This window comes from Staurois parvus, unplaced genomic scaffold (assembly GCF_062004578.1).
Source record: "Staurois parvus isolate SC_StPar_1 unplaced genomic scaffold, SC_StPar_1.0 ptg000332l, whole genome shotgun sequence".
Lineage (NCBI taxonomy): Eukaryota > Metazoa > Chordata > Amphibia > Anura > Ranidae > Staurois > Staurois parvus.
In genome coordinates this window covers 230501-374679 of record NW_028318128.1, presented here as the reverse complement: position 1 = coordinate 374679, position 144179 = coordinate 230501, and the positions used below count along the sequence as shown (strand labels likewise).

The window sequence follows — 144179 nt, the reverse complement described above, 5'->3', positions numbered from 1 at the left end:
GACTGACCTGGGGGATCGTACTGGGGCACAGACTGACCTGGGGGATCATACTGGGGGACAGACTGACCTGAGGGATTGTACTGGGAGACAGACTGACCTGGGGGATCGTACTGGGAGACAGACTGACCTGGGGAATTATACTGGGAGAAAGACTGACCTGGGGGATTGTACTGGGGGACAGACTGACCTGGGGGATTGTACTGGGGGACAGACAATGTTTTTGGCAGAAGAGATTCCTCCATCCACCTAATTTGTGTGCCCACTAGCTGAGCAAGAGAAAACTAACTGTATATGGCTATCTTAACAAAGTCCTGCACTATATACAGTGCTTTCATTAAGGAATTCAGTCCCACCCCCCTTTATGTTGCAGCCTGATACTACAGTTATTTAAATTCATTTTTTTCTCATTAATCTACACACTCAGTACCCCATGAAGACAAAGTGAAACAGAATTTTAGTGTCTGTGAATTTATTAAAAAGAAAAAAATTAAATCTGACATGTACCTAAATATTCAGACCCTTTTACTAAGTATTTTATTGAAGCCCTGAGTCTTTTTGGGTATGACGCCACAAGCTTTGCACACCTGGATAGGGGGATTTTCTGCCATTCTTCTTTGCAAATCTTCCTAAGCTTGGTCAGGTTGGATGGGGACCGTTGGTGGACAGCTATTTTCAGGTCTCTCCAGAGATGTTCAATAGGGTTCAAGTCAGGGCTCTGGTTGGACCACTCTAAGACATTCACAGAGTTGTCCCTAAGCCACTCCTGTTGTCTTGGCTGTATGCTTAGGATGGTTGTCATTTTGGAAAGTTCACCTTTGGCCCAGTCTGAGGTCCTGAGCCCTGTGGAACAGGTTTTCATTGGGGATATCATTCAGCTTTCCCTCAACCCTGACCAGTCTTCCAGAATGATGCTGCCACCACCACAAAATTTTAAGTGTTGGTGCAAAGGGTCTGAATACTTATACCAATGTGATATTTCAGTTTTTACTTCATAATAAATTCACAGACATTTCTAAAATTCTGTTTTCACTTTGTCATTATGGGGTACTGAGTGTAGATTAAAGTGGAAGCGCCGCTTATTTGCCTCCTTCCCCCCTCCACTGCCATATTTGGCATTTTTTTTGGGGGGATGAGCGGATACCTGTTATTGACAGGAAGTTCAGCCCCCTACTCCCTCACACAGTCTCCTGGGAACTTTCACAGGTCCCAGAAGACTGCCAGACCAATCAGGAGGCGCAGCGCGACTCACTCATGCGCAGTGGACACCAGGCTGTGAAGCCGCAAGCTGTCACAGCCTGGTGCCCACAGTTGAGATGCCGACGCCATGGAGTAGAGAAGGGGAGAAGGGACGACGCATGTGAGAACATCTCTGGACTCTGTGAAAGGTAAGTGCGTGTTTATTAAAAGTCAGCAGCTACAGTTTTTGTAGCTGCTGACTTTTAATAAACTTAAAAATATCTGGAACTTCGCTTTAAGGGAAAAAAATTAATTTAAACACCTGTATTATCAGGCTACAACATAACAACATTGGAAGCAGTGAAGGGGGTTTGAATACTTTATGAATGCACTGTACATTACAGTATATTGTAGATTACATACACCTGCACTTTATACAGTATATTGTTGATTACACACTCCTGCACTACATAGTTACATAGTTAGTCTGGCTGAAAAAAGAAAAAGTCTGTCCAGTTCAACCATTAAAAAAAAAAAAAAAAGTTATAATCCTACAGAGGAAGGCATAAAATCAGCAAAGCGTGATCCAATTTGCTCCTGCAGGGGAAAAAATTCCTTCCTGATCCCCCAAGAGGGAATCGGAAATTCCCTGGATCAACTTTACCTATAAATGTTAGTAACCAGTTATAGTGTGTGTATCCAAGAAACAATCCAGGCCTTTTTTAAAGCAATCCACTGAGCTAGCCAGAACCAACTCTTGAGGGAGTCTACTCCACATTTGCACAGCTCTTACCGTGAAGAAACCTTTCCGTATTTGGAGATTACATTTCTTTGCCTCCAGACATAAAGAGTGCCCCCTTGTCCTCTGTGATGACCTCAGGGTGAATAACTCTACACCATGTTCACTGTATGAACCACTGATGTATTTTTATGCATGTTGATCATATCCTTCCTTAATCTCCTCTTCTCAAGAGAGTCTCTCTTGAGACTGCAGGTCTGGCCATTCCTTAAATACACCTCCTGCAATCAGCCTCAGGTGATGGCTGACTGCAGAAGTGAGCTTCTGGTTGCTGAGAGCACCCGCTGGCCAGCCCTGGTACTGCAGCCCACAAGGCAGGTGAGTCCCACCACCATTGGCAAGTCCATTCCTGACACTCCAGTTCCCCAGTGTTCTTTTTGTGAATTGGTGCCCAAAATTGAACTGCATATTTCAGATGAGGTATTACTAATGATTTGTACAGGGGTAGAATGATATCTCTCTCTGGAGTCTATACCTCTTTTAATATAAGAGAGGATTTTGCTTGCTTTAGAAACTGCAGCTTGGCATTGCATGCCATTATTAAGCTTGTGATCTACCAGAACTCCCAGATCCTTCTCCACCATTGACCCCCCCCCCCCACCCACCCAGTTGTACGCCCCATAGTATGTATGATGCATGCATATTCTTAGCCCCCAAGTGCATCACCTTACATTTATCAACATTAAACCTCATTTGCTACATAGTTGCCCAATTAAACAGAGTATTGAGGTCGGCTTGTAAAATGGAGACATCCTGTAAGGACGTTATTCCACTGCACAGCTTGGTGTCATCTGCAAAGATTGAAATGTGATTTTTAATCCCAGACCCTATATGGTTTATAAATATATTAAAAAGTAAGTGTCCCAACAATGAACCTTGGGGTACACCACTGACAACCCTAGACCATTCAGAGTATGAATCATTAACCACTACTCTCTGAATTCGGTCTTTTAGCCAGTTTTCTAACCATTTACATACAGATTTTTCCAAGCCTGTAGACTTCACCTTACACATTAGCCGTGTGTGGGGAACTGTGTCAAATGCTTTTGCAAAATCCAAGTATACCACGTCCACCACCACCCCTCTGTCCAAGGTTTTGCTCATCTCCTCATAAAAAGAAATCAAATTTGTTTGATAACTTATTATATATATTTTTTTCCAGGAAGAACTCATCTATGTGGTCTTCTATTAAACTCTGCAATATCTTCCACACTATAGAAGTAAAACTAACAGGTCTATAACTACTTGGTAAAGATTCTGTCCTCTTTTTAAATATAGGCAATATATACAGTATATTGTATATTACACACTCCTGCACTATAATATATATATATATATATATATATTGCACATTAGGCTTCTCACCAAGATGTGCATTGTCTCATCAGCTGGTAGTTGAGCAGTCCATGACTATTTTAGTGAGGTTCCTGTATAAGGAGGCTCAGATAGAATGTTAGCTCTCATATGTAAAGGAAAAGTTTTATTTTTAACTTTTTTTAATGCTTTTGCTGTAGTTTATACATGTCTATTAGACTCTTACTTGTGGCACAACAATCTAAGTATATTGTATGGTACAAGAATGCATTTGTTTTATTTAATAATGCCCATTTAAGCCTCTCCCACTGTTAACACAATTTGGCCACACCCACATCTCCATCCTGAACACAGAGTCATCTCCATCCTGTACACAGATTCATCTTTGTACACAGAATCAGAAGAGAGGTATATGGATGAATAGGATGGTATATAAGAGAGGTATATGGATGAATAGGTTGGTACATAAGAGGATGATATATAAGAGTGCTATATGGATAAATAGGATGGTATATAAGAGAACTATATAGATGAATAGGATGGTATATAAGAGAACTATATGGATGAATAGGATGGTATATAAGAGAGGTATGTAGCTCGAAGCGGAGCCAAGAAAAAGGTTGCCCACAGTGTAGTAATTAAAAGTACGTATTTATTAAATAAAATGTAGCCATCTACGTGGGTTTAGAAGCAGTATAAAATCGGTAGCAGTAGCATTAACACACACTGATCATCCAAAAAGCAAGATGGCCACCGGACCTTCACGGCGTACGGCTCTTCCTTGCCGTGTTTCGTGCCACGCACTTAATCATAAGGGGTGTGCCCGTACCGCCGGACATCGGTAATGCCCTTATATAGTGTAAATGGCGCAGACGCCATTTTGTTGGAGACCTAAGCGTGCGCACGCATGCACGGACGCCTTCTTTCAACAGATTTAGCAATAGCCACACTGTGCATCATGGAAAAACAACATCGCTGTAAATAACGGGGATGTTTTAAGATACTTAAAACATCACTGGTGCCTTTAATATTTTTGATATCAATTTATGATCCCCGTTATTTACAGCGATGTTGTTTTTCCATTATGCACAGTGTGGCTATTGCTAAATCTGTTGAAAGATGGCGCCCGCGCGCTTAGGTCTCTAACAAAATGGCGCACGCGAGATGCACATGCGCCAATTATGCTATATAAGGGCATTACCGATGTCTGGTTGTACAGGCACATCCCTTATGATTAAGTGCGTGGCACGAAACGTGTCAAGGAGGAGCCGTACGACGTGACGTCACGCCACCGGAGCCTCGTGAAGGTCCGGCGGCTATCTTGCTTTTTGGATAGTCAGTGTGTGTTAATGCTACTGCTACCGATTTTATACTGCTTCTAAACCCACGTGGATGGATACATTTTATTTAATAAATACATACTTTTAATTACTACACTATGGGCAACCTTTTCCTTGGCTCCGCTTCGAGCTACATAATTCACAGATCCCATTGTGGAAGACGGCTGCAGTGCAGTACAGGATCCAGAGGAGGGAGATTCCTGCCCAGGCTACATCATCCATTCCATCTTAAAGGGGACCCCTGGTTGATCATACCTTACACATATATGCGTATTTAAAATACGCATCTGGTGAGTGCGTATTTTTACTATATCCCTGGCACATCACCGAATATTTCTTTGGCACATGGAATATGATTCATGATCACTTGTATGCAGATCTTCACCCAATGTCACAGTTTTATGGACATTAATCAGTTTCACTCACTTTCACAAGGACTATTTATTATTCAATATTTTGAAACACTTTATCTCTAATAATTTGAAGCACTTTATATATTTTACAATTTCTCACTCAATTTGTCTATGTTTGCATTTTACCTCAGCATTCATATATATGTGATCACATTATTTTTGGTTATTCATTATCATTAATTTTATGAGCGCTGCACAGAAATATTTTTAACTGTCCAAATCTTGTATACTTCACCTCCACAACATCTCCAAGATACGCCCGTTCTTAACCTCTGAAACCACTAAGCAACTTATTCACTCCGTTGTTATCTCTCGCCTTGACTATTGTAACTCCCTCCTCATTGGCCTACCTCATCGCAAGCTATCCCCTCTTCAGTCTATCATGAATGCTGCTGCCAGACTCATCCACCTTACTAACCATTCCATATCTGCCATCCCTCTCTGCAAATCCCTCCACTGGCTTCGCATTGCCCAACGAATAAAATTCAAAACATTTACAATAACATATAAAGCCATTTATAACTCTTCAAATGAATGGGCTGTTGTGCCCGAGCAAACGCGGGCCACATGGCCCGCAATAGTGTAAATCGAGGGTTAGCCCAGTGAGGGAAAGTCTTTTCTGGGTACTTCTGTGCATTGCTCCATCTGGTACAATACCCTTTCTGCTTCAGTAATTAGGGGGCTCCCAGTGGGCAATAGGGAACAGTTTTCAGTTCAGTCACATTTTTACAAAGAAAAAACAGATCAGTTGACATCATTTTCTCATCAGTTTCTTATCAGATTCTCATCAGTTTTTACATCCTTTACCAATGCAAAAATGCACCATATGTCCGTTTACATCTGTTTTTCATTGGTTCTGTTTTTTTTACAGAAGAAAAATAGGGCTTTCTTCCGTTAAAAAAAAAAAAATGGATGTTAATGGATGTGGACATTAACAGATGTAAACAGATGATTATCCGCTTACATCCGCTAGTCCATAGAAATACATGGGTGTCCATTTTTTATCCGTAAACAGACAGATGAAAATCAGACATACAGAACGCCCGTGTGGAAGGACCCTTACACATGCACACAGGTGTCCAAATAACATGTTTGCAGCATGTTCCCTGTTGCGCACTGGGGGCCCCCTAATTACTGAAGCAGAAAGGGTATTGTACCAGATGGAGCAATGCACAGAAGTACCTGGAAAAGACTTTCCCTCACTGGGCTAATCCGCGATTTACACTATTGCGGGCCGTGTGGCCCGCGTTTTCTCGGGCACAACAACCCATTCATTTGAAGAGTTATAAATGGCTTTATATGTTATTGTTAATGTTTTGAATTTTATTCGTTGGGCAATGGGAAGCCAGTGGAGGGATTTGCAGAGAGGGGTGGCAGATATGGAATGTTAGTAAGGTGGATGAGTCTGGCAGCAGCATTCATGATAGACTGAAGAGGGGATAGCTTGCGATGAGGTATGCCAATGAGGAGGGAGTTACAATAGTCAAGGCGAGAGATAACAACGGAGTGAATAAGTTGCTTAGTGGTTTCAGAGGTTAAGAACGGGCGTATCTTGGAGATGTTGAGGAGGTGAGCCACAGCGCCACCTGCCTGGAGTTTGCATGTGCCTGCGTGGGTATTCCAGTTTCCTCCCACACTTAAGGACATGCTGGTAGGTTAATTGGATCCTGTCTAAATTGGCTCTAGTATGTGCCTGTGTGAATGTGAGTTAGGGACCTTAGATTGTACGCCCCTTGTGGGTTAGGGACTGTACACGTACAATGTAAATGTACAATATATATGTAAAGTGCTGTGTAAATTGATGGTGCTATATAAGTTCCTGTAATAAATAAATCAGATCAAATAAAATCAGATCCAATCAAACTGCAAGCAAAAACTGTCCAGAGAAAAAACACATCTGTACTGTACAAGGTACAAGCTGCAACTGACCAGCCCCTGCTCAGAGCCCCCTTACCCAGGAAGGGGAGGGGGGGCAGCTGATGACATCACACTGCAGGTGCTGAGCTAAAAAATAACTGATGATTTTTCTTAAAGGGGACATGTCCTGATTTCTTAGCTTTATGAATCAAGGCTGTAGGCTCAGCATAGATCTAATACATCAGGATAGGGATAATTTAAGCCTGTTTTTATTGAAGTGATGGTTATTTTGAATGAGATTTAACCCTTACAGTTGTAACATGTTCCCAAAGGTAATCCTTTAACAATCTATTGCACAGCATTATGCATACAATAACATGCATGCTGTGGCGTGGACAAGCCCTAAACATGGACCGGCATGACTTGATCTTTTCAGATGCTGCAATTTGCCTAATTTCACAGGTTGAAATATTGGCTGTATGTAATTCAGTTTGTTTTATATAGATATGATTATCATATGATCAGACCGTAGTGTATTTTGGCATCCACATGTGCTGTGAATACCTTGTCTAATCACTAACAGCTGAACTACAAGTTCAAATCACAGGTTGCCTATGCCAGAAATGTTAACAGGCTCTATCTGCATTAAACCGATTTGGAAGGAACAGTCTATAGTTATCAGCAGCCTGCACATTTAATCCTCCCACTCATGTACAAGGCTTTCCATTTGACGCAGTAGGTTAATCATTTACAATGTGGTGAACAGCTTAGCACTCACCAGGGTAGGAAAATGCTTTGTGCTGCCTTTGATCAATCAGTGGCTCCTAAATAAAAATAGATTTGTAATGTTTCCATTAAAACGTACCTAATACATATACATAGAGCACTAGCTATTATGTGATATTAGACAAGTTGGCCTTGACACCAAGCTGGTCAAATTGCAATAATGCCTGCCCTAAATAAATGCCAACAGCGATTACGGTGATCGGTATACTTTGTTATTTATGTAAATGGAAATTCCTCTCTAACTCAGGTACTCCGGTTTCCTCCCACACTCCAAAGACATGCTGGTAGGTGAATTGGCTCCTGTCAAAATTGGCCCTTGTATGTGTATGTATGAATGTGAGTTAGGGACCTTAAATTGTACTCCCCTTGAGGGTTAGGGACTGATGTTAATGTACAATATATATATGTAAAGTGCTGCATAAATTGACGGCAATATATAAGTACCTGGAATAAATAATAATAAATGATCTTTCCTGGGGACAGAAATCTGCAGGTCACCTGTAGCACCACCTATTGATGAATGCTGGAACTACTGCTTGGCATGAAATAACAATTCTCAATATCACCACTAAAAGCCAGTGTTAATTTTCACGTCAAATTTTGATTTAGTTTTAGTCATAGTCTTTTGACTAAAATGCCGTTTTAGTCGTATTTTAGTCATCTGAATTGTTTTAGTTGTATTTTAGTCAAATAAAATTTCCAGTACATTTTAGTCAACTAAAATCTAATGGGTTTAGTTAACTTGTAATGCATTGTTTAAGCATTTCTCTAGAATTTCCAAACTCATTGTATATTTCTGGAGTAAAAATCCAATACCATGTGACCATTTATGGTATTAAGGTGTGAACAAACCACACAGACACAGATTTACCTGTTATATAACGTCTTTATAACTTGAACCAAGTTATATTCATGAAAAGTCCCTCCCTCACATTTTCATTCTGTTTTAATTCCTTGAAAATTGGAGTTGATTTTCATCATAAATTTTGTCAATTGGCAAAAATTCAAACTGATTTTAATTTAGTTTTTGTCACTGAAAACATGCTGCTGATGAAAATTATGACTAAAATGTTTTTTTTTTTTATTGTTAGTCTTTTTATTTCTAAAGCATTTCAAACAACCGATGGATGTTGTGGGGGTGTGGGAGATAACGGTGCCTTAACCAATTCGCGTCTGGCCCATGTATATAAATGGCCGGACGGGAGCAGTGCAGGAGCGGGTTGCCGTTCATAAATGGTGCCCGCTATTGTAGCCTGTGCACGCTCCCTGGGAGCGCGCAGCACCGCGATCCAGTGCCCGCTGTGTCCTCCGGACACAGCAGAACACAGATCGCTGTACAGGACCTCTGTGCGAGGTCTCGATCACGTAATCACTGATTGATAAATCAGTGATCACATGAATAGTAGTAAGCAAGATGTCACTTCTGACATCATTGCTTACTACGTGTGAAATCTATGAATGATCACAGAGATCACATGGTACAAGGCTATTCACAACAGCCTTGTACCATGTGACAAGCTGTGACCAGTCACAGCTCTCACAATATTTCTCAATGGCTGCAAGAATGCAGCCAGAGAGAAAGAAATGATTGCTTTTACAGCCTATATGGGTGTAAAAGCAATCAGTGTAAAAAAAAAAAAGAAATCTTCATCACCCCCCACAAGTAATACAGTGTCACTATGGTGACACTGTACTGCAAGGGTGACAGTATGTTAAAAAAAACATAAATAATAATATAAAAAAATATATAAATGTAAAAAACGTAAAATTATAATTTTTAGTTATAAACTAATTTGGGTTATTTTTTTACTAAAAAGATAAGAATAAATTTTGGCAAAAATTTATGAAGAAATATTATTTATTTGCATAATTTTATAAAAACACTTGGACTTGTTCATTTATATAGCAAAAAATATAACAATTTTATAAGAAAAACACTTTTTTCAAACTTTTTGGACTTTTTCATTTGCATAGCAAAAAAAAATAAAAATCCCAGTGGTGAATAAATACCACCAAAATAAAGCTTTATCTGTCTCAAAAAAATGCTAAAAAATTCATATGGGTAAAGTATTGCATGACCGCGCAATTGTCATTCAAAGTGTGATAGCGTTGAAAGCTGAAAATTGGCCTGGACTTGAAGGGGGTGAAAGTGTCCGGACTTGAAGTGGTTACTTCATGTTACTTCATGTAATAACAGCAAACTGGATATTCATATTTTCTTGATATAAACTTTAGTGCTGATTTACATTTATGTATTGCAGGAACACACATGTTAACGCATGCCGTACTGCAATGTTGCAATTTGCAGTAATACACTGCAATACATTGCATTTGTTGGTGCACTGCAGGTCTGTTTATTACAAAAATCAACCCAATGCACTAGAGCAGGTTTCCTCCAGAGGTTTCTAGGGGTTCCTTGAGCAATGAGTAATTTCTGCATCTCAAATAAGATCCCGCTGACACCATTGATCTTTTTAGCGATCTGTAAGGGGGTAATTCTCCCCAGCGATCACAAGTGTAAGGAGCATTCTTCACACCGTCCTCACACTAATGTATCATGAGTTGTAGATATAGTCATTTTTAGCAGGGGTGCCCTGAGACCAGAAAGTTATTTCATGAGTTCATCTCTGTTGAAAAGGTTGAGAAAGGCTGCTCTAAGGCAATGCATCTGCAGTGTAACGCACCATAGTGCATTGCTGCATGTGTCTGCAAAAATGTGTTTATGTGTCTGATTTTTAGGACATTTTGGTGTGTCAGAAGCAAATGAATTTCAATAGGCTGCCTTAACGCAACACGCGATAACACGTGACATAACAGACAGTTAAAGAGCATAAAATCATCACACAATGTACATGTGCCCGTAAAGTAGATGTAAACCCTAACCAAATGATGTGTAGTTTGCTGAAAGCAGTGTGCATCATAAACAATTGCTATGTTTTTCCATTGAATACACCTATTTTTTAATCCTTTTTTCAATCTCTGAACTGTTGATCTTCTCCTGCCACTTTCAGCCACTTTCTACCTATATGTACTCACTCAGGGGCCTGCACAGCATTGTTCTGAACCTATTTACTGATCGTCACAATAGTGGATTATGACAGTGCAATATATCTGCTTATAGTCTCCATCAAGGGCACACATGACATGATAACAATGCTAAAGCACAAGAGACAGTTGTCACTCATACTAGGAAGTGATTGAACAAGGACATTCATGAGAAGATCACCAGGTATTATATTAAATGAAGCTGCAGATTTAAAAAATGGAAAACAGCTTTTGAAATTACATCAATACTTTAAAGCTTAACCCCTACATGCGTTGTCATTCGCGGCCACGGCTGTCAATCACCGGGTCCTGGCCGGTAATTACCCGTCGGCGCCCGATGATTACCAAGCATCTCCGATGGGGAGGTAGACTGTTTTGTTTAATAACAGTCTTCCTCCCTGTCAGCTCGGGCACACTGCTCTGGATGGCTGTGCACATAGGAAACAAGAGTTATAACCAGGACAAGGGTATAAATTACCTTGTTTAGCAACAAAGTCCACAGCATGTATCTTAACAGTATGGATTATCTACTACCATCCACAGATCTATACATTGTAGCATCATCAGCATCCTTGAGGTAGACCACTCATAATGCTTCCAGTGGGGGCCAAGTTAGCTAAAAGACATGTATAATACCCCAAAGTCAAATGGCCTGCTATTCAGCTTCCACAACATCATTAATGCACTTGGAAAATATAAAACTAAGCTGCTACAGTACATACCACATGATAAGGATAGCCGCTATACAAGGGGGAGCCATATAATGCCTCATGGCACCGTATAGAAAAGTCCCAACAATGGACCCGCTGACCCCCACTGCTTAAATGCACCCTTTCCTTTCCTTTCATTCTTTTCTTTCTTCCCTTCCTTTTACCTTTTCTTTCTTTCTTTCTTTCTTTCTTTCTTTCTTTCTCTCTTTCTTTCTTTCTTTCTTTCTTTCTTTTCTCTCCTTTTTTTTCTTGTTTCCTTTCTTTTCATTCTTTTCTTTCTTCTCTTCCTTTTTACCTTTTCTTTTTTTTTCTTCTTTCCTTTCCTTTCCTTCTTTTCTTTCTTCCTTCCTTTTACCCTTTCATTTATTTTCTTTTCTTGTTTTTTCCTTTCCTTTCCTTTCATTCTTTCATTTCTCTTTCTTTTCTTCTTTCTTTCTCCTTTCATTTCCTTTCCTTTCATTCTTTTCTCTCTTCCTTCCTTGTACCCTTTCTTTCTTTTCTTTCTTTCTTTCTTTCCTTTCTTTCTTTCTTTCTTTTCCTTTTCTCTGATATCTCACCCAAGCCCCCCAATTGGGCTCCTAAAAAAATTGTAAAAAATAATTTTTCAAAATACTAATGACACTAGTGGTGGAACTACCAAGGCCACAATAATTGCACTTGCAACCGTTTCCTGGTGTTCTGCCACTGGTCTCAGAAGGAGGGGCCCTAGCTGGGCCCTTCATGGTGTCTTGCACCAGTGCCCTGAAGGTTCTAGTTATGCCACTGTCTGTAGTGAAGATTTATGAAGGGAACAGCAGATAATTGAAGGGAAAAATGACCAGGGCAGAGAAGCAAGGAAAATCCTTGCTGACTTACTGTATGATTCTGCAGGCAATGTACAGAGAGAGAGGTGTAGATAGGGGTGGAGCGGAGATGAGCTAGACCGAGTGACAAGAAAGAAGGTGACGTGTCCCTGGAAGGAGTGCAGGTTGGGGGTGGGAGTGTAGCTTTCTGGAGGAGAGAGTGATTAATAGCTGCAGGAAATAGATAAGGCAGAGTTGGATGAATGGAGGAGTTGGGGAATCAGTATATCATGTGGTGCAGGGGTGGACTGACAACTCATGGGGCCCCCGGGCAATAGGGGATCATGGGGCCCCTGTGTCCTTGCCCAAACTCAAAAAAGCCTATGAAAAAGGTACCAGGGGCATCTCATGGGGCCCCCTACTGACCCCGGGCCCTCAGGCAGTGCCCGAGTTTCCAAATGGTCAGTCCGCCCCTGATGTGGTGGATATAAGGCACAGTCACTCCTATAAGCGAGGCAGGAGCAGCGATTGAAGCTCCCAGTGCACCCCCCTCACCACAGATTAAGACATCGCCCAGAGCAAGTGCCCTTTCCGCCCACCCCTTGTACCGGTCATGGGTGCAGGGGCCAGCATCTTAAGTAAGGGAAACAGCAGTGAAGCCTTGCGGCTTCAATCTGATTCTCTACTGTTCATGCTGTGCTTTCTGAATAGTCCCACTGTCTTCTGGGACCTATGAAGTGTCCCAAAAGGTTGTAGCGGAAGGAGGGCGGCGAAGGTCCAGCTCAGATCATCGCTGCGCAACTGACCGGAAGTGAAAGCGGGGACCTGTCAAAACCAGGTACCTGCACCCCCCAAAAAAGTGCCAAATGTCGACGCGGAGGTGGGGAGGATGCAAACAAGTGGAACTTCCTCATTTGGGTAAAGTTCCACTCTTCTACCAGAGAAATGCTGGAATAGAATTAATAATTCTCCTCATGACCACTAGGTGGTGCAACATGTACAGAATATGTGTCTGTATTTGATAAACAACCCAGAAATATCATATCCATATTTATAGGTCTATTTAACCATGATTTCAGCCATCATTCAAAAACGTTATTCAAGATTTGCATTTTTCACATTCAGTTGAAAAATGTGTTAGCTCTAAGTGAAAATGTTGATAAATGGACTCTAAAATGCGTCTAAGGTCATTTGGGGGGTCTGGATAGAGCTGGTAAGTATGCCTGTGTCCTCGTTAGGGCAATTCACACTGTAGTGACCACTATCAGGCTCCATTCACATCTAGGCGTTTTGTATTGCGGGCAGTATTACGAAGATCCCAAAACGCTCTGCAAAATTGACAAATCGCACCACAGATGTTCAGGCACCATTCATTTTCAATGTCACCTAAATGCGGATGCGATTCTGCCACAATTGTCATGTGATAAATTGCTCTGCAATCGCGGCAAACACCATCACGTGACGCTTATCGCTCAAAAAGGAGAAGGATCTTCTTTTGGGCGATAAGCTTTGCATGATGCGGTTTGCCGCAATTGCAGTGTGATTTATCATGTGACAATTGCAGCAAAATCGCACCCACATTTAGGTGCCATTGAAAATGAATGGCACCTGAACAACTGTGGTGCAATTTGTCAGTTTTGCAAAGCGTTTTGAGATCACAGGCAGAATCGTGGCAATTCTGTGCGTGATAAAAAACCGCTTAGAGGTGACCAGGGCCTCACTGGGACTGAAGGAGAGAAAAAACTAAAATTTTGAGTTGTCCCCCAAACAAGAATAGAGGGGAAGTATTCCAAAGGGGATACTGGTTGTGGGACAGTTTTCTAAAAGAGGATTTCCCCTCATTTATGACCTCTTTCTGCTGTATCTATAGGATGGGAAGTCAATGAAAATCATCCCATCTGAAAACAAACAAAAAAAAATAAAAATGTTTTGCTCTAGGAATAACTTAGCTAAACCTAAAGACCAGCTTTCTGGACTATATAGACCGAGGGTCTCCAAACTTTTCACACAAAGGGCCAGTTTACTGTCCTTCAGACTTTTGGGGGGCCAGATTGTGGCCAGTGGGGGTAGAAAATGTCCTGGGCCCAGCATTGGTGAAAATAAATATGGCCTTGGGGTTGGTGGTCAGAAGGAGGAGGAGTAATGCCTCATCATTGGTATTAGTGGGATGAATAATGCCTCATCATTGGTGTCAGGGCAAGAATTATGCCCCAATGTTGGTGTCAGAGGAATGGTGTTCCAAGGGTCAGATAAAGGCTACATTTGTCCCTCGGGCCGCAGTTGGAGACCACTTATATAGACATATACAAGATAGAGAAGAAAACACGTGTCACATGTAAAAACTCTAAACATCAGGTTTGGAGGAGCTTGGCATGAGATTGGGCCATATATCCTGAGACATACCTAAACCCCCTAAATGTGTGGGGGTAAATCCTAAAAGGTGATGAATATGCTCTCCCAATGTTAATTTTTTTTAATGTAACCTGCCACATGCCTATTTACTTGGCATGCGTTTACTCTGGCTGCCTGATTCTCATCATTACTTCTTGCATCAGATTAGTCTGTAAACGTGTTGCATAAGACCTGATATTTGTCTATAAAAACGTTATAAGAATTGGCAGTACTCTGCATGTGTCAAAATCATGCACGTGCTTTATGATGGGGTTACTGGGCGACAGGTAATTGTGTCAATCAGTCAGGGGTTGTGTCAATAACTGGTACTATGTGGGTGAAAGATCAAGGTGCTGCAAAAAAAGAAAAAAACAGGTTTAGCTTAATGGTTAAGGAGGGAGTGAGGTTACATGTTTATCTTGTTAGGTTAAAACCTAATTCCACATTTAATGTCTCTTTAAATAGTTGGTTTGGGCCAAGCTGGCCAAATGAACTATTGTATACTGTGCACTGACACTTGCTTTTTCTGGGAGCGCTGTATTAATTGTATGCAACCTCAGCTATAGACAGTATACAGCTCTGTATTTCAGCAGAGGGACTTTAACTTCCCATCCTGTTCCCAGAACAAAACTGAGTCAGGCTGAGCACTGCTCAGCCATTTACATGGAGCCTTGTTTTCTACAAATAAATGAAAAGATTCCTCTGAGGCGGAGATTGTGACATCCACTTCAGCCAGTCAGAAGAAGCTTTGTATTCATTCATAGAATTCAAAGCTTCCCATGAATGGCAGAGCACTGTATACTGTATATAGCTGAGGCTACATGCAGTTAATACAGAGTGCCCACGAAGCACACCTGTTAATGCAGTAAATAGTTTGTTTGGGCCAGCTTGGCATTAAACATGGAGTAGGGCTTTAAGAGATTCCTCATCCATGCTAAACAGCATGAATGAAGTAATCATCTTTGCCAGCAATGATATACTGAGAGCCACTACTCCTACAGCTGCCAGAATGCCCAAGCAGTGACTGCATCAGATTGGATGCAGTCACTGTTTGGCCAAGAATTTTCTGCCCTGCTCCTTCGATTTTCAGATTGAAGTTTTTTCATCCAACAGGGACAAATTAAAGGCATGTAAACCAGCATAAGATTAGATGGAATGTGAAGTTAGGTGTTAACCACGTGCCCTCCAGAGGATTTACCCCCCTTCCTGACCATGCCACTTTTTGCAATACGGCGCTGCGTTAATTTACCTGACAATTGCACGGTCATGCAATGCTGCACCTAAATTAAATGTATGTCCTTTTTCGCCACAAATGGAGCTTTCTTTTGCTAGAATTTTATCGCCTCTGTGTTTTTTATTTTTTGCGCTATACACAAAAAAAGACTGGCAATTTTGAAAAAATATACAGTCAGGTCCATAAATATTGGGACATCGACACAATTCTAACATTTTTGGCTCTATACACCACCACAATGGGTTTGAAATGAAACGAACAAGATGTGCTTTAACTGCAGACTGTCAGCTTTAATTTGAGAGTATTTACATCCAAATCAGGTGAACGTTGTAGGAATTACAACAGTTTGCATATGTGCCTCCCACTTGTTAAGGGACCAAAAGTAATGGGACAATTGGCTTCTCAGCTGTTCCATGGCCAGGTGTGTGTTATTCCCCCATTAGCCCAATTACAATGAGCAGATCAAAGGTCCAGAGTTCATTTCAAGTGTTCTATTTGCATTTGGAATCTGTTGCTGTCAACTCTCAAGATGAGATCCAAAGAGCTGTCACTATCAGTGAAGCAAGCCATCATTAGGCTGAAAAAACAAAACAAACCCATCAGAGAGATAGCAAAAACATTAGGCATGGCCAAAACAACTGTTTGGAACATTCTTAAAAAGAAGGAACGCACCGGTGAGCTCAGCAACACCAAAAGACCTGGAAGACCACGGAAAACAACTGTGGTGGATGACCGAAGAATTCTTTCCCTGGTGAAGAAAACACCCTTCACAACAGTTGGCCAGATCAAGAACACTCTCCAGGAGGTAGATGTATGTGTGTCAAAGTCAACAATCAAGAGAAGACTTCACCAGAGTGAATACAGAGGGTTCACCACAAGATATAAACCATTGGTGAGCCTCAAAAACAGGAAGGCCAGATTAGAGTTTCCCAAACAACATCTAAAAAATCCTTCACAGTTCTGGAACAACATCCTATGGACAGATGAGACCGACATCAACTTGTACCAGAGTGATGGGAAGAGAAGAGTATGGAGAAGGAAAGGAACTGCTCATGATCCTAAGCATACCACCGCATCAGTGAAGCATGGTGGTGGTAGTGTCATGGCGTGGGCATGTATGGCTGCCAATGGAACTGGTTCTCTTGTATTTATTGATGATGTGACTGCTGACAAAAGCAGCAGGATGAATTCTGAAGTGTTTCAGGCAATATCTGCTCATATTCAGCCAAATGCTTCAGAACTCATTGGACGCCGCTTCACAGTGCAGATGGACAATGACCCAAAGACTACTGCAAAAGCAACCAAAGAGTTTTTTAAGGGAAAGAAGTGGAATGTTATGCAATGACCAAGTTAATGACCTGACCTGAATCCGATTGAGTGTGCATTTCACTTGCTGAAGACAAAACTGAAGGGAAAATGCCCCAAGAACAAGCAGGAACTGAAGACAGTTGCAGTAGAGGCCTGGCAGAGCATCACCAGGGATGAAACCCAGCGTCTGGTGATGTCTATGCGTTCCAGACTTCAGGCTGTAATTGACTGCAAAGGGTTTGCAACCAAGTATTATAAAGTGAAAGTTTGATTTATGATTATTATTCTGTCCCATTACTTTTGGACCCTTAACAAGTGGGAGGCACATATGCAAACTGTTGTAATTCCTACACCGTTCACCTAATTTGGAAGTAAATACCCTCAAATTAAAGCTGACAGTCTGCAGTTAAAGCACATCTTGTTTGTTTCTTTTCAAATCCATTGTGGTGGTGTATAGAGCCAAAAATGTTAGAATTGTGTCGATGTCCCAATATTTATGGACCTGACTGTATATATATATTTGACTTTTTGCTATAAAACATATCCAATTAAAAAATGTAAAAAATCAAATTTCGTAATGAATTTAGGGTAAAATGTATTCTGCTACGTCTTCCCAATACGTGTAAATTAATTGGTTTACGAGAAAGTTATAGCGTCTACAAATGGCGGTATATATACTGGAAAATTTATTTTATATTAGTAATGGCGGTGATCAGTGACTTATAGCGAAACTGCGGGACTGTGGTGGACATTCCAACACAATGCAGAGCAATACAAAGCAGAATGCTGGTGCTCACAGGGGAGAGATCTGTATTGTTTACATACAGACCTCTCCCGTCAGTGTTCCTCAGTGATCACCGGGTGCTGGCGAGATATCTCCGGCCGGGACCCAGTGATTGACAGCTGTAGCCACCAATAGCGGCGCGGGTAGGGCAGCACGCACGCGTGCCCCCTACCCAGAAATGCAGAATCACACATATATATATATATATATATATATATGTGTGTGTGTGTGTGATTTTTCGGATCCCAGCCTCCCTGTAGCAGTATTTCTGCTATAGGGCGGTCGTGAAGCGATTAAAAAATAATTTGCGAATTTGCCCATTTAACATCAGGTTAGGATCATTTTAAGAGTTAAATTGGCTGGAAACCTTAGACATGAAATCTGAACAAAGCATATCCTTCTATAGTGTGTACATATCTCAATTATAGCTATAGCAAACTGCCAAAATTTTTTTTTAAATGTCCCTGGCAAAATAATGTCATAATGGGCTACTATGCATCGCATACTAGCCCATTATAAAAGATGAAGCCCTTCAGAGGTGTGCTGCCACCGCTGACAGGGCTTCCATCTACACTTGGTTTTCTTTCCGGGTTCGTGGGCTCTGGCCACTTGATTGGCCAAGGCACGATGACATTACGTATGCATGCGGGAGTCTCGGATGTGGAGCAGAGGTCTGAAGGGATGGCATGGGTAAACAGTGCATGTTTACAAGATATTCCTTGTACTTACAGGTAAGCTTTATTATAAAATCACATATAGGTACAAGTGTCCAGTGGGAGTTTATTTCCACTTTAAGAGCACTAAGTGTCATTTCTGTCTGCTGCCTCATTCCTCTGCTATCAGCAAGAGTCACGTCTCACAAATTTTCCTGACACCAAGAGAAAAAGGTGACAGGGGAGGGACATCCAGCAGATTGACAACCTCAGCTCTGTTCCTGTGAGCTGTGCGAAGGGGGTGTGTCTCTTCTCTCCAATCAGCTCTCAGAGCACTCCTCACTGAGCAATGCAGAGTGTAACTTCAGCTCTCAGCCCAGTATTTTCTGAACTCTCAGACAAGCTTTAAAATTCAGCACTTTAAACAGCTTTAGGGAAGAGAAAACTGCAGGTAGACAGGTACAACTTATGTTGGAGGATTTGTTTACTCTCTGTGTATCTGCTGGAGATAGTCACTTCACTGGGTATATGTAAGGGTTTACAACCACTTTAAGTTAAAGCCCAACTCCAGGCTAAATTTTTGGTTTAAAAAAACAGCCCTGGCTGTAATACTCACCTTCAATATGGCACTGTCCAACATCATTCAACCTGTAAGACCAAGGACATACTGTGAATGCAAGGAATCATTAACCCACTGTTGTCTTATCTCATGAAGAGGACGGATGAGTGTAAATTTATAAATATATTTTCCCGCAGCAACTAGTCCAACAGTCAGGGGTGGACTGACAACTCATGGGTCCCCTGGGCAATAGGGGATCATGGGGCCCCTGTGTCCTTGCCCACACTCAAAGCACACCCAAAAAAGCCTATACAAAATGTACCAGGGGCATTTCATGGGGCCCCCTACTGACCCCAAGCCCTCGGGCAGTGCCCGAGTGCTCGAATGGTCAGTCCACCCCTGCCAACAGTTCTTTTCCAGAGAGATGTACTTAATCAGCTCAGTGACAATCCGTAAAACAGAGGTACAGACAAGGCAAATGACAGGGTACTTAGAATATTCATGCAATCATCAGACACCTTCAGAGAACCCACTTTCTCCTGTCACACTTTCTCCTGACCCCACTTTCTCCTGTCACATTTTCTCCTGATCCCACTTTCTCCTGTCACACTTTCTCCTGTCACCACTTTCTCCTGCACAACTTCTTCTGACCCCACTCAACCAAACAACCTTCCCTAATATACATCTTTTCCCACTGACCAAAGTGTCGGGCAATCTGATTGTCTGATGGTTGTTTTTATGAGTATGTTTGGTCTTAAGTGTTACAAACAATGTGTCTAGACCTAGAACAGCTGTATGCATAGATTTTCATTAAAAAGTTAAATAGATACTCCTTGCCTTGTTTATGGCAAAACTGCAATCTTCAACATCCTTGTACAAAGGTGGACACGACACCCATGTTGAAATTCTCTTCACCATAAACAAGTACACTATGAATATTTAAGATTTTTCCAAATCTAATCAGTCAAGCTTGCATTTCACAATGCTGGTAGATTTGCAAATAACCTGCTCTGAAAACTCCCCGACTCTCCGCATATTTATCCAAAAACAGGTTAACCCAACATAACAAAGGTAAGGTAACTACCTCCTGCATAAATTAACATAGTAAGGAGTCCTCAGCTATCCGTTTGGTCAATAACATGAATATACACTATCTATATATTGCTTTAAGGTAATTAATTATCAGCTTATTGGGGACAAGCCATTAAAGGACTCTATCAAGACTTTGTAACTGCACTTTGGGGCACCAAGATATACAGGATCATTACTCGTTTTGCAAAGATCAGATTTAGTACATTTTAATCTCTCATAAGGTCCAAAATATTAGTTATGGAGAGAAGAGAGTTATTCCTTCTGATAGTATGAACTATGAGCAGTACGCACATACCAATTGATATGTCCTGGCCTTATAAAACAACCTGGGCACCAACTACACCGTTATATGGACCCTGCCCCCAGGAGTCATGTTGCCTGGACTTGATGTAACTGGGATGACACGCTGGGGTTTGCAATCCTAACTCTAACCCAGCCAATAGGACTGGCTGGTCAGCATAACCTATGGCCATTTCAGAGACAAGAACTTTCCTTAACTGGTGGGACACCACCCCCCAAAGGTGAATGCCCAAGGAGAAGAGTCCCTCTGACATCTCTACTTCTATAAATTTATATGGCATGAAACTAAACAGTGTAATTCATCTAGAGTTTGTTCTGAGCAAGGCAGGGACAGGCTTTCCCTGGTGTGGTTTTGGGTTTCTGTGATAATCTGCCAGTGTACTGGTCAATTTCTGCGGCCACACAACTGATGGTGATACCTGGCACATTGTCCACCCACATTTGTCCTTGTACCCTCAGTACCTGATCTGTGGCAAAGTATATCTCTTTGGTTAAAACTGTTGAAACTATGGTTAAAAATCCTGTCTTTTTTTTTTTTTTTGCCATCTGGGTGCCGCTGAGGAGCTTTATCCTATACTTCCTGCCCTGTAAACGTAACAGTAAGCAAGAGCAAATCTTTGCAATTGGGGAAATCTCAGGTTCACACTTCTGCAGTGTAGTGAAGAGTGATACTACACTATCCATACATTAGTACGTTAAGGTGCCATTCATTTTGAATAGGACATAGTACATTAAGGCAATGCATATGCTTTGGCATTCTGCAGCACACCATAACACATTACTATGGGGGTTATTTACTAAAGCTTGAGAGTGCAAAATCTGGTGCAGATGTGCATGGTAGCCAATCAGCTTCTAACTACAGCTTGTTCAATTAAGATTTGACAATAAAGGTGTGAATGCACGATTAGAAAATCAACCGATCGGTAATCCGACGACCGAGAGGCGTTTGTTCGTTGGTCGAAATTGTGGCCCACATTAACCAATCTAAAAAAATTGTTCATCAGGCAATACATAGTGTTGACATCTTCCGTACAAGTGGAAGAGATGCAGTGTGCATGTGACCTTGTAGCCACGCCCTTCCGGCCAGAATGAGCGATATACACAATTATCAGCAATGAGTATAATATAGTTTATTACATTATCTATATACATAAATAGTGATACATAAAATATAATCTGCACAATTCTGGTTTCATTGTCTCATTAGGCCAATCTACTTTTAACATTTGGATTTTTCGATCGTGTTTACGAAGATTCCTTGGACATAAACATCCAGGTCATCTTCTGTTTCCGCTCATGCTTAATAGAGCTTGACTGATTTTTTTCGTACGACTGTCATACCACCGCATAGAAATTTGGTCGTTCGTATGCGAAACGACAAAATGTTTCACTGTTGTTCAACCGGATTTTTTCGTTCACAATATCGTTATCGGTTAAAACATCCTGCTCATCAACTAAGAGAAATTTGTTCGGTCAGTGGTTCCGCAAAATTGTTCGTATGATTTTCTTATCGTGTGTACGGGGCATAAAACCTGGAAGCTGATTTGTTTCTATGCAGAGCTTCACCAGATTTTGCACTCTCAAGTTTTAGTAAATAACCCCCAATGTGTTGCTGTGTGGTGCAATCCCAAAAAAAGAGTCAGGTGCAGTTTGGGGTGCACTAAGGTGCACTGGCAGCTTGCTCAAAATGAATGGGCTGGATTAACCTGGCATATGTTAAAGTGACCCTTTCAGCACTGGGCCACTTGTAAAGACTTACAAACCAGTAATAAAAAGTTTTTTCTACTTACTTTTTCAATTGCTGGCTTGCTGAATGCAGCCTCTTCATAACTTGTTGGCTGCTGCAGCTATTTGACTTGCCAGTGGGATCAATACCTCTTCCCCCCCACTGCATGCAATGATAGCTTCCACTGACTCATATGTCCTGTATTGACGAACGAGGCGATAGAAGAAACCAAAGCATACAGTGGGGGAGCTGGAATGCAGCCTCTTCATAACTTGTTGGCTGCTGCAACTATTTGACTTACCAGTAGGATCAATTCCTCTTCCCCCCCACTGCTTGCAATGATAGCTTCCACTGACTTATATGTCCTGTATTGACGTACGAGGAGGTGGAAGAAACCATAGCATACAGTGGGGGAGCAAGTATTCTGCACACCACACCCAGAAGTGTGTAACATAAGCACTGAAGACAAGGTGTTTTAACAAACAAGCTATTGGGATAGTATGTATAGCGCTTATTTTATTAAGTGTTCTTGCATGCAAAGACCACTTACTGTTATCTCACATATATATTTTTTATTATTATAGCCAAATTTACCACCCTAACTCCTCCCATAGTTTTTACACTACATAGACAGTAATATACCGAAACGTGCAGATTGTTCCCAATTGTGCTATTACTTTGTGGAACGTTTCACCGTATGGTTCACGAAATATCAGTGTTTTTGTGGTGAAATTGGTCCCATAGGAATGAATAACGAAATGTTCAAAACTAGAGTGTGAGCTGAAAAATCAGGACATGGTTTCTAAACTGCCATCACTCCCTCATTTTCAAGCCCACCTACACAAATCTTATATCGAAACGTTCAGCTGTCCCTGCTGCCACTAAAAATGTCCACGGCTAAGCCCTGATAGTTTTCCCAATATGACCATTTGTTTGCAACTCACGCCGCCCATTGACATTCATTGAAACTCCACTCTACACACCAGAAATTTGAAGGGCAATTTCTAAACTGCGACTGTGCCTTTATTTGTAATATTTCAGAGACATACTATGCATCAGAATGTAGGTCTGGGTCTTGTGATTCTCACAATATAAAGCTCTTCAGTGTAGGATTTATAATTTTGAAACTACAACCATTTGAAGATGGCAACCGCCAGTGAATTGAGCAAGTTGGAGCAGTTTGTTTTTAACCACTTGTCAGGGAATGGGAAGATCGCCTCGGCGATCGAATCTGCACATGCGTAGAATCCTGACAAGACATACAGGCAGGCAGGCACTAGGACCCAGGCGCGCCTGTCACCGATGACGGCGCCGGGCAGGCACTAGGACCCAGGAGCGCCTGTCAGGAGTTGGGCGGCCTATTTAAACCCAGCTCTTGCAATGCTCAAGTGCCGTATGGTCTTACCTGTTACCTGTGTTCCTGTTTGATCCAGTGTTCCTGAATACCTTGTTGCCGACCCAGCCTGTTCCTGATACTGCTGTCTTCTCCTGCTCTGATCCCTGGCTTGTCTGACCATTCTCCTGCTTAACCCTGCACGTTCTGATCTCCTGTTAACGAACCCGGCTTGTGACCAGTTTATTCCTCTGCCTGCTGACTTTGTACCACGCTGCCACCACTGTTACCGACCCAGCCTGCCTGACGCTGCTCTTGTGACCTCCTCACATCAGACTCTCACCTGCTATACACCTCCAACGGTGCTTCTACCACAGCTGGGTGAACTCAAGGGCCGCGACCTGGTCTCGGCCTGCTCCAAGTCCATCCCCACCATCAGGGGCCCTGGTGAACAAGCAGGTAGGGACTTAGATTCCGCGCCTTGGGGGAATCCGGTCTGTGGAGTGCTAGAGGCTACCGCTGTAGGATCCCTGACAGAACCATACGGCCATGACAGAGTCTGGAGGAGGACCTTCACCCTGGGAAGAGATGTGCCAACATCTGGCAGCACTCACACGAGCGGTGAAGACCCTGGAAGAGGGATACAAGCACCTGGAGGGACAGGTTCAGAGCCTGGCCGCACCAACACCCACAACATTGGGCTCAGTGGGAACACCTCCCGCCACGGGTTCAGCAGGGCCTTCCACTGGAGCAGCATTTACAATTCCTCCGCCAGAACCAAGAGTACCGACCCCTGAGCGGTTCAGTGGGGATCGAGGGAAGTTCAGGGCCTTCCAAAACTCCTGCCAGCTATACTTTGACCTGCAACCCCGGACCTTCTCTTCAGAATCGGTGAAGGTGGGATTTGTTATATCCCTGTTGCAGGGCGAACCTCAGGGATGGGCCCATCGCCTGATGGAAGCCCACCACCCACATTTGAACACTGTGGCCACCTTCTTTAAGGCAATGGCACAGCTGTACGATGACCCGCATCGAGCTGCCTCGGCTGAGGCAGCCCTCTATTCTCTACAACAGGGACGCCGGGCTGCAGAGGATTATGCTGCGGAGTTTAGGCGCTGGAGTGGAGATACACAATGGAACGACGCAGCCTTGCGCCACCAGTTCCGGTTGGGACTGTCGGAACCACTGAAGGACGAGTTGGCAAGAATAGGGGTTCCAGACTCCTTGGAAGGTCTAATAGATCGTGCGATCCAAATCGATCGCAGACTGCGGGAAAGGAGACAGGAGAGGTCCAGCCAGGGGCAAAGAACCTCATGGATGCTGCCAAGAGTACCAGTCATGCCAAGGGTCAGTGTCGGCAATCGGGGCCCAGAGCCGTCAGAGGGAGCCGAACCTATGCAACTCGGCTTGATGCGGCCTTCCCTTTCTACTGAGGAACGACAGAGGCGTCGGGCAAACAACCTGTGTCTGTACTGCGGAGCAGCGGGTCATATGGTGCGCTCCTGTCCGGAGAAATACTGTAAGTCCTCTATTTTCTCTAATATATCTACTGTGTGCACAGGCAACCCCACTCACTTGGCTGTACCTGTGTCTTTTCAGCTCCCAGGAGGAAGCATACAGGTGATGGCTATTATTGACTCCGGGGCATGTAGCTGCTTTGTTGATCTCAGTTTTGCTACCCAGCATCAGATACCGTTACTCACCAAAGAACATGGGTTGAATATTTTCTTGGCAGATGGGTCTCAAATAAAATCGGGGACGGTAGATCGGGAGACTCCTCCCATACACACCACAGTGGCGGGACATCACCAGGAGTTCCTCCGTTTGGACGCCATCGCGTCCCCCCTATTTCCAGTTATTCTGGGGCTCCCCTGGCTACGAGCTCACGACCCCCAGATTGACTGGAAGACCGGGTCAGTCCAGTTTCCCTCACAATACTGTCAGGAACATTGTTTATCTAAGTTATCATTAAATACACAGGCCCTACTGGCTGTAAGCCCTGATGCCGAGTTAGCCCAAATTGTGCCTGCGGCCTACCACCAATTCTTGGATGTATTTAGTCCACGGGGGGCAGAAGTTCTTCCCCCACATCGAGCATATGATTGCCCCATTGATCTGCTCCCAGGTTCAGAAATCCCTTTTGGCCGCATTTTTCCACTATCTGAGCGAGAACTAGGGGCACTAAAAGAATACATTGATGAGAGCCTCCGTAAGGGATTTATCCGCCCTTCCACATCACCGGCCGGGGCAGGGATTTTCTTTGTCGAGAAAAAGGATGGATCCCTGAGACCTTGTGTTGACTACAGGGACCTCAACAAGATTACGGTCAAAAACCGCTACCCCCTTCCTTTGGTTCCAGAGTTGTTTCAGAGGTTAAAATCAGCATCCATTTTTTCTAAACTGGATCTCAGGGGTGCCTATAACTTGGTAAGGATACGTGAGGGGGATGAGTGGAAAACGGCGTTTCGCACTCGGTTCGGGCATTTTGAGTGTCTAGTCATGCCTTTCGGGTTATGTAATGCACCAGCCACCTTCCAGCACTTTGTCAACGACATTTTCAGGGACTTCCTTGACATTTTTGTAGTCGTCTACTTGGACGATATCTTGATATTCTCCTCGTCTTTGGAAGCACATCGGGGACATGTTAGGAGTGTGCTAGAACGTCTCCGTCAGCATGGACTCTACGCTAAAGCTGAGAAATGCTGTTTTGAACAGAAAAGCATCTCATTTCTTGGTCTAATTATCTCCACCACGGGGATCGCTATGGACCCTCAAAAGATCTCGGCCATCCTGGAATGACCTGCCCCCACGGATAAGAAGGGCGTCCAGAGGTTTATTGGGTTTGCCAATTTTTATAGAAAATTTATAAAGAACTTTTCAGGCCTGGTAGCACCCATTACTCAGCTCACCAAAGTGGGAGTACGTTTCCAATGGACCCCAGCAGCACAGTCAGCTTTTGAGGCATTGAAAAAGTTATTCACAACGGCTCCCATTCTGAACCATCCTGATGCATCATTGCCCTACATACTAGAGGTAGATGCATCGGAAGTGGCTGTAGGAGCAGTGTTATCACAGAGGGTAGGGGCCAAGGAGCTGATGCACCCAGTGGCTTTCTTTTCTAGGAAGCTCTCCCCTTCGGAAAGGAATTATGATATTGGGGATCGGGAATTACTGGCCATTAAGACCGCTCTGGAGGAATGGCGATATCTGCTAGAGGGGGCCCCACATCCCATTCTGGTCTATACCGACCACAAAAACCTCGAGTACTTGAAAACCGCTAAACGCCTCCGTCCACGCCAGGCCAGATGGGCATTGTTTTTTGCAAGGTTTAACCTCCACATAACGTATCGTCCTGGGTCAAAAAACACTAAGCCAGATGCTCTTTCCCGGATGTTTGAGGACCCTGGAGAGAACCCCCAGCCAGACACCATCCTGCCAGCAGGTAGCTTCCTACTGCTTCAATCTGAGCTGTTGTCTAAATTGCAGGCTGCTTCCACCCGGGTCTCTGACCTGCCTGGAGTCTCCCTACTGAATAAGGAGGGACTCTTCTGGAAGGGGGAACAAATCATGGTACCCAAGGAGGTCCAGTCCCTGGTGTTAGGTTACTGCCATGACCATCCCCTAGCGGGGCACTTTGGGATACATAAGACTATAGATCTGGCACGACGCACATTTTGGTGGCCAAACATGGCCAAGGATTGTGAAGCGTACGTGAGATCTTGCCCCATCTGCAACCGGAATAAACCTACCAGAGACAAGGCCTGGGGCCTATTGAGACCTTTACCAATACCTGACCGTCCCTGGAGTATGATCTCCTTAGATTTTATTGTAGAATTGCCACCCTCGCAAGATCACACCGTGATCTTTGTGGTAGTGGATCGCCTTTCTAAAATGGCCCATTTCCTTCCACTAGCCAAGACACCATCTGCCTCCGAAACAGCCCAAGTGTTCATTAGAGAGATTGTGAGGCTTCACGGAGTGCCAAGAGAGATTGTCTCAGACCGGGGGGTGCAATTTACGTCCAAATTCTGGAAAGCGCTATGTGAGGGGCTGGAGATTAAGTTATCTTTTTCGTCAGCATATCACCCCCAGACAAACGGGCAGACAGAACGAACCAATCAGACTCTCGAGCAATATCTGAGATGCTACACATCATTCCTGCAGAATGACTGGCTGACACTTCTACCAATGGCAGAATTTGCATATAATAATGTGAATCATTCCGCCACCAACCAATCCCCATTCTTTGCCAATTATGGGTTCCATCCTACCTTCCTGCCAGACCTGGTTCCTGAGAACTCAGTCCCGGCAGCCCAGGACACCTTAGAGTTCTTTACTACCAATAACAAGGTATTACAGGAAACAATGGCTAAGGCCCAAGAAGACAGTAAGAGGTTTTGTGACAGGAGGAGGAAGGGAGAATTGGTCATACACCCTGGGGATCGGGTTTGGTTGTCAACAGCCAACCTAAAACTGACATGCCCATCCAGAAAATTGGCACCCAAATTTGTGGGACCTTTCCCAGTAGAACGCAAGGTTAATGAAGTGGCATTTAAACTGACTCTCCCCGAGTCCCTCAAAATACATCCAGTCTTCCACGTATCATTATTAAAACCTGCAGTTCCAGACCCCTTTTTAGACCGCAGGTCTAGACCTCCAGAAGCTATAGATATCAACGGGGAGGAGGAATTTGAAGTGGAGGCAATTTTGGATTGTAGGAAGAGGGGTGGTCAGGTACAATACCTGATCAAGTGGAAAGGCTTTGGGCCGGAGGAGAATTCGTGGGAACCAGCCCAGAATGTCCATGCCCCCAGATTAGTACGAGAATTCCGTCATAGCCAGCCACAAAGGAGGAATCGGGTGGGCATCCGGAGGCTGCCCGTAAGGGGGGGGCAATGTCAGGGAATGGGAAGATCGCCTCGGCGATCGAATCTGCACATGCGTAGAATCCTGACAAGACATACAGGCAGGCAGGCACTAGGACCCAGGCGCGCCTGTCACCGATGACGGCGCCGGGCAGGCACTAGGACCCAGGAGCGCCTGTCAGGAGTTGGGCGGCCTATTTAAACCCAGCTCTTGCAATGCTCAAGCGCCGTATGGTCTTACCTGTTACCTGTGTTCCTGTTTGATCCAGTGTTCCTGAATACCTTGTTGCCGACCCAGCCTGTTCCTGATACTGCTGTCTTCTCCTGCTCTGATCCCTGGCTTGTCTGACCATTCTCCTGCTTAACCCTGCACGTTCTGATCTCCTGTTAACGAACCCGGCTTGTGACCAGTTTATTCCTCTGCCTGCTGACTTTGTACCACGCTGCCACCACTGTTACCGACCCAGCCTGCCTGACGCTGCTCTTGTGACCTCCTCACATCAGACTCTCACCTGCTATACACCTCCAACGGTGCTTCTACCACAGCTGGGTGAACTCAAGGGCCGCGACCTGGTCTCGGCCTGCTCCAAGTCCATCCCCACCATCAGGGGCCCTGGTGAACAAGCAGGTAGGGACTTAGATTCCGCGCCTTGGGGGAATCCGGTCTGTGGAGTGCTAGAGGCTACCGCTGTAGGATCCCTGACACCACTCTTCTCTGCCCTTGCTGTAGAGCAGTGTTTCTCAACTCCAGTCCTCATGGACCCCCAACAGGTCATGTTTTCAGGATTTCCATTATTTTGCACAGGTGATTTGATCAGTTTCACTGCCTTAGTAATTACCACAGTTGTTTCATCTGAGGGAAATCCTGAAAACATGACCTGTTGGGGGTCCATGAGGACTGGAGTTGAGAAACACTGCTGTAGAGTGAGTTGCCATAGGAACCCAGGTGTGTGAGCAGGCAAGAACACTTCACACAATTTCCCCATAAATTGTAGCTTTTCTAGTTACAAATATGTAATTCTTTACAAATAGTCCTGTGCTGACAAGGTCCCCTTAACACATATTGTTATTTCACAGCAAAGATGTGATTTCCAGTAGAGTCTCCAGGACAGGAAGTCAAGGGAAATCTTCCCAAAGGAACACAGCAAAACATAATTGTAATTCTTCTTTACTTTATGCAAACCCATAAAAAAAGGCTTTGCCAGCAAGTCCATTGTAAGTTCAATAATTCAAATAGGCTCTTACTGAGCAGGGTTGCCAGCTGGACACTGTGCATGGCTGGATGTTTTATGGCCATGTGAAGGAAGCCTAAGGCCTCATTTTCACAGATGTCAAAAAAATGTTTTCTTATTACGGATCTGAACACAGCTGCATTGTTTGCAATGGAGTTTTTCAGATAGGTGCATAAATATGCACTGCATTCAGATCCGTAACACGGAATTCAAAATTGTATGCATGTCTACGCTCTTGTAAGCAAGTAAATTAAGTCTAGACAAAGGGGGAAATTATGTATGCATACGCAGCTTTACACGTTTAAATGCACGTGTAATAACATCAGTAACATTTTATGGTGGTGTGATTGAAGCCTAACAGGGCATAATTGTACGAACATCTGACTGTCACTTTACTTTTTAACCGCTTGCCAACTGCACTATAGCCGAAAGACAGCTATAGTGCGGTTGTCCTGTTCTGAGAGGGCATCCATGGATGTCCTCCCAGAATGCGCCCCCTGTGCACCCCCAGCAGAGCGCACCTGGTGCTGTCCGTGATCGCTGTTTCCTACGGACACAGCTGATATCATGACAAGGTAAAAAGCCAATCACAGCAGCCTTTTACCACGTGATCAGCTGTGCCCAATGACACAGCAGATCACAAAGTAAATAAAGTTGTCAGTTATCGGCATCACTTTCCTCACGCTGTCACAGTGTGAGGAAAGAACTGCCGATAACCGGCAAATGAGACAGAGGAGATCTGCACTGATAATCAGGGCACTGATCAGTGTCACCCATCAGTGCCCAGTAGGGCCACTCATCAGTGCTGCCCAGCAGTGCCGCCCAACAGTGCTGCCCAGCAGTGCCGCCCGTCAGTTCCCAGCAGTGCCGCCTGTCATTTATAATAAAAACAAAGAGAACCTTTTTTTTTTCAAACGTTTTGCTCTTTTTTTGGTTATAGTGTAAAATGTAAAAACCCCAGTGTCAATTAAATACCGCCAAAAGAAAGCTCTATTTGTGTGAAATAAATGATAAAAACGGCATATGGGTACAGTGTTGCATGACCGCACAATTGTTATTCAAAGTGCAACAGCGCTGAAAGCTGCAAATTGGCCTGGGCAGGAAGGGGGTAAAAGTACCCGGTAGGCAAGCGGTTAATTTTCTGGTTACCAAATGAGAATTTTCTCACAAGAGAAGTCAAGATAACTAAGTTTTCCTTTTAAAAAATCTAGTTATCTATGGAACCACAATGCATTTGAGTCTGGATCTTTGATCTAATACTGCCAGGTTCCATGACCCTTATGACAAAGGTAGCACTGGGTAGTAAAACTGTGTATGCCAGGTACCATAACCAGCTGCTCTGTTTCCCTTTCCTTCTTACTCCCCCCTTCCTTCATTCCCTTTCCCTCTCGCTGCTCATCTTCTTTTGCTTTTCATTCTGTATATTGCAATCATTGGACGGGCAAGACTGGCACAGCTCTCAACATTGCACAATAAAACAATCAGAACAAAATCAATTTGCAGCCAATCTATTTAGGAGAAATGAAAGAAATCACATAATTCCAGCTAACTCCTGGCAGTGTCAGTTTTCTAAGTAATAAACTGAAATGTGAACTTCTTTCTCTATGTTGCAACTGGAGAAAAAGTTCAGTGTTTATAGGTGCTCACCATCAGGGCTTTTTATGGGGGAATGCAGTTCAAGCAATTCCAGCACCGAACATATGTAATAGCAAGGGGTGCTGGGGTGTGCTGGAGCATTCATTAATGCTGCAGTGTGGTCTATTGTTGCTGGAGGGTATCTATTTTGGATGGTGGTGGAAGGCATCTGTTTTGTGTGGCTGTCTATTGTTGCTGGGGAAATCTATTGTTGGTGGGGGGGTGGTCAATTGTTGCTGGAAGGGATCTACTGTTGAATTATGGGTCTATTGTTGCTGGCTGCTGGAGAGTCTATTGATACTGGATGAAATCTATTGTTGCTGGGAGAATCATTGCTGCTGGGGAGGGTCTGTTGCTGCTGGTGGGGGATATATTGTTGCTGGGGGGTCAATTGTTGTTGGAAAGGATCTACTGTTGAGTTAACAGTCTATTGTTGCTGGCTGCTGAAGAGTCTATTGATGCTGACTGCTGGGAAATCTGTTGTTGCTGCTAGGAATCTATTGTTGCTGGCTGCTGGAGAATCTATTGATACTGGCTGCTGGGAAATCTGTTGTTCCTTCCGGGGGTCTATTGTTTCTGGGGTTCATTGTTGCTGGGGATGAAATCTATTGTTGCTGGGGGAATCTATTGCTGCTGGAGAGGGTCTATTGCTGCTGATGAGGGGTATATTGTTGCTGGAAAGGGTCTACTGTTGAGTTAAAAGTCTATTGTTGCTGACTACTGGAGAGTCTATTGATGCTGACTGCTGGGGAAATCTGTTGTTGCTGCTAGGGGTCTATTGTTGCTGGGTCCATTGTTGCTGAGGGAATCTATTTTTGCTGGGGAGGGTCTATTGCTGCCTGCAGGGGATCTCTTTTACTGCTTTTCTTGTTATCATTAACAAATTCCATACAAATTACGTAACACCACAAAATTATACTTGGCTTTGTAATCTCTAAAAGGGGTGCTAATTGGAGGTGGGTAAGGGATGGAACCAAGGGACGGTGCTCAGAGGTGGGTAGGGGGCAGAGACAAGAAGTGACTCAGAGGTGGGGGGTTCCTACACTTATTCTCTGAAAACAAACGTCCTGGTCACCATAATTGTGATAGTGACAGACAAGAATTATGATGGATGTGCAGCATGACAAGCCCAGTAATTTACCTTGGAAGACTGCTGTGTGTATTGGGGAAGGGGGGGGGGTCTCAGTTACACTGGACATTTTAGGCTAGTATGCTATTGCTGCCCCTTCCACAACAACATACAATTGCACAATATGTTCTTGTGCTTGGGTATTTTCCTTAGGTCTATCTGACACAGCTGGAAATTGTCCATTTAACCCAGTGCTTCTCAAATAGTGGGGCGCGCCGCCCAGGGGGGGCGTGAGGCTCCGTCAAGGGGGGCGCGGCGCGGTGCCGCCGCCGTCCCCCCCCCCTTACGACAGAAGGGACACTAAGTACAGGGGTGGGCAGAGGGCTGCAGTCTCTTACCTGGCTCCCACGATGATCCATCCAGGAAGCGCTGCTCCTTCCGTCACTCTGGCCACTCCCTCACTCCTGCCGCTCGGCTCCGCCTCCTCACCGGTGATTGGCCGCCAGAACTGTAGCTCAGGAACGGTACACAGGCGGCCAATCACGAGCGAGGAGGCGGAGCCGAGCGGACCCGCGAAAATCGAGTGAGGGAAAAGCCGGTAAGTGTGCAGTGCAGAGGTGCTGCTGCAACCACATATGCTGGCTGCAGCAGCACCATACTGCAACAGGGGTCAGCAAGTGTCATTGGTGTCAGTGGGAGGAATAGTGCCGCATCATTGGTGTCACTGATACTAATGATGGGGCATTATTCCTCCTACTGACACCAATGATGGGGCACTATTTCTCCCACTAATACCAACGATGGGGCACTATTCCTCCCACTGACACCAACGATGGGGCACTATTCCTCCCACTGATACCAATGATGGGGCACTATTCCTCCCACTGATACTAATGATGGGGCACTATTCCTCCCACTGACACCAATGATGGGGCACTATTCCTACTTATAACAATTTTATAGACAAATGATACTATTTACAGTCGCGCGGCGGGGCGCAAAAATGTTTTCTTCTTCCTAGGGGGGCATGACAGAAAATAATTGAGAAGCACTGATTTAACCCAACAATTTTAAAACTTTTGTTTATGTTTCTACACATTTTAAGTGGAAGTTTTGCATCTTATTTTTACTAACTACATTACTACTGATTTTTACTTTACTACTATGTGTAATATAGTATAAATTTCAGGGTGAGCTATTGGGATCTATGAGCAATAGGTTTTTTCAGCAAATCAGATAAACATACCCAGTAAAATATGCAAAAATATGCCTAAAGCTCCACTTTTTGGCCAACAATAAGAAAAAATATTTGTATCTAATATTTCATCTTTCCTGACAATAAAAAGGGTAAAAAAAAATTAAAATATATTTCTTACTCCTGACCATATTAATTATAGAAAGAAAATGAAATATTCCCTTTAACATGAAACAGATATGTTTTGCAATATACTATTAGCGTCAAGGTATTCAAGAAAGAAAGCACAACTGGTCTGTAGAATCATTGTGTAATAAACTTAAAGTGGAGTTCCACCTAAAAAAAACAAAAAAAAGAAAAGTCAACAATTACAAAAACTGTAGCTGATGACTTTTAAAATACAGACACTTACCTGTCCCTCAGTCCAGAGGTGTCCTCACCACCACTGGTTTCACCGGCTGTCTTCTCTCCCTGGAGCCGGCATCTTCAGTGTGGGCACCCGGCTGTGACAGCTTGTGGCTTCACAGCTGGGTGCCGACTGCGCATGCGCGAGAAGTGCTGCACTTTGTGAATGGCCCCATGATCTTCTGGGATCTGTCACGTGTCCCAAGAAGGCTACGGGGAGGGAGGAGGGGATCGCCTAGGCAATCTCAGCGGAAGTGGGAGTGGGTACCCGCTTCCCCCGCTCCTCAAAGGTGCCAGTCCTTAATGGGGGGAGGGGGGCAAAGGCTTAAAGCGGAACTTTCACTTTTGGGTGGAGCTCCCCTATACTCTAAGGTGTTTAAATATTCGTCCAGGACTAGTCAGTCAAGGTGTCACTGCGCAGATTTGGGGTGGCCCATAAACATACAAAACATACAACCCCATTCCCATGGTATTGGTACAGGTGTCTGGACAGACACCTGGTTGGTGGTTTGCTTACAAAGGAGTTTGGACAGGCACATGGTTTGCTGGACCAGCAGTCTGGATGGGCAACTTGTGCGCTGGCAGAGGAGTCTGGGCATTTGTCTAGTCTACTTGCGCAGGAGTCTGTATGGGCGCTCAATGTGCTGAAACAGGAGTCCAAACAAGTGTCTTTATTTCTGGCAACAGAATTTCAATGGAGATGTAAGTTATTAGTACATGACTTTAGTAGGCGCCTGGTTTGTTGGCACAAGAGCCTGGAGTAGCTGCTGGTCTGCTTGCACAAGAGTCTGGACTGGCATCTGCTTTGCTGTCACTGGAATCTGGATGCGCCTGGTTTTGCTGGGACCAGATTCTGGACAGGTGTTTGGTTGCTGGATTAGAAGTCAGGATGGACACCTAGTTTCCTGGCACAGGAGTCTGGACAAGAACCTGGTTTCCTGGCCCATGAGCCTTGTAGGGCGCCTACTTTGCTAGCACAGAATTCCTGATGGATGCCTGGTTTGCTGGCACAGGAGTCCTGATGGTGCCTGATCTGCTGGCACAGGAGCCTTTTTGCTGGGCAGGAGTCTGGATAGGCACACTGAGTGCTGCACTGTAGGGGAATAGTGTGAATGTCACATGTTCTGCCATACAGAAGCATTGCATCCCTTCCAATTGTTCCTGATTTAGAGGAACTGTCCCTACAGTATTTTGGAACCAAATCGCTGTCCCTTGTTACTCCTCAAATGTTCTTCCTCCTGGTCTGAAGTATAGAACTCTATAAAATAGCACAATTTAAATATTAAAAAATGTTATACTGCACTAAACTTCTAAATGAATGAATATTTAGTATTATGGTCTCCATCTGGTACCAGTAAATTCCTCCTCAGCAAATTCTTTTGTGCGTTGCATTTACAATGGATGTGGTACCTAACTGACCCCTAATTGATTTTAAAATGTTACTAAACCCAGGATCCTGCATTCACTGTATCTAGTCTCCCACAGTACACACAACATGGAAATGCAATTATTTTACTAAATATAAACTGCTAAATACCTTTTCTCATCAGAGGTTACAGCAGTCTTGTGACTTCTATCAGTGTCCAGCAGAGCAGTGGTTAAAGCTTGTAGGAGGAGTTTTCATTCTTTCCTGATTGTCCTATGAGGCTGCAGGATCCCTGATCCTCTGTCTGGACAGTGCTGATTGGCCCTGTGCTGATCACAGGCCCTCTCCCAAAGAAAAAACAAAACTCTCTAGCAATACACACTAAATTGAGCATGTGCAGCTTGCCCCCAAGGCTCTGTTCTATCAGCAGATGGACTGGGGACAGTAGAAGAAGAGGAGGATTCAAGAAGACAGGATCAAACATCCTTTTTACACAATGAAGAGGATTAACCCCTTACATTCCACAGTAAGTATAACAGGCATGATTTACTGCATATACAGACTGACTTTACTGTTGTGGGTTTAGTAATACTTTAAGTATTGTTATCCTGGGCTATTATGTGTGGTTTTAACCAATTATTTTTAGTGCATTCATTCATCATGCTCTGTGTAACTGGATATGTGGCAATGAGTGTGCCCCATCCCTACATACAGTGTGCTAATGGTGTCCCTCTTTGCTATTTCAGGAACGTTGGCTGGCATGGTATTGGCAGCAGTATGGCACTGAGGGTACTTTGCACATAGAATAGTGGTTAATTTTTCATATTATTATTTTTTTTTGCAAATGAGATGGTGGCATTCAAAAATACTTTATGTGTCATTAAATTTAGATGACATGTAGATTTAACCTCCTTCCAGCTGTCCCATGCAGATATACTGTGAGCCAGCGGCTCTCCTGAACCAAATCATGTACGTTTTTTATTGGACATGTTATATAGTAGACAGTAAAGTATTTTTTAAATCAAAAATTTCAGTCTTTTTTCATTTATATAATTTAAAATAACCCAGTAGTGATCAAATACCACCAAAAAAAGCTCTATTTGTGTTACATAGGTACATAGTTACATAGATAGTCTGGCTGAAAAAAGAAAAAAGTCCATCCAGTTCAACCATAAAAAAAAAAAAAGTTATAATCATATACCCACAGTTGATCCAGAAGAAGGCAAAAAAAAAACCTGCAAAGCATGATCCAATTTGCTTTTGCTGGGAAAAAAATCCTTCCTGATCCCCCGAGAGGCAATCGGATATTCCCTGGATCAACTTTACCTATAAATGTTAGTATCCAGTTATATTCTGTGTATCTAAGAAAGAATCCAGGCCTTTTTTGAAGCAATCCACTGAGCTGGCCAGAACCAACTCTTGAGGGAGTCTATTCCACATTTTCACAGCTCTAACTGTGAAGAAACCTTTCCGTGTTTGGAGATTACATTTCTTTTCCTCCAGACATAAAGAGTGCCCCCTTGTCCTCTGTGATGACCTCAGGGTGAATAGCTCTACACTGAGTTCACTATATGAACCACTGATGTATTTATACTTGTTGATCATATCCCCCCTTATGTATTATACATGGAGATCATATCCCCCCTTATGTATTATACATGGAGATCATATCCCCCCTTATGTATTGTACATGGAGATCATATCCCCCCCTTATGTATTATACATGGTGACCATATCCCCCCTTATGTATTATACATGGAGATCATACCCCCCCTTATGTATTATACATGGAGATCATACCCCCCCTTATGTATTATACATGGAGATCATATCCCCCCTTATGTATTTATACATGGAGATCATATCCCTCCTTATGTATTTATACATGAGGATCATATCCCCCTTATGTATTATACATGGAGATCATATCCCCCCTTATGTATTTTATACATGTTGATCATATCCCCCCTTATGTATTTTATACATGTTGATCATATCCCCCCTTATGTATTATACATGTTGATCATATCCCCCCTTTTGTATTATACATGTAGATCATATTCCCCCTTATGTATTATACATGGAGATCATATCCCCCCTTACGTATTATACATGGTGATCATATCCCCCCTTATGTATTATACATGGTGACCATACCCCCCCTTATGTATTATACATGGTGACCATATCCCCCCCTTATGTATTATACATGGAGATCATATCCCCCCTTATGTATTACACATGGTGATCATGTCCCCCCTTATGTATTATACATAGAGCTCATATCCCCCCTTATGTATTATACATGGAGATCATATCCCCCCTTATGTATTACACATGGAGCTCATATCTCCCCTTATGTATTATACATAGAGCTCATATCCCCCCTTATGTATTATACATGGAGATCATATCCCCCCTTATGTATTATACATGGTGACCATATCCCCCCTTATGTATTATACATGGAGATCATATCCCCCCTTATGTATTATACATGGAGATCATACCCCCCCTTATGTATTATACATGGAGATCATATCCCCCCTTATGTATTTATACATGGAGATCATATCCCTCCTTATGTATTTATACATGAGGATCATATCCCCCCTTATGTATTATACATGGAGATCATATCCCCCCTTATGTATTATACATGTTGATCATATCCCCTCTTATGTATTTTATACATGTTGATCATATCCCCCCTTATGTATTTTATACATGTTGATCATATCCCCCCTTATGTATTATACATGTTGATCATATCCCCCCTTTTGTATTATACATGTAGATCATATTCCCCCTTATGTATTATACATGGAGATCATATCCCCCTTATGTATTATACATGGAAATCATATCCCCCCTTATGTATTACACATGGTGATCATATCCCCCCCCTTATGTATTACACATGGAGCTCATATCCCCCCTTATGTATTATGCATGTTGATCATATCCCCCCTTATGTATTATACATGGAGATCATATCCCCCCCTTATGTATTATGCATGTTGATCATATCCCCCCTTATGTATTATACATGGTGACCATATCCCCCCTTATGTATTATACATGGAGATCATATCCCCCCTTATGTATTATGCATGTTGATCATATCCCCCCTTATGTATTATGCATGTTGATCATATCCCCCCTTATGTATTTATACATGGAGATCATATCCCTCCTTATGTATTTATACATGAGGATCATATCCCCCCTTATGTATTATACATGGAGATCATATCCCCCCTTATGTATTATACATGTTGATCATATTCCCCCTTATGTATTTTATACATGTTGATCATATCCCCTCTTATGTATTTTATACATGTTGATCATATCCCCCCTTATGTATTATACATGTTGATCATATCCCCCCTTTTGTATTATACATGTAGATCATATTCCACCTTATGTATTATACATGGAGATCATATCCCCCCTTACGTATTATACATGGTGATCATATCCCCCCTTATGTATTATACATGGTGACCATACCCCCCCCCCTTATGTATTATACATGGTGACCATATCCCCCCCTTATGTATTATACATGGTGACCATATCCCCCCCTTATGTATTATACATGGAGATCATATCCCCCCCTTATGTATTACACATGGTGATCATATCCCCCCTTATGTATTACACATGGTGATCATATCCCCCCCTTATGTATTATGCATGTTGATCATATCCCCCTTATGTATTATACATGGAGATCATATCCCCCCTTATGTATTATACATGGAGATCATATCCCCCCCTTATGTATTATATATGGAGGTCATATCCCCCATTATGTATTATACATGGAGATCATATCCCCCCTTATGTATTATACATGGAGATCATATCCCCCCTTATGTATTATACATGGAGATCATATCCCCCCCTTATGTATTATATATGGAGGTCATATCCCCCCCTTATGTATTATGCATGTTGATCATATCCCCCCTTATGTATTATGCATGGTGACCATATCCCCCCTTATGTATTATACATGGAGATCATATCCCCCCTTATGTATTATACATGGAGATCATATCCCCCCTTATGTATTATGCATGTTGATCATATCCCCCCTTATGTATTATACATGGTGATCATATCCCCCCTTATGTATTATACATGGTGATCATATCCCCCCTTATGTATTATACATGGTGATCATATCCCCCCTTATGTATTATACATGGAGATCATATCCCCCCCTTATGTATTATATATGGAGGTCATATCCCCCATTATGTATTATACACGGAGATCATATCCCCCCTTATGTATTACACATGGTGATCATATCCCCCCCTTATGTATTACACATGGAGCTCATATCCCCCCCTTATGTATTATGCATGTTGATCATATCCCCCCTTAATCTCCTCTTCAAGAGAGAATAAATTCAGTTCCTCTAATCTTTCCCCATAGCTGATCTCCTCCATGCCTCTTATCAGTTTTTGTCTTCTCTGTACTTTCTCCAGTTCCCCAATGTTCTTTTTGTGAATTGGTGCCCAATTCTGTGTTAAAAATAATAATATGATTTTCATCGGGTACAGTGTTGCATGACCATGCAATTACCAGTTAAAGTAGCGCAGTGTGGTATAGCAAAAAATGGCCTGGTCATGAATGGGGAAAAATCCTCCGAAGCTGAAGTGGTTAAAGAAGCTAAGCATTATATAGGGACTTAAACCCTGAGATACACCTAAAAACCCAAATATCAGGGTCACACCCTAGGAAACCTTCAATCTGCTCCCCACAAATAGAGTTACAATGTAACCTGCCATCTACGTATTGACTTAGTATATGTCAGACGCTGCTTGTTGTCTGATGTTTCATCTCTTCTTGCATCAGATTACACGGTACACATTTTGCACAATACAGTAATCTTATCTTTGGAATCACTTAGATGTTTGTCAGTTTAACAAAAAAAAAAAAAGGTCTGGTTGTGTCAATCCATGCATATTCATCATGGTGGGGTTACTGTGCAACAGGTAAGTGGGTGAATCTGCAGCCAGACAGGGGTCATGTCAATAGTCGGTACTGTTCTATGGAGGCTAAAGATCAAGGTGCTGCAACATAGCAGCCGTGTTAACATGCATGAGGTGATCTCAGGACCTGAACAGGTAGACAAGAGTACGTGTGGCCATACACGGACTGCCTTACGGTAGTGATGTGACTGTTCTCAACATCAGTAATAACAATAAGACACGGGTGTCATACTGGCGGCCCTCCAGCTGTTCCCAAACTACAAGTCCCATGAGGCATTGCAAGATTGTCAGGTACAAGCATGACTCCCAAAGGCAGAGGCATGATGGGACTTGTAGTTTTGCAACACCTGGAGAACCACCAGTTTGACACCCCTGCAATAAGGCATTGTGGGAGTTAAATGCGACCAGAAATTAAAGTGTTAATAAACCCACAACAGTGAAATCAGTCTGTATATGCAGTAAAGCATGCTTGTTATACTCACTGTGGAACCTAAGGGGTTAATCCTTTGCATTGTGTAAAAAGACTTTTTGATCTTGTGTTCTCTGATCCTCCTCTTGTTCAAATGTCCACCTGATAAGACAGACTGAACCCATAGTCACATGCACATGCTCAGTTTAGTGTGTACTGCTAGAACGTTTTTTCTTTTTTTCTTGGGAGAGTGCATGTGATCAGCACAGGGCCAATCAGCACTGTCCAGACAGAGGTAAGGGGAACTGCATCCTCCCAGAGCAAAATGAAAACTCCTCCTACAAGCTTTAACATGTGCTCTGCTGAAGTCACAAGACTGCTCTAACTGCTGAAGAGAAAAGCTAATTAGCAGTTTATATTTACTAAAATAATTGCATTTCCATGTTGTGTGTACTGTGAGAGTCCAGATATAGTGAATGTAGGGTCCTGGGAGACCAGATATAGTGAATGCAGGGTCCAGGGAGACCAGATATAGTGAATGCAGGGTCCTGGAAGACCAGATATAGTGAATGCAGGGTCCAGGGAGACCAGATATACTGAATGCAGGGTCCTGGGAGACCAGATATAGTGAATGCAGGGTCCTGGGAGACCAGATATAGTGAATGCAGGGTCCTGGGTTTAGTAACACTTTATTACTTGGACAAATAATTAATTAGTCATTGTTAATAATTAACAATTTATACTTGGATAAATTTTATGCTGTTAGAATATTTTTAACATGGTTGAAACTCTCTGACAATGAAAGATTGTTCCCTTTTCCCTATTAAAAATTTCCTCTTGACAAAAGGATTCCAACGAGTTTCAAAGATGAAAAAAGTCAGCCCTTGTGTTGAACCTAGACTGTCCACAGACCAGCAGAACTGGGATGAACGGGCAGTAAAAGATCTGCCAAACAACATCTGTTGCATCCCCAAGTGGGCGATCATGGTCCTCGCTAGACATGTGCAATTAATTTCATTGTGAATCGAACTGTGAACAAAATTTTCATTATTCAGAAATTCAGATGTAGCAATAATAACTAATTTCAATGAATTCAAAATAAATTATAATGAAGCAAAGTATCTGAATTAGAATTAGAAAACACAGTCAAAATGAAAACATTGCAAAAAATATAGCAAGGTATAAAAGTGAAATATGCTGATGATTCCTACTTGGGCTGCTTTATAGAATTGAATAAAATAGAATATAAAAGGATAAAGAATAGAAAATAAAAGAATAGAATAGTATAGAATAGATTATACAGGAATAGAATAAAACAAATTGAATAATATAGAATGGAAAATAAAGGAATAGAATGCAATAGAATATAAAGGAATAGAATAGAAAATAATAGAATAAGACAGACTAGAATAGAATAGAAAATAAAATAATAGAATAGAAAATGAAGGAATAGAATAGAAAATAATAGAATAGAAAATAAAAGAATAGAATAAAATAGAAAGAATGTAGCTGTCTCCCAAAATTCAAGGTTTGATTAGAATAGAATAAAATAGAAAGAATACAGCCTCCTTCCAAAATTCAAATTTTGAATAGAATAGAATAAAATAGAATATAGCCGTCTTCCAAAATTAAAATTTCAAATAAAATATAAAGAATATACCCATCTTCCGAAATTCAATTTTCAAAAAGCATAGAATAGAGCAAAACAGAATAGAATAGAAAAGAATAGAATAAAATAAGAAGAATATAGCCATATTCCGAAACTCAAATGAAATATTTTTATATCGAATCTGAATATTTAAAATTGATTGGAAAAATCTGAATGTGGTTGAAAACGAATAACCAAAATAAACAAAACAAAACAAATGTTTTCGTTATGCGCATGTCTAGTCCTTGTACAGGCATATGCTTAAAGCAGTATTAAATCCAAAATCAAAAACGTAATACATTGCAACTCAACAATCGTTGGATATGGTGGCTGCATTCATTTTCTTTTCTTTTTAGGTTTTTTTTTCCTCTGTTTTAACCTGGTGATCTTGCCACTAACACACCTCCTGTATTAGAGTGCCCCCACTCTGGATGAAGGAGCACAGGGGGCACCTTTGGACAGCAGCATTGTCAGTTTGGGGGAAGTAAGTGTTAGATTTACTAGAAGATTTAAATACACTAACAAATTAAAGCCACACTCCAGCTCACACTTTATAATCAGTTACAGCAACTATTTTTTTCCTTTTTGGGATAAAGGTTTTTACATGAATAAATAAAAGCTGATCCTTGTAAGCATCCCTGTCAGTGTTAAATGGTTTGTCTCATTCCTGTAACTGATACATCTGCGAGAAAGCTTGTTCTTTTGAAAAACAACAGACTTACCGGTACGGATCATCAGGTGAAAAGAGAAGAAAGAAAGCCTTAAGAAGAAAACTAATGTAGCCATCACATCTAAGAATTGGAAAGCTGCAATAAAATAAACGTTGGCTTTTGGGTTTAATAGTGCTTTAAACAAAGTGTGCTAATCTTTTCCCACTCATCTTGTCATCTAGTCCATCTTCCCCCTTCCCAGACGTATATTAACCATGCAGTCATGGCCTCCAAGGTTTGTTCAGTGGGGTCAGCCTCCAAGCAGAAGACTGGTGTTGGAATGTAAACAAACCCCGGGGCCATTGGCCTGATTGCATTGGTTTTCTGTATACATACCTTTTTATTGCAGTTTACCAATCCTTAGGATATGGTGGCTGGCTTAGTTTTTTTTAGTGTATTTCCTCTATTTTCACCTAGTGATCTGGCTAGAAAATCTTTTGTTTTTCAACTTCCTTTAACCAGTTCCGCGCCGCCCTATAGCAGAAATACTGCTACAGGGCGGCACGGGTGTGCAAAATCATGTATATATACGCGTGATTTTGCAGTTCCGGGTAGGGAATTACTCGCTGGCACCCGGTGATCGCAGAGTATCTCCGATGGGGGAGAGACCTGTATGTAAACAATACAGATCTCTCCCCTGTCAGCTCCAACATGCTGCTTTGTATGGCTCTACATAGCACAGCCATACAAAGCAGTGTGTCTACAGTGAAACAAACACACAGCACACATAGTGAAACAGTACACAGTTAACCCTTTGTTCACCGGAGATGTTAACCCCTTCCTGCCCAGTGTCATTAGTACAGTGTCAGTGCTTTGTATTAGCACTGATCACTGTATCGGTGTCACCGGGGATATCAGTGACACCAAGTCAGTTTCTCCCAGTGTCAGAATGCCCGCCGCAGTCGCTGATCGTCGCCATAAAAAAAATCCATTATATATACCGCCATTTGTAAATGCTATAACTTTCACGTAAACCAATTCATTCACACGTATTGGGATTTTTTTTTAGCAAAGACATGGAGCAGAATACATTTTGGCCTAAATTTATGATGAAATTTGATTTTTAACATTTTTTAATGGACATGTTTATAACAAAAAGTTAAAAATATTGTTTTTTTCTCAAAATTGTCAATATTTTTTTATTTGTAGTGCATCAATAAAAACCACACAGGCGATCAAATACAACTGATAGAAAGCTCTATTTGTGGGAAAAAAGGACATACATTTCATTTGGGTGCAGCGTTGCATGACCACGCTATTGTCAGTCAAAGTAACGCAGCGCCGTATCGCAAAAAATGGCCTGGTCAGGAACGGGGGGTAAAGGGCAAGCAGTTAACAGTGGGCAGCACAGTGGCTAAATGGTTAGCACGTTGGCCTGGCAGCAATAAGATCGTTGGTTCGAATCCCAACCATGGCACCACCTGCCTGGAGTTTGCATGTTCTCCCTGTGCTTGCATGGGTTTCCTCCAGGTACTCTGTTTCCTCCCACATTCCAAAGAGATGCTGGTAGGTGAATTGGATCCTGTCTAAATTGTCCCTAGTATGTGTATGTGTATGAATGTGAGTTAGAGACCTTAGATTGTACACCCCTTGAGGGTTAGGGACTGATGTGAATGTACAATATATATGTAAAGTGCTGAGTAAAATTGACGGTGCTATAGAAGTAACTGAAATAAATAAAACAGACTAAGCTGTCCAGCAAAAGTAGCAGTTAGATGTTTGGGACCAACCATTGCCAGGGGTGCTTACAATGATCAGCTTTTATTCATTTATGTGAAACCTTTATCCCAAAGGGAAAAAAAACTTTCTGCAAAAATGTTAGTGGGAGTTCAGCTTTAATTTATTAGCCCTGTCCATCTAACATTGCCCTCTCCGCAGACCAGATCTAAAATGCAGCCCATAGTTTATAATGAGCCTGTACACACAGGCATGTAAACAATTGTTTCTCTTCCTCCCTTGAAGAGGGACAAATGGCTCCAGGCTAGTAAAAGTGCGGTCATTGGGGATTGCAGGGGATTGCAAGACTTCTATGTAAAGTAGGTACACCAAAACCTGATATTTGGCAGCCTGCAGTCCCGGGTGTATTACTGCAAAGCGTACACTAGGTGGCAAGTGGACTTATAGGACGTGCACAGGAAGCTCTCACGCCGCCATCTTTGTGGAGGCCTCCCGGCTCCGCGGAGAGAGGGCGCTCTGGGCATTCCTCTCTAATGACAGGGGGCGCTCTGGGTTGCTGCTGTCGCTTCTCGCTGGTTAATATGGCGGCGGCCTGGGCTGCGGCGGAGGCGCGGAGTCAGAGCCCGTGAATCGGGGATCTGAGGACCGCCGCCCGGCTGTCATCTTGAAGTAAGACCGGGGAGGGGGAAACAGGCCCGGCTTGGGGAGAGCCCGTCCATAGAACCGCCGGCCGGATCATGTGATCAGCTTGCCTGGGGCCATCCCGGTGGCTGTTGCTGCAGAGGCGGAGAAGCGGCTTAAGAGAGGCCGGGGATGGGCCAGCAGGTAGGCCGGGAGACACCCGGGGCACCGCCACCGCCCAGAGGGAACCGGAGTACCGGGACCAGACCGAGCCACCAACCGGGGACCACCGGGGGTCGCAGGAGAGAGCCGACCGGGAAGAGCAACCCTGACAACGCCGGCTTCAATATCTTCACCCAGCACGGTGAGTGTCACCGACAGCAACCCGCGATCTCCTATAGAACATACATCGTATAATATATATATATATATTTCATACATATCACCCAGGTGTCATCTACACTGCATATATATATCATCCATTACCCAGGTGTCATCTCCTACACTGCATATATATATCATCCATTACCCAGGTGTCATCTCCTACACTGCATATATATATCATCCATTACCCAGGTGTCATCACTTACACTGCATATATATATCATCTATTACCCAGGTGTCATCTACACTGCATATATATATATATATCAGCCATTACCCAGGTGTCATCTCCTACACTGCGTATATATATCATCCATTACCCAGGTGTCATCTGCACTGCATATATATATATATATATATCAGCCATCTCCCAGGTGTCATCTTCTGCACTGCGTATATATATAATCCATTACCCAGGTGTCATCTCCTACACTGCATATATATATCATCCATTACCCAGGTGTCATGTACACTGCATATATATATCAGTCATCACCTACACTGCATACATCATATATATCATCCATCACCCAGGTGTCATCTCCTACACTGCTTATATATATCATCCATCACCCAAGTGTCATCTCCTACACTGCATATATATATCAGTCATCACCTCCACTGCATACATCATATATGTATCATCCAGGTGTCATCACCTCCACTGTATACATCATATATGCATCATCCAGGTGTCATCACCTCCACTGTATACATCATATATGCATCATCCAGGTGTCATCACCTCCACTGTATACATCATATATGTATCATCCAGGTGTCATCACCTCCACTGCATACATCATATATGTATCATCCAGGTGTCATCACCTCCACTGCATACATCATATATGTATCATCCAGGTGTCAAAACCTCCACTGCATACATCATATATGTATCATCCAGGTGTCATCACCTCCACTGAATACATCATATATGTATCATCCATCACCCACACTGTATACATCATATATATACCATCCATCACCCAAGTGTCCTCTCCTACACTGCATACATCATATATAATATATATAATCACCCAGGTGTCATCACCTACACTGCATAGGTCGTATATATCACCCAGGTGTCATCACCTACACTGCATAGGTCATATAGATCACCCACACTGCATAGGTCATATATATCACCCAGGTGTCATCACCTACACTGCATAGGTCATATATATCACCCAGGTGTCATCACCTACACTGCATAGGTCATATATATCACCCAGGTGTCATCACCTACACTGCATAGGTCATATATATCACCCACACTGCATAGGTCGTATATATCACCCAGGTGTCATCACCTACACTGCATAGGTCATATAGATCACCCACACTGCATAGGTCATATATATCACCCAGGTGTCATCACCTACACTGCATAGGTCATATATATCACCCAGGTGTCATCACCTACACTGCATAGGTCATATATATCACCCAGGTGTCATCACCTACACTGCATAGGTCATATATATCACCCACACTGCATAGGTCATATATATCACCCAGGTGTCATCACCTACACTGCATAGGTCATATATATCACCCAGGTGTCATCACCTACACTGCATAGGTCATATATATCATCCAGGTGTCATCATCTCCACTGCATACATCATATATGTATCATCCATCACCCACACTGCATACATTATACAGGTGTACCTCGGTTTAATAATGCCTCGGTTAACGTAATTTTCGGTTTACGAATGACAATCCACTGAAAAAAAAAGCCTCGGTTTACAAATTTATTTCGCAATACGAAGTGTATGTCGGTGCCGGCTTTTTTTTTTTTTTTTTTTTTTTTTCTTCGCAATAGCTCACAGAATTAGCTGTTGCTTTCCCTGGAGTTAAAGAATACTTTGTTTCTTTTATCTCGGGAAACAATCTAAAGGGAAACATTGTTTCTTTTATTTTGGGAAAGTACACTAAAAGGAGACTTTCTTTCTTCTAGCTTGGGGGAATGTGACAGCTGATTCTCTGAGCTATAGTGAAGAAAAAAAAAAGCCGGTAATTCAATTTAAAAACCGGCACTGACCTATAGGGGTTTATTTACTAAAGCTGGAGAGTCCAAAATCAGACTCCCTTCTGCATAGAAACCAATCAGCTTCCAGATTTCATTGCCAAAGCTTCATTGAACAAGCTGAGGTTAGAAGCTGATTGGTTTCTATGCAGAAGGGAGTCTGATTTTGGACTCTCCAGCTTTAGTAAATAAACCCCATAGTGACAGCAACTTTTTTTTTTTTTTTTTTTTTTCTTTCTGACCTCTGGAACAGATTAATTGGTTTTCAATGCACTCCTGTGGGAAACCGCATTTGGTTTATGAATTTTTCGCAATACGAAACGTCCCGGAGAACGCATTAAATTCATGAACACATATATAATATTTCTAATCCTATATAATGTATAGATATTACCCACACCCAGTTGTCGTCATACATCATATATATCTATCATATGTATATCTATCATAGTTATCACCCACACTGAGGTGTGATCTTGTACAATATATACATAATAGATGTCAGCTATCACTGAGGGGTTATCCCCCTATAGTACATATATCATATATAATATTTATTACAGGTACTCGATTAGCGCTGTCAATTTACGCAGCGCTTTACATATATTTATTATACATTCACATCAGTCCCTAACCCTCAAGGAGCTTGCCATCTAAGTTCCCTAACTCGCATTCATATATACACATACTAGGGCCAATTTATACAGGATCCAATTCACCTACCAGCATGTCTTTGGGGTGTATCAGCCATCTCCCAGGTGTGATCCCCTATAGAACATAGATCACTGACATCAAAGGGTTCATATCACCCATACCAGGGCTTAACAAATTTGCCTTGAATCTAAAAGCCACTTAAAAAATGTTAGGAGCCAGTTGTTTTAAATCAGCTGCACGGCACTCGGAACTGCATGTCCAGGTGGACAGGCAATAGGAATTGCTTACGCCAGGTGCCAAATGAAAAAAGAAGATTGTGAAAAAAACAGAACTTTTTTATTAGTTTCTGTTATAAAATCTTGCAAATAAGTAATTTTCTCCTTCACTGCTGCATTGATGGGCACTGATGAGGAGACACTGATGGGCACTGATGAGGAGACACTGATGGGCACTGATGAGGAGACACTGATGGGCACTGACCGGTTGCAGTAATAGGCGGTACTGATGGATTTCTTCAGTTATCTAACTCAAACCTGTGTTTCCGTCTTTGTAGAAAGAGGGGGTGGGTAAAAGTCACTGAAGCCATAGCCAGCTGCCCCACACTCGCTGTCCACTCACCAGCAGTAGGTAAGGCAAGGTTTCCAGATCAAGCCCGCAACCCCAGCTGTCAAACTGGGAAGGAGATGTCAGAGGTGGGCGGGCATTAACAGCAAGCAAGGGAAGCCCTCAGTCAAAATGGCAGGCACGTCACACTCCTCACATCCCCACCTATCAGAGGGCATTGGTTCCCACAAACAGTGCTGTATCCTGCTCCAGCAGGCCGCAAAGCTGCAGCCTCAATACCCAACCTCTTGGTCTGTGCATACGTGGGGGGTGGGGCACATGGGAAGACCAAATCCAGACCGCTGTTGCAGTGTAGCCCAGATGCAATTTCCAGTCACCATGGCGACCTGACGCCTAGGATTTGTTGAGCCCTGACCCATACTATAATACATATCACCAATACTGATTGCCAATACTATATTACATATCACCAATTCTAATCAATACTGTAATACATATCGCCACTACTAATCACCAATACACTGCTCAAAAAAATTCAAGGAACACTTTGAAAACACATCAGATTTCAATGAGGAAAATATAATGCTGGATATCTATACTGATATGGACTGTATAATGTGTTAGGAATGTAAAGATGCTCCATCGTTTGATGAAAATGATCGACCTACAGAAGACTGAATTCAAAGATACCCCAAAATCAAAGTGAAAAAATGATGCAGCAGGCTAGTCCATTTTGCTGAAATTTCATTGCAGCAACTCAGAATGGTCCTCAGTGGTTTGTATGGCCCCTACGTGCTTGTATGCATGCCTGACAACATCGTGGCATGCTCCTAATGAGAGGACGGATGATGTCCTGGGGTATTTCCTCCCAAATCTGGACCAGGGCATCACTGAGCTCTTGGACAGTCTGAGGTGCAAACTGGTGGCGTTGGATGGACTAAAATATGATATCCCAGAGGTGTTCTATTGGATTTATGTCAGTGTGTGGGGCCATTCAATGGTATCAATTCCTTCATCCTCCAGGAACTGCCTGCATACTCCCGCCACATGAGGCTGGGCATTGTCGTGCACCAGGAGGAACGCCGGAACCACTGCACCAGTGTAGGGTCTGACAATGGATGCAAGGATTTCATCCCGATACCTAATGGCAGTCAGGGTGCCATTGTCTAACCTGTAGTGGTTGTGCGTCCCTCCATGGATATGCCTCCTCAGACCATCACTGACCCACCACCAAAACGGTCATGCTGAATGTTACAGGCAGCATAACATTCTCCACAGCTTCTCCAGACCCTTTCATGTCTGTCACATGTGCTCAGGGTGAACCTGCTCTCATCTGTGAAAAGCACAGGGTGCCAGTGGCAGACCTGCCAATTCTAGTGTTCAATGGCAAATGCCAATCGAGCTCTGTGGTGCTGGGAAGTAATCACAGGGCCCACTAGAGGATGTGGGGCCCTCAGGCCACCCTCATGTAGTCTGTTTGTTTGGTCAGAGACATTCACACCAGTTGCCTGCTGGAGTTCATTTTGTAGGGCTCTGGCATTGCTCATTCTGTTCCTCCTTGCACAAACGAGCAGATACCAGTCCTGCTGATAGGTTAAGGACCGGCCCTGTCCAGCTCTCCTAGAGTAACTGCCTGTCTCCTGGAATCTCCTCCATGCTCTTGAGACTGTGCTAGGAGACACAGCAAACCTTCTGGCAATGACACATATTGATGTGCCATTCTGGAGGAGTTGGACTGCCTGTGCAACCTCTGTAGGGTCCAGGTATCGCCTCATGCTACCAGTAGTGACACTGACCCTAGCCAAATGCAAAACTAGTGAAAAACAGTCAGAAAAGATGAGTAGGGAAAAAAATGTCAGTGGCCTCCACCTGTAAAACCATTCCTGTTTTGCGGGTCATCTCACTGTTGACCATCTAGTGCACCTGTTGTTAATTTCACAAAAGCAGCTGAAACGGATTAACAACCCCCTTTGCTACCTAACTGACCAAATCAATATCCCAGGAGTTGAACTGACTTGATACTATACTCTGATTAAAAAGTATTCCTTTAATTTTTTTGAGCAGTGTACATATGACCAATACTAATCACCAATACTATAATACATGTGACCAATACTAATCACCAATACTACAATACATGTCACCAATACTAATCACCAACCAACACTGTAATAATGTAATCACTACCAACACTACATATCACCTATCAACTGACAGCAGTGTGTACTGCCTATCACCAATACGATAATACATGTCACTCACCATATAATGCATATCACCCATCAATGACAGGATCTATATACTTCCATAGTGGAGCTAGTATGGTCACCATAGCAACTGAAAAAATTGTCAACCAGGTCACTGAACGCTATTACCCTTTCTGTCCCTCTGATCTTCTGCCCGCTCTGTCAACACTTCCTCCACTCATTGTCACAACATTCCCTTCCCTTTATGTCAGATCATTAGTGTTAGTCTGCTTCTTTCCTCCTCCCCATGCCGATCCTTGCCGATCCCTTTTCCTCATCATCTCCCCCCCCCCCCCCCCACTGGGGTATCCAAAGTTGTCCTGATGAAATCCACTACCGCACCTTGGGTCACCTTCCCATCCTAAATCATCGTTAGCCAGTTGTCTACTCCAGCTTCTTGCAGTTGGCCCATGGCCTTCCAGCCAATGCATACCCTTGCTCCTGCACCCTCCTGAGATAGGTGAGAGAAATATTCCAGAAGTCTGCAGGAGCAGGCACACATGGAGGCAGGGCGAAGGTTGGACTAGAATATATAAAGATACTATAATACAATCTCCCTGAAAATTCCAGTTCCCTGACTGTCATGATCCATGGGGAGAATCCCTGTCTGGTTCCTAGTTCTGGGTAAGATTTGTCCAGGTCTGTCCTATTGTACAGAAACCTATCACTGTGAGGATGTACATTGATCCGCCGTAATATTATGACTGCTTATAGGTAAAATAACATTGATTATCTTGTTTTAATGGCATCTGAAAGTGGGTGGGATATATCAAGCAGCAAGTGAACATGTTGTTCCTGAAGCTGATGTGTTGAAATCAGGAAAATGGGCAAGTGTAAGGATTTGAGCGACTTTGACAAGGACCACAGCTAAAAGCCTACAATGGGCACATGAACATCAAAACTGTACCATAGGAGCAATGGAAGAAGGTGGCCTGCCCTGAACTTGTTGTGTCCCTCAAACCATTCTTGAATTCATCAAATTGTTGACTTGGAATCCAAATTCTGCAGATCTCAATTCATTTGAGCATTTGAGTTGTGCTGGAAAAACAAGTCCGAACCATGGAGGCCACAGCTTGCAATTTACAGGACTTAAAGTGGTCGTAAATGTCAAGTGATTTATTTTTTTTCCTACTTTTATGTATTCTTTGCATTAAGGTAAAAAACTTGCCCCCCCCCCCCCCCAATACCTGAGTCTGATCTCAATCCAAAGCTGTGTACAAGAGTAGGGGCTCTCTCCGCGCTCTCTCTTCAAAGGTGTAGAGATGGCAGCAGGGACCATTGGCTCTCAATCACTGCCAGTGAGAAGGGGATGGGGCTATGCTGTGCTCTGTGTGTCTATGGACACACAGAGCTGGCACGAGGGTGAACACCCACAAGTACCTCCATTGCAAGTGGCTTGCTATGGTAGACACATGGCAGGGGCAAGGGCCAGGAGCACTGGCAGGGGACCCCAGAAGAGGAGGATTGGGGCTGCTCTGTGCAAATTCATTACACAGAGCAGGTGTATATATAACATGTTTATTGTATAATAGAGGAGAGCAGAAGTTCAAAATAAGCAATAGAACATGTAGGACACTGGTCTTTGTTTTCTCTTTTTCATCTGTATTTCTATAGTGTTTCTCCTTGGGGACTCAAAGCGCTTTATCTCTTGTTGGGGCAGATAGTGAGGCAGCCGTCTTGGGTAGACAGGGGCCAATGAATTTACTAACATGTCTTTGGAATGTGGGAGGAAACTTGCACAACATTCAAACTCCATGTGTCCTGACCAGGACTGAAACTGAGGACCTCAGTACTGCAATGCAGAAATGCTAGCCACTAAGCCATTGTTCTATACTGTTGGATAGATTGTCACCCATAATGTCTTGTAGACTTTAGCTTCCATCACCTCCAGTAGCTGTCGTAGGTTTAGGAAGGAGCAGTTAGAGGAACAATATTTCAGCTTCATAACGAGGGATACCAGACTTTGATATTATGGGGAGTCCAGTAATTAAGCTTCATGCAGAAGTGATGGAAAACAGGTTTCATTGTAACAAGCCATAAGGCTCCTCATTCTCCCATTCAGCGTTGGGATTACGAGTGGGAGAATCTGGTTGCTAGGACAACAATACTCTTCAGTGCTTGCGTTCTACTGCGAGAAGGTGTACTTGCTTTGTTAATGCATGGCTTTACCTTGGATAATTCATCCAGTCTCTGCGAGTCCTGTTCATAGTATACATGGTGCACCAAAAATCTGGTTCCATAGGCCTCGAATTATTAGAGGACATCATTGCCATCTCCATGAAATGCATCTGGTCCAGGGACTGCATGGTGATGATGCAGACAGGAGTAGGGAATGTTGTGCGTCGCTCTTACAACAGTGGGACCTCTGAAGCCTCATTTTTATCTCCGTGGTAGTGACAATGATACAATGCATGTTGCTGATGTGAAATCAATCCAAACTGGATGGCTGAAGGCCAATTTTAAAGTGATCCACAGATTATAGTGAGGGTGGGGATATTTGGTGACACATTAATTGGACCATATTTGTTGATAGTATAGTAACAGGAAACTTACCTCTGTATGGTACAATTGCTTCCCTTAATTAGATGACATTCCATTGTTCCAATAAAATGTTTCAGCGAGATGGGGCCCCACCATGCTTTGCTATTGCTGTAAGATATTTTTAAATCAGACTTTTCCGCACAGGTGGCCCAGGAAGGGAGGTCCAGCTGAATGGCCTCCTAGTTCTTCAGACTTAACACCACTCAACTTTGTTTTTTTTGTGTGGTTACTTAACCACTTCCAGACCGGACACTTTTACCCCCTTCCTGACCAGGGCAATTTTCAGCTTTTAGCGCTATCACACTTTGAATGACAATTGCGCGGTCATGCAACACTGTACCCAAATGAATTTTTTACCATTTTTTTGAGACAGATAAAGCTTTATTTTGGTGGTATTTATTCACCACTGGGATTTGTATTTTTTTTTGCTATGTAAATGAAATGTCCAAAAATTTTGAAAAAAAGTGTTTTTTTTATAAAATTTTGCAAATAAATATTTCATCATAAATCTTAGCCAAAATTTATTCCGTTATCTTTTTAGTAAAAAAAAAAAATCCAAATTAGTTTATAAGCAAAAATTATAATTTTTAAACATTTTTTTTACATTTTTATTTTATTTTTTATATTATTATTTTTTATTTTTATTTATTTTTTTTACATACTGTCAGCCTAGCAGTACAGTGTCACCATGGTGACACTGTACTACTTGTAGGGGGTGATGAAGATTTTTTTTTTTTTTTTACACTGATTGCTTTTACACCCTTATAGGATGTAAAAGCAATCATTTCTCTTTCTCTCTGTGTGCATTCTTGCACTCATTGAGAAGTACTGAGTGAGCTGTGATTGGTCACAGCTTGTCACATGGTACAAGGCTTTTGTGAATAGCCTTGTACCATGTGACCTCTGTGATCATTCACAGATTTCACACGTAGTAAGCAATGATGTCACAAGTGACATCTTGCTTACTACTTTGCATGTGATCACTGATTGGCCAATCAGTGATCACATGATCGGTACCTTGTACAGAGGTCCCGTCCAACGATCGGTGTTTCACTGTGTCCGGAGGACACAGCGGGCACCGGATCGCGGTGCTGCGCGCTCCCAGGGAGCGCGCACAAGCAGGGTGCGGGGAGGCCGTTTATAGATGGCCACCCGACCCTGCACTGCCATCGTCCGGCCGTTTATATACAACGGCCGGACGGGAGGTGGTTAAGGTCGATAGTCTGACGGAATCACCCCAGAGCAATCATTGCATTAAAGGAGGAATTCTTCTTTGCATATAACAACATCCGTTACATTAAAGAAGAATTCCAGGTATAACATTTGTGTACATAGTTACATTGGTCCAGTGTAACTATGTATATACGATACCTGTGGGATCCCTCTAGAATCTGACACTCCCTGTAGTAGACAACGCTCTTCCAGTGATGTCCACTAGCTTCCAGGTCCTATGCCGAGTGGCTGCCCTGCTACATTCTGAATGCAGGAGGGCGAACGCAAAGTACAAGCACCATTCAGAGAATGCTTTGCATTTTCTCAATGAATGCAAAGGGTTTCCTGATTGGACAAGGAGGAGAGCGAGATGTCATCACCCCACCTCTCTGCTCTGTCTAGTTAGAGAGCGCTTTACATTCATTGAGTAAATGCAAAATGGCTCCCTTCATGTGATCACAATGCAGCAGAGAGCTGCTCAGTAGGGGACCCAGAAGCTAGTGATGTTGATGGAGTAGCCATGTCTACAGTGATCTTCAGCTTCTAGAGCACGTGTCAAACACAAGGCCACCAGGCTGAATCCAGCCCACCAGCCACCCCCCCCCCCCCCCCATGTCGGCAGGAAAAAGGAAGACAGAACTCCTCCTACAGCTCCTGCGCCTCTTTTTGCAGGTGCCCCTCATCTCTGCCTCCCCTGGTCTCAGCATTAAGCAGACTCCAGCCCTCCTCTGGTCCTCCTCCAGACCCTGCACTTTCTGCATCCCAGCTCCACCCCCAGTTTCTTTACAGCAGCACAAGATAAGGCACTGCACTGTGATGTAAGGAAGGGTAGAGTGGGGTGGGGGGTAAGGGGCTCTTGACACCTAGCAGTCTTAAAGATGCATACTGCCATCAAACATCAAATGTGACCCGTTCAAGTGAATGGGTCCTTGCCCCGACCGTGCAACGCTTCAGGCTTTCTAAATTATGCCACAGAAGGTGTATGTTCTTAGTAGGGTAGATGGGGAGGAACAATACATTTATAATATATGCTGGAGAGCCCATCCAGCCACTGAGGCATAACATTACTATAATAGCATCATAGATATATGTATTTGTTTTGTTGTTAGATACATAGAGATAATAGAGACACTATTATTATCTTTTTTTGTCGTTTGTGTCTTTTTTTTTTTTTTTTTTTTTAATTGGTGGTGTCTTTTTGTTATCCTTTTGAGTGTGTGATTTTTTTTTTTTTTATCGTTTGTGCCTCCTATATATTCTGAATTTATAAGTCCATCTTGTATTTAAACAATCCTACATGACTGAGCACATCCCAAGAGTTGGTTCACCAAAGAGCTATGTTTCTGTGTCACATTCTTGTGTGTATATTATTTTTGTGTGGCTTGATTGCTTCATTCCCGCAATGGAATATTAGGGGGAACTAGATCTTGTTAAGGAAGAGTAAAAATGTTAATCTTTCCATCCTCCAAAAAATTGATACTGGAGAATTCAATCACCCAGTATTGCCTTCCATCTTTAGCATCTGAGTTCATCTCTGCACTTGAGCTCCTTGCTCTGCATACCCGCTGTCTTTGTTATGTATGACTCCCACACTCTATTGAATTTTTAATTTATGGAAAAAGCAGCAGCAGGAGTAGAGGAGGAATAGGAATACGTTGTGTACAAGAGTGCAAAAAAAACTCCAACATAGATGTTTACTTGCTTTTAGATTCTGCTAGATTTGTAAGACGATGGAGGTGGTCAACCCACCAAACTCCACCTAAAATAAAAATGCTATACTGTCATTTTAAAATGACCATGTTGGTCTGTTTTAAAAAAAAAAAAAAAAAGAGAAAAAAAAATCTCCTTATTGGCATCTCCTTGCTATAGAAAAGCTAGTGTACTTGCTCCTTCAATGGCTTGTGATTCCTAATTACTCTCCATTTCGGCATCGCAGCCTCCACTAGACTTTTCAGCATTTGGCACTTCAGGAAATAGAGGTTTCCTTTGTACCCTGTTGTGTGCTATGGTTCCATCCTTTGAACCCTAAATCTTTACACGACACAGCAGTGACATAGGGATCATGAGGTGGAACCACGGTGTGCAGATGGAGGCACAGGCATCCAAGACTTCTGGAAGTGATAAATGCTGAAGAGTCAGGTGGAGTCTGCACCACTGGAACAGAGCAAGGGAAGAGGAGCCAAAACACTGGAGGGGAGGATGAGGCCTCATTCACATGGATGGCTGCCTGTGGCTGGCAGTAGATACTTGTCGGTGTAGGGATAGCTTCATGCACATTGCTTGCTATGGGGGCACTCCGAGAAGAGGGAGATGGTGAGGGGGCTCCAGAAAAGGAGGTAAGACACAGCTCTGTGCAATACCATAGTGCAGAACAGGTAAGTAGAACACATTTATTATTTTAAGAAAAAAAAGTCTTCACTCTCTCAATCAACATTGACTATTTTTAATCCTTATGCTGCCAACACTAGTACATAGGTAGGAAAGCATATTATATTGTTTTAAACATTTATTTATTTTACATTTCTTCAGTTACTACCCGGTTTCCATGCCTAGGCTGTCATACATCCCAGGAGTCTTCAGGAGGGAAGGGAGGGTTCTCAGCTCAGCCAGTGCCTGAGCTAAGGGCAGATTGATTCCAGGAAGGAAATGCTACATGAATAATAATCTGCTGTTACGCAAGATGGCCACTGCCAGAAATGCCAGGGGGTGTTTTGAAACTGATTTCTCATGGTTGGTTGGGGGAGTTTGCTTTAAAAATGAAAGGATAAGTTCTTTTTTTTTTTTTTTTTTTTTTTCTTGTTACGAATCGACTGGCTCCCCCCCCCATCCCTGTTGTGACAGCTGGCAGGTGATCTTCTCTCTCCTATTTTTTGTTAAAAGGTGAACTTCTCTTTTTAACAATAAATTAAATGGCATTTTTGGTGTTTGGTGCTCAGATGCTGTGCAGTTCCATGTTAAGTTTGGCTTGAAGCCATGTGGACATTGCTAAAGAGTTAGTGTTACCAAGTTCAGGACCCTGCATTCTCTATATCTGGCCTCCCACAGTACACAGAACATGGAAATCTAATTATTGTAGTAAATATAAACTGCTAAATACCTCATAAGCAGTATTTAGCAGTCTTGTGACTTCTATCAGTGTCCAGCTCAGCACTGGTTAAAACTTGTAGGAGTTTTCATTCTCCTCTGACTGCCCTATAAGGCTGCATAGACCCTGACTCTCTGCTGGACAGTGCTGATTGGCCCTGTGCCGATCACATGCACTCTATAAAAAAAAAAAAAAAATACGCTCTAGCGATGCACACTAAACTGTGCATGTGCAGATTGATTCTTAGAGCTCTGTACTATCAGCAGATGGATTGGGGACAGTAGAAGGGGAGGATCAAAGAAGACAGGATCAAACAGTCTTTTTACACAATGTGGAGGATTAACCCCTTAGGTTATACAGTGAGTATAACAAGCATGCTTTACTGCATATACAGACTGATTTTACTGTTGTGGGTTTAGTAACACTTTAATGTCAAATAAAGACCGCTGATGTTGGCCCCCATAGTACGAAGCCATTGTGTTGTGTTGTTTTTGTTTTTTTTTAGGCTACCTGACCTGAAACCAGAGTTCCATGAAAGCTGTTTAATGAGAGGTTTTTACACTCAGTACAATTCTAATAGTTTTGTGCAGATCTAAGTTTTGAATTTAGATCTAGTTTTTAATGTGTTTTCCAGTTTATTAAAGCAATACTAAAGTCATTTTTAAATTTTTTTTTTTTTTAATAAAAAATTTAAAAAAGACATACATACCTGCTCTGTTCAATAGTGTTGTAAAGAAAGCACCATCTTCTGCTCTTCCTGCAGTCCCTCACCAGCGCTGTCACCTTCCGGGTACCATCGTAGCAAGCTATTTGCTAAGGAGACATCTGTGTATTTGCACTTTGAGTCGGGCTGTGTGTGTCCAGAGACCCACACGGTGCCAGTAAGCCACACCCCCAGTCCCTCCTTATGGGAGTTTGACTGACAGCAGCAGGAACCTATAGCTCCCGCTGCTTTCAGTGTCTTCTGTGAAAGGAGTAAGGACTCATGTACACGGGGCGTTTGGGAAAACTCTTCTGAATGATGGAAACTGCTGGAAGCCGCGTTTGAATTCGCATTTAGAAGTGTTTTTAAAAGATAACCTCAGGAGACCCTCCTAAATGCCCAGAATGCACTGAAAAATAGTAAAAAATTAACTATTTCAGACATTGTGAGAGGAATATAGAGAGCAAAAGCAGAGAGAGCAGTATGTGTTGAGATGACCTGTCTTTTCTAGTTGTATTCACTATGGATCCCATCATGAGCCTAATGCAGCACGTTCTATCATTTTTTTTTTTTTTTTTTTCCTTCACACGAAACCTGGAACTGACTGCTGGTGTACCGAGTTCGAGTACCTGGAAAATGCTTTGCATGCATTTCTGATGATGAAAAAAGGCTCTGGACAGCATCTGAATATGGAACAGTTAAAAAACGCTTCTAAACGCAAACGCTTATAAATGCGGATAGCCACGTTTACAAGCGCTTGGCCAGTAAAATCTACTCCTGAACGCAAGTTTGGTGTGTTTAAAAAAAAACGACTGTAAACTCAACTGCCTGTAAACAACATAGTGTACATGGACACATAGGAAAACATTAGGGAGAGTTCAGGAGCGTTTCTGCGTTTTTCAGCAGCCCCTGAACGTGAGTTTATCAGCTGCAGTGTACATGAGCCCTAAGTTGGTGCAGGGGTGCTGCAGCTGTGACAGTGCTGGAATGGTGACAGGAGGCAGAAACGTGTTTGGGAGGGGGGGTGAAAATATAGTTGAGTGTTTTTTTTACATTAATACAGAGAATGCATTAAGGCAAAGAAAATATAACCTTTTTAGACTTTAGGGCCACTTGCACAATCTCAATACTGGGTAACGAATTGTGGAATATACGGAGCGTAGAGGTGTGATTATAGAGCAGCGCTCATGAATTCTACCATCTGTAGGTTAATCATTCATCTTTCAAAGCAATTGCTGCCTGCCTGCAATAAACAAGAAGGGAATGAAGCATCTGGTTTCAATAGCGGTGTTTTAAAAGTGTGGAGATTAGTAGGGTTTGGTGTAAATGACATGTACTGCTTTTGTATATCCTATAGGGCAGTGTCACCTCTTCCTGTGTTACCCACCCTTTTAATGAGGTTAGAAGGTTATCCACCTCTATTGTATTAAACCTAATTAGGACTTTTAAGTAATGTGTTCCCATGTTTTACTTGGGAATGTATAATGCACAATGTGGTTTGTTGGCAGTATGACATTTTAAGTCTGAAGTTTAATCTGCTTCTATTTTGCCCTACTGGGTTCCTTCTTTCCCACTCATCAACATGCTAATGACATTTTTATAGAAATTACAGCTGACCTCATAGGCTAACGCTCCGTATCCCCAGTCATCACCGTACATTATTTTTTAGTATTGGGAAAACTGAATCTAATATAGATAGAAAGCTTTTGCATTTATTGTAATTTGTTTAAAAATAATTTTACTATTAAATTATAAGGTCTTTTTCTTTCCTTTTGGAAGGCCACCATAGCATAACTTTCAGTTTCAACATATACCAAATGTACAATACAACACATACCTAAAATCCTTCACGCAGTGCCCTGGTTACCCACACCCTTTAGCGTATTATAAATATTTCGGAGCATTTTTTTTTTCATCAGTTATAGCAGTGGTCCACAAACTGCGGCCCTTTGCTTGCCTTTATGCGGCCCCTGGAGCACTATTCCTCCCACTGATATGAGGCACTACTCCTCCCAGTGTCATCAAAGATGAGGCACCATTCCTTCCACTAACGCCAGCATTGGGGCATAATTGATATTAACTATAGAACACAATTACTCTCATTAACACCAAGGAGAGGCCACTTTTCCACCAACTGATACCATCAATGGGGCACTATTCTTGCCACTGACACCAATTGGTTGCTGGGGTACCAGTTTCTTCCGCTGACACCAATGTTGGGGAACTATTCCTTCTGCTAACACCAATGTTGGGGAACTATTCCTTCCGCTAACACCAGTGTTGGGGCACTACTCCTTCCGCTAACACCAGTGTTGGGGCACTATTCCTTCCGGTGACACCAGTGTTGGGGCACTATTCCTTCCGGTGACACCAGTGTTGGGGCACTATTCCTTCCGCTAACACCAGTGTTGGGGCACTATTCCTTCCGCTAACACCAGTGTTGGGGCACTATTCCTTCCGCTAACACCAGTGTTGTGGCACTATTCCTTCCGCTAACACCAGTGTTGGGGCACTATTCCTTCCGCTGACACCAGTGTTGGGGCACTATTCCTTCCGCTGACACCAGTGTTGGGGCACTATTCCTTCCGCTGACACCAGTGTTGGGGCACTATTCCTTCCGCTGACACCAGTGTTGGGGCACTATTCCTTCCGGTGACACCAGTGTTGGGGCACTATTCCTTCCGCTAACACCAGTGTTGGGGCACTATTCCTTCCGGTGACACCAGTGTTGGGGCACTACTCCTTCCGCTGACACCAGTGTTGGGGAACTATTCCTTCCGCTGACACCAGTGTTGGGGCACTATTCCTTCCGCTGACACCAGTGTTGGGGCACTATTCCTTCCGGTGACACCAGTGTTGGGGCACTATTCCTTCCGGTGACACCAGTGTTGGGGCACTATTCCTTCCGGTGACACCAGTGTTGGGGAACTATTCCTTCCGGTGACACCAGTGTTGGGGAACTATTCCTTCCGGTGACACCAGTGTTGGGGAACTATTCCTTCCGGTGACACCAGTGTTGGGGAACTATTCCTTCCGGTGACACCAGTGTTGGGGAACTATTCCTTCCGGTGACACCAGTGTTGGGGAACTATTCCTTCCGGTGACACCAGTGTTGGGGAACTATTCCTTCCGGTGACACCAGTGTTGGGGAACTATTCCTTCCGGTGACACCAGTGTTGGGGAACTATTCCTTCCGGTGACACCAGTGTTGGGGAACTATTCCTTCCGGTGACACCAGTGTTGGGGAACTATTCCTTCCGGTGACACCAGTGTTGGGGAACTATTCCTTCCGGTGACACCAGTGTTGGGGAACTATTCCTTCCGGTGACACCAGTGTTGGGGAACTATTCCTTCCGCTGACACCAGTGTTGGGGAACTATTCCTTCCGCTGACACCAGTGTTGGGGAACTATTCCTTCCGGTGACACCAGTGTTGGGGAACTATTCCTTCCGGTGACACCAGTGTTGGGGAACTATTCCTTCCGGTGACACCAGTGTTGGGGAACTATTCCTTCCGGTGACACCAGTGTTGGGGAACTATTCCTTCCGGTGACACCAGTGTTGGGGCACTATTCCTTCCGCTGACACCAGTGTTGGGGCACTATTCCTTCCGCTGACACCAGTGTTGGGGCACTATTCCTTCCGCTGACACCAGTGTTGGGGCACTATTCCTTCCGCTGACACCAGTGTGGTGGCACTATTCCTTCCGCTGACACCAGTGTGGTGGCACTATTCCTTCCGCTGACACCAGTGTGGTGGCACTATTCCTTCCGCTGACACCAGTGTTGGGGCACTATTCCTTCCGCTGACACCAGTGTTGGGGCACTATTCCTTCCGCTGACACCAGTGTTGGGGCACTATTCCTTCCGCTGACACCAGTGTTGGGGCACTATTCCTTCCGCTGACACCAGTGTTGGGGCACTACTCCTTCCGGTGACACCAGTGTTGGGGAACTACTCCTTCCGGTGACACCAGTGTTGGGGAACTACTCCTTCCGGTGACACCAGTGTTGGGGAACTACTCCTTCCGGTGACAACAGTGTTGGGGAACTACTCCTTCCGCTGACACCAGTGTTGGGGCACTATTCCTTCCGCTGACACCAGTGTTGGGGCACTATTCCTTCCGCTGACACCAGTGTTGGGGCACTATTCCTTCCGCTGACACCAGTGTTGGGGCACTATTCCTTCCGCTGACACCATTGATAGGGTACTATTTCTGCTGCATTTTCCACCCCCACTGGTCACAGTCCAGCCCCCCTAAAGGCTGACGACCAGTAAACTGGTCCTTTTATTCAGAAAGTTTGAAGATCCCTGAATTATAGCATGTGTTCACGTGGTGGGGTCTGGTCAAATTCCACACTTTTCGGGGTTCACTAAATGCACTTCATCAGGAACTGGGAAGGCTTTGTGACATAACCCTAGGTTCACATATGGTTCCCAGAGATCACATGACCCTCCATGGTAATAGTGATAAAGGGTTGCAGCGCTGTTAGGCCTAGTTTAGAGGGGCGTACTACAGTGTGTGCCTGTGCGAGGGTCACGGCTACCTGCATTGGGATGCACAGGTGTTCCTTGTATCCTCATGCAGGTAGACCTGTTAATGTCATTGGGGATGCAGTCACTGTACAGACGCAGCCACTGTTTGACATCTGAGCGGCTGCACGGCCCTGAACGCACACTGTCTGCATTTGGGGCTGTATCCCTGCACTTGTCAAATTAAGAGCAACCGCTACATCCGTGTGAACGAGGCCCTAAGGCTGCAGTCACACTTAAGTGATTTGCAGTTTGAAGTTCCAAAAATGCTCACACTTAAAAAAAAAAAAAAAAAACTCAGTTCTGTGGTGCCTGGTAATGCAATCACGTGTGAACAGGCACCATTGGGGATTGATTTTTTTTTTTTTTTTTTTAAGTTTGAGCATTTTTGGAACTTTGAGCTTCAAGCTACAAGTCGCTCAAGTGTGAATGCAGCCTAAACACTGCCTATGTGAGCTTGGCTGTGAAGTGTTTGTACAGGAAAACTCCCAGTTATCTCTACATAGTATGTGTCGGGTCCATTGAAGTTATTTGTGAATCCATAGCCGTCTTCTGCACCCTTGGAGATCAGCAAAGGAGACAATGTCAGGAAGTGCTCACGTGCTGGCATTTTGATCTGCACCGAATTCAAGTCACAGATATGACCCTTTGATGCAAATATATGTGCTTTTCAGAGCTTTTATGTAAAGAACTCTATTACAAAATTTAGATTTTTTTCTTTATTTTATTTTTGAGGAACACCTGTAATTACTAACTTTGCTAACTTGTCAGTTTTACATTCTTTCCATGCAGTGGGAGGATAATTAATATGGAGTCTAGCATTTGACACCCTGAAGAGTTTTTGTCTGCCCAGCTCTTCTGTATTGCGGAGACTCAACTAAAGCTCGCCACACATGCTACAATCTCATTAGGCCTCATTCACACGGGTGTACCAATCCATACACCCATGTGAAGGGCTGTCTTCACCCATGCAGCCTTTTCAAATCAATGACCGGTGGCTGGCTGTGCGGATTTCCAAGCTCATTCTGGAGTGTACATCTGTGTGGGTTTGATGCATGGATCAGGATGCAGACAGACTGTGGTTGAATGGATCACTTGAGGCAGTTCAGGATACTTTTTGCAAAGCATCATAGCTGCAGCACGAGTACACGCCTGTCTACTGTATTTGCAGCTTGCGGATGAACAGTTCGGAGTGCTAAAAACAAAGCCTTAGAGCAGAGGTGTCAAGCTCAATTTCAAGGGGGGGGGGGCCGCATCAGCATTATGGTTGCCCTCAAAGGGTCGGTTTTATCTGGAAGACTAGATGTCAAGAGGCCCCCCCTCCCCACCATCAGAAATCTAGAGTCTACCACCGTTCCTAACATCTCCATGCATCCCCCTTACCTTGTGCTACTGCCAGGAAGAAGCTGGGGTGGAGCTGGGAAGCAGAAAGTGCAGGATCTGGAGAAGGACCAGAGGAGGGCTGATGCAAGCTGCCAGAGACTGCTGAATACTGAGACCAGGGGAGGCAGCACAGAGAGGTGCAGGATCTGTAGGAGGAGTTCTGTCCTCGTCTCTTCTGCTGACTGCTGAGACAAAGTTGGGCTGAGATGAGGGGTGCCACAGCCACAGGACAGGTGTGTGGGCCACTTTAAATAGCCTATGAGACCGGATTTGGTCGACAGGCCTTGTGTTTGACACGTCCCTTAGAGGCATAGAACCCATTTTATTATATCTTTTTTAGATGCAAATAGTTATTTTCTTTACATCCTATCATTTAAGTGCAGGATTTAACCTCCCTGCCTCTTTATGACATCAGATTTTGTCTTGAGGACTTTCTGAATGATGTCAGACATTGCACTGTGGTCAGTTCCTTCAATGTCTGGTTTTTAATGAGTGCCTTTTATACATTTGATGGAGTATGCTCTCAGACCCATGGTCAGCTGCTTGCAGATGCAGGGACCACCTTAATTGCTAGAGATACATAATCTATTATAATGTAAAGTGCCCGAGGGAAGGTCTGCCTGTGAATTAAATATTGATATCTGCAAACAGTTTTCTGTTTGTTAATTTTTAAATTGTCTCAAGGAACCCATCGTTTCCTGTCCACTTGGATGGAATTGAAGTATGTTGTCAATGGACTCCTGAGTTTGTATTGCTGGGCACACGTGTGCCCTATAGTCTATAGCAGGGGTAGGCAACCTTAAAGAGATTGAGATCTACTTGAACAACCTGGGAGAAGTGACAGATCACTGGGCACCGTGTCAGCCAGTGTCACCTCCTCACACCTGATTTAAACCTCTAATTGCTGTACTATGTCAGAGTGGCATGCATTGCATGGCAATCATAGGTTTAAATCAGGTGGTGAGGGGGCAACATATCGCCTCCTCACCTGTCAAACACCCTTGGATCACTTTGCAGAGGAATAGCAGTGTCTGAAAACTTGTGAATGAGCCCTTCATTGCATCCGGCATTGGCGGTCTTAGAGCTACTTCACATGTAAAGTTGGGGGGGGGGGGTAAAACCCTGCGGTTCAGTTTTACCACCCCCCAATCTCTACCCTCTTTAGCTGCTGAGGCAGCAGCCATAAATGTACAGCAAGTGGTGCACCCACCAACCATAATGGCGTAGGAGCCGGCACTACATAGGTGACATCGGCTTATGCAGCTCTTGCTCCCTACTATAGTTTCAACTTTACAAGTATTCGCATTGCATTGCACTCTGTTTAATGCTCTGGGATAGCAGGTCAGCAAGCCCTGACCGTGATCTACCAGTCACCTGGATGAGATTACTGGTGGATCACGATCTACTGGTTGCTGACCCCCGGTCTATAGTATAGCCGTTGCCACTACCTAATGGCAGCAGGTATGCTGGTAGCTGGGTCAGTATATCTGTGAATGCTGTCTTTCAGTTTAATAGCTCTCATATCTGTGTACTTCATGCCACAAAGGTTTCACTTGTTCCAATGAATTGATAATCTGCATTCTATTCTAAATAGCGTTGATTACAATTGTGCACCTTTAAAGCTGAAGTTTAATCTTCTATTTTGCATTCCCTGATCTTCCTTTCCTGCCTCTTCAGTATGCTAATTATTATTTAATTATTGGGTCTCTGTGATTATCTATGCAATTCAGACAGGTCCTGGCTGGTGGGAGGGGCAGCAGTGTTGTAAATAGCTTGCTGAAAACATCACAACACCCTGCCTCAGTACTCCTCTGAAGAGCCTTGGCCCTGATAAAAGTGGGCTCACTCTTGGGTTGAGTTATTCAAATTGCCCTCATGGGTGGCTTTCAGGCTGGGGGGGGGGGGGGGTAGAGGGCTTTCTTAGGCATACATTTTTTGGTGCATCTGCCGCAAATTCATTCTGCAGGGTCTCTGCTTTCAGGTAATGTTTTGGGGGTTTAAAGGGTAAGTTCACCTTTCATAACCTGTTATTAATAACAGGCTTTGACAGCTAGCGGGGGATCCTCTCCTCCTGCTAGCTGTCAAAATGTTAGAAAACATAGGGCCGTGCAGGGCTCTGACCAGCCAGTGGTGTCACTCATTCATTCCTCTGTGAATGAGAAACTACGCCAGCCTTAGTGGCTGTCAGCCTGTTTTTATCAATGAACTGCCATGGCGCTATGGGAAATAGAAATAAGCTCCGCTAACACCTTTTTTACAACAACATTTGGAGGCAAAGTGTGTGTCTGCGTGTGTGTGTCTGCGTGTGTGTGTCTGCGTGTGTGTGTCTGTCTGTCTGTGTGTGCGCGTGTCTGCGTGTGTTAAAAGATGACACCTTTCCAGGTATAGTTTGTCTGGACCCATGTAAATGCCTCATTTGTTGGACAGCTTGGCCTGCTTAGTTGAATGATAAAGATATGTGAAATTAAAAAAAGACAATCCTATACTCTGATAACAAATATTAACCACTTGCAGTTACGCCAAGACATGTTTTGCTGCAGTGGCCCTTTAATCTGTTCCATTTGCTATACTGAAGGTCCACTAAGCAGTGTGAGCCCCTTTAACGTCTTTGATTTTGACACGTTTACTTCCTATTGCATTGTGTAGGATTGTAGCAGGAAATCTCATCCAGCTGAGAATGGAGCAGAAGCAAGTAATCAGCAGGCGGTTTTCTGCAGATTGAATAAATGTAGCTTAATGTGATGTCCTGTGTGGGGACCGGCTGCAATCAATCACAGAAATGTGACTAATAATGACGCATCTTGGAAGGCAGTGTAAGCCCAGATGCTAGTTTTGGGTGATCTTGATTTTTTTCTTTTTCCCCCAACATTGCTTTTTAATTCTAACTGCAGTAGCAGAGTAATGATAGTTCAAATATTCTTCAAAGGGTGTTTTGAAGGCTAGTAAAGCGTTAGTTCCAGGTGTCAAATGTCTGCACAGCTGCAAACATTACCGCTGCCCCATAATTATCTAGTATCTAATCGTTTGTGTCTCTTATGAGTGTGTTCAGTGGTTGCCCACTTCTGGAATCGTTTAAGTGGTTGTAAACCCTTACATATTCCCAGTAAAGTGACTGGCCTCAGGTGATGCACCGAGATTAAACAAATCCTCCTACACAAGTTGTGCCTGTTTATCTGCAGCCACTTGTCCTCTACATCCATTCAAAGCACACAATTTACACATGATCTCTCTGCTCTGAAAAGCAGGGGGTGGGGAGCTGATTGTTACATTCAGTGAGGAGAGCTCGGAGAGTTGATTGGAGGGAAGGGACACATCCCCCTACACACCGCACACAGGAGCAGAGCTGAGGCTGTCAATCACAGCCTGTGCCCTCCCCGTCACCATTTGTCAGGAAAACTTGTCAGAAGTGATTCATGCTGATAGCAGATGAATGAAGCAGCAGACAGAAATAACACTTAGTGCTCTTAATTGGGACAAACGCACACTATAGAGGGATATGCTTTGTTCATATTTCATGTCTGTGGTTTACAACCACTTTAATGATCATAGCATGCCGCAAGGTCCTGCACATCATAACACCATATTGAAAAGCACCCTGTCTGCATGTGGTTTATATAAATTCAGTTACTGAGATTTAGGCTTTGTTTTCAGGGATGTGCTTAAAGTGGAAGTAAACCCAAGTTTGTATCTTTTACCTAAGAACTTTACCCTAGGTTCACACCTAAGCGGTTTCCAGAAACGCACTACAGTCCATTAACATGATTTCCTATGGGACAGGTTCACATCTCTGCGTTTTCACCTGGTGCGTTTTTTGGAAAGGGTCAGATACTTTTTTTAAATGCAACAATTTGTGTTTTGGTTCCATAGACTTCAATGGAAACGCTGCAAAAAAGCATGTAGTGCATTTTTAAATCTGCCTAGCAACAAGAAGAAAAACAAATGTGAAATGCATCTAACGCATGTGCAAAAATGCAAAATGCACTGCAGAAACTGATCAAATGCAAAATGATAGGTGTGCACCTAACCTTCATAAGGCTTATCTGTAGGTACTGTAAATTATTTCCTAAACCTGCACCGTTTAGGAGATATTTACTGTAGAAGCGCCAGTGAGGTCACCAGCACATGCACACTGCGCTCTCAACGGGCTGCTGGGCTGCTGGGGATACAGAAATTCAAAACCTGTGCTACATACAGTAAGTCCTGGTATCTTCTGGCTGCTCGAGCAACTTACCTTCTGTTTAGCTCGGGGGGGGGGGGGGTATATGCTAACTCGGCACCTCTGGCGTTTAGGTTCCATGCACACGGGGTGTTTTGATAACGCTGGTAACGTAAGCTGTGTAAAAATAGTGGTGTGAACCTCCTGCGCTCCCAAGTGTTTCAACTATATAAAAAACACCAGGAGAAGCTGCTAACATTAAATCATATACCAGTAATTGTGATAAATACAATAAAAAATGTAGCGCTACTCCTTTAGGTACATACACACACATATATATATAATACATTAATTAGTGATGTGTAAACTCAAAATTACATCAAATTAAATCAAAGAAAAAAATGTATGTGATAGTGATATCAATTAAAATTAATTGGTGCCCATTACGCATTAGATCTACAAAGTTAAATCAGGTAACGTAAAACATGGGAAAATAATTTTTATATATATATATATATATATATATATATATCTGTGAATAGAAATCACACGTGCCTCTCGTGTAGTGAGAAAACCACAATATAACAGTAAATAGAACAGTGCTCTCAAAGTCCAATAAATGCTGATAGTGACCAAAGAATAAAAAAAAAAACCACTCGTGCTTCCAATGACTACTGTTGGTGACCATAAATTAACAGGAACTCGTGTAGATCTTTGGGTGCATGTGAATCTGACAATCCGACCACCATCTGGATAAGCCTCTCACCTCATCACTTCGACCCTTGCAGATCAAAGCGCTTTAGTGGATCCCCCTCATGGATCCTCCAAGATAGCTATCACTCCAAATGTTGCTCCTTGTCGCAACCAAATCTCTCAGAAATTAGTACTCCACCAATGGCTCCTCTCCAGGCAAGTTGCAGCATCAACATAAAAATAGTGCAGCGCTAAAGTAGTGACAATATGACAGAAAAAAGTCCACTAAAAGTCTTGGTCATATGAACGTATCCAGTGACAGATGTGGATTCCGAATTGGTGATCCGTGTGGAAATGGCTGGAAAACGCACTCACCAGAAGTAAGACACATAAACGCAGTGTGCATTTGAAGCTCAAGGATCTTCAATCCAGAGGGAAGTAAAGCTGGTCTGGTTACAGGAATGGTGGATCCTCCGTGAATGCAGCAAAAGATCTTCCTTCTCACGATTAGATGTAGAATTCCAGGGACCAGGTTCTGCAAGCAAAAGCTCCTCAAGGGAGTTTTAGGGAAGGACACCCATAGTGAAGTAAGTAATAAAAGGCAGCTTTATTCAAAATAATGATATCCAATTCAAAGCAGGCAGGTATCATAAAGATGTGTCGGCAAGACAACTAACCCTGACACTTTGAATAGTGGCCGCCGGGCCTCCACGTGGCTCCGGCGGCGTAGCGTCTCGACGTCCAGGCTCCTCCTTACGCGTTACGTGCGCACGCACATCTTCAGAGGTATGGAACCATTTTTTCCATTTTAAGTTGCAGCATCAATCTCTGTTATAAACTCTCACTTGCTTTAGCTCCTGACAGATGTTCCTCCCCCGAGTTACTGGCTACGACAGCAGAGCCAAAATTTGCAGTGACAATGGAGAAACTATCACTGGAGAAGAATCCTGACTAGTAGCGCCTCAGATTGCTGTAGCTCCTCCCCCAGCTCTTCCCGCTCTCCAAGAGCAGCTGTTGCACCAAAAGTAACCATAAAACACCTCTCAAGACAAATCTCAAACACAGGGGTGCAGCGCTAAATGAATATATACATTAATACATAATATAAAAAACCTAATCAAGTGCCATATAAGGTGACAGTGCAGTTCACATATATTACAATCTATATTAAAGTGCCGTATGTGTGATAATAGTGGGAATTGAGTATATCACAAAACTCCACTAATATATAAAGTTCCAGGATGATAGTGAATGATACATTCAAAATAGTCTCTAGAAGGTGATCCATGTGCTCCAGAACAATCATTCAGGTGATGTGCCAGAAGGAATGTTAAAATTGCACACTCATCAGATAATCATAATACGCAATGTATATGATATATGGCCGGAGGTCTCCTTTAAAGGTAATCAGCAGCCTGGTCAGGTCCAAGAAATCTCCTTCCTCCCTGGTAATCTGCATGGGTAATGAGCTGTCAGTGCCCGCTCAGCCAGGGTACTTGTCCGGGGATTTGAAATCCCAAGCTTCCAGGATCGATCTCTGCTTAGGAGATGTACTGCACCCCGTTCCTCTAGTGCTCTGACCTTCTGGAGACATACTTGGTACTTCCTGATATATACCAGGCTGCTGATTACCTTTTAAGGGAGACCTCCGGCGTGTGCTAAGGACTTAGAGAACCTCTTGTATATTTTTTTTTTTTTTTTTTTTCAATCGAATAGAAGACATTCTCTGCTTGGATAAGGGGAGATCATGATGTCATCCGTCCCTCCTCTCCACCTCATCCAGTCACAGAGCATCTTCTGATCACTTAGAAAAATACAAGACATTCTCTGAATGGTGGAGGTGCCAAGCAAACAACCCCCTGTATTCAGTACACAGAAGGCAAATCACCTGAGCAGCAACTGGAAGAGACCAGCTCTGAGTGCCCATATCAGGGGCTACTACAGTGAGTCCTGCATCCCCATCGAGCCTTTGGAGGTGAGATATGAAGCAATAGATGTTACCAAGCTGGACCAATGTAAGACTTAGAAAAAAAGATCATCGTGGAGTTCAGCTTTATTACTGGTAGGACTTTAGTAAGGTTCCTTCCCGGTACTGTATCTTGCGGGAAAGCTGGGCTGTAATGTCTTTAGCACCTTGCCTTATATGATTTGTATAGAATTCCGAATCTAGAATCACATTACCGTTTTACATTCAGAACTCCCTATAAAAAGGGTTCTGCTTACAGCCCACGGCTTCATGACAGATCTTGGAAGTAATCCGAGAAATGGCAGCATATTGCCTGTAGGAGTTGTTTGAAGACGATCTGTGTGCGAGATGATTCATTGGTCTGCTACATGCATAGATCAATAGGCTGTATAGGTTGAAAGGCAGGGGTGGACAATATGAAGGCCCTTAGGATCCTGGGGAGGAGATCCGAGATTGCAGAAGCACAGAGGTCTGTGTGCAGATTATGTGACAGAGGCCTGTACAGTATTAACATGGGTCCTAGTTGTAAACATTGACTCTTAGCAATGCCTGGAATTCAGCCAGGACACATTTATTGACAGGACGTGTCTTGTACTGCGTGTGAAATTGAGATGTCATTTGTTGCTAATTGAACTTGAGACTTGTATAGTACATTTTAATTGTGAAGACACCAGCGTTCTGCACCAGCTGCTCCTGACTAGTTCTGAAGTTGTAGCCACAGTTAAAAGGCTGCTTTTCACACTGATCCGTTTTTTTTTTCTTTTTTTTTTTTAACAACACAAAGAAGAAGAAAAATGTGTGACCATGTAAGGTTCAGTTCACACTAGCTTTGTCAGCAGGCGTCAGACAGGTGCTTTGGAAGCGTTTTTAACACTCCTCAAATGCCTATGAAAATTCTGCACCTGGCAGCACACAGTGCTGTTCACACTGAAGCGTTCGCATTGCGTTGCGGCAAAACTGCAACCTCGTGTCGAGTCAGGAGGAGTTAAAGCCTCCCATTCGAGTCTATGGTACCGCTCTGCATACGCCTGGCAGGCGGTTGCGGATCGTTAATACCATTTAACTTCATTATAGGTGTTTGCGGTGCAGTTTTAACGCTTGGCAAATGCCTATCAACTGCCTCAAAACCGCTCATAGGGCGTTTGAGGAGCGTTAAAAACACTTCTCTAATGCCTGTCAAACGCTATAGGGGAGTTTGGCAAGAGTTAGAAATAAAGTCAGTGTGAACGAGCCCTAATACTATGGAACTCCTCACACTGATCCCTTGCAGTTTGACTGCATTTAGTAAACTCCTGCTTGCTGCATATTTGGTGCGGTAAAGAAAACAATCGCACCAAAAGTGCACTTCCCCATCAAAATGCATGGAAAACACCGCAAAAGCACATCATAAACAGACCCGTGCTGATTTTGAGTCACGTCCTGTGTAAAATGCACCGCAAATGCTGCAAAACCGCATATGAATTTTTAGCGTGTTTTTGCTATGGATCAGTGGGAAAGTAGCCTAAAGGGTCACTCCACTGTATAACTTTGGTATTCGTACGAAAAATAAAGTGGTTGTAAAGGCTCAAGGTTCATTACCTTCATGCATTCTGTGACGGGAGTCACTTTGGGGTAGGGGGCCCATGGATCCCAGCTCACTTTGGAGAGGTGGGGAGACCCTTGTCTCAGCTCCCCATATCCCTCTTATGTGTAAATCAAACTGTGCCTGTTAGGGGTACAGGGTGATCTGTCCTAATGTTGGGGTGGGGGGCTGTTGACTGTTTGATAAGTGGTTGCATCCCTTTGTTCTATTGTCTGTCTGGCTTGGGAGCAAACTATTATGGGATGTATGTGTTTTGTGTATTGGCTTGGTGGGGGGTGTCTCCAGCAGCTCTCCCTCCTGATGGGACTGTCTGTTGGTGTGTCTCTTGTTACTAAATGTAGATTGCCCCGCCCTGTGTCATTATGCAGGGCGGGGGGCTTGTCCCCTGAGTGTATATATCTTGTATCCTGTGTTCAAATAAAGTAGTCTGCTCTGGTTTACTTCAAGACCGGTGTTGTCTAGGCTTGTATGGTCGGCTGTGGTTGGTGTTCGGACATGGAAGCGGTATTCTAACGGAAGTACTCAAGTGCAATTTTTGGGTCGGTTCCGTTACACATTCTATGCATGAAGATAAAAAAAACCTGTGTGCAGCAGCCCCGTAATAGTTAACCTCAGCCCCATCGCAATCCAGCAATGTGCACAAGAAACTTGGCTGTCCTGGGTCTCTGCCTTCTCATTGGCTTTACCGTTTCCCAAACGCCTGGGAAAATTCTGCACATTACAGCACATGGTGCTGTTCAAACGGGAGTGTTAGCGTCGCGGCAAAACGGACGCCTCTGGTAGAGTCAGGAGGAGTTGAAGCCTTTAATGCTTGGCAAACGCCTAGCAACTTCCGCTAAACCGCACATGCGGCGTTTGCAGAGCGTTAAAAACGCTCGGCAAACGCCATAACAACGCTTGTCAAACGCTATAGGGGTGTTTGGCAAGAGTTGGAAAAACAGTCAAGTGTGAACGAGCCCTTAGGGATGCACTTGGAGCTCTGTGCAGCCATCCACCTGTCACTGATATGAACCAGCTACCTGGAACATCTGTGCCTCCTGTGTAGGTGAACGTCAGCCCTTTGCATTGGTACACCTGTGTCAGAGGCCTAAAATGGCACCATCTCACATGCATTTTTGCATGGTAAAAAACTGCAGTTTCCAGAAAATTATAAAGGAATGACATGTAGCGCACATAAAATGCTCTGTATAAGCATTTGAATGCAGACAGAGATGCACAAAGCCATTGAAATGCACAAAGAACCCATTTAAGCCCTCATGCACACTGGATGTTTTTACAGCGGCTGTTTTTGGCTTTTGACATTTTTTTTCTACAGCCAGTACACCCCCCAGCATGTTATCCTGTGTATCCATGCACACAGACTGTAATCAATGTTTTTTGGCTGGAAAAAACTCCCAGAGCTAGTGGGTTTCTAGAAGTTTTTTTTTTAGCTATAAAAACGCTCTAATGCTGAAAAACGGAGAAAAAAGGCTCCAAACTGGTGTTTTCGGATGTTTTTTTGACCAAAAAAAATTATTTTATTTTTTTGGTGCAAAAAACGCAAACGCGGGAAAACGCCGCTAAACGCTAATGCATAAATGCTAAAAAAAAGCTGAAAAATGTGACTTTACACAGCTAATGTTACCAGCGTTATCAAAAGACATCGTGTGCATGAGGGCTAAACCTAATTCAACACTTAATATGTGCTTAGAAATGTACATTGACTGCTTGTGTTTTTAGGGAAGAGGCATAACGCAGGTCCTGAAGATGCTGTAATATGGCAGGGCTAGTTTTTTTTTTTTTTTTTTTTTTTTTTTTTTTTTTTTTCTTCTTCGAAGATGAGGTTCAGTTCTCACTGCCATTTTCCTACTGCTGCATACTACACCTACAAACCTATATCTGCTCTAGGACAGGCACATGTTCATGCTGCATGCCGGATTATTCCATTAGGAAGCTGCTGTTCTGCTTCTAATGACACCCGGCATGAGGCTGTGTTCCCCTAGCCCAGGCTGGGCACAGATCAGTGACAGTACAGCAGGGGAGAAGAATACTCGGCTCAGATGTAATGTACAACACTTACATAATGCAGAATCGCCTGCAATGCAGAGTTCCTTAGGAAATGCTTAACTTGCATGCAGTCCCTTCCGAATATTTAGGATCTTCCTGCTGTCAGAGGACCGTTTCCTCTTATTCTACTACATGTCTTATACAACAAAAAGTTGAGCTTCCCCAGTACACTGATAACAATGGGCATAAGACTGATGAAATATTTTTATCAGTAGTGTATTTTTTTTAAATGGAGGTTTTGGTTTATGTGAACCCAAAGTGACAAAACTGTGTGATTTGAACCTATTTAACCAGTTGACCTCCAGAATGTTTTACCCCCTTCATGACCAGTGCTTTTTTTGGCTATTAGGCACTGCACTACTTCAACTGGCAATTGCTCAGTCATGCAACACGGCACCCGAATGAAATTTATATCATATTTGTCACATAAATGGCTTTCTTTTAGTGGTATTTGATTACCACTGGGTTTTTTATTTTTTGATCTATATATAAAAAAAAAAAATGAAACGTTGTGGGGGAACTACAGTATTTTCTACTTTCTGTTATAAAACATCCAGTAAAAAAAATTCTTCTTAAATTTCTGCCAAAATGTATTCTGTTACTTTTTGTTTAAAAAAAAAAAAAAAAAATAAAACAATTCCCTTAAGTGTATATTAATTGGTTTGTGTGAAAGTTATAGCGTCTACAAACTATGGTATATACTGGAATTTCTGTATCTATAGTTACTGTACTGGTAATGGTGGGGATCAGTGACTTACAGTGTGACTGGGATTGTATTGCACTTAGACATTGGCTCGGAGGGACACTAACAGACACTGACATCCCTTGTGACACTAATACAATGATCAGATATAATACTGTACACTGTTGTCCTTGGTGAGACTAATTTAGTGATCAAACACTGTACACTGTCACTGTACTAATGTCACTGGCTGCAATGGTGTTTATCTGTATGTTTAACAAGTGTAATGTGTGCTGCTTTTACTCACAGATCTGGCTGTTTCTTCACCCCTAAAAAGCAGGGAGAAAAAACAGCCAGATCGCTCTTGCATAGAGTTCTGTGTGTTTTTAAACACAGAACTCTGTGCTGTAATTGGACATGGCCGATCAGCATGTTTTATACAATCATTGGGCTGAAACCTGCTGATAAACCTGTGCTGTGTCCAATCACAGCACAGGTCAGCATGGGATGCGTGCACTCGCACCCTGAACCTGGAAGCCAGATGGCCATGTACGGGTATGTTGGCTAGCTTGGCTGTGCTGCTTGCCCGCAGTACATGTACAGTGTGCTATATGTACGTCCTGAGCTCCAGCCTTACCTTCATTCTTTTAGCCCTGGTTCACATCTATGCAGGCTGCATTTTGCACGGGTATGAGAGCCCATTCATTTGAATGGACTTTTGTGCCCCGTGATACGCAGGGAAGAAGTCCCTGCACTTCTTCCGAAAATTCAGCCCGCACGGGAACCTCGGTTCCCAGTACGGTTGCGTTTTCCAGTGCGGGCGGCGTGCCATTTGAACTAAGGCACGGGTCTGCATTTCTCTGTGCGGGTGTTGCGGCTGCACGGATTTTCGTGTGGATCCCCATAGGCACCAATCGCACAGATATGAATCTAGCCTTACAGTTGTATAGGCTCCTCAGCTGTACTGAAAGTATTCTGATTTCACTGGACACTGTGAGCGTCTCACAATGTGCTTCAGAAGCTGCAGCAAGTCCATTAGAGTTACCATCACCGACCACTATCTTTCCCAGCCTTACAGTCTCTGGTCACTTTCTGTAATGGAAGATCTGCATTGCATGTGGGCATTAACTAGGGCAATCTGTATGCAAATGGTAACCCACCTATGAGCGCCCACTTCTCTAGGCTGACATCCAGCCATCAAGGCGTTTTGGCATTTGCCTCTTTCCAAGAGCCTGCCCACTGCTTGCATCAAGACTGTGGGCTCTTGAAATGAGCACTGGTGCCAGATGCTGTGTTGTTTTTCAGGAACCTATGCACAGCACCCTGCTAGCCCCTCCCATTAGCCACATTTTCTCTGCATTGCATAGAGAAGCACAAAGAACTAGTAGTGATGTCTCAGGTTCCAAGATAAGATACTGAAAAACGGGAAGGTTGTTTTAAATGTCATTAGCATGTTGATGAGGGGGTGGATCTGAGGATCCAGGACATGCAAAACAAAAGCAGAAAAATAAACTTTAGCTTTAAAAAAACAATATTGTGTTCAGCTGTGAAAGAAGGATCACACTGTGCTCTTATTGCACATGCTAACATGCAGCGAAAGGAATAATCAAACATAGCTGTTAAGCCCCAGGACCTCTATGGTTTTGGAACAATTGGCTGTGTGAACTCTCCAATTGCCAGCAGTAGGCCGGGATTCAAAAGCCCTCTCCTGAATGTTAAATGCAACCTTTATAAATGGGCCTCAACCTGCAATTCTCTTGAAATGTGCACTGGTGCATTTGTCTTTCAGAGTTTTATGTAAGACTGTATTTCCTAATGGTTTTAAAGGATAAGTTCACTTTTAGAAAAAAAATGAATGCACTTTTTTTGCATGTTAAAATAAAATGTGCATTTATTATTTTTGTCTGCAGGAGTCTGTAAACAATTGCACCAGCGATCAGCGGATCGCTGGTGCCATGCAGGTCTCCTGCAGATCTGTCAGTACATCTGCTTGCTTGTACATCCCATACGGCAAGCAGATATACTGGCAGGAAGAATGATTTAACTACCGCGGTGCTTCACAGTGCCGTGGTAGTTCATTGAGGACTACAAGCTGACGGCCTGGGTTCACCTTGTGCGGGCAGTGGTAAAGCGTGGGGAGGAGAGGCATCTGATGTGGTCTCGGCCTGGTGCCTGGGTGACATTGCATGAGCTGCAGAGGCACAAGGGCAGCACTGCGCACTCGCCATCCAGAGCAGCTCTTGCCTGTGAAACGGGCAGCGCCTCAGACAGAGGCAGTGGTAGTAGCAGAGGTGGGGTGAACAGGAGGCAGGGGAGTCCATCTCTGGCAGTGGAGGGCTAGAGGCAGTAGTTCACTCCTGGCCATCACCAGGACAGAGCAAGTGGCCATCGTGGAGCGAGCAGCACTGGGCAGGTCCATGCAGGTTGCAACACACACACAGTGACAGGAGGATAATGGAAGATGGTGGCAGGGGCACGTACTGTGTTCTATGGGCCATCAGATCTGCAGGACTGTCCACACCACCCCTATCCCATCACCTGACATAGAGGGATCCAATCCTCCATCCACAGCTATGCCATCCTAGACATCCCACTACATTGCACAGCACATCTCCACTATAAGTCAGGTCTCCTTCTGCAGCCAGGATCCATGTGGGAGGAGAGGGCGCTCACCTCTGATGTCCAGTGCAGACACCCACAAGAGGGGCTGCATTTGCACAATATAATTTGCACAATATATACACACACACACACACTGCGCACCCACTGTGCACCCACATATGATGCACACACTGGGCATACACACTGTACACACTCCCCCATCTGTCACAGCGGAGGTATAACATAGCTAGCAGTGCGTCTGTGTGGGGCTGGAGGGGGAGCTGGCAGTGCGCTCTGTGTGGGGCTGGAGGGGGAGCTGGCAGTGCGCTCTGTGTGGGGCCGGAGGGGGAGCTGGCAGTGCGCTCTGTGTGGGGCCGGAGGGGGAGCTGGCAGTGCGCTCTGTGTGGGGCCGGAGGGGGAGCTGGCAGTGCGCTCTGTGTGGGGCCGGAGGGGGAGCTGGCAGTGCGCTCTGTGTGGGGCCGGAGGGGGAGCTGGCAGTGCGCTCTGTGTGGGGCCGGAGGGGGAGCTGGCAGTGCGCTCTGTGTGGGGCCGGAGGGGGAGCTGGCAGTGCGCTCTGTGTGGGGCCGGAGGGGGAGCTGGCAGTGCGCTCTGTGTGGGGCCGGAGGGGGAGCTGGCAGTGCGCTCTGAATGGAATGTAAGCAAAGATTCTTGACATATTTGAAGTTGAAATTACTCAGATTTCAATGACTGAAGAATAAATGATTCATGTATTACACACTGTACATTGGAGATGCTCAGACTGACACACCCCATTGCCAGGGCACCAAGACGGTTACAAGGTCATTTTTGTGCAGTTTGCCCTTGTTGTGTTCAGTATCTAGTCACCATGGTTACTTTAAAGCAGTCCTTGGCTACCGTCCAATCTGCAGTGGATGCTGCGTACAGCTCACATTCCTGTACCTCTCCAAACCAGAGTCATTCTGTACGACTTAAGACGTAATGAGACGCGAAAGCTGCCCCACCCCCTTTCCCTAGATAGTAGGTCTTATTGTATTATTCATCGGTTACGTGTGTGATGAAGAGAATGAAGAGAGAGGACAATGCAATCTGTATTTCATAACATTCACTACCTGTTAGGGTCCCACAATAATGCGATCCTTGTAGATAGCTGTCCATGTTACTGGTTCACATTATAGGCTATACAATAGGTTACATCCACATTTTAAAGAGCTCCAATGAGACTAAAGGCCTGTTCATGTATGTGCAATGATGGTAGCATTTGTATTGCACTCAAGTGATTGTAAATGCCTTTTTTCCTTTTTTTTTTTCTTCTTTTGTTCTTTTTAGACACATCATACTTACCTGCTCTGCGTACTGGTTTTGCACAGAGCAGCTCTGATCCTCCTCTTCTTGAGTACGCTGCTGGGGATCCTGACCCCTCCCTCCTGCCAAGTTGCCCCCACTGCAAGCAACATTCACACACAGATGTGGCTCAGCCCTGCCCTCCACTCTCTCCTCACTCACTGGCTTTGATTGACAGTAGTGGAAGCCAAGCACTCACGCTGCTGTCCCAGCCAATGAGGAGGGAGAGACCCCGGAGAGCTGAGGCTCTCTTGCACATTGCTGAATAGCGATGGGGTTCAGGTATGTATTAGGGGGGACTGCTGCCACACTGAAGGTTTTTTACCTTCATGCATAGACTGCATAAAGGTAAATAGCCTTGAGCCATTGAAGCCAGTTGAAGGAAGTGGGGGAGAGACCCCAGCATGCCCCCATGACATCTGAAGTGAAAGGAGAGGCACAGAGTCTAATGCTGGGTACACACTATCAGTTTTTTTTGTTTTTTTTTTTTTTATTCATTGCACCCAGCGAGCTGACCAAAAAAAAAAAAACTGAAGAGCTTGGCGGGAGCTTGATGTACCAAACGATGTTAGTACAGCAATCTCCCTGCTGATCTATTGTGTTCTGACAAGGAGACGCCATTGGCTGCCAGCACTGACACAATGCTGCTTTTCCAGCAGCCCATTCGAAAGAAGCCGGCCATTCAGCCAGCTTCTGTCAGGCGGGCGGGTGTGCAACGGGTTGAATGTCGGCTGGTTTTATTGAACCAGCTGATACCGGTCAATATTCAGTCTGTGGGTACGGGCCTTGAGGCTCTCCTTACCTTCTCCAGAGCTCCTGATGATGGAGATAGGTTTGGCTGCAGCCAGCCTGTTGACAAACCTGAGCGATCAAATCTTGGGAACAGAGAGCAGGTGTGCTGTAGAGAGCCCTTAGCAGCACTAGAGCACAGGACTGGATACACAAGACAGTAAGGCTACTTTCACACTGAGGAGTTTTTGAAGCTTTTTTGTGTTAAAAAAAAAAAAGCGCCTGAAAAGTTCAAGAAAAATGCTTCCCTATGCATGTGAATGTCTATGTATATTTTCACACAGGCGTTGCTCTTGCGGTGCGGATAACTCCTGCTTGCAGCATCTTTGGAGCATGTTTGGTGACTTAAAAACAAAAAAGCCCGAGAAACGCCTCTTCCCATGGACGATGCCTGAAAAGCACCTCAAAAACGCCTCTGGGAATCGATTTTGAAGCAGTTTTTAAGTCACATGTCCTTTAAAGATGCTCAAAGTGCGGTAAAAACGCCCATGGGTTTCTGCGGCGGTTCAGTGTGAAAGTAGTCTTAGGAATATGGAGAAACACAGGCTGGGAGTGCACAGGTGCTGGTAATAAGAGGCTGCCTAGAACTGGGCAACATGCTGGTGCAGAGACTGAAGTGCAGAAGAAGCTATGGTGGTGGAGGAAAACTGAGTGCTGGCAGGAATGCATGGGGTCACACGAGTTGGAAACATGAGGATCACAGGTAGGAACCCTTAAGACTGGGTGCAGACTAGAATACAAGTGTACCTCAGTTTATGAATTTAATGCGTTCTCCGGGAAGTTTCACATTGCGGAAAATTCGTAAACCAAATGCAGTTTCCCATAGGAATGCATTGAAAACCAATTAATCCGTTCCAGAGGTCAGAAAAAAAGTTAAAAAAAAAAAAAGTCGCTGTCATTATAGGTTAGTGCCAGTTTTTAAAGTAATTACGTGATTTTTTTTTTTTTTTCCTTTTAGTTTATTTCCCCGAGTTAAAAGAAACAATGTTTCCTTTTAGTTTGTTTCCCGAGAAACAAAGTATCCTTTAGCTCCGGGGAAAGTGACAGCCAATTCTGTGAGCTGCAGTGAAGAAAAAAAAAGCCAGCAATTGCATTTAAAAATCAGCACCGACCTACACTTCGTATTGCGAAAACAATTTGTAAACCGAGGCATTATTTTCAATTGCTTTTCATTGTTAAACTGAAAATTACGTTAACCAAGGCGTTCGTAAACCGAGGTACACCTGTATCTGAAAACACTCCGGGATAGTGAGACATACAGGAGCTGGGTACAGGCTGGACAAACACTGAGAACACACGGTCACGGAGACAACACTGGTCCGACTGTGATATGGTGTCCCTATGCCTCTGACGTCCAGAACATTGAGTATAACCTTTTTAGTGGTAATGTCCATCTACCACTCCTCATGTTTCAAATATGGCATGGCATAGCGAAGCAAGTTTGGAAGAAAAAAAAAACCCTCAAAAACTCAATGTTGTAAATAAACCACAGCTTATTTTCTATTCTGTGTTGGCCTTGATATACTGGAATATTTGTGGTATAGAAAATGTGCATATTTATGATTCTCACTGGGAAGTTTATACAGTATAAATGTATTTTGTAAACTCAAGAGCTAATCTTTTCTTGCAAATTCCAGATCTCAAGCATCATATACAACAATTGGGACATAGTGTAGGTAGAATACGGTGAGATCATCAACATGCACCAGAAAACATCAGCATGGACTGAAGTGTTCACATTGCAATAAGGACTCTTTCACACGGGTGTTCTGTTTGTCCATTTTTCATCTGTCTGTTTACGGTGGGGGCCCTCAGATCACAGAACGTTGAGAGTAGAGATGAGCGAATCGAACTTGGCGAAGTGGAATTCGTTTCGAATATTAGGAAAAATTCGATTCGCATTGAATCCGAATTTTAGCCAACTTCGGATGCACGAATCGAATTTTCCCCGATCAGCCGGCAAAAGTGTCACTGCAGAGAGCTCCGCTATTTCTGACAGTTCTCTGACAGTTCATTTACAGCGGTTGAAACATTGTATCTATTTGTTTCCATTTAGGATACAGATGTTTTTATTCGGAAATAAATAGATACAATGTTTCAACCGCTGTAAATGAACTGTCAGAACTGTCGAGAACTGTCAGAAATAGCGGAGCTCTCTGCAGATACACTTTTTGCTGTACTGGAATTCTTCTTTTCATTCTTCTTCTTTTCATTCTTCTTCTTCTTCTTTTTATTCTTCTTCTTCTTCTTTTCATTCTTCTTCTTCTTCTTCTTTTCATTCTACTTCTTCTTCTTCTTTTCATTCTACTTCTTCTTCTTCTTCTTTTCATTCTTCTTCTTCTTCTTCTTCTTCTTTTCATTCTTCTTTTCATTCTTCTTCTTCTTCTTTTCCTTCTTCTTCTTCTTCTTTTCATTCTTCTTTTCATTCTTCTTCTTCTTCTTTTCCTTCTTCTTCTTCTTTTCCTTCTTCTTCTTCTTCTTTTCCTTCTTCTTCTTCTTCTTTTCATTCTTCTTTTCATTCTTCTTCTTCTTCTTCTTCTTCTTTTCATTCTTCTTTTCATTCTTCTTCTTCTTCTTCTTTTCATTCTTCTTCTTCTTCTTCTTCTTCTTTTCATTCTTCTTCTTCTTCTTCTTCTTCTTCTTCTTTTCATTCTTCTTCTTCTTCTTCTTCTTCTTCTTCTTCTTCTTTTCATTCTTCTTCTTCTTTTCATCTTTTCATTCTTCTTTTCATTCTTCTTCTTTTCATTCTTCTTCTTTTCATTCTTCTTCTTCTTTTCATTCTTCTTCTTTTCCTTCTTCTTCTTCTTTTCATTCTTCTTCTTTTCCTTCTTCTTCTTCTTTTCATTCTTCTTTTCATTCTTCTTTTCCTTCTTCTTTTCCTTCTTCTTTTCCTTCTTCTTTTCCTTCTTCTTTTCCTTCTTCTTTTCCTTCTTCTTCTTCTTTTCCTTCTTCTATTCCTTCTTCTTTTCCTTCTTCTTTTCCTTCTTCTTCTTCTTTTCCTTCTTCTTTTCCTTCTTCTTCTTCTTTTCCTTCTTCTTCTTCTTCTTCTTCTTTTCCTTCTTCTTTTCCTTCTTCTTCTTCTTCTTCTTCTTTTCCTTCTTCTTCTTCTTCTTCTTTTCCTTCTTCTTCTTCTTCTTCTTTTCCTTCTTCTTCTTCTTCTTCTTTTCCTTCTTCTTTTCCTTCTTCTTCTTTTCCTTCTTCTTTTCCTTCTTCTTCTTTTCCTTCTTCTTTTCCTTCTTCTTCTTCTTCTTCTTTTCCTTCTTCTTCTTCTTCTTCTTCTTTTCCTTCTTCTTTTCCTTCTTCTTCTTCTTTTCCTTCTTCTCCTTCTTTTCCTTCTTCTCCTTCTTCTTCTTCTTTTCCTTCTTCTTCTTCTTCTTCTTTTCCTTCTTCTTCTTCTTCTTCTTTTCCTTCTTCTTCTTCTTCTTCTTTTCCTTCTTCTTCTTCTTCTTCTTTTCCTTCTTCTTCTTCTTCTTCTTTTCCTTCTTCTTCTTCTTCTTCTTCTTCTTCTTTTCCTTCTTCTTCTTCTTCTTCTTCTTCTTTTCCTTCTTCTTCTTCTTCTTTTCCTTCTTCTTTTCCTTCTTCTTCTTCTTCTTCTTCTTTTCCTTCTTCTTCTTCTTCTTCTTCTTCTTTTCCTTCTTCTTCTTCTTCTTCTTTTCCTTCTTCTTCTTCTTCTTCTTTTCCTTCTTCTTCTTCTTCTTCTTCTTCTTTTCCTTCTTCTTCTTCTTCTTCTTCTTTTCCTTCTTCTTCTTCTTCTTCTTCTTTTCCTTCTTCTTCTTCTTCTTCTTCTTCTTCTTTTCCTTCTTCTTCTTCTTCTTCTTCTTTTCCTTCTTCTTCTTCTTCTTCTTCTTTTCCTTCTTCTTCTTCTTCTTCTTCTTTTCCTTCTTCTTCTTCTTCTTCTTCTTTTCCTTCTTCTTCTTCTTCTTCTTCTTTTCCTTCTTCTTCTTCTTCTTCTTCTTTTCCTTCTTCTTCTTCTTCTTCTTTTCCTTCTTCTTCTTCTTCTTCTTTTCCTTCTTCTTCTTCTTCTTCTTTTCCTTCTTCTTCTTCTTCTTCTTTTCCTTCTTCTTCTTCTTCTTCTTTTCCTTCTTCTTCTTCTTCTTCTTTTCCTTCTTCTTCTTCTTCTTTTCCTTCTTCTTCTTCTTTTCCTTCTTCTTCTTCTTTTCCTTCTTCTTCTTCTTTTCCTTCTTCTTCTTCTTTTCCTTCTTCTTCTTCTTTTCCTTCTTCTTCTTCTTCTTTTCCTTCTTCTTCTTCTTCTTTTCCTACTTCTTCTTCTTCTTTTCCTTCTTCTTCTTCTTCTTTTCCTTCTTCTTCTTCTTCTTTTCCTTCTTCTTCTTCTTCTTTTCCTTCTTCTTCTTCTTCTTTTCCTTCTTCTTCTTCTTCTTTTCCTTCTTCTTTTCCTTCTTCTTCTTCTTCTTCTTTTCCTTCTTCTTTTCCTTCTTCTTCTTCTTCTTTTCCTTCTTCTTTTCCTTCTTCTTCTTCTTCTTCTTCTTCTTCTTCTTCTTCTTCTTTTCCTTCTTCTTCTTCTTCTTCTTCTTTTCCTTCTTCTTCTTCTTCTTCTTCTTTTCCTTCTTCTTCTTCTTCTTCTTTTCCTTCTTCTTCTTCTTCTTCTTCTTTTCCTTCTTCTTCTTCTTCTTTTCCTTCTTCTTCTTCTTCTTCTTCTTTTCCTTCTTCTTCTTTTCCTTCTTCTTCTTCTTCTTCTTTTCCTTCTTCTTTTCCTTCTTCTTCTTCTTCTTCTTTTCCTTCTTCTTCTTCTTCTTCTTTTCCTTCTTCTTCTTCTTCTTCTTTTCCTTCTTCTTCTTCTTCTTTTCCTTCTTCTTCTTCTTCTTTTCCTTCTTCTTCTTCTTCTTTTCCTTCTTCTTCTTCTTCTTCTTCTTCTTTTCCTTCTTCTTCTTCTTTTCCTTCTTCTTCTTCTTCTTCTTCTTTTCCTTCTTCTTCTTCTTCTTCTTCTTTTCCTTCTTCTTCTTCTTCTTCTTCTTTTCCTTCTTCTTCTTTTCCTTCTTCTTCTTCTTCTTCTTTTCCTTCTTCTTTTCCTTCTTCTTCTTCTTCTTCTTTTCCTTCTTCTTCTTCTTCTTCTTTTCCTTCTTCTTCTTCTTCTTCTTCTTCTTTTCCTTCTTCTTCTTCTTCTTTTCCTTCTTCTTCTTCTTCTTCTTTTCCTTCTTCTTCTTCTTCTTTTCCTTCTTCTTCTTCTTCTTCTTTTCCTTCTTCTTCTTCTTCTTTTCCTTCTTCTTCTTCTTCTTTTCCTTCTTCTTCTTCTTCTTTTTCTTCTTCTTCTTCTTCTTCTTCTTCTTCTTCTTCTTTTTCTTTTTCTTTTTCTTCTTCTTTTCCTTCTTCTTCTTCTTCTTCTTTTCCTTCTTCTTCTTTTTCTTCTTCTTCTTCTTCTTTTCCTTCTTCTTCTTCTTCTTTTCCTTCTTCTTCTTCTTCTTTTCCTTCTTCTTCTTCTTCTTTTCCTTCTTCTTCTTCTTCTTTTCCTTCTTCTTCTTCTTCTTTTCCTTCTTCTTTTCCTTCTTCTTCTTCTTCTTCTTTTCCTTCTTCTTTTCCTTCTTCTTCTTCTTCTTTTCCTTCTTCTTTTCCTTCTTCTTCTTCTTCTTCTTCTTCTTCTTCTTCTTCTTCTTTTCCTTCTTCTTCTTCTTCTTCTTCTTTTCCTTCTTCTTCTTCTTCTTCTTCTTTTCCTTCTTCTTCTTCTTCTTCTTTTCCTTCTTCTTCTTCTTCTTCTTCTTTTCCTTCTTCTTCTTCTTCTTTTCCTTCTTCTTCTTCTTCTTCTTCTTTTCCTTCTTCTTCTTTTCCTTCTTCTTCTTCTTCTTCTTTTCCTTCTTCTTTTCCTTCTTCTTCTTCTTCTTCTTTTCCTTCTTCTTCTTCTTCTTCTTTTCCTTCTTCTTCTTCTTCTTCTTTTCCTTCTTCTTCTTCTTCTTTTCCTTCTTCTTCTTCTTCTTTTCCTTCTTCTTCTTCTTCTTCTTCTTCTTTTCCTTCTTCTTCTTCTTTTCCTTCTTCTTCTTCTTCTTCTTCTTTTCCTTCTTCTTCTTCTTCTTCTTCTTTTCCTTCTTCTTCTTCTTCTTCTTCTTTTCCTTCTTCTTCTTTTCCTTCTTCTTCTTCTTCTTCTTTTCCTTCTTCTTTTCCTTCTTCTTCTTCTTCTTCTTTTCCTTCTTCTTCTTCTTCTTCTTTCCTTCTTCTTCTTCTTCTTCTTCTTCTTTTCCTTCTTCTTCTTCTTCTTTTCCTTCTTCTTCTTCTTCTTTTCCTTCTTCTTCTTCTTCTTTTCCTTCTTCTTCTTCTTCTTCTTTTCCTTCTTCTTCTTCTTCTTCTTTTCCTTCTTCTTCTTCTTCTTTTCCTTCTTCTTCTTCTTCTTTTCCTTCTTCTTCTTCTTCTTTTTCTTCTTCTTCTTCTTCTTCTTCTTCTTCTTCTTCTTCTTTTTCTTTTTCTTTTTCTTCTTCTTTTCCTTCTTCTTCTTCTTCTTCTTTTCCTTCTTCTTCTTTTTCTTCTTCTTCTTTTTCTTCTTCTTCTTCTTCTTCTTCTTCTTCTTCTTCTTCTTTTTCTTCTTCTTCTTTTCCTTCTTCTTCTTCTTTTCCTTCTTCTTCTTCTTCTTCTTCTTTTCCTTCTTCTTCTTCTTCTTTTCCTTCTTCTTTTCCTTCTTTTCCTTCTTCTTTTCCTTCTTTTCCTTCTTCTTCTTCTTCTTTTTTTCCTTCTTCTTCTTCTTTTCCTTCTTCTTCTTCTTCTTTTCCTTCTTCTTCTTCTTCTTTTTCTTCTTCTTCTTCTTCTTCTTCTTCTTCTTCTTCTTCTTTTTCTTTTTCTTTTTCTTCTTCTTTTCCTTCTTCTTCTTCTTCTTCTTTTCCTTCTTCTTCTTTTTCTTCTTCTTCTTTTTCTTCTTCTTCTTCTTCTTCTTCTTCTTCTTCTTCTTTTTCTTCTTCTTCTTCTTCTTCTTCTTCTTCTTCTTCTTCTTCTTCTTCTTCTTTTCCTTCTTCTTCTTCTTCTTCTTCTTCTTCTTCTTCTTTTCCTTCTTCTTCTTCTTCTTCTTCTTTTCCTTCTTCTTCTTCTTCTTCTTCTTTTCCTTCTTCTTCTTCTTCTTCTTCTTTTCCTTCTTCTTCTTCTTCTTCTTCTTCTTTTCCTTCTTCTTCTTCTTCTTCTTCTTTTCCTTCTTCTTCTTCTTTTCCTTCTTCTTCTTCTTTTCCTTCTTTTCCTTCTTCTTCTTTTCCTTCTTTTCCTTCTTCTTCTTTTCCTTCTTTTCCTTCTTCTTCTTTTCCTTCTTTTCCTTCTTCTTCTTTTCCTTCTTTTCCTTCTTCTTCTTTTCCTTCTTTTCCTTCTTCTTCTTTTCCTTCTTTTCCTTCTTCTTTTCCTTCTTCTTCTTCTTTTCCTTCTTTTCCTTCTTCTTCTTTTCCTTCTTTTCCTTCTTTTCCTTCTTCTTCTTTTCCTTCTTTTCCTTCTTTTCCTTCTTCTTCTTTTCCTTCTTTTCCTTCTTTTCCTTCTTCTTCTTTTCCTTCTTCTTCTTCTTTTCCTTCTTCTTCTTCTTTTCCTTCTTCTTTTCCTTCTTTTTCTTCTTCTTTTCCTTCTTCTTCTTTTCCTTCTTCTTCTTCTTCTTCTTTTCCTTCTTCTTCTTCTTCTTCTTCTTCTTTTCCTTCTTCTTCTTCTTCTTCTTCTTTTCCTTCTTCTTCTTCTTCTTCTTCTTCTTTTCCTTCTTCTTCTTCTTTTCCTTCTTCTTCTTCTTCTTCTTTTCCTTCTTCTTCTTCTTTTCCTTCTTCTTTTCCTTCTTCTTCTTCTTTTCCTTCTTCTTCTTCTTCTTCTTCTTTTCCTTCTTCTTCTTCTTCTTTTCCTTCTTCTTCTTCTTCTTCTTCTTCTTTTCCTTCTTCTTCTTCTTCTTCTTCTTCTTTTCCTTCTTCTTTTCCTTCTTCTTCTTCTTCTTCTTTTCCTTCTTCTTTTCCTTCTTCTTTTCCTTCTTCTTCTTCTTCTTCTTTTCCTTCTTCTTTTCCTTCTTCTTTTCCTTCTTCTTCTTCTTCTTCTTTTCCTTCTTCTTCTTCTTTTCCTTCTTCTTCTTCTTCTTCTTCTTCTTCTTCTTCTTTTCCTTCTTTTCCTTCTTCTTCTTCTTCTTCTTCTTCTTTTCCTTCTTCTTCTTCTTCTTCTTCTTTTCCTTCTTCTTCTTCTTCTTCTTCTTCTTTTCCTTCTTCTTCTTCTTCTTCTTCTTCTTTTCCTTCTTCTTCTTCTTCTTCTTCTTTTCCTTCTTCTTCTTCTTCTTCTTCTTTTCCTTCTTCTTCTCCTTCTCCTTCTCCTTCTCCTTCTCCTTCTCCTTCTTCTCCTTCTCCTTCTCCTTCTCCTTCTCCTTCTCCTTCTCCTTCTCCTTCTCCTTCTCCTTCTCCTCCTTCTCCTTCTCCTTCTTCTCCTTCTCCTTCTCCTTCTTCTCCTTCTCCTTCTCCTTCTCCTTCTCCTTCTCCTTCTCCTTCTCCTTCTTCTTCTTCTTTTCCTTCTTCTTCTTCTTTTCCTTCTTCTTCTTCTTTTCCTTCTTCTTCTTCTTTTCCTTCTTCTTCTTCTTTTCCTTCTTCTTCTTCTTTTCCTTCTTCTTCTTCTTTTCCTTCTTCTTCTTCTTTTCCTTCTTCTTCTTCTTTTCCTTCTTCTTCTTCTTTTCCTTCTTCTTCTTCTTTTCCTTCTTCTTCTTCTTTTCCTTCTTCTTCTTCTTTTCCTTCTTCTTCTTCTTTTCCTTCTTCTTCTTCTTTTCCTTCTTCTTCTTCTTTTCCTTCTTCTTCTTCTTTTCCTTCTTCTTCTTCTTTTCCTTCTTCTTCTTCTTTTCCTTCTTCTTCTTCTTTTCCTTCTTCTTCTTCTTTTCCTTCTTCTTCTTCTTTTCCTTCTTCTTCTTCTTTTCCTTCTTCTTCTTCTTTTCCTTCTTCTTCTTCTTTTCCTTCTTCTTCTTCTTTTCCTTCTTCTTCTTCTTTTCCTTCTTCTTCTTCTTTTCCTTCTTCTTCTTCTTTTCCTTCTTCTTCTTCTTTTCCTTCTTCTTCTTCTTTTCCTTCTTCTTCTTCTTTTCCTTCTTCTTCTTCTTTTCCTTCTTCTTCTTCTTTTCCTTCTTCTTCTTCTTTTCCTTCTTCTTCTTCTTTTCCTTCTTCTTCTTCTTTTCCTTCTTCTTCTTCTTTTCCTTCTTCTTCTTCTTTTCCTTCTTCTTCTTCTTTTCCTTCTTCTTCTTCTTTTCCTTCTTCTTCTTCTTTTCCTTCTTCTTCTTCTTTTCCTTCTTCTTCTTCTTTTCCTTCTTCTTCTTCTTTTCCTTCTTCTTCTTCTTTTCCTTCTTCTTCTTCTTTTCCTTCTTCTTCGTCGTCGTCGTGCCCGCCCAAATGAGTGAAGTGTGCGGTGATTCTAAGATCGACGGCACTCATCTGCATGTCATACTGACTGACAGTATTATTTCTCTTCCCCAGCAGACTCCAAGGGCATTTAAATTAAAGGTACAGTGTTCTGCACTAATATAAAGGCTCTCTGAAGCCTAGAAACCCTTTAAATAAGTTAAATTCGCGGCGAATAAATTCGCATCGAATCGAATTTCTCCCGCAAGTTCGGCGAATCAGCCGAATCAAATTTTTGAATAATTCGCTCATCTCTAGTTGAGAGGATAGATTTTCAACCCGGGTCTGTCAAAGGGATTTACCATCATCAGAGAAGCAGTTAAGCGGTCCAGTAGAACCAAGTTTCCAGTAAGAGCTAAGCTTTTTTAAAACCATAATCTGTTTTTCTTTTTAGGAGCGCTTTTGCCAAAACGATGACAGCTGGGTTCTCAGAAAATGGTCTTACAGCAGCTGGTTATATAGGACCACTTAATTGAGATCTCTTCATCAGCGGCATGACGCACCTCGTGCATATTGCTAGGCTGCAGGAGTAGGTTTCCTTTGCTCTTTGCTTCATGTGACATGAAAGTCCCATGACATGGAGTGTAGCGGAAACCAAATTTTACTTCCTACCAATGTGTGCAATGCAACAGATCATTCAGCTAACCAGGGGTGAATGCAGCAGCTCCAGGGCTATGTCAGCCAGGATTTGTCCAGTCCTAGGCTAAGGAGTTTTCTAGTATCAGTTGTCTTTAGACAGGTGCCAGGTGTGTGCAGACTACATTCCCTGTTTGTGTACTAAAAATGAAATGGACGCAGACCAGAAAAGCTTCCTGTCTGTCATGCTGACCCAATTGCTTAAAGCGGTTCTTCAGCCCCCCCTAAAAAAAAAAAAAAAAGTCTGCAGCTACAAATGTAGTTGCTGACTTTTGATAAAAGGACACTTGCTTGTCCAGGGATCCACTGAAAGAGCAAAAGATCCGCTCCAGGTGAGTGCCGAATCTGCATAAACCCTCCACAGACACGCAAGTGCTGGCCCGATCCGTGATCACAGATGCAATGGACATACAGAATGCTTGGCCGCACAAACAGCAATGTGGTGGATGAAATCCTTTATTGGAAACCTTTACATGCAATATGATAAGAACTTGACAGCTCCAAGACAGGACAGAGGAGCAGTAGATGCGATTCACACAAACGAAGCACGTGACTAAACACGTATTTGTGTGGACTGCGTCTACTGCTCCTCTGTCCTGTCTTGAAGCTGTCATGTTCTTATCATATTGCATGTAAAGGATTCCAATAAAGGATTTCATCCACCACATTGCTGTTTGTGCGGCCAACCATTCTGTTTTTGAAACGCACCTGTCCAGGGATCCAGCACTGTCCTCACCCAGGCTGGTTCTTCACTGGTCTCCAGGTCCCCAGCACTGCCATGCGAACTGTGGGAAGCTGGCTGTGACTTCTTGCTTTTTCAGTGTCCGCTTTCCATTGTACATGTACCAGAAGGCTTCAGGTGGGGGGGGGGGGGGCCCTCTTTGGTGCATACCTGTCAAAACCAGGTACCCATATTCCTTTCAAAACCTCCCCGATCTCTCTCAGAGGTGGGTGTAGGGACCTGTTAAAGCCAGGCACCTACACTTGAATCTCTAGGAAAACAACTTGAGCTTTACCAGGACAAGGACTTTTTGTTAATGACAAAGGGAAGTAGGGGAGAAAAGACTCTTTTTAATTAATTTTTTTTTTTTTATTACCTAGAGATCTCACATCAGAGTTTATGGCAAATTTCAGTTTAAGCAATGTGCTACGCGACTTTCTTCAGGTACTAATTAGTAGCTTCCAAAGAAATTTCATAGCTGCTAATAGGGCTTTTAACACCCACAGATTTCTTATTCCAAGTATTATGTAACTAGCAAACGCCTATAAAATGCTGGTGGTACAGGATGTTCTATGACCTTGTGGTTATGGAAGCCTCAGGCCTATACTTTTCCTGGCATCCAAATACATGCCTCAGTTGTAATACTGGTGAAATGTTTTTTCCCTTTGTGTTGTTCTTGCGTTCTCCCACGACTTGTCGTTTTTATGTACGTAGCAGGGCAGGGTTGTATCGCTGTTCTGTATGATGGCACTTCAGAAGACTTGTTATTCCATAGCTATGCTCTTCATCATGCTTCACTTATATGATTACCAAAATATCATTCTGCCAAACCCAAATTGTATTACGTACTTTCACTTCTTTCCCTTAGATAATAATAGTAATGTGTATGTACAGGTGAAACTCGAAAAATTAGAATATCATGCAAAAGTTAATTTATTTCCGTAATGCAACTTAAAAGGTGAAACTAATATATGAGATAGACTCATTACATGCAAAGCAAGATAGTTTAAGCCGTGATTTGTCATAATTGTGATGATTATGGCTTACAGCTCATGAAAACCCCAAATCCACAATCTCACAAAATTTAAATATTATATGCAAACAATAAAACAAGGATTGTACATAGGACAATATTGGACCTCTGAAAAGTATAAGCATGCATATGTACTCAGTACTTGATTTGGGCCCCTATTGCAGCAATTACTGCCTCAATGAGGCATGGCATGGAAGCTATCAGCCTGTGGCACTGCTGAGGTGTTATGGAAGACCAGGATGCTTCAATAGCTGCCTTCAGCTCTTCTGCATTGTTCGGTCTCATGTCTCTCATCTTTCTCTTGGCAATGCCCTATAGCTTCTCTATGGGGTTCAGGTCAGGCGAGTTTGCTGGCCAATCAAACACCGTAATCCCACGGTCATTGAACCAGGTTTTGGTGCTTTTGGCAGTGTGGGCAGGTGCCAAGTCCTGCTGGAAAATGAAGTCCGCATCCCCATAAAGCTCGTCTGCGGAAGGAAGCATGAAGTGCTCCAAAATCTCCTGGTAGACGGCTGCGTTGACCCTTGACTTAATGAAGCACAGTGGACCAACACCAGCAGATGACATGGCTCCCCAAATCAACACACTGTGGAAACTTCATACTGGATTTCAAGCATCTTACAGTGTGTGCCTCTCCATTCTTCCTCCATGCTCTGGGTCCTTGGTTTCCAAATGAGATGCAAAAGTTGCTCTCATCAGAAAAGAGAACTTTGGACCACTGAGCAACAGACCAGGTCTGTTTTTTTTCTTTAGCCCAGGTAAGACGCTTCTGATGTTGTTTGTTGTTCAGGAGCGGCTTGACAAGAGGAATACGACATTTGAAGCCCATGTCCAGGATCAGTCTATGTGTGGTGGCTCTTGATGCACTGACTCCAGTCTCAGTCCACTCCTTGTGAAAGTCCCCAATACTTTTGAATGGCCTTTTCCTGACAATCCTCTCCAGGCTGCGGTCATCCCTGCTGCTTGTGCACCTTTTTCTTCCACACTTTTCCCTTCCACATAACTTTCTATTAATGTGCTTTGATACAGCACTTTGGGAACATCCAACTTCTTTTTCAATTACCCTTTGAGGCTTTCCCTCCTTATGGAGGGTGTCAATGATGGTTTTCTGCACAACTGTCAGGTCAGCAGTCTTTCCCATGATTGTGATTCCTACTGAACCAGACTGAGAGACCATTTAAAGGCTCAGGAACCCTTTGCAGGTGTTATGGCTTAATTAGCTGACTAGAGTGGGACATTTTGAGCCGAGAATATTGCACCTTTTCACAATATTCTAATTTTCTGAGATTGTGGATTTGGGGTTTTCATGAGCTGTAAGCCATAATCATCACAATTATGACAAATCACGGCTTGAACTATCTTGCTTTGCATGTAATGAGTCTATCTCATATATTAGTTTCACCTTTTAAGTTGCATTACTGAAATAAATTAACTGTTGCACGATATTCTAATTTTTCGAGTTTGACCTGTATGTGTGTGTGTGTATATTTATTATTTTTTTTTAATGTGGTTTTTGGTTGCCTGAGGTTTTCTACAATAATACGTACAGCTGCCTGAAGCAACTTAAAGCTGATCATCAACATTTGATTGGATGCGTATTGAATGGGTTGCTTAGATAAGCATTCATAAAGCATAGTTTTGGACAAGGACATTGTACAATCAGATGATCACATGCATGGCCAGTTATGAGCAAAGGATTTTTTTATTTTTTTATTTATACAAATGAAGCATACATACAGGCAAATTAGGATGTAAGTGTAAAAAATATATCCAGCAACTATGTACAGAAATGCCACAGTGTACAGAACATTCAAAATAAAGGTTGACAAACCAGTAACAATAAGTGTAAGGGTATGAAAAAAGATCACAATTGAGAAACATATCGTGAAAAATATCATGGCTCGAAGGTATGGTAATTGTGTTAGACTATTTGATTTATTATTATTTTTCTGTGACCATCACTTGTTTATCATTGCTCTGTGTCTTTTCCTATACCAAATATAGTGATATGAGAGCAAATAGACTCTCAACAACATATAACAAATAATATTCATATTTCCAATATAATCAATGGTGAACACAATATAGTGACAGTCCCATGAAGATGTAATTCCGTAAACCAAAAAAGTTGTGCTCTTTCACCACGTGCAAACAATATGTGAATTTCTCACTCACCAGAAACAATTGACCCTGGTTAAGGTGGTCAGGTACTGCTGTGTTATGAGTATTGGAGACCAGCAATAGGTTCTCCAATAGGTTAGACCTCCCAGTCAGCAGGGAATCACAGATAATTGCCCCCAGTTAGGTGATCACAAGACTCCGGGTACACCAATGTTGGATGGATTTTTTGATCCCAGGCTCTCCTCAAAACAAAAGTGATGCTTCAAGCAGCTCAAATAAATCACATGAATTCTAAACATTCTAAGTGTAGTATTTATTGAAAATTGCATAGCGAATACATGTATAGCTTTATACTCGCATGTAAAGGTGCCCAAAGAACCGGAACCAGTTTGTACTGTCTGTGTAGGTATGTGTTCCAACAGTATGACCGGCATACATTCCAAGCCTCGCTTTTGATAAGACCGGATGTGATGTCAGGGGAACCCGGATGTGACGGGATCACCATTTCATGAAGCATGATCCCGTCATATCCGGAGGATGCAGGAACCTTCTGGGAGATTGAAGGGCACTGCAGGTGGGTGGGGTGCACTGTGGGACACTGATTATGGTTGGGTGCACTCAAGGGGCTGGAGGCCCTGCAGCAAGCTGTGGGCTGGGTGGTACTGTGGGGTGAGGGCTGTCAGGGAACAGTAGGCACTGTGGGATGTTGAGGACCACTGCAGATCATTATGGTTATACAGCTTGTTGGGAGTTTTGGGGATCTTCAGCTTGCTGGAGGCTCCAGGAGGAGGGAGGCTGTACTCTGTACTGTAGGTTCACTGCGGTTTTCACATCCTTTTCTAGCTACTGTGTTCTTCCAGATAGGCACATATTTGTGGGCATTGTGGAGCTGGAATTTCCATCCTGCCTTCTAAGTATCTACAGTTAGGTCCATTTATATTTGGATACAGGTACAATTTTAGATTTCAGGTATCTTCCAAAACATATTCAAGCTATAGTTATTTAATGGGTATGGGCTGAAAGTGCACACTATCAGGTTTAATTTGAGGGTATGTACATCCAAATTGGAGGAAGGGTTTAGGAATTACAGCTCTCAAGAATAGCAATCCCTCCTTTTTCAAGGGACCAAAAGTAACTGGACAATTGAATCAAAAGCGGTTTCATGGCCAGGTGTGGGCTACTCCTTCGTTATTTCTTCATCAGTTAAGCAGGTAAAAGGTCTGGAGTTGATTCTAAGTGTGGTATATGCATTTGGAATCATATTGCTGTGAACCTACATCATGCATTCAAAGGAGCTGTCCATGCAAGTGAAACAGGCCATCGTAAGGCTTCAAAAACAAAACAAATCCATCAGAGAGTTAGCAGCAACATTAGGAGTGGCCAAATCAACAGTTTGGTATATTCTGAGGAAAGAAGAATGCACTGGTGAGCTCAGCAACATAAAAAAGCATGTACGTCCACGGAAGGCAACAGTGGTGGATGATCGCTGGATTCTCTCTAGGGTAAAGAAAAACCCATTCACAACATCCAGACAAGTGAAGGACACTCTCCAGGAGGTGGACGTATCATTGTCAAAATCCACAATCAAGAGAAGACTTCATGAGAGCAAATACAGAGGGTTCACCACAAGGTGCAAACCATTCATAAGCCTGAAGAATAGAAAAGCCAGACTAGACTTTACCAAAAAACATCTAAAAAAGCCAGACCAGTTCTGGAAAAGCATTCTTTGGACGGATGAAGCTAAGATTAATCTGTACCAGAATGACCAGAAGAAAAAAGTGTGGAGAAGGCTTGAAACAGCTCATGATCCAAAGCACACAACATGTAAAACATGGTGGAGGCAGTGTGATGGCATGAGCTTCCTGTGGCACTGGGTCATTGGTGTTTGATGTGACAGAAGCAGCCAGATTCTGCAGTGTTTAGAGATATGTCAGCTCAGATTCAGCCAAATGCAGCAAAGTTGATTGGACGGCACTTCACAGTACAAATGGACAATGATCCAAAACACCGCAAAAGCAACCCAGGAGTTTTTGAAGGAAAAGAAGTGGAATATTCTGCAATCACCCGATCTCAGCCCAATTTGAGTATGATTTTAAGAAAGACCCACAAAGAACTGAAGACAGCTACAGTTAGAGCCTGGCAAAGCATCAGAAAGGAGGAAACCTAGTCTCTGGTAATGTCCATGGGTTCCAGACTACAGGCAGTCATTGCCAGTAAAGGATTCTACAGATATTAAATGCACATTTTATTTATGATTATATTCATTTGTCCAATTACATTTGAGCCCCTGAAAATGGAGGGACTGTATAAAAATGGTTGCAGTTCCTAAAATTTGTACTTGATATTTATGTTCAACCTCTTGAATTAAAGCTGAAAGTCTGCACTAATTAATTTTGGATGGTTTCATTTTTAATTTATTCTGGTGGCATAGAGTCAAACGTATGAAAATTGTGCCCGTGTCCAAATATATATGGACCTAACTGTATGTAGGTATAGATTTTCAGTTGCAGCATTGTGCGCCACACACCTCCTGTATTATAAGCATAGAACTTCTTAAATGATGTAATAACTGACCTTTGTGTGCATTCGTTAATATTAGAGGTGAAATCAGTTATTTGGAATGTGCAGCCATCAGTGTTTTTTTTTTTTTTTGGTCATGTTTACATACACCCCAGTGCCATTTGAATAGGGTGCTATTTTAATTGCAATGAATGGACTATAATTAGTATTAAGACGAATAAGAGGCATGCAAAGAAAAATACTTCCAAATACCAGGCGCCAGCAGTTAAATGTTAGGAAACCTGGTTCCCATGATTTGTTGTGTCCAGTAGCTGAAAGGTTATCTGTTTCCTGCTGGATTCCTATTATCCCCATTGTGTGACAGTGGCGGTTAGTGGTGGTTCCCAGAGGCAGAGTAATGATGACAATCACCCTTTTTATCCAGATGATTGCTCAGCTGCAATTGTGCCTTTTTACCGTCTCTTGTTCCTTTAGCTTTGTTTCTTTTGTTGAACACATAGGCTATGTATCTTAGTTGTACCAAAAAACACAACATAAATTTTGCCAAAATCAATGGACATTTACAATAGCATTTGCTGGCTGTGCGGCTTGTAATACAATTGCTTCACAGTGATAAATTCTGCAAATGTCAATGGAAGTAACATGGCTTTTACACTTATGCAAAACACATGGCAGAATGGTGCTCTGCTCCCTGCTTCATTTGCATTGTTTTTTTTTTTCTTTTGATTGTGTAAGGCCTCATTCACACTTGCGTAGTTATGTGTAGGGCTGTCTTTGCCTGCATGGGATTCACAGGTATTCCGTATGTGGGCAGTCCAATTCTTGTCTATCAAAATGCAACGACTGCATGGACATGGCTGCTGCTCCCTATTTGACTGCCTTGTGGGTGCACATCCACACCGTGCGCGTTTGAGGGGACACATGCCTCACAAAAATGGAAAATATGGTAAAATGTCCCACCATTTGTATTGATTTTGCCAATATCCCATATAGTAAAGACCAAGAAAAAATTTAAAGATATCCCCCTGGACTTTGTATGGCAAAGAACACAGTGAGTATACAAAGTATAAAACAGTAAATGTTTATTACAAATTGTCTCAGTAAAACGAACCTGAAGAGTCAGTAAAGTTAGGTTGCAATACAATAGTTCATAGTTCACATACAAAAACATACACAGTGTGCATAAGACCTGACAGTCTATAATACATCAACTGACAAATGGGCTAACAACCCAAAAGAGCTTGTACAGTGATACTGTCCAGACATATCCAACGCATTTCGGAACTCATGTTTTCTTCTTCAGGGAATAAGTATGTCCGGTCTAAAACATAAAGTATCAAATAGATGTGAACAACATAATACATAGTATCACTTTATAAATATGGGAGTAAAAGCCGATTACTCAAGCACTTACAAATTATCCCACATCGAATAACGATTGACAAATATTTGTATCAAATTGAATGAGGATGCTCTAAAAGTGTCACGTCAGAGAGAGGGCAGTCAGGGACGCCCTGATGGACCATCCACCAGCAAGGACCACATTACAGCAGCCAATGAGGGGATCCAAAGAGTATAATCGAGGCCATAAATGGTAAAAAAAAATCTACTATTTGTTATTTATCACAAAGGGGTAATCTACTATATAGCTCAAATGCATGAATTATTAATGTAGGGGCTCAATTCAAATATACAATATAGTAATCAATAGCCTAGTAAGTCCGACCCGGGTAAAGATTGCAAAGATCACATATGTGAGCCTATATCTAAACAGACCCACCCCACTAGAAAGAGCATAAAAGGATATTATAGAATATCCCCCAATGGTATCCCTGTGCTATCACATGGAGCCACCTCATGATTATCCAAGAGAGAGAAAAATATGAAACGGCTAGTATAAATAGTGGTGAGCTGATGCTCATAGGCCAATGGCTGATTGCCTATGTTTGGCGCCAAATATAATTTAGAATTAAATTCTCTCCCTGTGTTGTTGCAAATGGCGGTCCTCTGGCCCCGCGAGCATGAGGTGCTGCCCCACCCACCCACATGCTGATGCCACGCACATGTGCCCAACCAGCCACAGCCTCCACATAGGGAGCAGGGCACTGCCCATCCACCCAGCAGCCCAGGAAATCCCAAGGCACAATGACCCCACATGGGGGGAGGGCAAACTACAAATGCCCAGAGCCATGGCTGGATAACAAAAAGCCCCCCCCCCAGATAATATACTGAGGGGGGTGATGGGTGGTAACACCGCTAGCGCCCCTCATGGGCCATCCCCAGACAATCAACGGAAGCATCCACCTTACAATATCAGTAATTCATAATAATGGCACAAATGGTACATACAAAATATTTGGGTAGAAAAGGAGAACATCAGAAAAAAAAAGACATAAAAACCGCAAAAAAATGTTGCATGAATAACACAATGAAATAAGAGTAAATAGAAGATTACAAATCCTTTTCCCAGCCCCAGAGCGAAAACCAAAATGGTTTGAAATTGAAAGCCTGATTTGAGGCCAGGTGGATTGGTGGCATTAAGTTGGTAAATCCACCTTAGCTCCTGCTGTAGGAGGGTCTTTAGGGTCCCCCCTCGAGTATGTTTTTGTATGTGAACTATTGTACTGCAACCTAACTTTATTGAATCTTCTGATTTCGTGTTATCGACACGATTTTTTGTAATAAACATTTACTGTTTCATACTTTTGTGTACTCACTGTGTTCTTTGCCATACAAAGTCCCAGGGGGATATCTTTACATTTTTTCTATGCCTCACAAAGATGGTGCTATGCACAGATGTAGGCATATGTATGCTCATGTGAATGAGGACCAAAGGTCACACACTCAAATGCATGTAATGGAGTATATTAAATGTGTGTGTATAGTGTAACAAAGTCCATGGGCCAAATTTATAAAGCCGTGAATGTGACTTCCATTAATCAATCACTGACTCCATTAAAAACACATGTACCTGTAAGATTCACACGCAGTGAACGTTTGATGGACATCAGATTTATTGATTTGATGCCTCCAGGTGTAAGCCAGTTTCACACTGTTATGCAGTTAACCCATGTACAGTTGCAAGAAAAAGTATGTGAACCCCTTGGGATTACGTGGAGTTTTGCATGAATTGGGCATAAAATGTGCTCTGAACGTCATCTAAGTCACAACAATAGAAGAACACAGTCTGCTGAACATAATACTACACAAACATTAGATGTTGCCATGGTTTAATTGCACATACATGTAAACATTCACAGTGCAGGGAGGAAAAAGTATGTGAGGCCCTAGCTTAATGACTTCTCCCAGAGCTAATTGGAGCCAGGAGTGAGCCAACCTTGACTCCAATCAGTGTGATGATATTGGATGTGTTGCTGACAGCTGTCCTGCCCTTAAAAAACACACACCTGTTTTGGGTTTACTGGTTTCAAGAAGCACTGTCTGATGTGAACCATGCCTCGCAGAAAAGAGCTCTCAGAAGACCTACGATCAAGAATTGTTGACTTGCATGAAGCTGAAAGGGTTACAAAAGTATCTCCAAAAGCCTTGATGTTCATGTGTCCACGGTAAGACAGACTGTCTACAAATGGAGAAAGTTTAGCACTGTTGCTACTCTCCCTAGGTATGGTCGTCCTGTAAAAATGACTGCAAGAGCACAGCGCAGAATGCTGCATGAGGTAAAGAAGAATCCCAGAGTGTCAGCTAAAGACCTACAGAAATCTCTGGCACATGCTAACATTTTTGTTGACACATCTACAATAAGGAAAACATTAAACAAGAATGGAGTACATGGGAGGACACCATGGAGGAAGTCATTGCTGTCCAAAAAGAATATTGCAGCACGTTTGAAGTTTGCAAAAGAGCACCTGGATGTTCCACAGCACTACTGGCAAAATATACTGTGGACAGATGAAACCAAGATTGAGTTGTTTGGGAAGAACACACAACACTATGTGTGGAGAAAAAAAGGCACAGCACACCAACATCAAAACCTCATCCCCACTGTAAAACATGGTGGAGGGAGCATCATGGTTTGGGGCTGCTTTGCTGCCTCAGGGCCTGGACGGATTGTTGTCCATTGATGGGAAAATGAATTCCAGAGTTTATCAAGAAATTTTGCAGGAAAACGTACGACCATCTGTCTGCCAACTGAAGCTCCGCAGAGGATGGGTGATGCAACAGGACAATGACCCAAAGCATACAAGTAATTCAACAAAACAATGGCTGCAGCAGCACAGAATACGCCTTCTGGAGTGGCCCAGTCAGAGTCCTGACCTCAACCCGATTTGAAATGCTGTGGCATGACCTTAAGAGAGCAATTCACACCAGACATCCCAAGAATATTGCTACACTGAACAGAACAGAAGCATGGAGCCTTACTGGGTTTCACCTGCCTCGCTGATTCTGGAGAGATACAGCGTCATGATCTTGAGCAGTAGTAGAATACCGAATGGCTGTGTTAATTATTAGAATAGATCCGTCACCTACCCATTGCAGCACAGAGCTATGATGATGTAAGTAGCATTTTATGCTGCTTGGATCCTACATAACCTGTATGTAGGTATTTGAGGGAGGTGCATTGTGCTGCTGAGCATCTGGATGTGTTAGAGCCCCTCTTCTGCTTTTACATAGCACAGAAACATCTGATTGCGTTGCTAAAAAATATTCTTTTCAGATCCACTATAATACCTTCACTTATTGCATATGGCTAGTTTAAATCTGGTTTTGAGATCAGTTAATCTCAGTTTTTCATTGGCCAGGGGAGACATTTGGGGTCTAATAGACCCCTGGTGTCTCCATAAAGAGGTCAGCTGCCCATTGCTTTCACATAGGGGGATTGTTAATCCCCTTGTGACGGCAATAAAATTAAAAGAAGTCTGGCTTTTATTTTTTTTTTTTCCCCCCTATTATACTTACCTAGGTGGTCTGATGCTACATCTGTCCCCCATAGGCTCTAAGGGTGAGAATTCAGCGATCACATGACTGCTGATCGCTGCGTTCTCACCGCCGCTCTGAGCAGAGAGCGGTGACTGTCAGTTGGCACTCTCTGCTGCCCCCCTGGAGCACTGAGCTGTGGAGGGGAAGTGAGCGGCAGGTGCCACTCTAGATTCAGGGGGATCCCGACTTTGAAGTTGGAATCTTTCAACAGCCTGGACGGGCTGAGTGACGTCAGCCAACAGCAGGCTTCAACCCGCTGTCAGCTGAAAATGGGTCACAGGAGTACAGAACAAACTGCACTGGAGATGTACAGCCAAAAGAACTAAGATCAAAATAAATTATCAAAGAATTTAAAAGCTCCCCCCATCACCCTCTGTACACACCTAATGCTAGGGCATGAACGTCTATGTAAACCTAAATTGTGCCTCATGTGAGAGGTATCCCTGCGATTGTCGGAGTGAGAGTAATAATTCTAGTACCATAATTCATCGTTCACTCTAAACTGATGACCTGTAAACGCCTTGAAAGTGTTTTCTATGGAGCATTTCAGCACTATAGCTCATTTCATGAGCACATGCAGTTTTTTTTTTAATTTTTTTTTTTTTTTTTTTGTATCTACGTGATGAAATTCCAACTTTTATATTTTACCAAAACATTGGGTATTATATTGTGTTTGCACTAAATTCATTTTAGTGTGTATTTGTTTGTTTTTTTCCTTCTCCTGAAAATGTTTGTTTGATGAACAGCTGTCCAATTATTGAGTGACAGTAAAAATTAAACTGCCACCATTTTACTCTCCAGGGTCTCTGTTTTTAGAAATAATAGTTTATAATAATTTCTAGCAAAAATGCAGATTTTAACGTGGAAAAAATTGCCCTGGTAGAAGAGTGGTTGGTTGTAAAGCCTCAAGGTTTTTTACCTTCATGCATTTTATGTGTGAAGGTAAAAACCTTTGTGTGCAGCAGCCCCCCCTAATACCTGAGCCCAATACCAATGCAGCAATGTCCACAGAGCCTCGGTTCTCCTGGGACTCTCACTCCTGATTGGCTGAGGCAGCAGCGGAAGCTATTGGCTCCCACGTCTGTCAGTCACAGCCAGTGAGCCATTCAGGAGAGGGAGGGGGCAGGGCTGAGCCTTGGCTCTGTGTGTGTGAATGGACACCCAGAGCCACGGCTTGGGAGTGCGCCTGCTCGGGTGCCCCCCATAGCAAGATGTTTGCTGTGGGGCCAAGAGCACTGGTGGGAGACCTGAGAAGAGAAGGATCAGAGCTGCTCTGTGCAAAACCACTCCACACAGCAGTTAAATATGACATGCTTGTTATACTTACCTGGCTGTCAATCACAGCCAGTGAGCCCATGAGGATAGAGAGGGGGCAAGGCCGAGCCGTGGCCTAACCATCAGGAATGCAATCCTAAAATATGCCATGCAGCCATCCTAGTGTCACTTATATATTTATTAAGCGGATGGACTGTTATGCATTTTAAATTGCTTCTTAAAAGACCAAAACACACACATTTATGAAATATTAGGGTGTATTTAAACCCAAAAACAATGATTTACCATATTGTAGATTATTAGTGTAGATGCGGTGACTGTATTAGTTTTCTGTGTTCAGGCTGGTGTATTCTGTGTTCGGGCTGGTGTATTCTGTGTTCGGGCTGGTGTTTTCTGTGTTCGGGCTGGTGTATTCTGTGTTCGGGCTGGTGTTTTCTGTGTTCGGGCTGGTGTATTCTGTGTTCGGGCTGGTGTATTCTGTGTTCGGGCTGGTGTATTCTGTGTTCGGGCTGGTGTTTTCTGTGTTCGGGCTGGTGTTTTCTGTGTTCGGGCTGGTGTTTTCTGTGTTCGGGCTGGTGTATTCTGTGTTCGGGCTGGTGTATTCTGTGTTCGGGCTGGTGTTTTCTGCGTTCGGGCTGGTGTTTTCTGCGTCCGGGCTGGAGTTTTCTGCGTCCGGGCTGGAGTTTTCTGCGTTCGGGCCGGAGTTTTCTGCGTTCGGGCTGGAGTTTTCTGCGTTCGGGCTGGAGTTTTCTGCGTTCGGGCTGGAGTTTTCTGCGTTCGGGCTGGAGTTTTCTGCGTTCGGGCTGGAGTTTTCTGCGTTCGGGTTGGAGTTTTCTGCGTTCGGGCCGGTGGTTTCTGCGTTCGGGCCGGTGTTTTAAACAAGTACAGGTAATACCTGCTGTTCTTACGGGAAATTCAATGTCTGATTTCCTTTGAGCCTGAAAGAGCCTGCCTGATTGGATACAAATTGAAGGCGTTTAGGGTTGGCCACATATTATGTGTTTTTTTGGTAAATCCAAAGAAAAATTGTACAAGAAAATTGTATAATATATGGCCCACTTGTGTTGACCGTTTCACCTGTCTGTGTCCCTCTCCCTTCTTTGTCCCCCTTTATTTCCTGCCCTTTTTTTGGGCAACTTTGAGGACCATACACTATACAATTTGATTGTACAATCTCGTTTTTCCATCATCTGTGTAGTGCAAGGGCCTGCCTGATTTAATACAAATCAAATGGGTTTTTAAGCTGGCTATACACTGAGCAAAATTTAGCAGGGACTGGCTGAATTCCATTTAAAAAATAGATTTTTCCTAAAGGCACCAGGTCATTGAAAATCTGCACAAGCTGTGACTGTTTCAATGACTTCAGGAGTTTACACACATCCTACACATGGAGTCCCTGCTGTCAGAATACAATGGAGCAGCAGGGAGAATTCCTCCATCCACCTTTTTTTCCTTTCCTTTTATTAACTCTCTGGCTGATCAACAAAAGATCCATCCATTACCAGCTTTAGAGTACAGATCCCTGATGATTGTCATGGGTTGCCTGAACATGGTTGCAGGCCACACCCAGGTAACCCTTTAATTGCCAACCTACTAAAGCTGTGCCTGTGAGTACTGAAGTTGGAAGGGTAGCCTGACAGCCAGGCGGCCGGCATTTTCATTAGGAGAATTCTCTGTTTTTTCTCCTGAACGGTTTACTTTAGAGTCAATTTAGATCTGACCAGCCCTGCTTGACCATGACAGAATGTTGATGACTTCTTGGCTGTGACAGTGGCTTTGTCTCGGCCAGTTGCTGCATGCCTGTTGCATGGGTGTTTCCCAGTGACAGCTGTGTTATAGGGGGGGGGGGGGGGGGGGTGAGGATGGACACACATGCAGCCATCCAGCATCATTGTGCCAAACCAGCTGTTGTCTGTCTGTCCCGGAAGTGTGGGCTGCCTCTGCCTTACTGACAAATGGAAGCTTTGCAGTGCCAGCAAGACCGACTTACGCAACGATTTCCAGGCACCCAGCCTTGTAAAAAGGAAAGTGGAAGTTAATGTGGATCATTCTGCATAAGGAGAGTAGAAGATCATTCATATCCAACACAAACCTGTGTGACATCTTTTAATGGCTTCTTGCTTATATTAATGGAAACCTGTCCTGAAAGATATGGTCATTGCTTTTGCTGACCACTACCTGAAAATGCCACTTGCCTGGCTGATTCCAGCAATGAGTGACCATATTTGAATATGCACTCATTTTAATGGTACTGAGAAAAAGCCTGCCTAAGGCAGGCCATAGACGGGCCGTTTATCGGCCGAATTGTCAGCCGATAAATGAAAAATCGGTTGGCCCCGTTGCCGATGCAGCCACCAATGTCCACGAAAGACAACTGTTTTATGTGGATTTTCCAGCATGACCGATACAAATAAATGAGGAGATCTGCGGAAAAACAGCCAACGGGCTGGCTGCACTAACGGCATGATTATCGGCCGGTTTTTCATGCGGATGAAAATTCGGCTGATAAACGACCCGTCTATGGCCTGCATTATTGTAGTCATCAAATCATCCAGTCAAAGCTTGTTTGAGTTTTCTGCTCTCCTCTCTCTGATCCCAGGGTCTATCTCTAAGGACTCTATCACAGCCTGCACACTCCACCACCCTTCCTTTTTTTTCTTTTTTTTTATTCAGCTGAACAGGAATTTTCTATTACAATACTGCGCCAGGACTGTGTACCAAGCATATAGCTTGTGGTTGAGGCATAGCCGCATTCATTTGTATTGGTTGTGTTTGGCAGTGGTACTGCCTTCCAATCGTGACATGCTATTTAATTTTTTGTTGAGACGCAAAGCATCGCCAGCACAGTGGCTAAATGGTTAGCACTTCCACCCAGGGGTGTATTTACCACAAGGCATTTGCCTAGGGTGGCATTTTTCAGGGGGGCAGCACTGATGGAAGAAGGGAGGGAAGAAGGCACCACACACACGGCATGGGGTCTAGGTGAGATCTGAGGGAGGCTGTGGACTGCTTGACGATGTATGCAGAGCCCCACTCTCATTCCCAGGGATGTCTGGAGCTGTGAAGGTGAGTGTCTGCTCTCTCTTGATGGGGGTTTGTGGGGTATGTGCTGGCCAGTGTATGGGGGTGCAGTGGTAGTGGAAAGCTCTCCTGGGTGGGGTGGGGGGGGGGGGGGCAAAAGTCAGTTTGGTCAATGACAGGCTCTCTCTGTGGGGGGGGTGTTTATTGGTGTCAGGCTCTTTCTGCGGAAGGGGGGTGTTAGGAGCCAATTTTGGTGTTGCCTATGGCAGCACAAAGCTTTAAATACACCACTGCTTCCACCTGGCAGTACTAGGGTCGTTGGTTCGATTTCCAACCACAGCACCACCTGCCTGGAGTTTGCATGTTCTCCCTGTGCCTGTGTGTGTTTCCTCCGGGTTCTCCGGTTTCCTCCCACACTCCAAACACCTGCTGGTAGGTTAATTGGATCCTGTCTAAATTGGCCCTAGTATGTGTATGAATGTAAGTTAGGGACCTTAGATTGTACACCCCTTGAGGGTTAGGGACTGATGTGAATGTTCAATATATATGTAAAGTGATGCGTAAATTGCCGGTGCTATATAAGTTCCTGAAATAAATTAATAAATAAAAATATGTTCCACTTCCTCCAGCTGCCTTTGCACAGTTCAGGTGGTTAGGGTGGGAGGGGGGAAATCTGTGTAAAAACGCAGATGAACCACTTGTTTTTACCACCCCTTCGTCACTTGAGTCAAGGAGACCTAAAGCAAAAAAAAGGATTTTTATTAAAGGGCACCAGGTCATTGAAAATTTACACAAGCTCTGACTGTTTCAATGACTTCAGGAGTTTACACATATCCAACGCATGGAAGAACTCGCAGCTTCCCTTCTTGACAGGTTCACGACATATCTGGCTGCATGGGGTTTGCTTGGGCTCTACCTGAATTTGAGCATTACTGAACACTTAATTATGCCTTTAGGGCTCATTCACCTGGGAAAAATGCTACGTTTAGATGCTTAGATTTGTGCACGTCTAAACACAGCACTACAGTAATCAGTGAGTCCATACACACAGCTGTGCCTACCTGGGAAAATGTGCGCTGCGTTTAGATTTGCAGAAAAATAGGACACCTCTTTGTGGGACCACACAGATCTGAAGGTTTCACACACATAAATGCATCTAAGGCTATGATCACACCTATGCAAGTTGCGTTTGAGCCGTTTCTGCATTGCGTTTTTTTTTTTCTTTTTTCTTTTTTTCTTTTTTTTTTTTTTTCTTTTTTTTTTTGTTGCTAGAAAGATTTTAAATGCAGCAAAAACACAATACATGCTTTTCTGCAGCGTTTCCATTGAAGTCTATAGAACCAAAAACTCAACTTTTTGTGTTCAAAAAAAGTCCCTGACCCTTCCCAAAAACGCACCGGGTGAAAATGTGCAGATGTGAACATGTCCCATAAGAGATCATGTTAAAGGGACTGGACTGCGTTCTGCAAAACTCTGTAGAAACCGTTTAGGTGGCAACCTATTTACACGTTCTTGCCAAATGTATAGCCATTCGTTGGAATGAAATGAGAACTGTATACGTCTAAATGCTGTAGACTTGTAAACGTGTCCAACCTTGAGTACTGTAAATGCCTATTTTCTGCAGAATCTTCTGCCAGCAAGAACCTGCGTTCATGCAGAAGATACTCATATGTGCATGTGAATGGACCCTTAAGCTGGCCATACATTAAACCGTTTTTAATACAGTTTCTGTACAATCTCCTTTAGATTTAGATTTACCTTCAACTATGTAGTGCAAGGGCCTGCCTGATTGGATACAAATGGAAAGTGTTTAGGGTTGGCCTCATGTTATGTGGTTTTTGGTAAATCTAAAGAAAAATTGTACCAGAAAATTGTATAATGTATGGCCAGCTTTACTCATCTTGGGTTGTTGGTTTCCCCTGTCCGGGCCCCTCTCCCTTCTCTGTCCCCCTTTATTTCCTGCCTTTTTTTTTGGCAAACTTTAAGATGACCATACACTATGCAATTTGTACAATCTCATTTGTTTCTATTGTCTGTAGTGCAAGGGCCTGTCTGATTTAATACAAATCAAATGGGTATTTAAGCTGGCTATACACTGAGCAAAATTTAACAGGGACTGGTTGAATTCCATTCTGTATGTGGGCTGTTCATGCTCAGCAGAAGTCGATCCTTTGATTGTCTTCTTTCGAAAGAACCTAAAAACTGCTTGTCAATCAGCTGATCGGTTTATTCTGACGGTAGCTGGTCCCGCTGTCAGAATACAATGTCTCAGCAAGGCATTTCTTCATCCACCTAGTTTGTGTGGATGGAGGAATCTGTGCCCACTTGCTGAATGGGGAAAAAAAATCATGTATAGCCAGCTTTAGGTTGTACTAATAATACATATTTTGGTAAATGTAAAGATTTAGAGATTGTACAATCTGATTGTACAGTGTATGGCCAGCTTTAAGCTGACTGTACATTATACAATTTTCTTATTCAAATTCCTTTAGATTTTCCTTCAACTATGTAGTGCAAGGGCCTGCCTGATAGCATTCTAATGGAAAGTGTTTAGGTTTGACCGCATATCATGTGGTTTTGGTAAATCTAAATTGTACAAGAAATTGGTATAATGTATGGCCAGCCTTGCTCTGCTTAACACCAGCCAGTGTGTACATCTTGATGTGATCATGATTGTTCTCATGCCTTCTCTACGTTGTATACAATAAAAGGTTCAACAAACTTGTACTCTTTAAAAAAAAAATAAAAATAAAAAAGTTTCAGAGATTCTTTCATGTCGGAGAACACACTCCTTTTAGGTATATTACTTTATTACTGGAATTGTTATGAGAAGATATCTGCAGGTGTATCTGCATCCTCGTCTTTACCCAATCTATTGACTTGCCCACCCATTTTTGGGAAAGTTTAAGACTTTTTTTTTGTTTGTTTTTTTTGTTCCTCATCTCAGATCACTTCTCTCTTCCTTCACTTTTCACAGCAACTGGTGTTAGCAGGCACTGCTTGTAATGTGACTCCAGACCGCTGTGTCCGTCTCCACCCGTCCCCTCCCAGCCCTTCAAATTCCTGTGCCGTGCCAGTGCAGTAGTCATTCTTGTCAGTAGGTACACTGAGCATTGATGCCACATTGCTAACTGCTATACCAGCTCTTCATCGGTCATGATACTTGGCCCAGTCCTGGCCTCTCCTAATGCTTTACATCGGAAGAGGCACATGATCAATCCACCGCTTCGGGAGCGAGCCCTCCGGCGAAATGTCTTCTATAGCCCTGGTAAGGTCTGATGGATCTGGGGTCCGTGACTCTTTCATGTACACATGCAGGGCGAGAATGAATCGAGAGACATGAGACGTCAACTTACTTTTTGTTTTGCTCATATCTCTTAGATGGTTGCATCTGTTACACTGTAGTTAGGTTCCGTTACTACATACATGTATATACACATGCACATATGAATATAACAGGTGTAATCGCTTTTGGTTTTATTGTAGAACTAACATTTCATTTACATAACTTTTTCTCCGGCTATGAATTATGTGTTAAAGAAGGCAAATCGCTTCTGGGGATGTAAACTGAACAAAAACTTAGTTTGATGGTACATTTTCTGGTTAGCCATACACATATGTGGGTGGTCTTGGTGTCCCGGCACTATCCATCTTTACTTGGGCTTGGCATCTGCTGGCAGTATACATACAAGCTTGGCAAGTTTTTGTTTATATGCTGCAGACAGCCTTTCTCAACCTTTTTAACATTACAGAACCCTTTGAAATAAATTTATGGTCTTGGGGAACCCCTGATGATAATTTATTTACAGCTCACAGTACATTAGCATGATGGTCAGTGGCAAGAATGTTCTTTTCATTTGTGTTCAGTGGGAAGCATGCTCCTTACATTTGTGTTCAGTGGGAAGAATGTTCCTTACATTTGTGTTCATTGGGAAGAATGCTCCTTACATTTGTGTTCAGTGGGAAGAATGTTCCTTACATTTGTGTTCAGTAGGAAGAATGCTCCTTACATTTGTGTTCAGTGGGAAGAATGTTCCTTACATTTGTGTTCAGTAGGAAGAATGCTCCTTACTTTTTGTGTTCAGTAGGAAGAATGCTTCTTGCTTTTTGTGTTCAGTGGGAAGAATGTTCCCTACATTGGTGGTCAGAAAGAAGAATGTTCTTTAAATTTTTAGTCAGTGGAAAGAATGTTCCTTGTGTTGGTGGCCAGTGGGAAGAATATTCCTTACTTTTTAGTCAGTGGGAAGAATGTTTCTCACATCAGTGGGAAGAATGCACTTTACATTGGTATTTAAATAAAAGAATGGTCCTTCCATTGGGGGTCAGTGGGAAGGGTGGTCCTTCCATTGGGGGTCAGTGGGAAGGGTGGTCCTTCCATTGGCGGTCAGTGGCAAGGGTGGTCCTTACATTGGCAGTCAGTGGCAAGGGTGGTCCTTACATTGGCAGTCAGTGGCAAGGGTGGTCCTTCCATTGGCGGTCGGTGGGAAGGGTGGTCCTTCCATTGGCGGTCAGTGGGAAGGGTGGTCCTTCCATTGGCGGTCAGTGGGAAGGGTGGTCCTTCCATTGGCGGTCAGTGGGAAGGGTGGTCCTTCCATTGGCGGTCAGTGGGAAGGGTGGTCCTTCCATTGGCGGTCAGTGGAAGGGTGGTCCTTCCATTGGCGGTCAGTGGAAGGGTGGTCCTTCCATTGGCGGTCAGTGGGAAGGGTGGGCCTTCCATTGGCGGTCAGTGGGAAGGGTGGGCCTTCCATTGGCGGTCAGTGGGAAGGGTGGGCCTTCCATTGCAGGAGTGTGGAAATGTTTAAAAAAACTGCTTGTCCATAGACTAAATCTGGATCTCACCCTACTTTGTCCCTCATGACAATCTACATGTCCTGATAAAAAGGAAGAAAAATTTTTGCCAGGATGGAAAATATGAAGATGTATAGAGGTGAGGGCTGGTATAGGCCGTACTCTCAGTGGTTTATATGAGGACAGATATCGATGAGATCTCTGTTCCCTGTACAGTGGTCTTCCCATGACTACCAGGCATTCCCCCACTCTACATTTGGGTACATGGCAGAGAATGGACTAAAACTCCCAGCATCCGTGGAGCAGCCGGTGCGATGTACTCTCTCCATGGTGACCGGACTTCACCATGCACACTAGCTCAGCAGTACTGTGCTGGGAGAGGGGGGGGCTCCAGTGACAGATCCTCATCGTATAGACCCAGACCTGGGGGGTACTGCCAGGAGGAGGAGAAGCTCCGGGGACATGCTGTACACCAGAGTGGGACAGCCGGTGGAAGGCAGTGCGAGTGAGGGGGCGTCCCTTCCCGCTACTTGTAAAATGATCCTGCAGCTGGTTAGCCACTTGGATTGCTTTTACAAGAGAGCTGACCTTGGTTGGCTCTAAACCCTGATGCTTTAGCACAGCAGGTCTAAATGTGAACATAAAACCCCTCTTGCCCAGCGCCTGGAACTGCATTACCAGGGAGTCAGGTGATAGGAATTGCACATCCCTGCATTTGTATTCAATGGGAGGAATGCTCCTTACATTGCTGCTGAGTTGGAAAAATGTCCCTTACTTTGGTCAGCGGGAGGAATGCTCATTACATTTGTGGTCTATGAGAAGAATTACAGAAGACTAAAAAAAAAATAATTGGTGACAGTGGTTACTTATTTGAGGACAGAAAAGGCACCCCTGGGGACCCCCGGACCTCTGGAGACTGCTGTAAAGAGGACTGCAGAACTGCTAATTCAGTAGCAGTATTCCACAACTGTCATTTGTTCTTACATGAGCTGTTTTACAAAAATGTTTCTGTAACAAGCTTTCAGTATAACCACTTATTTGGGATTTTTAAATCCTCTTGCTCAAGCAATGATATGCAGCTTCCTATTGCCAGAGGTTCATTTTTTCAACACTTCACAAAGCTACAGCCTTTCTTCTTACTCTGCTAAACTATAAATGTCTTTTAAAGAACAGAAAAAAAATCTCCATTGGCATGAACACCCCCTGCTGTTTAAGTTATTAAAGAATATGTGAACCCTTAGCTCGTAAAACAACCCATTCAGATTAAAATAGCTCTGTGTGTGTATTAAATAAGTGATCATATAATCTCTGGTTTCATCTGTATAAGGGGTTTGGAGAGGTGGGGATGGAGAGAAACAGCAGAATACTGATCTTCCCATTGAATGTATGTGTGTGTGTATATATATATATATATATATATATATATATATATATATATATATATAAATTTTTTAAATAAGTGATCATATAATCTCCGTTTTCATCTGTATAAGGGGTTTGAAGATAAACATCAGAATACTGATCTTCCCGTTGAATGGCAGTACAGGGGGGCGTGACAGCACAAGTCTTGGCTATTGGTGGACAGGCAGGATGTTCTCCCAGCACAGCCAAAAAAATGACCATACTGGGATGGATGTGCTCTCATGCCTAGCATGGTCAGTTTGCAAAAGGAAAGCAGAGGGATTGGCAGGATCACCAGGTATTTCACACAAAGGAAGCAATACAAAGAGAACAGAATACTTTTCATGGTACAACAGACACATCAGGAATATGAAATGTTGGGGTAACGTTCTTTAAAGAGCAGTGTTTTACAGGAACGCTGTCCAAAGATCTGTCAAGATGAGCAAAGCTGCATAACCCATAGCGACCACAGTTTAGTTAATTGAAGTCATTGCTGTGAAGCATGTTCTCTTAATTGGGTTCCATCTGTTTCTGCACATGCTGTATGGTGAATTAACCCTCTGGTGAGAGAAAAAAAAATCCTGAGATTGTTACCAGCGTATAGTTGTAGCAAAACAAAATTTGAACTTTTATTTGCCTTCACGTAATCTGTGCTATGTTTTGGGGTCACGGAGTACCCCTCCAGGATGCCTGAGGAAAGGGTCTTCAGATGGTCCCAAAACGTTGCGCACATTCTGGGGTGATGAATAAAAGTTCAAACCTCATTTTTCTACAATTGTGTGTTGGTTATAATCTCTTGATCTTCTGGCTATGATTGATGGTGCCATCCACCAGTCCACCTCCGCACCCACCTTCGTCGATGGTGTATGGCTGAAAGGTGTGCATTGGTTCTTGGTAATTCTTTCCTGGGCGAAATACACATTCTGCAGATGCCAACTGCCTCTTTGTTAGGCTGACCCTGCTTCTTCCACACTTTGTCAGTAACCCAGAACAAGCATGTGCAAAAAGACTTCTGATAGACATACTTTAAGGTCAGTGACTTCATATTAAAGCCAGTGGGTCAGTTTAACAGCCAAGCACATGGCATTTTCAGGAGGAAGTCAACATTAGGCAGCCCCATATTCAATTTTTAGACCATTTTTTTTTTCTCCTCCATTAAAGCATCTGTTCTCTAGTCCATTGAATGTGCCTGTGCTTGTTTCATTACATAGCAGTATGGATGCCAATTACTGTTCTTTAATTTGGATTCTATTATCATTGGTGGAGCCCCTTACTGTTATCTTCTGGTCTCCCTCCAGACCTAACTTTTGTTTGGGTGTTCTTTGATTTATGGGATCAGCCTCACCATATTATTATTATGATTATTATTATTATACAGGATTTTTATAGCGCCAACAGTTTGCGCAGCTTTACAAAATGAAGGTAGATATTACAGCTACAATACAATTTGGTACAAGAGGAAACAGAGGGCCCGGCTCGTTAGAGCTCACAATCTAGGAGGAAGGGTTGAGTGATACAAAAGGCAATAGCCGTAGCAATTTGGCTTGATTAGACCATCATTCGCAGTATTCTATTATTATTATTATTATTATTATTATTATTATACAGAAATAAAGTGATTGCAGACCCTCACCTTGTAAAACAACCCGTTCCGTTTAAAATAAAAATGAAAGGCAAAACATTTGTGTATACATAAAAAAAAAAAAAAGTATTTTATAATTTTTTTATTTTCCCTTTTTCTATAAGTGATCACATTCCCTCTGTTCTCAGCTGCATAAGAGCTGGGGGAGGAGAAGCAGCAGTACAGTGATCTTCCCAATGAATGGCTGTGCAGGGGGGGGGGGGGGGGGGGGAGTGTCGGAGAAAGTCTGATCATTGGAGGAGAGCAGGCTGAGTTCCCAGCACAGCTAGAGAACTGACCATGCTTTGTACTCATGCTTAGTGTGGTCAGTTTCTAATAGGAATGCAGAGCAGAGGGACTGGCAGGAACACCAGAGCAGGGGCGGACTGACCATTCGAGCACCCAGGCACTGCCCGAGGGCCCAGGGTCAGTAGGGGGCCCCATGAAATGCCCCTGGTACTTTTTTTTTTTTTAAATAAACTTTTTTTGGGTGTGCTTATAGTGTGGGCAAGGACACAGGGGCCCCCATGAGTTGTCAGTCCACCCCTGCAGCAGACATTTCACACAAAGGAAGCAATACAAAAGGACAGTATACTTTTTCATACAAGTACATGGTACAGCAGGTACATATCAGGAACAATAGGAAATCTTAGCACCTCCTATGTATGCATTCTGAGATTGTTTCATTAGTGAGAAGGAAGGGCACCAGTAGAACGTCTTTACTCTAGACTCTATTACCATTAGTGTGGTGCCCTTACTGCTGTATACTGTTTTTTCTGTTTGTTTTATGAGCACAGACTCACTGAAGCAATACAGATTGATTAATTAGAGCAGCCTTTCTCAACCAGTGTGCCTTGAGGTTTCTTCAGGGGTGCCTTGGCAAAATTTCTAAAAATTGCCCAAAACTTGTTTACAAGCCAGCGGATGGAACAAACCTGCCTTTTAGTTATACAAAGCCACAGGTTGTCATTGTGCACCATTATGACCTTCTAGCCGCCGGCGTCCTGACAACCAATGACATCAGTTGATAAGCAGGATGTCAGCTGCCTGCACAGCATCCTAGTTTGACCCTCCCCTGCCCCTCTCCATCAGTGCTGGGGTCACATTAGCTCAGTGATGGAGAAAAACTGAGGGAGAAGAGAAACATTGGAATACTAGTCAGTACCAGTGTGCAGAAGTGTATTTGCTTTGGAAGAATAAATCCCCTCTAATGTTGGGTGTCCTACATGTGTGGGTGTTGCTGAGTTATATAAAACTATTAGAATAGTTTTTCACATTTTAGAATGGGGTGCCTCAATATTGTCAATAGCTTTAAAGGGTGCCTTGGGATTGTCCATCATTTAAAGGGTGCCTCGGGACTGTCCATTTTAAAGGATGCCTCGGGACTGTCCATCATTTAAAGGGTGCCTCGGGACTGTCCATTTAAAGGGTGCCTTGACTGAAAAAAGGTTGAGAAACACTGAATTAGACCATCATTAATTGTACTGGGCATAAACAATAGGAGATCTTGGCATCTCTGATAAATGCATTCTGGGCTTGTATATCAGAACAGTGACCATTCCGGCTGGATGCAGAGGAGATCCATTGGCCACTAATCCAGTCTGGTTTCTAGATTGCATGTGCAGGCTTCAAGGTGCACCCAGCCATCATTTCAATGTCAGTGGGCAGCCAGTGACAGCAATATGTTCTGTCAAATGCAGAATTATTTTCTGTTCTATTTACATCTGAACGTTCTGGGTATTGTTGTCTTTACCGGATCACATGCAAGTCTTATTTAAATGGCTTTGCAACATAAGCCTTGAGCGTCTATTTTTGTGGTCCAGAATGCTCATAAACAATAAACGTATTCAAGGAATGGTCTGGCTGGTTGAAATCATGCAGGTCTTGATTATTTTAGAAGATGACACACGTCCTGTCTATAATTGGCACTAAACATGGGTGAAGTCATATTGGAAATAGGCCGTGTCTAGTGGTCAGTGAAGGAGTCTAGAAACCTGGGGTCTTGTTCTCTGGCTTTCTGCATAACCTATTTTTACCGTGGTGTCTTATTCTCGGCTCCTCCAGCGTCTGTCTCTTACACAACATTGCTGCCCTCTTTTAGCCTCCAGACTCCCGGACCGAGTTTGCACTGAGGGATTCCCTGAATTTCAGAGCTGTTAAATCTCTAGGTCTGGAAGTCATGTCCCTCAGGCCTAGGGTCACCTCAGACTTCTAGTCTTCCCAAGGGCATCTGTGCTGTGGTAGACCATGGACCTCGTCTTTTGAAAAATGTTATCTGGCTATAGGTTCAGGGTAATAACTCATACATGAAAGTTTCTTCGCACTTGTAGGATCAAAGACCACTATTTGAGCTTGCCTGATCAAACAGAACAGATCAAACACTGTTTTGTAAACCGGCTCTCCACACTATATGGCCATCTTAAATTACTGAAGTTTTGATGTTTCTGACTAATCTTTTCTGGTCATGTTTGCAAGTTTAAAGTGTCTCCCCTTTTTTGTTTCCTTCTAAGAAATTTGATAGCTAAAGGTTTAGGCCTCCTTATATGTACAGCACATACCTGTATTTAAAGTGGATCTTTCACCATTTACTACACCCTTCCTTCCAGCTCTCTATTACACAATTGTAAACAATTTTCATGTTCTGTGATTTGTATTTAGTTTGTTTTTACTCCTCTACCCTCCCATTTATCTAAGCCTGCAGGTCTGTAAGTACTGAAGTATTGCAAGATTTGCACCTGCATAGATTTTATCTATGCATGTGCAAAATTTTGGGATACTTTGGCACTTATGATCTGAAGTTTTCTGTGATGTGAATATTTCAGGAGGCACGTTGATGTAAAAAATGAGATTGTGGGAGAGTGCAGGAGTAAGAACAAATTATGGGAAGCCATAGACGGTGCAAATTTCTTTTTCTGCAATTACGGGTTGACGGGAATTCCTTCCACCAAGCCATTGTGTTCTGCCAGCAGGCAAAGCCGTCCCCGCCAGAAGAAAGTGATTATTGCTAGTGGCTATAACTACTGCTTGCGATAATCGCATGTAAAATCCGACAGGCTGGTTGTACCAAATTGATCGATCTATGAACTTGAGTACGTTTCAGCCTGCCCATAAATGGTTAGAATCTTGGCCGCTTTTCCTGTTGAACCGGCTGAGATTTGAACCATCTATGGTTGGCTTATATACAAATCACAGAACATGAAGATTGTTTGTTTGCAATTGTAATAGAGAAGGGGGAGGAAGGGAATAACTAAGTGTAGTAAATGGTGATGGGTCCACTTTAAATGTGCTGTACATATGAAAACTTTCAGATTTCAAATTTCTTAGTGATTGTGTAATTAAGAGGTGGGAGAAAGGAAATGATCATAAATTCTTGTACACATGAGCCTAAAATTGTCCACTTTCCTGCTGACTTTCGGCATATGTGTACAGCTGTCTGCTCTACAGAAGGCGGTCTCATGATCTGCTCGTGTCGAACAGACATTCTGGAAAACCAGCATCTGATCAGCGATTGCAGCCAATGGTGTGTACTGATGGGAGGTGGTCCTGTCAGAATACAATAGCACAGCAGGGGAGATTGCTGCACTAGCATCACTTGTGTTGGTAAGGCGATCTCTCGTTTTTGGGTTTGTTTTTTTGGGGGGGTTCGTTCAGTCTGCTGGGTTGCACAGAACAAAACGAAAAAAAAAGACAAGTGTGTGTACCCAGCTTTTAGTACAGTGAACGTTAAAGATCCACTTTAGATGCAGTGTACTAAGACATTTGTGTTCTACATGGAAGACTTTGGATCTTTTTATTTTTTACTCAATATCTTGGGGTTATTTTGGTATTTCTAGGATTGTTATGTTAAAACTTATGGTCCAAAACACCACTAACAACCTGTGATAATGAATTCATATTTGAGGACATATCAACATTAAAACTGAACTCTAGGTATGATCTTTTAATGGATAGTTACATTGATCCAGCTTGTCACAATGTAAGTATGCATGCTTGAAGGGCTGCTGGAGAAGCTGACAATCACTGTAGTAGCTGGTGCTGCTACAATCACAGCTGCCATCTTCTGGGTCCCCCAGCTTCCCCTCTGCACACTGACCATAGGGGGTCAGTCACTTGGCCAGTGCCACCAATAATAGAATGCCTTTTATCCCTTTTACTTCCTGTCCTGGATACACAAAAGGAAGTGAGAGGAAAAGTTTTGACTTTAAATACTTCAAAGGGGAACATAAGCGTTAAAAAAAAACAAAAAAAAAAAAAAACATTATTGCATTTATTGCAGAAGAGATTCTATGCGTCTTTTGCTATAAATGCTTCTCACCTGCCTGCTAGCAAATTTATTTAGAATGTACACTTCTGCACATGTGCAGATTAGTGTACATTCAAGGCACACCTTGGTGCCAGGGTAAAGGAGCTCCCCTGTACATGTGGAGGAGGTCTGTCTTCCCAGACTGTCACATTTAAGATTGCTGAAGACACTAGGTGAAAATGTCTGTGCAAACCAGGATCACATCCTCAGGGGGGAGAAAGTCCTGTAGACTTTTAATTCCTCTTTAAATCTAGAATTACCTTTTTATCTTTTTCATATGTCCAGTTTGACTGGCTGTTGCACTGTTAAATGACCAGGGACTTCACTGCTTGGTCCATCACCCTTACTACTGCTAGAAATTTTAGAAAATAAATGACACAATTCACTCTCTTGTCAGTAATAATGTTTTTTTCCCACTGTGGTGTTACTGTGATAATATTGAAATGGTTAAATTTGCCACTGATGAAAGAGTAGCAAGTCCACAAACATAAACCTGAAATGATGGAGTTATTGCATTATTTTAGTGTTTGTCACTTTGTCTCTTATCTCGTTAATAAGGGAGTGTTGTGTTTTCTGAGTATTTATTCTATAAATGTCATATCATTTCATACCTGAAAGTGTGGATAAGATCAAGGGATTCCTTATCAACCCACCCACTAATTTCCTTTTTTTTTCCGCCAGAAGCCTTGCACCGTCCTTATGGCAGTGACTCAGAACCTCAAGCACTCAATGAAGCCATCCGCTGGAGCTCCAAGGAGAACCTGCTCGGAGCCACAGAAAGTGACCCCAACCTCTTTCTTGCTCTTTATGATTTTGTGGCTAGTGGAGACAATACCCTGAGCATTACAAAAGGTAATAGAATAAATGCAGAACTTCTCAACTGGTTTTTTGTTTTTTTGTATTACAGGTACTTGTGTAGCACCGTCTATTTATGTAGTGCTTTACAATCTATATATATATATATATATATATATATATATATATATATATATATTTTAAAAATGTGTGTTTTTATGTGCGTATGTTTTGGGTTTTTTTTCCTTGTATTTTTTTTTTTCTCTCCTTTTTGTACAACGCATGTCATATTGTCATTTTAGTCTTATCCCAAATTACAGGACATTATTTGCTAATTCTTCACAGCATGCTGCAGTTGGTTTCCTTGTGAGGCTGCTTTCTATAGGTTAGTGCCTCTTTGGCGTTGCCTGTATATATTTTTGGTTGGTACTGTGCATAACCTTATGGAACCCCACCCTATTTGGTGAGTCGGTTTTTGTGAAGCTTTTTCTAAAAAGGGCCACCTAATATTCCTCACTTAATCACGGTATGGGTTCAAATTAAATTTAGAACCGAAGACACACTAAAGATTATTTTTATTTTTGGTTTGTTGGCATTATACAGGCAGCACAGTGGCTAAGTGGTTAGCACTTCTGCCTGGCAGTACTAGTGTCATTGGTTCGAATCCCAACCACGGCGCCTGCCTGGAGTTTGCATGTTGTCCCTGTGCCTGCGTGGGTTTCGTCCGGGTACTCTGGTTTCCTCCCACACCCTTGAGGGTTAGGGACTGATGTGAATGTACAATATATATGTAAAGCGCTGCGTAAATTGATGGCGCTATATAACTACCTGAAATAAATTATTTGCTAATTACACATTGTTTACAGAGGTTGTACATTGATCTGTGAATCTTATACTAATTGGAATTTTCTTGTGTGTCTCCATCTCTCAGGAGAGAAGCTTCGTGTGTTGTGTTACAACCAGAATGGGGAATGGTGCGAGGTGCTATCTAAGAACGGCCAGGGCTGGGTGCCCAGTAATTACATCACTCCTGTAAACAGCCTGGAGAAGCACTCATGGTACCACGGTCCTGTGTCTCGCAGTGCAGCCGAGTATCTCCTCAGCAGCCTCATTAATGGCAGTTTCCTGGTGCGTGAGAGCGAGAGCAGTCCAGGCCAGCTGTCCATCTCTCTGCGATACGAGGGTCGAGTCTACCACTACAGAATCAACACTGCCTCTGATGGCAAGGTATGAGGAAGGTTCGATATGCTTGGATATTGTTTTCAATCATAAGTTGTCAGTCTTTCAAGAAGATATTTTATGCTGAAATGTCACAAAGGAGATTGTTATGCACCTTAAGGGTCAGCCTATTCAAAACTGTAAATTCTCCATTCATAGTGGTATATCTAATAAGAATTCACACGAAGACTTCTACATTTTAAAGTCTGTAGCCAATGCAAAAGGAACTTATTCTCCTGAATTTGTTTTTCTTTTCAATTGCTGTACATCTGAATGCGGAGTACTAGATAACTGCTGCCATTGCTGAGATATACAAGAAGCTATTGAAAAGCTCAGGGTTCAACCATAACTAACATACCAGTTTTGAGTAGCATTAAATGCTCCACTTTTTAAAAAACAAATTCCCATTGACCAGGGAAACAATTCCAAGTACATTGTGTTAATTTGTGCCCAAAAACTGTCACTTTTCACTACCACCAGCACAGCTTTCCTGAATTTCTGTTCACACTCACTGCGTAATATGTGGTAAGGGACAATACAGGGTCTTTCAGCTATTTGTCACTTAGCTTTAAGCCCCGGTTCACATATATGCGGCCGTGTGGGCCACGTTTTGCATGGGCAGAAGAGCCCATTCATTTGAATGGACTCCCGCACCCCGTGACATGCAGAGAAGAAGTCCCTGCACTTCTTCCGAAAACGCAGCCGCACAGGAACCTTGGTTCCCAGTACGGTTGCGTTTTCAAGTGCGGGTGGCATACAATTAGAACTAATGGCACCCACCCGCAAGTCTGCATTTCTCTGTGCGGGTGGTGCGGCTGCACGGATTTTCGTGCGAATCCACAGCAGCACCACCCGCACAGATGTGAACCTAGCCTAAATAGGGAGGACGCAGGAGCTGAGAGTAGCTTGCCTGTCCTAAGTAGTGTGTCTGTTTACACACATAGCGTAGGACATTCAGCTAGTCCCAGGTGAGAGTGTGCATGTGGAGGTGGCTCCAGAGAACTTTGTGGTTTCAGGGTGGCTCCATTCCACAGCAAAGTGGTGCTGAGGAGACTAGCTAGGAGGAAAACGGAAGAACTTTTATTCAAGAGACAGGTGTGTTGTAAGTCTTCACCTTAGTAGGTGAAATCGATAAAAAGGGGAGGCTTGACGAATCACTTTAAGACATTGAATAGATTTTAAGTATGAACTGAGTGGTGGTACATAGTGGTATACAGTGGGATTGTATAGCTATGTTGCCTGGAGAGGCTCAGATGCAAGGTTAAAATGAAGGTTCTCATTGTTGGGTTGGTGCTAGTTGAACCAGACTCATTCTGTTACCAACCAAATTGCTGGATTTGAGGCAGCCTACAGCCGCAGAAGATCTGTGGTTGGAACAACCCCCCTGCCAAGTTCCTTCAAAAACTGCATGTGTACCTAGAAGAATTGATGCTGGTTTGAAGCCAAAGGGTGGTCACACCAAATATTGATTTGATTTGGATTCTTTTTTCCTGTTCACTCTCTGGGCTGCCTGAAACTCTTGTCCAGTCTGTATGTATGTATTTTTATAATGTATGTAGTTATGCATGGGATAACCGCACAAGCATTTAAGGTAACTTTTCAAACTCAGACATGTTTACTAGAAGTCTATATTTGTCCTGTCTATGTAGAAAGAAAGCACAGTGTAGAAATAACATTGACTTTTTGACCCTGTCCTCTAGGTCTATGTCACAGCTGAAAGTCGTTTCAACACACTGGCTGAGCTGGTTCACCATCACTCCACCGTGGCTGATGGCCTTGTCACTATCTTACACTACCCAGCACCAAAGTGCAACAAGCCTACAGTTTACGGGGTCTCCCCCATCCATGACAAGTGGGAGATGGAGCGCACAGACATCACCATGAAGCACAAATTGGGAGGGGGACAGTATGGAGAGGTTTACGTCGGGGTTTGGAAAAAGTACAATCTCACTGTCGCAGTGAAAACACTCAAGGTAAGGTAACCAGAACTGTGTAATGTCAACATCCAATCAGTACATTGCAGTATGGAAATCATAATTGCCTTTGAAAAGTACATGGAGTAAAGCAAATACAAATTAAATATATATTTCTGAGCTCTTGGGCCTCATGTACACATGACTTTTTTCCTGCCACTTTTAGGGATGTCAGGGTTTGTTTTTTTTTTCCCCAAAACGTCCCTCCATGTTACCCTATGTGTCCATGCACGCACAGACTTTTAGCAGCGTTTAGGGGCAGGAAAAAAAAAACACTACCAGTGCGTCCAGGAGCAGCAACGCTTTGATAGAAAAAATGCTTGTAAATGCGTGTTAACGCAAAGTGTCTTTAGCTCTTGAGCATTAATTCATTTCAAAGGACAGAATCATTTTTTTAATCTAGCCAATGAAATGAATTGATGCCCAAGCACTTGACGCCTGTAAACGCACCTAAACACTTGTAAAAGCGTTAGACACTTTTACAAGCGTCGGGTGTTTTTTCTGCAAAAAGGTTGCTGCCAGGAGGAAAAGCATCTAGGAGAGTTTTTAAAACAGCCTGTGTGCAGGAGGCCTTCTATTTCACACCCAGGATGATATATGGGTTTAGTGACACCATAGTTCTCTTTGTCATAGCGCCCTCTGTGGTGTAACTTGTGTTAATACATACTCTTGTATCTTTCTCTTTTCCACTAAAAGATTAAACGAGTTTTGGAACCCATATATATAAATGTATTGTACTTTATTTTCTAAACAAATAGTTGATGTTTTTGAATGTGGTAACTAACCTTATGCAGTGTAAATGGTTTTAAGCTGCATGGCTAACAAAAAAATCTTTGTTTCTCCAAAACATGTAGGAATGGGAAATAGTAGAACATCTTAAAGTGTAGTTATGGCAAATACCTCATGTAGAAGTAAAAAAAAAAAAAATCAAATAGTTACAATTTGTCCAAGGTGCATTTTAGCTGCATTCTGGTTAAAACTGAACTAGCTAAAACTCAATGGGTGGCCTTGTCTGCTGCTGACATCCTTCAATTGAAGAATTGTTATCCAAACAGAACCTGCGTCCATCCAGATGCAGATACTGTTTTGACAGCAGGCAGGATCAGCTGTCAAAAATACAAGAGCTGCAGTGAGATTTGTCCATCTGCACTGAGTATCTTGGATGGAGGAATCTGTCTGATCTTTTTCTCCAGCCTGTAAGCTGGATGGAAAAGAATTTGTGACCAGCTAAAGAGACCTTTTGGTTTGGTTTGATCTACTGAGTTTTATAAAATTCAACACAATTCACTAGGCTTTTCACATAGCTGAGTGAAACTGAAGTCTTTTGTCATGGGGATATGTACTGTGGAGTCTCTCTTATGTTTCATTGATTGTGATCAAAGCTGTTGGGAGGTTTGGAAGTGGGGACAGTGGTAGGCCTAGGGAACACACTGGTTTGCCTTTTATTCAGGCTTAGATTCTGGGATCTTCAGAAGAGAAGGATATCTTCACCTTCAGGAATTTTCATTATGAGCAACCTGGTTAGAAGGTAAAAACAGTCACACAGAAGGTAGAATGTGTCCTGCAAGAGTCTCCGTGGAAACCTTTCATGTTTGGTTGGAGTACCTTTTTAAAAGACACCTGACAAGATTAAGAAATGTTGACACTGCCATAGCCAGTTTGTTTTTGAAGGTGCAGGATATGGGTCTGTCATACATTAAAGTGGTTCTAAAGGCTGACATTTTTGTACCTTAATTCTTTCTGTGCATAAAGGTAAAAACCTTCTGCAAGCACTTACTTACCTGAACCCGATCTCAATCTAGTGATGTTCTCTCTCTATCCATATTGGCTCAGACACCACATCAGGAGCCTTTTACTCCTGCTGCTGTCAATCACTGTCAGTGAGGAGGGGTGGGGCTGAGCACAAGTGCCCCCATAGCAAGCGGTTTGCTATGGGAGCACTCAGCAGGGGGGGGATCCAGGAGCGCCAGCGAGGGACCCCAGAAGAGGAGGATTAGGGCTGTTCTGTTCTTTAAACAACCATTGCACAGAGCACGTAAGTATAACATGTTTGTTATTTAAAAAAAAATAAAAAATTTAGCCTTTTAGAATCATTTTAACTCAGCAAATCGGTGACAAGAATGCAGTCAGTGTACCCAACGTTGTATAAGACTCGATAAAACTCCACTGGTACCCATATAGCAGGCTCTCGTGTGCTGCATGTCAGTTCAGCTTTTCTACTGAGCTCCCCAGAAGTCCTGAATTCAGGAGCTCTGGGGTATGCAAATTTCAAGAAGCTCATTTGGGCAAGTCCTGGCCTCTGTTTCCTGCACCTCCACTATTGGCAAGTGAGTTCACCCGTTATACTGATGGCCCGGTAGTTGGACTCAGAGGACAGGGCCTGACACTCAGCCATCAGAGCTGTTTAACATTTACATACCAGAGCATGCTGGCATAGTGATTCAGTTGTAGGGCATTTTGCAGTTTAGAAAGTAATAATTTTTGGTAAGTAAATCTGTTATGTAAATAGGGAAAGTCTTACTATGGAATATGAAATGTAAGTGATGGAACACTCTTTGGATTCCTACTTACTGGTTACTTTTTATTTTTCAGGAAGACACTATGGAGGTTGAAGAATTCCTTAAGGAGGCTGCAGTGATGAAAGAGATCAAACATCCCAACCTTGTCCAACTCCTAGGTACCTATAGAAAGTAACCCAGTTCTTTGCATTTGTGCAGCCCCATATTAATAGTTGTTTCTTTTAGTATGCTTTCTCTCCTTTTTAGAGTAATTATTTTATTTTATCAGGTGTCTGCACACTGGAGCCCCCATTTTACATTGTTACAGAGTACATGCACTATGGGAACCTGCTGGACTATCTCCGAGAGTGTAACCGAGAGGAAGTGACTGCTGTAGTTCTGCTTTACATGGCCACTCAGATCTCCTCTGCCATGGAGTATCTGGAGAGAAAAAACTTCATACACCGGTGAGCTGCATGTCATTTTTCTGCTAGGCACTAATTTTGCTCTCCCTATCCTTGTTTATAAGTGAGTTCAGGGTAATGGTGATTCCTGGGTACAGCTAGTGATGGATTTGTTTTTTATTTTTTTTTTGTGGGTTTCTTTAGTTTCCTTTTGTATAAATTTAAATATTTCTCTACGCCTTTCTTTAGGGATCTTGCAGCAAGGAACTGTCTTGTGGGCGAGAATCATGTGGTAAAGGTGGCTGATTTTGGACTTTCCCGGCTCATGACAGGAGACACATACACAGCTCATGCTGGTGCCAAGTTCCCCATAAAATGGACTGCTCCAGAGAGCCTAGCATACAACACTTTCTCTATAAAGTCAGATGTCTGGGGTAAGCTTTGGTAGTTCACATTTCCTATCTTGTATATTCAGATTTTGCTGGCCAATCTGGGGGAAAAAAAGGAATAAGTAGGATGTATAATGGAGCACTTCTGTATGCAATATTGTATTTAAAGAAGCACTCTGGGCAAAACCTTTCTTTTTCCCATTCAGTGGGGCTGTTACCGCACTGCATGGATTAACTGCTCATTTTTGTTGAGGGGATTGCAAAGCAGAGATTTTCTTGCCTAATCCACTGATCCTCCGAGCGCAAGACTAGCAACTAAAAAAAAAAAAATCATTTTGTTTTTATTTAGCTGTGTTTCTTGTTACTACCATAATCTACCACCAAAGAACAACCCAAAATAAATTTTCCAGCTCTTGACGATCGCAGCAATACCATATATCTGTATGTTATTTTTTTGTTTGTACCCGTAGTACAGCTCAGAAACAATAGTGCGCATTTTGTTTTACCTAAAACACACTGACACGAACTGACACTGATACCAATTTAAAATAAAATTCCTGACCTTTTGACTCTGACCTTGACCCAAACACTAGCCCTGGCAATGAACTAGATCAAACCTTGATCTAGATATTTTTTCTTTATTTTTTATATTTTTTTTGTAATATTTATTCATTTTGTTTTTTAGCAATTTTTTTTTCATTTATGCAAGGGGTTAGAGAGATACAATGTATCTCTCTCCTCCATTCATAGAGAAAACAAAGGGAGGGGGCGGTCTATACAGTGACTGATTACTGTGATAGCCAATCAAAGGCTATCGCAGCGATCACGTGACCCGGAATTGGGAGTCCCAGGTCCCGATCATTAGAACGGGGCCCGGTGCTCTCAGTGACACCCTGGTCTTTGTGCTGGTCTTTGTGCACACTCTCAGCAGAAAGACAGGCACGCAAATACACGGAGCCCAGTTCTCTGAGGCAGCATATTTGTGTGACATCAGTGTGAAGGGTTTAAGAATCGGTCACCTAAAAATCATCACATAAGAGACTTTGTGTCCCCTATGTGATGGGAAAAAAAAAAGTTAAGCAAAAAAAAAAAAAGTTTTCTTGCAAAAAAAAGTTACACCCAAGCACATAACCTCCCAAAAAATAATTTTTAGGCTCCCCACCCCCCACATGTACGCACATATGAACATAAGCGCACATGTTGGAGGCGCCCACACGTGAAAACGTCGATTGTAAAACGTTACATATCGCCGCACCTGCCAGAGTGAGAGCAATAATTCTAGCACAAGACCTCCTCCGTAACATTAAACTGATGACCTGTAGTGGGTTTTGAAGCATCACCTATAAAAAAAAAAAAAAAAAAAAAAATATATGGGGTACTGAAGTCTGTCAAATTGAGGGTTTGACATGTTGGATATCTATCTACTCGGCACAACCTTGTCTTTTTTATTTTGCCAAAAATTTGGGTAATTTATTGCATTTATTTGCCCTAAAATTCACTGAAATTAAATTTTGCATTTTCTTAGACCTTGGCGCTAATATCGTGTGACATAAAAATTGGAACTTCCACTATTTTATTCTCTAGGGTGTCTGCTTTCAGAAGATATATTTGGAGGTTTTGTGCAGTCTTCAGGCCTAAAATGATTTAGGGATGTGAGCAAAAAATGCAGAACCGGCTCTGGCAGTGAAGGGGTTAAAGCAGGAAAGGTTACAGGTTGCACATGGCCTTTGAAATTATGTATGATAAGTGACTGCCTTTAAAGCTTACCAGTGAAAAATGTTAAACTGTTTATAGCCTAAAGCACAGTATGTTCACACTTTTGTCTTTTTGTGACACATGATTGCAGCCCAGAGCTCCTCCTGAAGTCTCCATTCCTGCATAGTAAAGGCTATGCATGCCCCTTTCACGTAGATCTTACAATGCAGCGCCTGGGCGCAGCATATCCTTCTACAGTCATGGACTTGGGGATAGTCAAGGTTTGTAGGCTTCTAGGGCCTTTAGAAGGAGTTGAATATCATACAAATAAAAACTTAAGCTGGTCTTAATAGTATCTGTTTTCCTGCAGGATGAAAATTAAACTTACGCTTTTTATAAAGTACAAGTTAACCAGCTTTTTCACAAGAGCTTAACCACCTCCCGTCCGGCCGTTGTATATAAACTGCCAGACGGTGGCAGTGCAGGGTCGGGTGGCCGTTTATAAACGGCCTCCCCGCACCCTGCTTGTGCACGCTTTACATAGCAAAAAAAAAAAAAAAAATCCCAGTGGTAAATAAATACCACCAAAATAATGATTTATCGGTCTCAAAAAAATGCTAAAAAATTTATCTGGGTACAGTGTTGCATGACTGCGCAATTGTCATTCAAAGTGTGATAGCGCTGAAAACTGAAAATTGGCCTGGACAGGAAGGGGGTAAAAGTGTCCGGACTGGAAGTGGTTAATTTCCCTCTGTTTTTTTGCAGCGTTTGGAGTTCTACTCTGGGAGATTGCCACCTATGGTATGTCTCCTTACCCTGGCATTGACCTGTCTCAGGTGTATGACTTGCTGGAGAAAGGTTACCGCATGGAGCAGCCAGAGGGTTGTCCTCCAAAGGTCTATGAGCTGATGAGAGCATGTGAGTAAATCCTTTGTACTGCTTTCCATAAATTTTGGTACATTTAAGCTGGCCATGGAATTTGTGTGGGGTTTTTTTTTTTTTTTCACCTGGAGGGCTGAACTGAAAAAAAAAAAAGTACATATTCCTCCACCCGCACAAGTGAGGTGGATGGAGGAATGCCCCCTGCTGGGACATTGTATTCTGAATGCAGGACCCTACACTTTCAGAATACACAAATTAGTGGTTGAAGATGATTGGCTGTAGCTGCTGATAGATCAACTTCTGCTGAATGGACAAGAAAATGTTTAACAATCAACTTCTGTCAATCAGGGACAGTCACACATGAATCAAAATCTGGCTGATCCCGCCAAATTTCAATCCATTTATGGCCAGCTTAAAGTAGTAGTAAACTGTCATTTAAAACGTGTATATACAGGTAAGTTTATGAAAGGTCTTACAGTGAATATCCCCTTATATTGTGTGCTGTTTGGGAGATATTCACATCGGCTCCAGCTGATGATGTCACTACACATGCGCAGTTAACTCTGGATTCATGGCAAACTTGGTGTGTCATGAATGCAGAGAGCGCCATTCTGCAATCGTGACTCCTGTTCGCATGCGCGGGAACAACGTCATCACAGTCTAGCCATTCAAGTGGCCGGAGAGAGAGCAAATGCGAAAAGAAAAGAGGATGAAAATGAAAGCAACAAATGGTGATCGCTCAACACTGGAGGGCTCAGTTTAAAGGCAAGTTTGTCATAATGTGCTGGTATGCAATGTATAGTAGCACATTATGGCATAAACCTGCAGGCATAAAAAAAAACAGGAGTTTCTACTACTGCTTTAATTTAACAAAGTTGGTTAAATTGAATGAATGCAATTAAACGTTTACATCAAATTCAACTGTTTATAATTTAAAGTGTTACTAAACCCAGGACCCTGCATTCACTATATCTGGTCTCCCACAGTACACACAACATGGAAGTGCAATTATTTTAGTAAATATAAACTGCTATATACCTTTTGTCATCAGCAGTTAGAGCAGTCTTGTGACTTCGATCAGTGTCCAGCCGAGCACATGTTAAAGCTTGTAGGAGGAGTTTTCATTTTGCTCTGGGAGGATGCAGTTCCCCTTACCTCTGTCTGGACAGTGCTGATTGGCCTTGTGCTTATCACATGCACTCTTCCAAGAAAAAAAAACAAACCTCTCTAGCAATACACACCAAACTGAGCATGTTCAGAGTGACTCCACAGGATATGTCTTATCAGGAGATAAGAGGGGGACCCTGGAAGAAGGGGAGGATCAGAGAAGTCAGGATCAAACAGCCTTTTTACACAATGCAGAGGGTTAACCCCTTAGGTTCCACAGTGAGAATAACAAGCATGGTTTACTGCATATACAGACTGATTTTACTGTTGTGGGTTTAGTAACACTTTGATGCAGGTGTCCTTTCCATGCTTTCCTAAGTACACACTTAAAAGAAGTTTAAAAAGAAAAGCAAAATTGTTCTCTTAATCTAAATGAGTATTTGAAGTGAACAGTAGTCCTTTTGTAGAACACCTTTTATGTGTAAGCAAAGGAAAAGCAGCCCAGTAGATTACTTTTTGTACAGTTTTTTTTTTTCCTGCCCTTTTTAATACTTTTTTTTTTTTCTCTTGTTTTGACTCCTTTAGGCTGGCAGTGGAATCCGGCAGATAGGCCCTCTTTTGCAGAGACACACCAGGCTTTTGAGACTATGTTTCATGATTCCAATATCAATGAAGGTAAGTTACTAATATATGTTGTATCTTGTTCCTGTTGTACACTAATACCGTTTGAGTACATATTTTTAACCCTAAGGGTGGCTTCCTACTGATCTGCTGCACTTTGGCCACAGCACAGTGTATCCATGGTTTTTATGTAGGTTAGCTGCTCTTTCCCATAAACTTCTACTATGTCCTGCAGTGTGGATACTTTTTCTGAAAACACTGAAACCACTGAGCATAATAGAAGTCTATGGGAAAGCGCAAATAACCCACATGAAAACCACAGGTACACTGCTGTGGTCAAAGCACAGAGGGGGGCAGTGTGAAAGCGCCCTAAAGCATAGATGAGGCATTACATTTATGTAAGTGAATACATCCTATCTTAGTGTAAGCCTGGCAGCTCTGCATAGATCCTTGGTGCAAGCAGCAACTATGCTTTTTGTCAGGGTCCTTCTTGCATAAAACAACTAAATGCTTTGTTGATCATATTTCAGAGGTTGCTGAGGAACTGGGGCGCAATGCTGCTGCCTCCACATCCACGTCATGTCAAAGTCGCCTCCCTATGTTGCCCTCAAAATGTCGCACGTTGAAAAAGAAAGCAGAGAACAAAGAGAACATTGAAGGCACTGGGGATTCATCTGATAACTCAACCTCCAGCACTACACCAGGTAAATCAGGTGCTGATAATGAAGCACATCTTTTCTGTTTAGTAGAGAGTTTGCCTGTGTTGTAAAGTATTGGAGAGGGCAGGATAAACTTGGTGGATCAAATCAGTCAAAAGTAATCAGTTCCTCAAATGTGAATGGTTTTCTTTCTAGGAGTTCTTCGGGGATCTCCTGTAGCCACTGGCTCTCCTGCCCTTCCCCGCAAGCAGAGGGACAAATCTCCAAGCAGTCTTTTGGGTGATTCTAAAGAGACTACGTTTACACGTGATCGGAAGGGTGGATTCTTCAGTTCTTTCATGAAGAAGAAAAGTGCTCCACAGCCTCCAAAACGCAGCAGCTCTTTCCGTGAAATGGAGAACCAGCCTCATAAAAGGCCAGAGCTAACTGGTGAACTATCTGCTTTTCCACACCTTGATGGCATTGATACTCCTGCTTCTCCTGGCTCTCACAAAAGCTATGGAGGAGTATCCCAACGCAGTTTTGCAGAAGACGCAATAGCTGGAGTTGGTGGTGGATGGACTGGAATATCTGGGTTCTTTACCCCACGTCTCATCAAAAAGACATTTGGGTTGCGGACAGGAAAATCAGGGAGCAGTGAGGACCAGTCCAAACCTTTTCCGAGGTCCAATTCCACATCTTCGATGAGTCCCATTGTTCCCGAGCAGGACAGAATGGCCATGACCCTGCCCAGAAACTGCCATCGGACTAAGGTCCAGTTGGACCGAGGTGCTTCAGTATCTTCTCAACCAGATGAGAACCAACAGGAGCTTCCTAGAACTGCATTAGACATAGCACCCCCTCAGCCAAGCAGGGACAGAGTAAAATCTAAAATGCTTCCGCGGACTGGAGGCAGTGAACGAAATGGTGGTGTACGAACAGGTGCAGATGAGAGGTCATCACCCAGCAAACAGTCTGGTGCTGTTGCTTCCTCTTTCCCTGCAGCTGCCCACAACCACAAAGTGCCAGTTCTCATCTCTCCGTCCCCGAGGAATGCATCTACAGATAGCCAGCTGGTTGGAATGGATTCTTTAGGTCACACCTTTAAATTGCTTCAGGAGCATGTCACGCCAGCTGGCTGTGAGAAGGATCGTCCTTCTCATCGCCGACTAAAGCCAAAATGCGCACCCCCTCCTCCACCAAATCTGAGGTTCCTCCAGCAGCCGTCAGCTGACGACACAACCCCCTCTTCGTCTGCACAGCCAGTCCATGAAAGGGCATCCAAGCCAGCCCGACCTCTGCTGCCACCGCCACCTCCAGTCACACAAAGTGGAAAGCTCTCCAATGGAGCAGCTGGAAGTGGCAGGGGTGCCCTGCGGAAACCCAAACAACCTGCAGAGAAAGTACCTGCAGAAAAAATAAGCAAAGAGGCCCTTTTGCAGTGTGCTGGAATGCTGTCCACTGCTCTAACACAACCCCAACCCAACAGCCAGCTAGTGGACACAGGCCATCAGCTTCTGGACTACTGCACTGGATATGTGGACTCCATCCCCCAAACACGAAACAAATTTGCCTTCCGCGAGGCAGTTAGTCGCTTAGAGGTCAGCCTGCAGGAGCTGCAGGTGTCTTCTGCAGGGGCCGGGGCAGCAGCTGCTTCTCATGGTTCAAACCCTGTACTGAATAACTTACTGTCCTGTGTACAGGAGATCAGTGATGTAGTGCAGAGGTAGCTAATCATGGTTCTGCTGACATATTCAGGAGGCATTTCTTACTGATCACCCCAAACACCATCAAATAACCACCTCTGTTGGGATGCAGTGGCCAGTGTGTGACAGTCATACTTAGTGTTGGAGGAGCCAGTAAAGGGTTAGACTGCTTCTAAAGGAAAACAAATTGCAGGGAAATTTAACCAAACAGAATAGTCCAGTAGAACATTTTTTTTTTTAACACTAAAAGGCACCACATTAATTTTACTTGTGTTTTTTTTCTGCTTTTGCTTTTTGTTCTTTTACATCTCAGGTTTAAATGGTATTCTCATATGGAGATTCCTCCATCCTTACTGGGTCCAAATATAAAGTGAGCAAAGAGTGGCTTTTTTTTTTCCCATTATGTACCACAGTCTTGCTGCTGTTTAGGTTTGGTAGGAAAGATGGCAGTCTTTGAATGTTATGAAGGAGCCCTGTGCATGGTGAAAGCAGGATCTTCAAAATAGGTCAAACCCAAATTAATTTTGTTACTTAAAGTGGCAGTAAACGCCTTGGGAAAATAAAATGCTGTGGCCCCCAGGTGGTTTAAACCATAATGTGCAAGTATGCGCCGCATGGCCATGCCACGATGACGTCGTTCCCGCAGATGCTCACAGGATACACAGCGCTCTGAATTGATGGCATACCTGGTGCGCTGTCAATTCAAAGCGCAGTGCGCATGCACAAGTGACGTCACTGGCTGCTTCCAGTTTGAATAACCCTTAACCAACGCAAGTTTAGAAGACATTCGGTATATCCTACAGGTGTGCCTTATAGGCTTACCAGTAGGTACACATATAAAACGCCGTTTACGACCACTTTAAGTGTTTTTGTACCTTGTTTATCAGAATTGTAGTTAGCATTAGATTGTATTACATTATTAGATGGTGATGTTGGCTTTTATAGTAGAAGTGGATCACTACAACAGCGCATCATGACTGTCCCTAAAATTGATAGCCCTCTACATACATCATAGAATAATCTGTAGCCCATGGAGAGTCTAGGGTGGCTGTCAGGCTTGCTAGAACTTCTTTTCGTATTGCTAGTAGGCTGCAGATTTCAAAGCCCATTGCCAAGAAACTAGGCACATTATTAGTCTAGACAGGGACAAGAATGCATTATGTGCAGCGGTTCTGTGTTTGCACCAAGCTCAAAGTACCATGTTCTGCCTGGCCACCCAGAAATCTTACAAAACCCAGTATTCCAGTGTAAGGTAGGTTTTCCGTCTTTTACAGAAAGAAAGTTTGAGTTTACTCTGCATTCGTGAAATTCACCCACCTTTTCATCTGAAAAAACAATACAAATTCTCTGCTGTATTTAATGCATGGCTTTGTGTTGTAATTTGTGCAGTCTAGGTAGATAGGAGAGAGAGAAGCGGCCTGTTCTTTGGCCACAGTGACCCCTTTATGCCCTACAGTGTATGCAGTTTTGCACAGTGTAGGTATGGGGGGATCTAGTGGGATGGCACAGCTAGGCTTCCCAGTGTAACTTTGCTGGCCCTGTAGCTTGTCTACACAGCAGGGCAGTCAACTAATATGAGGGACAGCAGCTGTAATTCAACATTTGCAACAAGGCCCTCACCTCACCTGTAGCTTTGACACTGAACAGTGTGCAGGTACACGATTACTGTCTACCAAATATTACAATTGAGAAACATCACAGGAATACACGACAGAGATGCCTCTATTATTAATTGTACAGATGTGTTGTCCATTAGTTCAGCCCAAGGATTAGCTTCACTAGAGATCACTTTATGTGGAATCAGACAAAGGTTTAAGGTAAAAAGAGCTCTTGCTCACTTGATGTTGAAATTCCATGTCACTGTCCCCACAAGCCATTGACATCCCAGCATGTGGCTGTGGTTAGGCTATGCATTCTCTGTCCCACAATGCAATGTGACTGCCATTCACCAACGTTATGCAGTACACACGTGAATTGGAACACTTGAACACATTCACAAGACACTGGCAAATGCCACTCAACTCAGCTGTTAGTGTTTTTTTGTTTTTTTTTCTCTCTTCAAGATTTTGTATAGAGAAGGATATATTTAATCTCACTTGGGACATGCTTTCTCTTTAAAGAATAATCTGCAGAATATGTATATGGACATATTGTGGTCACGGTTATAATGTCTATAAAGTACGGTTGATGAGTACAGTGGTCTGAAATGCAAATGCTCTGTCTGGGCAGTACTGGAATATGGACATAACTGGAGCCTTTGACTGAGAAATCATGTTTTAAGGAAACCTGTCAGAATAGCAGTTCCCTGTCACAGTGGAGGCTCTTCCTTCTCATGCCGGTGTCTGCTGTTAGCTGGTTCCTGGAAACATAGCTTGTCCGGTGCAGAGCACATCTCTTCAGCATCATGCTCGGTGACAGGCAGGTGCATTTGGAGCGAACTCTTCGAAGAGTCAGATGGTGGTAGTATCAAGCACTGAATGGGAGCCTCGGCTGTGGCAGATTCCCACTGTCCTGACAGATTAGGCATGGATACGGGCGGAGTACGTCTCTGGCTGTCTGCACTCAAGTGCTGCTTGCAAAAATAATGGGTGCATTCATTCACTAACTTGTTAATTGCATGTATTACACTATTGTGATCACCTGCATTGGCTTTGAAATATGGGCCTAAGTTATCAAAATGTCTTGCATAAGAACCGTCTGTATCGCCACACAGTAAATCGTTATTCATTGGTAGGTGCTATTAAGTGCTTGTAAGCCTGTCATGATAGTAATACGAGGCTGCAATGGCTGGACCTCTTTCCTAAAATGCTCCTTGCCTGGCTTTGTGTTTCTTGTTTCAGGACTTTGAGTCACTGACTCCGAATTAGTATGCAGAGAAGGACTTTTCTTCTCAGTATCCATATCTGTAGATTGGGAAAGCTGTAATGTCCAAAGGTCAGAATAACAGCCAGACAATTAGCATTTCTAGAAGAAAGGTTTGGATGTGGCAGGTCTCTTATTTTTTCTATAAAAAGAAAAAGAAAAAAAAAGGTTTTATTGCAGGTTGGATTTTAAAGGGTCATTCCATCTAAAAATTACTAGCACATATCACACACTAGCTTCTGTTTTTTGCTCTCGTCTTCTCCCCCTTTTCTCCTCCTCCTTCTCCTCTCCCTCTTTTTCTCTTTCTCTTGCTCTCCCCTCCCCCCCCCCTCCCTCTCTCTCTCTCTCTCTCTCTCTCTCTCTCTCTCTCTCTCTCTCTCTCTCTCTCTCTCGACCCCCCCCTCTCTCTCTCTCTCTCTCTCTCTCTCGACCCCCCCTCTCTCTCTCTCTCTCTCTCTCTCTCTCGACCCCCCCCCTCTCTCTCTCTCTCTCTCTCTCTCTCTCTCTCTCGACCCCCCCCCTCTCTCTCTCTCTCTCTCGACCCCCCCCCTCTCTCTCTCTCTCTCTCTCTCGACCCCCCCCTCTCTCTCTCTCTCTCTCTCTCTCTCTCGACCCCCCCCTCTCTCTCCCAACCCCCCCTTTCTCCCCCACCCCCTCTTTCTCGACCCCCCCCCCTTTTTATCTCTCCCCCCCCCCCTCTCCCCCCCCTCCGCTCTCTATCTCCCCCCCCTTCTCTCTATCTCCCCCCCCCCCCCTTCTCTCTATCTCTCTCTCCCCCTCCATTAGTGAGTTCTCATCACCACAGCTAATCCAAAGGAAGGGGTCTCTTGCTGCATTTTTAGTTGGCTCATGGGGTCCAAGACTGTATTTTATTGATTGCAGCTGCCGGGTGGACCTAGAACTTAGAATCAGGGATATTAAAGCCTGAATTCCAAGAAGACTTAGGATGCTGGTGGCTTATTCTATCTGATAGTTTATGCCAAACATTGACATCAATCTTGGCCCTTTATATCTTGCCAAATGCCTGATTTTATCTTCTAACAGAGTTGGTAGTGTATGTGCCAAGATAGGACTTGGTAAATGCATCTTTTTAGGACACTTTATCTTTAACCTAGACAGTACCAGAGACCCAGTTCTCCTTGTCACACTACACAAATGGCACCTAATATTTAGGGGACCTGAATGTAATACTTTAGGCTGTTGAAAATAAAGGCATTGCATTTTGTAATGCACATGTTTCATATCTGTGTGCTGTACATGCTGTATCCACAATCCTTTCTGAATGAGCAGTTTGGAATTCTTTCCATTCCCATCCTGAAGATGTGATCATCACATCCACCTGAATTTAAAAATTAGGGATGAGAAAGTCTCTGTTCTGGCCACAGCAACCAATTCAATGTTTCATTGTCTTTCTTGCACTGGAAAAGTGGCGAAAGATCAAAACCTGTTAGAAACATCAGACCCCTTTTTATCCCAGTTGCTCATTACTTGGCAATATAGCCAAGAATTTATGAAAATTTGCCCATCAGAAGAGTTGGGTAATCATGGAGATACGCATAGTATCCAGCCATTTTTTTTTATCTTTTAACTAGCGAATATAGTTGCTTTGAGCAACAACTCCAGTTTGGCCTCTATTTTCTTAAGTTCAGTATATTTTCTCTCCAGATCATGAATGTCTTCTCTGCTGACTTTTTGTACATACAGTTCTCTGATTAGGGCCCAAAACCCTCATCTAGAAAGTTACAGCATTCAGTATTCTTTTGCTCTGTCTGTTTTTGCTGTACGAGGCTGCTAAAAGAAATTTTGGAGGTGTCCATAGCACTAAGCTCTTGCCCATTGAACACTAAGAATTCTATTTTACAGCCGTGTTGCAAGAAAGCTCTGTAAACCATAGTGACTTGTTTGGCATCAGTTTTTTAGAATGTAAACTCTAAGCTGCTAAAGTTGGTTGCTGTGAGTTACCACTCATTGCTTTTGGCCCTGTGTTAAGATTAGGCCAAAAATTTAGAGGACCTTGCATCCGATCAATTAAAAAACAGAATTGTTTAACGTCTCTTCCTATTATAATATGCCTACATATCAGAGTTGCTATTGCCACCATGTGCTTCTGCGCATGCCTTGCTTTCCAAGGGAAAATTGTATTAAGGAGGTACCATACTTGAATGTCCAGAAAGCTAGGGGAGAATTTCTCCTCTTTGTTCCCTTCCTTACTCTGAAGATTTGCAAAAACTGTGGACACATCTACTGTTTTGCTGCTGATCCTATGAAAAGCTCTCCTTCAAAGAGGTTCCTGGTAGAAGTTAGCTTTCATATAAGGCTAGGATCACCCGGGCTGTGGATGCAAAAAAGCATCATGCCTTTCTTGTTGTGGGGGCATTCGGCCCATGGTTGAACAATTGGGATAAGCACACTCCATCAGTCTTCTCCTCTTAAGCCGGTACTTGGTAGGAATCAGAACTGCCTACTAAATGCCTCATCTGTGCAAGAGCCTATCGATCCAGGCACTCTTCACTACAAAAAAACCCAAACATATTTATTTCATCATCAAGAAAATCCATGGCAAGTTTGAAAAAACTGCTGGTGGGAAACCAGTCTTCCCCTTCAGAACGTTCCAGAGTCCTAATGAAGTGCCTATACCAACAGAAACATTTTCGGTCACCATTTGCATAGTGCATCTGCCTTGCTGATCGTTTCCTCAGGTGCTGGGCATTGCATTGTGGGATGGGGCCTGTGGGCATCTGTCTTTTCCATTGAGAGAAGAAAGACTTCAAGTCAGCTCTGGGTGCCACTGAAGGGAATAGACCCGTAGAAAGCCATGTGCTAACGGCTTATGCTACTTAGCGGTTTCCTCCTTGGCAAGGATTTTCTTTAGGAAACTATTGTCTACCAGGCATACCTGTGAAGGTTCTCATTCACCCAGGTCATAGTATATCTAGTAGTGGCAAATCACATTCAACTGGACTTGTTTTTTTATGTTGGAAGTTTCGTAGCTTATCCAAGTTAATGGGACTTGCATTGGAACTGAAGAAGCAGCTTTGATTAGCTATGATACTAGTTCAGTTTTCCAGAGCAAGGCCAATTGAATGTGACTATTTACTGCTACTAGATGTTGTCTACTAGCATTAAATATCTTCCTCGTCGGTCTTCCTCCCTTTCTACCACTCAGATCATTTTGACTCTTCCAGCAATACTTGCTAGGGATCATTACGGTTCATAATGCTTGACTTAAAACCATTTGTTCTCTGGGATTTCTGGCTCTACACACCTCTGTCACGCATCCCCCCACCATCCATAAGTGTTGTTTTTTTTTTTTTTGGTTTTTTTTTACAGTTCTTGTAATATATTTTGTTTATTATGTTGCTGTTTTTATTTAATTCTCACTGGTTTATTTTTTGACTGTGAACGGCTAACAGTGTTACATGTGATGTGAATGTGACCCCTTGAATGGATGCCATGTTATATATCTTTTGTTATTTTTAAGAAAAAGAACAAAAAAAAAGAGAAAAGGATGTTGCAATATTTTATCGCAAATAAACTTGAAGCCTCTGCTTTTTTGTGACTTGTTTAATTCTTAAATGGCATTTTCATTACATTTTGAATTGAGGTATCATGGTAAATGAGACTAGCCAATGATGAGTAGGTGGAACGGGTCTCTCTGTAGTGCTTTAAAAACTACAATATACTGTATATGTAGACTTTTAAGAGAAAATTAGTCTTTGTATCTGTTGATTTCTGATACATTACACAAGCTCATATTTTGTTTCTTAATATTTCAGATAATGTGTTTTGCAGTTTATCTAAAGACAAAACATTGTTGTTTTTGAATAGTTTTGTGGGTGGCAAGCCCTATTTCCTATCTCTACATCTCGGGTCACTTAGCTGTAGTCATGAACTGTGGTCGGCATGTAAACATCCCCCTTCTCTGCCTATTGCAGCTTAAAGTGTTACTAAACCCAGGACCCTGCATTCAGTATATCTGGTCTCCCACAGTACACACAACATGAAAATGCAATAATTTTAGTAAATAGAAACCTTTTTCTCATCAGAAGTTAGAGTAATCTTGTGACTTCTATCAGTGTTCAGCCAAGCACTGGCTAAAGCTTGTTGGAGGAGTTTTCTTTCTGGGAGGATGCAAAACCCCTGACAATCTGACTGACTAGTGCTGATTGGCCCTGTGCTGATCACATGCACTCTCCCAAGAAAAAAGAAATCTCTCTAGCAATACACACCAAAGTGAGCATATGCAAAATGCCTACGGTTTAATCTGTCTTCTCAATAAATAAGAGGTAGCCGCTTGAATAAGGGGAGGAACAGAGCAGTCAGGATCAAACGGCCTTTTTACAGAATGCAGAGGATTAACCCCTTAGGTTCCACAGTGAGTATAACAAGCATGGTTTACTGCATATACAGACTTTTACTGTTGTGGGTTTAGTAACACTTTAAGAGGGGGCGGTTGTCAGGCAGCAAAAATGCAATTTAATTGTGCATTTTTGCTGCCTCCAACCGCAAGTCTAAGTGAGGACTTGAAAGCTCCCTTCAGTTCCAGTATGAGGTGGTCAAATGTGGGTTTAATGCTGCTAGCAATAGACTTCAGCACTACTGGCCTTCCGCAATGTACTGTGGATGGGCAGCCACTGTAGGCAAAGCATTGTACCCGTACAGCGCTGCTTACTTCCGGGTTTTGGGTGCACGCATGATTGTACACAGGGGGAGTCTGTCAGCAAGTCCCAGCCAATGATTCACAGCCGGGACCCGCTGATCAGCTGTGTCCATCCAGAGCCCTGTGTTGACAATCAACACAGAGCTCTGTACAGAGAGAATGATGCAAAGCAGGGTTGATCAACTTTGAGATCTTGTAGTAAAAAGCAGCATACGTTACACACACATAATTAGACACACATTTAACCCCTAGTTGGCCCTCAATGTTAACCCTTTCCCAGCCAGTGCCATTAGTAAACTGACAGCGTATAGTATTATCACTGATCACTGTATTATTGTCATTGGTGATTTCAGTGGCAGTTAATTCCTCTGTGTCATAATGGGACTGCGCTAGTGCAGCAGGTAATCTAAGTCGCTGACCACTGCCATTAGTAGTATTAAATAAATATATATAATAATAATATATCCAGTATATATAATGGTTTGTAGGTTCTATAACTTTTTACGCAAACCAATCAATATACACTTATTGGGGTTTTTTTTTTCTTCTATCAAAGACATAATACATTTTGGCCAAACTTTTTATAAATAATTTTTATTTTTTTGGATATGTTTTATAGGTGAAAGTGAAAAAAATAAAAAAAACCCAGTGGTGATCAAATACCACCAAAAGAAAGCTCGATTTGTGTGAAAAGAATTTATAAAAGTTTTGTTTGGGTACAGTGTTGCATGACTGCGCAATCGACCATTAAAGTAGTGTAGTGCAGTGCCGAACTGCAAAAAAAAAATGGCCTGGTCATGAAGGGGGGTAAAATCTTTCAGAGCTCAGTCAGTTAAAGTGGAACTAAAGTGTGTGAATATTCACCTCTGCTCTGGTGATGTGACCTGTGAGCTCCATCACCAATTCCAACATCTCTGCAACTTCTTCCCGGTTTAAGATCTTCGGCCAATTGGCCAATGTGGAAATAACTCCCACGCCTGCATACGGGAATTCATTTGGGCATCAAGGTGTGCTGAAATGTTCACTTAGCTGTGAATGTGCAGCTCAATCTACATTCCTGTGAACAGACAGGTAAGTGTTTTTGTTTTATTGTGCTATAAAAAGCCTGTCTACCTGCATGCAATGTTTAAAGTGACAGAATTCCTGCTAAGATCCTTTTTTTAGGTTTCTTTTAACCCTTTTGCTACCACCACTTCCAGCCAGGTCAGTATTACTTACAGTGGCTGCATTCTCCCTTTTGTAGTAAGGTCATGGTCCCTCTGGCAGATTAACCACTTCAAGACTGGACACTTTTACCCCCTTCCTGACCAGGGCAATTTTCAGCTTTCAGCGCTATCACATTTTGAATGACAATTGTGCAGTCATGCAACACTGTACCCAAATTAATTTTTTACCATTTTTTTGAGACAGATAAAACTTTATTTTGGTGGTATTTATTCACTGCTGGGATTTTTATTTTTTTTGCTATGTAAATGAAAAAGTCCAAAAATTTTGAACAAAAGTGTTTTTTTAATAAAATTTTGCAAATAAATAATATTTCATCATAAATCTTTGCCAAAATGTATTGCGTTATCTTTTTAGTAAAAAAACAAAAAAAAAAACAAATTAGTTTATAACCAAAAACTATAATTTTTAAACATTTTTTTTACATTTTTATTTTTTTTATATTTTTTATTTATTTTTTTCTACATACTGTCACCCTAGCAGTACAGTGTCACCATGGTGACACTGTACTACTTGTGGGGGGTGATGAAGATTTTTTTTTTTTTTTATTTACACTGATTGCTTTTACATCCTATATGGGTGTAAAAGCAATCATTTCTCTTTCTCTCTGTGTGCATTCTTGCACTCATTGAGAAGTACTGAGTGAGCTGTGATTGGTCACAGCTTGTCACATAGTACAAGGCTGTTGTGAATAGCCTTGTACCATGTGACCTCTGTGATCATTCACAGATTTCACACGTAGTAAGCAATGATGTCACAAGTGACATCTTGCTTACTACTTTGCATGTGATCACTGATTTGCCAATCAGTGATCACATGATTGGGACCTCGTACAGAGGTCCCGTACGACGATCGGTGTTTCACTGTGTCCGGAGGACACAGCGGGCACCGGATCGCGGTGCTGCGCGCTCCCAGGGAGCGCGCACAAGCAGGGTGCGGGGAGGCCGTTTATAAATGGCCACCCGACCCTGTACTGCCACCGTCCGGTTGTTTATATGCAACGGCCGGTCGGGAAGTGGTTAATTGGATAACTATTGTCAGTGGCTGACAAGCCACTTGACTGCAGCTTTACATTCAAAGTGGTTTTGGTAAATACAGTATGCTTCTTATTTTTACCGATCCTTTTTTTTTTCCCCCCCTCAATTGACATAGCACTAATCACTCTGTGTCTATTCATAACTGAAGTGATGGTAAACTCGAGTCATGTGTTTTACTATCCCTTCAGTTTGTGAATGGTGACACTGAACTACTTTGATGAAAGTATTTAATTATATACTGTCCTGGCAGTTTAGGGCCTCAAGAAATGAGATATGCAGTCAGTATATCAGGACTGTTCAATTTCCAGATAAAAATATACTATAGATTGTGGACTTTCATGCAGACTAAATAATATACACTGTTTTGGATTATTTTTAGCAAAGAAATATAGCAGAATACATTTGGGCCTAAATTTAGAAGAAAGATTTATTTGCAAAATTTTATAACAGATGAAAAAAAGTTTTGTTTTTTTTTTTTAATTTTAAGTATCTTTTCATTTTTTATATAGCAAAAAATAAAAAAAAAACATTGTTGGTTAAAGCAGAGTTCCACTCACCCTGTCAAAAAATAAAAGTCAACAGCTACAAAAACTGTAGCTGCTGACTTTTAAAAAAAACAGCTACTTACCCGTCCCTCGGTCCCGCGGTGTGTCCCCCGCAGCTCGTTTCACCGGCCATCCTGTATTCCAGGAGACCGGCATCTTCAGTGTGGGCACCTGGCTGTGATAACTTGCGGCTTCACAGCCGGGTACCCACTGTGCGAGTAGTGCGGTGCTTCATGAATAGTCCTGTAGTCTTCTGGGACCTGTCACGTGTCCCAAAAGACTACAGGTAGGGGTGACACCTTCCACCAGACTGGAAGTGGGAGCAGGTACCTGTCAAATTTGGCTACCTGCTGCCACCCAAAGGTGCCAGTCCTTAATGGGGAGCAGTCCTTAAAGTGGAACTTCCTCTTTTGGGTGGAGCTCCGCTTTAAATACCACCAAAAGAAATATCTATTTGTGTGAAAAAATTCTATAAGTTTAATTTGGATACAGTGTTGCATGACCAACCACTTGCCAGTTGAAGTAGTGCAGTACTTAATAGCAAAAAAATGTCCTGGTCATGAACTGGGTATAACCTTCTGGAGGTCAAGTCATTATTGACAAGGGTTCCCTGAGATCCAACAGTTTTATAAGGGTTCCTCCATGTTAAAAAGGTTGAGAAAGTCAGACTTGTATGGTCAGTTACTTGCTGACAACAGCATTATTCTGACTTAGCCACAGGATCCTATTAAGCCAAAGCATCCACATGACAACTAGGCCATTAGTATCCTCATAGGAACAGGGCTGTGGGTAAGGGGGTACCACCAGTCCTCCTGTACAAGGCCCAGGCCTTCGGGGGGTGGATGGGCGGGGGCAGGCAACTGGGTGAATTAGATGTGGGCAGGGAGGGTGATCAGCATTGCAGGGGGTGGGTGGGGGGACAATTGTTGGAACCGATCCTCTGTATGGCGCTCTCTGCAGTACCTGAATGCCGGCTTCTCCTTTTCCTCTCCCTGATTTTTAGCCGCTGCAGAGAGAGTCATACAGGGGATCGGTTCCAGTAATTGCCCCCTTATGACCTTCCTTGTGCACCATATGTTTCCCCTTGCTGCCTATCTCCCCCTCTGCAGTGCTGCCAGATTCCCTCCTCCTTTAGGGGAAGTGTCTGATATATATGTCACACTTAACCAGCCTCTTCATTTCCTGCATGAACACAATGAGTGATCAGTACTGATCACTCACTGTGTTCGTTCATAATTGAAGCATAGTAAACTTTTTTTTTTTTTTGGAGGGGGGACCCTGTCACTTTGAAGTGTGTGTGTGTATATGTGTATATATATATATATATATATATATATATATATATATGTGTGTGTGTATATGTATATATTATACCTTTAAAGGGCATACATTGCAGATTTTTCCAATTGGCTGGAGTGTAACTGGTTTTATTTACATTACTGCTTTGCTTCTTGTGCTTTCATTAGATCACCCCAATTATTCTTAGCTGTAAACCGAACATATCTGCCTATCTATAGAATATCTCTAGGCCTCTAATCATGAATATGGCATCTCCTTGCCAGTAGCATGTCAAATGTGCATTATATAATGGGGATTGTGGCCAGAGTCACTGCATAT

The 144179-nt window shown here is 42.6% G+C and overlaps 1 protein-coding gene across 3 annotated transcripts; it reads left to right on the top strand.

Moving 5' to 3' along the window:
* Positions 1-45377: 45377 nt before the first annotated feature.
* ABL2 (ABL proto-oncogene 2, non-receptor tyrosine kinase) lies at positions 45378-132618 on the top strand. 3 transcript variants are annotated; one of them, XM_089683971.1, is made up of 11 exons: positions 45378-45810; positions 118993-119160; positions 120035-120330; positions 122022-122294; positions 124887-124971; positions 125082-125259; positions 125446-125630; positions 128046-128198; positions 129855-129944; positions 130421-130594; positions 130745-132618. In XM_089683971.1, the coding sequence occupies exons 1-11, from the start codon at positions 45639-45641 to the stop codon at positions 132256-132258; spliced, it is 3288 nt and encodes a 1095-aa protein (XP_089540097.1). In that variant the 5' UTR covers positions 45378-45638; the 3' UTR covers positions 132259-132618. The 3 variants fall into 3 exon arrangements, with proteins under 3 accessions (XP_089540097.1, XP_089540096.1, XP_089540098.1); XM_089683970.1 differs by having other exon boundaries at positions 118990-119160; XM_089683972.1 differs by lacking the exon at positions 45378-45810 and adding an exon at positions 109306-109463 and having other exon boundaries at positions 118990-119160.
* Positions 132619-144179: the final 11561 nt, after the last annotated feature.

Bases quoted from the DNA above. Each gene is read 5' to 3' on its own strand.
- ABL2 (XM_089683970.1), top strand. From the start codon at position 45,639: ATGGGCCAGCAGGTAGGCCGGGAGACACCCGGGGCACCGCCACCGCCC. The intron at 45,811-118,989 runs GTGAGTGTCACC...TTTTTCCGCCAG, and splicing joins CAATATCTTCACCCAGCACG to AAGCCTTGCACCGTCCTTAT. The intron at 129,945-130,420 runs GTAAGTTACTAA...ATCATATTTCAG, and splicing joins TGATTCCAATATCAATGAAG to AGGTTGCTGAGGAACTGGGG.